This window comes from Taurulus bubalis (assembly GCF_910589615.1).
Source record: "Taurulus bubalis genome assembly, chromosome: 1".
In the NCBI taxonomy this organism is placed as follows: Eukaryota; Metazoa; Chordata; class Actinopteri; order Perciformes; family Cottidae; genus Taurulus; species Taurulus bubalis.
In genome coordinates this window covers 36,296,666-36,440,844 of record NC_136589.1, presented here as the reverse complement: position 1 = coordinate 36,440,844, position 144,179 = coordinate 36,296,666, and the positions used below count along the sequence as shown (strand labels likewise).

Sequence of the window (144,179 nt, the reverse complement as noted above, 5' to 3'; positions counted from 1 at the left end):
AAAACGTGTCCTTTGAAAGTATTCATGAATATTACCCTGCCAATCACCACATGCAGACATTTAAAAAGAGATCAACAGATTTGTCATTGACGTAAGAAACTCAACACAATATGTAATGTGATTTATATATGATGTTTGGTGTCTTCCAAAAAACAAAGACATTTTTATATTTGTTATAGTAAATTTGATAATGATGTTGACAGAATATTTAATTCATAAGTATAAATTTAGCAAGAAAAAACATACAGATTTGGGGATTTTCCAGAAGGATGTTTAGCAATGTGTGAAACTGTTTCTAATTCAACAAACATTTTAGTCTTGTGTGATATAACCCTGGCTCTTTTGTTATTGGTGTACTTTCCTCTGTATTCTGAATCTATGTTCTTTTGTTTGATAAAGATAAATTAAATAGAGATAAGTAGCCAACTAGTGTAAATGAACATGATGCCGTGGGTTGTTTTCCTCCTGTCCTCCCCAGTTCTTTAAGCTGCCACTGTTTTCTAGAAACAGTCTAAATGTATAAACTATGCTTCTGCTGTTATGCTGTTGAACTTCTGAGGAAGAGTTGATATGCTGCTATGAATAACATAAACGCTGAAAATAATACTAAAACGACTCAAGGACAGGGCCAAATACGCACAATATGCTTAATCACAAAATACTAAATTAAAATTTGGATTGAAAATGAATGTGTAGAGAGTCAAATTGTAATACGACTCAATTCAATCTAATCACAGAACATAAGGAGTTTAACTCAGACACATCCGCTATAAAAAAGAGCATTTTACAGATTTTTGAGAGTTAACATAAGGTGACTGTGTAATAACAACGCGGTGCGGACACCGATGTCCTTTTTAATAACACTTTCTCGCCCTTGATCCTTTTTCCCTGCTCCCTCTCGACCATAAATTACTCAACTAATGCCCCAACAGCAGCAGCTATTGCTGAATCATTCAAGACCTCAATTAGCAATTAAGGGCTTAATGAATAGAGGTCCTTGATGGGCCGTTCTGCTCCCAGCCCACAGGAGCCCAGTGGAATCTAATCTCTCCTTCAGGACTTGTACAATAAATACTAGCTAGCTGTGCAGAGCAGATAGAGAATAGCGTGTTATGCCTTGTTATAATGAGCCACTTGCCTTGCAGTTTTGAGCCCTGTTTACTGAATGTACCTGGAATTTCTGTGGATCTTAACAAGGACGGATGACTGTCGAGCACTATTCTTCATTTTTTTTCTCTCCGTTCTTACACCCCATTACCTTCTGCATAATACCTGTATTGAGTTGGAATTGAAGGAGAGGGGAAATGCCAACAAACGGAGAGCGATACCGAAGCAGAGTGAAATAAAAAGGGGTGAGATGGAAGGAGGGAATGAGAGAACTTAAAAAAAGAAGACATTTGCAATGCCAATCATCTTCAAGGAGCTTAGGCCTCAGACCAGAATTTGAAAGATGGAAAATACAGGCATACATCATGCGGTAGGTAGGTAGCGTATAAATTATCACTGTGTCTCTAATCTTCCATCCATCCATCCATAATCAGCCGCTTATCCGGGATCGGGTCGCGGTGGCAGCAGGTTCAGCAGGCCGACCCAGGCTTCCCTCTCACCCGCAACACTTTCCAGCTCATTCTGGGGGACCCCGAGGCGTTCCAAGGCCAGCCGGGAGATATAATCCCTCCAGCGTGTCCTTGGTCTTCCCCGGGGTCTCCTACCAGTTGGACGTGCCTGGAAAACTTCTATTGGGAGGCGTCCAGGAGGCATCCTGACTAGATGCCTGAACCACCTCAGCTGACTCCTTTCGACACAAAGGAGCAGCGACTCGACTCCAAGCTGCCCCCTGATGTCCGAGCTCCTTACCCTATGTCTAAGGCTGAGCTTTGCCACCCTACGGAGGAAGCTCATTTCGGCCGCTTGTATCCGAGATCTCGTTCTTTCGGTCACGACCCAGAGTTCGTGACCATAGGTGAGGGTTGGAACGTAGACCGACCAGTAAATGGAGAGCTTCGCCTTCCGGCTCAGCTCCCTCTTCACCAAGACGGACCGGTACAGCGCCTGTTTTACTGCTGCAGCCGCACCGATCCGTCTGTCGATCTCCCGCTCCACCTTACCCTCACTCGTGAACAAGACCCCGAGATACTTGAACTCCTTCGCTTGGGGTAGGCAGTTTGTCCCCACCTGGAGGGAGCAATCCACCGGTTTCCGGCAGAGCACCATGGCCTCAGATTTGGAGGCGCTAACTCTCATCCCTGCCGCTTCACACTCGGCTGCAAAACGCCCCAGTGAATGCTGGAGGTCACAATCCGAGGAGGCAAACAGGACCACATCATCCGCGAACAGCAGAGAGGCGATCCCGAGACTCCCGAACCGGATCCTCTCCGCCCCCTGGCTGCGCCTAGATATCCTGTCCATGAAGGTCACGAACAGGACCGGTGATAAAGAGCAGCCCTGGCGGAGGCCAACACCCACCGGGAACGTGTCTGACTTATTACCGAGGATACAAACACAGCTCCTACTGCAGGCGTACAGAGACCGGATGGCCCGTGCCAACGGGTCCGGCACCCCATACTCCCGCAGCACCCCCCACAAAAACCTCCGAGGGACCCGGTCGAAAGCCTTCTCCAAGTCTACAAAGCACATGTAGACTGGTTGGGCAAACTCCCAGGACCCCTCCAGTAGTCTTGCAAAAATACCCAGATGCTGAGTTTGTCTTAGTGTTCATGAATCTGTACTGTAATCTTTGCAAAAGGAGGCATCTGTTTGACTGGTTGATACTGGTTAAACATTAGATAATAGTTTGGATAATGTGGTAGCTTTTGTTTTTTCTCTATTCTTTTATATTACTATTCTATGAGTTATTTTTTATTTATATATTTCCATACATTTAATGAAGTGCAAGGCCATACTGTACATGTGAACCCTCACAGGTATACAATTATAAAGAACTCCTGGAAAGAAAATACACTCCATTTTCCACCATCCCCCCCATGTGAATTTATGGAGGCTCACTGAAGCAGAGCGACTGAAGGTAGATGATCACCTACCGAAAATGAGTTGTACCATAATCTGATCTGAGCAACGTATAGCCTCGGCCAGCAATGACAGCAGGGAGATAAAAGCACAATGTGACCTATACGGTGCGATGGGATGAAGCCATATCTCTGGAAGACATTTTATCTTGCATCTTACAATAACAGCAACGCTGATTATCTCTGTAATCGGGGCGTTTGTGCATCCTTTGATTACATATCACAAAGCCTGATCTTTAAGGTCACTGTGTATAATGTGTACAACTTATTAAAAATATTTGCTTGGTCAGCTTTTGTAAAGTAAAGTGATACACAGAGAAAGTTATTGGGTGAATTTGAAGGCAAACCTGCCTTAGATGGTCCTTCACTGATTCCACAAGGACATCCTCATTTTAACCATGTTTTTCTTGCTCCCAGCAGCACTTGCCAACTATTTTCCTTCAGAAATGTTCTATTGCATCACTGTGTATCACGCCTTTGCCTTCTCAGTGCTCTCAACAGTTTATTTTGTTTACTTCATTTGGAGACTTTCCTATCCTCACACTGTGGAAAAAAGAAACAAAGGATAACTCCTACATCAATATGTGTATTTGAATAAAAATGTGAGAAAAATACTCCACCTGCAGTTGTTGCAGGGAAGTCCACAGCTCCAATCGGGGGCATATGAACACATGCCATGCTTTCCCATATGTCTTGGCATGGACATATGTCTCCATTTCCTTAATTCTCCTCTTGTGTGACTGCCAAATACAGCTTTCGCTCCACTAAAATAACTAGGTTACTAGAGCTGTGAGTAATTAGCTGATTTCTGCTTTATGGTACAATAAGGATGTAGATTGAGATTTATAAAGTCATATTGATTTGCAGGGTGAATGGTTAAAGGTGAAAGTGGGCAAGAGGTTGCACACATGTAGAGGATCGTTCAAACAATCTGCAGGTTTCATCAAATGAATCAAATATATGCATGAAGGATGTGTGAAATGCTGTTTCCTCATCGAAGGATAAAAACTCTAAGAGCTGATTATAATTTCATTACAGGAACAATTTGCAATTTAAATGACAGAAATTGCTCTGGTCTGCTATTGAACACTACACGTTTGTCAATGTTTTCAGTTTAAAGTATAGTGAACACAGATTTTGTAAACACTTACACAAGAGTGAATACACGTTACATCTACACTGGTAAACACTAAATAATATGCATTTGAATGCAAACAAACCTCTACTGTGATAGGACCAGGAAAGATCCATTGGCTCTTGTTTAGTTTCTATATTTGTTCACAGGCATTTCATAACAGGTATGTTCACGTGATGAAATACACATTTGTAAAGCTCACAGTATCTAATTGTGTTCATTTTTTGGTAGGAAAGAATATTTGGGGCCATACTGTATGTATGTTTGCAGTTGACAAAACAATACAAATAACTGTTGTATACTTTACATGGGATCTTACTGTTCCAGTCAACACTGGATCTATACAAAAGCTTGAATTAAAGGATAAAGTGAATGAAATTGTATATTTTGTTAAAGTGGATAAATGCCATAAAAAGACCTAAACCAACAATGCAAGTCTGAAGCCGATTGGTTCCCACTAAATCTTTACAAACAGGTCTACAAATGTTGGGGACTATTTTCAACTGTGGATTAATACATACAACAGCAACAGCATGCTGGACTTAAAATCTTAATAAAGGAACATGTGCACAGTGCAACAGTGCAGCATTTAGTGAAGGGTTTTTATCCGTTTTGCGACAACAATGAACGTCTTAGGTAATGGTTTACACAACGCAGTCGGCAGGAAAGAAATGTGTTATTCTAGGTTTCTGCAAACTACAGCATGCATGAATGTCAACGTTTCTTCAACAAAAAATAATTTCACAACTATGTCATATCAACATGAAACTACTTGGTTTGATGTTCGATAAAGATCATAGTTTGTGTTAAAAATAAATAAAAAACCAGGTAACATAAACACCGTAATAGAGTTACTATGGTAAATGCATAACAACCGCCCTTATTGCAACCGCCCTTATTATGTCCCGCGTGAAAGTAAACGACAACGTTTACTTTCACGCAGGACGCAGACAGCGGTCTCCTGGGTGGAAGTCCTGTGTTGCTTTTGATCCATCCAGCACTCGTCACGATCACGTGTTGCTCTTTATCCTCGTTACTATACCATGTAGCTTTCAATAATTTTGTGATCCTAAAAAAAAATATGTTCATGGACAGACAGGAACCCTGTCTAAGAAAGTCAAAACCAATTGTTTCAGCCTGTTGAATGGAGGCATTTAAAATGGGTTAACCCTGACAATATTATAATACTCGTGGAATAAAAACTACATAACTCTTAGTGTTTCATTTTTTTTTTCATTCAACTGAATGGTAAATGCGGCTTTGTGAGCATACTGTGTTCCTATTGTTTTGTTGAATAACAATACCAATACCTGTTGCATGCTTACCCATGCTTAAAATATGCATACAATATATATGTATATATATATATACATATATATATATACATTTATATATATATATATATATATATATATATATATATATATATATATATATATGTGTGTGTGTGTGTATATATATATGTGTGTGTGTGTATTCCAATTCTGGTTTTAAAAATACCAAAATAAGCTTTTTCAACTAGTTTAAAATATACAGGAACTCGTTCAGAGAAAGTATTATCTTATTGAGGGTGAAACCTTTTTGTCAGCCTTTTGAATGGAGGGTAAAGAGCTTGAAATAGCTCAGAATAAGACGTGTGTGCTGGAGAGGCCAGGGGTTAGTGAGTAGAGACACTTTACTTCCAGGCAAGAATCAGCTTGCTCCAGCTGCCAGAGTAATAAAGTGTTGGCAGCTGTCCATGGTGCTGAAATCCACCACTATTTCTGTGAATGGATAATAAAAGGAGCTGGCCGTGGTGCTGAAAGACTGGTGCTCATCGGCTAATGGTACGTCTCACAACAGAACTGAGCATCGGTTGCATGCACATACCGTTGTTTATCCAAGAAGAGACGGACTCTGTATTGAAAAATGTGTTGAATATGACTAATGCAGCCATAAAACATAGCGTACAGATCCAAGAATAGGAGATCTAATAGGGAGCAGTGGGTATTACACATGCATAATGTAACACAGAACTGTGAAGGGAATATCATATATGTGTGTGCGCTTGTAAATTTGAACACACAGAAACACACCCTTTCACACACACATGGGCATGCCCTCATCTTTTATTGTTTTTGTCTTACTCCCTCATCTGTTTTTCTCTTTGGTTATCTTTCACATGCAGCGATATAAAAAAAAGAAGCAGTCCCCCAAATCGGTTCTTTGACCTATAGTCTGAAAGCTGGAGCAGCTCTAAAATGTTTTTCATCCGTGTCACAAAGAAGATGGACTCCGTGGTGCGTGGCTTCAAGGCAGCCCACATGGTACACCTGCTAGGGGTCAATGATCATCCCGGCCCACGGATGCATAAAGACAGGCCTCGACTGGACAGAGACAGATTACTGCCCGGTCCAGAAATGACGAGCGGGAACTTTATTCCTACCTTCCTCCTCTCCTCTCTGTAATTCAGTGCATATAGGCTGGCTATTCCAGAGCCAGCCTCTCACCTCATCCCCAGTGAGAGATAAGTATTGTTTGCGTAGCAGCACATTTCATGCTCGGCTTCCCCCACCTGTTCCCTGACCTGCAAAGTCTGAAGGCTGGAATAGCTTGTCAAATGCCTTCACCCATATCTTTCCAGGGTGATTGAAAGGAGTTTTGTCTTATGAGTGTTTTTGAAAGCGTTTCTTTTTAGCGAAGCAGAAAAACAAAATTTGGTCGAGGATTTTAAAGAGGTGGTTCCAGCGGTCATTTAAGAGGGTAATGTCACTTTTCTTTTTGTCTGTTAATTGCAGAATTTGTGTTTTATAATTTGTCGCCTGCAAGCGTGCGGTTGAGTTCTGGCTGCTTGTCAAAGTCAAACTAATCAAATCTATCAGCCTGATTTGCATAATGAACTGCTGCAATTTTTTTGCTCGGGTCTTAAGGACCCCGTCCTCCGTTGACTCATTCAGCCAGTTTAAATTTCCCAGCTTCTCTGTGTGTGAGTGTGAGTGTTTGCTATCACTCCGAAGCGTGATGAGGTGTGTGTGTAAAGAGAAGAGAAACAGGGTGGAGGAGCACAGCTGTGTTCGGTTCAATCTGTTGTTGCTTCTCTTTTGTGTTGCACAGCAATAAAGCCGACACGAATCCTGCATTCTGTGACATAAAATAATAATAATCACATTTCATTAGTCCTCAAAAGAAACAGGAACTTGGATTTAGGATGAAAAAAATATTTAATTGTGGGATGCTGTTTGATGTGTGTTTCTGCTGAATTTTGAAGACACATCTACTATATTAAAATATCAAAAACTATTTGACAGTTCAATATAAATCCAGCTTTGTCCGAGGTATCCGTTTTGCAAAAACAAAAGTTTCCATTTGCTCGTTAAGGCTGCATAAAGAAAGTACGAAGAAAACACCAAAACAAACTCCAGCAAAGTGAAACGTCTCACCTATTAGCAAAATCCTCACAGGTGAAAATCAAAACAGTTATTTTTGCGCCCTCGGAGGCGTTCAGCCTCCAACACCAGAGAAACACTGCAAGACCAGGGGAACGCACCAAAAGCAAAATCACACCAAAACAAGACATGACGGAGGAGAAAAAGCGTGAAAATATAAGCAAAAGGTGGGGATTATAACAAGAGAGCTCGTAAATAAGCTGCTTCGGAAAGAGAAGAGGAACAGAGAGAGAGAGAGAGAGAGAGTGAGAGAGCTGGGGTGGTGGTGGGGGTGCGAAGAAGAAGAAAAAAACATCAAGAGCGTCCGCAAAGCACGGAGGAGTATTTCTCAGCGGATGTCGCCGGAGCAACAACACTCAGCATCCAAGATTTAAATCACTGCATGCAGAAAACGAGAAAACATTTTTCCCCCCATGTCGGAACACCAAGTCAAGAAAAGCAAGAAAAAGAAGATCAAAATATGCTTTAAGAAAATGCCAGTGGAAAATGTACTCACCGAGCGGGAGTAAAAGGGTTCAATTAAAAAGAAATTGGGCGTATAGCGGCGGCGGACGGGCGGTGTGCGGGCTCGTGTGCACCGAGGCTCTGCGTCCCTTTTGCGCTCTCTGTCGCTGCCGGTAGTTGAGTCACGTGACTCGGGATTGGCCAGAGTTTTTGAATCATCGAAGCTTTTTTTATTTTTTTATTTTTTTCACCTCTTGTATCCGCACGTGAAGGCATTCACTGCTGAAACAGATATAAACCTCTCTGGTAATGCCATTGATTTGTAAGAGTTTCTCAAAATAGGGTCCGGGTTCTACCAGGGGTCATTAACGTTGTCCCAGGAGGGTTCCTATATGGATTATTATTAGTATTGTAGCTTTCCTTTCTTGATAACAAATAAATCACACACCTCTGTTTGAAGTAATATATTATAGGTTGCCTCCTTGTGCATTCCTCTCAAAAGATATATATGATCATAAGATTGTATTTTGGGATCCTTAATAAAAAAGTTTAAAGTTGTGCCTCCTACATTTGGTGAGTGAAATGTTCAACCTCAAGGCATGGTGGCAAAAAAGCCGTCAATTTGGCAAGTTAGACAGTGAGATGATAAATATAATAAAACAGAAAAAAACGTATTTCCGACACAAAACTGTTTAATTGATCTTGAACTTTGTTTTCATCTTTCTTTTTTGTAAATTAATCAAATTGTAATTACTGAATATTGTCAAATCTAACTTTTTAGTTTAACTGATCAGTTCAGGATAATCTAAGTGAGACGCCTGTATTCGTTTGTTGGTGCCCTCTAGAAAAAAATGGACATTTCTGTGAAAACAAAAGCAGGAATTATCGCTTATTGTAGTCAACACAACATTCAATGTTGGCCCCTCGTCAACCAGTAAAAACGTCCACTGACCGAAGGCGCCAGAACGCTGCCCAGCGCACCTGCTGCATTACTGCAGTGAACGTGAACGACTACCCCAGATTTATTCTGGTTTTGGAACGAGCTTCGTCTGCTTGCTATATGTGTGTGTGTGTGTGTGTGCGTGTGTGTGTGTGCGTGTGTGTGTGTGTGTGTGTGTGTGTGTTTTGTCTCTGTGTCTGACATTTTGGTCTTTGATACATGCTTGTGCAAACATGGGGACAACACACACCAGGTGCCCAAAGGGACGCAGACGGAAAAATCCCAACACAGCAAAATACAATCTAGTCCAATCTAGTGGGTCATGGGTGATGATTGAGATTATTTTTGTACGAGTCAAAAGGCTACACTGTTTTTGAAGAAAATCCTGCATAGTATACATTTAATGTTTGAGTGGCACAAAAACAACTTGGTTAAGTGAAGGGAACAATTGTGGTTTGGGGTTAAAATAAGTACTTAGTTAAGGGATTGTTGAGATTGTACTCAACAAAGTATGATGTGGGAGAACAACAAACAACAACATCGCTACAAGGAAAAGACCAGCAGGTAGAAGTCACTCTGTGAACTTTAATGACTTTCACAAGCCAGTTTGAGAAGTAATTTGACCATTTGTCTTAGTTTTCTTTGCAAAATAAGTTTAACACTTGTCTGACAACTTTACTTTCATTTTTGTTGTTGCATTTCTATTTCTCAGCAATTAACTTGGTGAGCTTAATGGCACAAGTAAGAGAAATAATGGCCAAATACAATATTTAGACCCAAATTTACCAGAATTATCTGGCAGCATTACATTCACAGCATTAAAGGGAATATTTTGTCGAAATTACCTCTATCAGCATTTCTCTTGTTAGAGCTCCTTTTGGCTCATTATGCTATTTACATAAATTAATAAACTAATAAACCAATTATCATCATTGCTGAGGGCTGTTATCCTTCACTGCATGGTTAAAAAAGGTTTCCATACATCACCACAGCTCCAAACTCTCGGTGCTCGCTCATTAAATACTACTTAACGGATTAATCAACTGAGTTTATATCGAGTCTCATAAGAATATTGATCATCAATTTGGATGTCAACGCTTGGGGCAGTTCTTAACAAAGTTTAAGGCTCAGTTAATCCTGGGCAATGAGTTTCCATAGAGGCAATACTGATTGAGAATCTTCCAAAACATTAAAGGAACACTGTGTAACATTTAGGGAGATGTGTTTGCAGAAATTAAATATAATATGTATTCAATACTTTAGTGTATAATCACCTGAAAATAAGAACAGCTGCCTTGTTTCTACAGAATCCCAGAACGGACAAACCAACCTGCTCGGTGAAGCCGGTGTTTTGAACTTCAGGGCCGGAAAACAACACAGTCTCTGAGGTCTTGAGGAACGGTCACATTTATTTATGTGCAAACTGGAACTTCCGCTGTAAATTCCCTTGAAATCCTTAACGCTAAACCGTCTCTCTTTGGCCCTGCTGCTAATAAATAAAAACACTACAAGGAACGCCGTCAACACTGTAACCTCTTCACATTCTGTCGATAATGTTCGTTCATGTTTTGATTATGAATTCAATCCACACATCACACCTTTAGGGTAACTGCAGGACAAAAACAATGTATGTCCTGCAGTGTATTCTGGTCTCGAAAACTTAAGACTCAAGCCTGGCTTGTCATCATGGTTCATTTTATCGCTCTCTGTGAGGTTGACAGATCCGGGGTTCCTACCCATTCTTGACGGAAACAGGAGTGGTCATGCCGTCAGGGAGGAACAGGCGTGTGTGTTGCTGCTGCAGCATCTGCCGGTCATATGAGCAAAGGGTCTGCATGGATCAATGGCTTCTCAAGGGGCTGATAGGCAGAGACGGACAGATGTGAAGCGGCACGCTTCCTACCTTGACTCTCTGTTTTCCTCTTGCAAGGAGAGATTTTAGCACAAGCGGCATCTATCAGACATGTTGTTGTTCTCTTGTGGGTTCATGGGGTGTGATTTAGGATGGTGTTCAAATCTCCCAATATGTTAAAATGCTGTTGTTTATGATTGTTACAGCCAAATGACTTGATGCCGGTTGCATTTGTCATTTATATACAACTTTGCCTTGTTAGGAGGTAAGTATTTGCTGAATGGAGATTTACACAACCAGCTATATGGTTTGTGTGTGGAGTCCTTTACGTTCTTAGTAACCACTGCTAGTTTTAAACTGGTGATGACTAAATCTGGTTCCACCATTAAAACTTCATGAATGTCTTACAGTAAAGACTTTAATGTGTAAATATGTTGCTAGAAAACATCTGTAGTTCCCTCCAATTGAACTTTGTCAACAGAAAGTTGAAAAATAGTAGAAAAATGTAGGAACTTTGTTTTATTTAGGTATGCCATGCATATATATATATATATATATATATATATATATATATATATATATATATATATATATATATATATATATTTATGCAGTTTAGAATAAGAGGAACATTTATATACCGGTATTTAAAAATGTTGTTCAGTAGCTAGACGCTAACCTTGTCTGTTTGACATTTGGTGCCAGTCAGGTAGAAGGTAGGACTTTTTGGGTGAAAACTGTTCTGTAGCGAAACCATCGCTATGAGAGCGACGAGAATGAACCAAAACAGTAAATTTGTGGCCAGAAAACCAAACATACTAAAAGATGCCAACGTGCTCTTTAGAGTTGAGGGAAGATGCAGAGTCAGGTGATAATAAATTAACTTGACTAAGAGGTCCAAAAAGTAGCTGTCATTATCTCTGCTTTAATGAACAGCTGGAGCAGCTCAATCCAACAATTTAAAAAACAAGCCATGCTGATTTCAGCATCGCATGGAGGTATCAGCCATGTTGTGAGGATACGTCGCCTGCTATTCCTACAGCAACACATACGAATATTCTGGGACTTCATTTCAGGGAAAAATAAAAAATAAAAAGAGAGTGACAGTTTCTTCTCTGCTCAGTGTCACACACAAGTCTCCGAGCAGCTGCCACTCCAGCACAGTGTGACCAAGAAATGCAGTATCTGTTCATCTCCATCCACCTTCTCCCAGCCCAATACACATGGTGGCTGATTCTCCGGCTGGGATCCCAAGCTCTGTGTGAAGAGTCCAACAATATCTGGCATGCAGCTAGTCTTAGCTGATACTCTGGCTGACACTCCCAGCACAGAGAAGTGGGCGATTGCAGACAAAGTGTGTGTTTGTCTGTGTGTGTGTGTGTGTGTGTGTGTGTGTGTGTGTGTGTGTGTGTGTGTGTGTGTGTGTGTGTGTGTGTGTGTGTGTGTGTGTGTGTATGTGTGAGTGAGTGAGTGAATGAGTTGCGTCTTCCTTGTAACACCTGATTTATTCAGGTCGAGACTAGTGTCTGCACTCAGCTGAAATTACAGTGTGGAACAGGACATGTAATGCAACGTTAATGGCAAAGGGCCTGATGCTTGGCCTACAACATCGAGTAGTGCATTAGCAGTAGGGATTCACTGTCTTCACACTGATTGGAGTTATTAAATTCAATTTAGGACATGTCGAAAGGGAAGTGCAATGCGGGTGGCTGAGTGGTGTATACATGTAAACCAAATAAGCTTTGTCCTGGTATAATGCATTTATTATAATGCTGTCAGTATTATTCAAGGTTCTCTGGGGGGGGAAAACAACTTGTCCTGTTTTGGCTTTCTTTTTTTGTTCAGCTCTGCCCTATTTTTCCAGCATTTATTTGCATACACTGCCATTTCTTACAGAAATCACGGCGCAAAGGAAAATAATTTGAGTGTCTGCGAGATTCATGAAGACTCCATTTTTGCTGCTTACTCAAAAATAATGATGAACCAAAGGTCATTAACGGATACAATCGGTGTGTGTGGGTGTGTGGCTTTTTGCTTGCATGTCTGAGAGTAAGATAAAAAACGCCCATGTGTTTGTCCGTGCATCTGCCCGCATGCACGCGACCGGCGATGCATAACCTTTTAATGTGTTGCACGTTGACATTTCCTGATTCTGCTGTGTTCCTTTGTGAAACTAGAACCCTTGACATTCTTGAAGCTCACATTTCCCTGAGCTGCTTGTCCTGCCAGCTCTCATACCATGCAGAGCCGGCATCAAAACCCTAATTACATCAGATTTACAGGCTCATCTGTCCCCCTGTCAAATACAAAGTTTTTGTTTAAGTTTAAGTTCTTGCCTTAAAGCAAAGTCTTCCAAAGTAATGTGGACATCTTAATGATCTTGCTCCATCAACGTGGGTGAAATATTTGATATCCTGGTCCCTTCATGACTTTGTAAAATACTGATAAAGCCCGATAGATTTCACAGCATACATTAGCTTTGTGTCTAATTTAAGTCTTTCCCCTCTCTCTCTCTCTCTCTCTCTCTCTCTCTCTCTCTCTCTCTCTCTCTCTGTGTCCATCAAACTTCACTCACTGAAATTAAAAACCAATACTGACCTTTTAAAACGTACAACTCATGATACTGACTCCTAAATGAGCCCTGACACGTAATGACGATGTGAGTTTTAGTCCATCTGTTCATTTGGCTTCCCGATATGGCCGTCCATATGTTGTGGGTCTCCGTAACACACTCTGAATTTACCTGGAAAACGCAGGGATTCACCTCATGATATTATTATTCCGAACTAAAAGAGGAAAAGTGGAGCTTTAACTTCTGTTAACATTAATATACCATACATTTAAGTTTTGAAAGATGCATTTATAAAAAATTGATTTGAACGATAAACCTTTCAACTCAGTCTGACTACTGTTATCGTCAACCTCTTATCCAGATGCAGCAGGCAGCTGTTTTGGCATAAAAAAAAGCTCTTAATTCACTACCTGCTTAGCATCAAAGACAGACAGACTAAGTTAGCTACCTGGTGAACATAGTGGAGCATTTAGCAGCTAAAGAGCTGCTTATGATATTTCCTTCGGGCGTTGGTGGAGACCATAACAGAGCTTACATTAGAGAGATTTTTGGACTTGGATTCATCAGGTGGATAGAAACATAAATGCTAACATTGCTCGGTGTCTAAGATGTGCAAATAGGCAACTGTTTGCTGACACATTAGCCATAAAGACTTTATAAGGTAACAGCATGTCATTGGCCTTTGCTTTATGGAGCACACTTGGTTTAAAGTGACCACTGCCTCTGAAGGATGGAGGTGGAAAAGTAGCAGAGTGAGCCGTCTTTTAACGTTCAAGCCAAATGTCAGTGTTTACCTTCCCAGCTGTTTGTTTGCAGAGACACAGCGTCCCTTGTGTTTCCAATTTGGAAAACATGCTTACTCTCATTTGGACCCCAATGCTCTTGTCAATGTAAATCAGGTAGGATTCTCAGGCCGATCGATGCAGACGTGAGAAAGGATTCACTCTGTACACCCCCGGGGACTCATCAATGACAGGAGTCTATTACTCCAGAGAGTGAGCAGGCGTGTGCAGGGAGCTGCTATGAATTGCAAATGTAAAACTACTTGCTTGCCTGCTATGCAAACGCCATGATGTATTATAGCACACTTGGGAATATGTGCCTATTGCAAGAAGCAAGGTCTGACTGCTTGATGAGTACTTGTTCTCTAGTAAAATGCCCATTCATTGAGAACAGACTGAAAACACTGCAATCTGCTCCAAAAACAAACTTGGCCTGCAGACCCGGAGGATTCGCCATGACTCCGAGTGAAATCTGTGCTGGCTGCTGTAACCCCAGAGAGAGCTTGTGCCGTATCTTTACATCCCACCGAGAATTCAGCCTAAACGTTCACTCTGCTGTGTTAAGGGTAATGGGCCCACAGTGTTATTTGTGTCCCCCACTCTCCTTGTCTTCCTCTAGTATTTAAAGTTAAAATGTGCTCCGACTTGGAGTCATTAGACGTGACGCGAGCCTGCTCTGTAAAAGGGTACTCTCAGACTCCTCATTAATTCAGCTGATGGAGAACTTTGATGCTCTCGCTCATTTCATTTCCCTCCTCTCTTCGTTTGAGCTCGAGGGTGATCACTACGCTTCCTGTGGGGATTTAAAAAGTTGTCGAAACCTTTCAGTGTACCATTTTCCTCACTAGCAGGAATCGTTAAAAGTTCTGAATTCATCTGTTGAGATTGCATTTCCGCAGCAGTTACTGCTTGCCATGATGCTCGCACAATGTAAGTCATTTCTGGAAATGTAACAACAGCAAACAGCACGTGAAATATATACATGAAGCTACGAGGGAAGAGCTGGCCTGGCTTTGTGCATAGATAACAAAATGAAACCAATTAACCTGGTATACCATGTGTATTTACCAAAGTGTAAAAACAACAGTTTATTTAAAAGGTTACAGATTAAAAACAAACAACATACTACAAGTCAATAAGGAGCTTTAGACGTGCTAGTCTGCAAATGTTGTTACCTTTTGCAATGTTTTGTTACTCCTCATTTCTATCTGTATTTTCCAATGAAAGCCAGCAACATGTGTCAATTTCCTGCTTGTTACATGAATACGGTCTTATCCAAATAAACTTCTGTCTTCACAGGAAACTGGTTAGGTTTATGAATAGATTGTTAGAATTAGATACTTGTTGTTTGGGTTCAAATAATCTTTTACTGGACTACTCCAGTTACGTGACAAAAACATCAACGTTGACTTTTCCTTTCACACAGGGAACGAGCAGTGGTCTCCTGGCTGAAAGATTGCTGGTGTTTGGACCCGTCCATCTCCCCTCCTGCCCACCTGACGTGTGCTTTAGCAGTATTTTTCATGATTACGTGGATTACATACAAATATCATTTTGGGATATCTACAAATTACGGCGCATTCTTTTTCGTAGGTATCGCTCCGAATGCTGGATGAAACCAGCCTGACTTCGAAAATAGCCACACTACCTCTTTGTCCAATCTTTAAGCTAAGCTAAGCTAACTCTCAGTAAGAAATAAAGTACAGTTTCCCAAATGTATTAATTTCCCCTTAAATAATGGAGCATTAAATAAACATTAAATAGAGATAAAGGTGCCATCCTAAACCCAGATATCCACTGTTCATGCTCTGCAGTTTCAAAGCACTTAATGTATCTCCCTCTACTCATGTCAGGTCATTTAGGTTCATTATCCATCTGCAGCTGATGATGAGCTGTGAGAGCCTGGCTGGAGTTTAGTGCTGTGTGCTTTCTCATTGTGTGTGACATGTGGGTACCGGCCCTCCGGTCCAGTGCTTGAATTATTGAACAGGTTCTGTTGGGCTGACCTGACAGTGACCCGGAGCAGTGGTACAGTGTGAGAGGTGAGTGTGACTGAATCGCCCACCTGCAGGCCTTTTGGTACAGGGCATGATTGGAGGGTATGAGTGAGGACTAATCAATAAATCATCAGTTACAAATAGCAGCAGAGCAGGGTTGGCTGATGATAATAATGAGAGTGACATGCAGGTATAGATATTGCATGCATTGTGCAGTCAAGAGGCATATGTTTCTATGGTTGCGTGTTTCTCATTCAGATTGTTGCTGCAGCTGATTATCACATAGTGAAAGAGCAAAGCAAATCCCTCTGTGTGTGTGTGTGTGTGTGTGTGTGTGTGTGTGTGTGTGTGTGTGTGTGTGTGTGTGTGTGTTGCAAGCATCAGGTGGGTAATTTCTCAGTTTCCTGCCTGCTGCTGCCTTTCCATAACAAAGACAGAGCCTTGTTAATTTTTCCGATAGTCGGTTTGTTCAATGCCAAGCAACACAACAACAACATAATAAATACATGAATAAAAACTAAAACAAGTCAACATAAAGACACACGGTGGGAATGTAAAAAGAAATGCAAAGCTACAGAGCTCACTCCCCTCTAAATGACCAGTTTGTGCATGTAAGGATAGCTGGGAGGTAAATGGTAGCCCTTGTGCTAATGGGAGGGCTGTTCTGCTGAGAGGTTGTTACTGTCAAAGATGAAAAAGTAGCTGAAGCCTCCCCTCTGTCTCTATGGAGCCATAAATATCAAAGCGTCACTCACAGCATCCTCCCAAAGAGTTTACACCAAACAGATGAAACAGTTTCCAAATAATTGTACCAAATATAGCTTTCCCCCGTTGTTGTACATTTTTCTTCAACAAAAGTGGACAAAATCAGTAATGAATGCAAATATGTTCTACATGTGTCGATAAAAAATTAAAAGAGCAACAGGAAAAGTGCAACTTGGTACTGAAAGCTTCAGACTAGACGTCTGCCTTTTCTTCGTTCCCTGTTGGTGCATATGTTGCCCCTGGAAAGACGAGAGGTGGTCTCTTCTACGTTTCAAAAGGCAGCGGGGCTCCTTCTTAAGTTGAGTTTTCTTCTTCTTGGCTCGCAGTTGTCTTCAATTTAAAGCCGCGAGTGTCATCTAAATTCATGATGCCATGCACTTTTGTCGCAGTTCACTTGTTTGTCTTTGCCTATCCGAAGCTTGAAAACCCAAAAGAAAAAAGAGGAACATACATGATACATGGAAAAGTTTAGAGTGTCAAACATCTTTTTAGATGTGTACTCATTACTTAAATCTGCTCTGCCACCCTACCCAACTCATTTTCTACTTCCATAGGATACAGCTGAAAGGCATGTTCTCAACATGCCCGTTAAACAGAAAGTGGATGCCTCCGAGCACGTTTTAACCTTGACATCTGCCAAGCATCTGTTTCATTACGTCCGCCTCCGAGCTGCAGACTGGTCAGCTGTGTTTGCTTCAGAGACAGACCAAATTAAAAGCACATAAACTCCGAGATAAAAAAGCCCTACTGCCGTGATAATGATCAGTTTTGCAATTTTCCAGGTTTTCTCACAGCACTGTATACACCAAGACGCAGCAGTGCATTGATTTTTTTATAAAAGTAAATAATAAGCTACTGCAAAAGAGATTTTTTTTTCAATGAGCATGTGAGAGAAAAGAAAGTAAAAACCAGCAACACGGAGGACATTAGGAGTGTTTCTCTGTCGCAGAGTGATGAAGAGTAAAAGTATGTTTTCATGTCATCTTCTGTGCTGCTGCAGCTCCTAGTGGATTAGATAGTGCAGTCGGAATGAGTCCTAAAACCTGGAAACGAGTTAGCATTTTTGCACTTCTGGTTCCCACTTCTCAAAGTCAATGGGTTTTTTGAATGGGTTTTTGGTTAGTCGGCTGAAACAAGGTGTGTGGTTCACACAAGCTTAAGAGATTTTAACAGTTTGTTCCACAACATGAAATAGAAATACCCCTCTTGTGAATTTTGAAGCTTTTAAATGGAACTCCATTAGCTGTGTACTTCTACTTAGTGCATTTAATTTTTAAAAAGCATTAGTGTTATAGAGCTCATTTTCAGCAATAATCTAAAATCCAATGGAAAAATAGAATTTCCGTGACCCCCCCCGGAGCAGTTTGGGTTGAGGGCCTTTGGCTGGCTCCTCAGTGCCAGACCTTGGAACTCAGTAAGAAATGAAGAACTTATCCTGGTCTCACAAAGAAGCTATATGTTGCCTTCACAGACAAACGTATCTGTTGTGCTCCCTCCGCTTTCTCTTCCACTCCACTGCAGCAAACTGTGGACTATCAATACATGTGATGTGAACCTCAGGGCCATTGGACAACAGTGTGCGTCTACTTTCTGTTTGTTCTTGCCACAATCCTACAATTGAAACAAGTAATTTCCCTTCTGACTCTCTTCTCTGTGGCTTTTCGAATTTTCTGATACAAAAACAAAACCCAAGGCAAATACTGCTATCTTCACGTACAGTAGAATCGGCCACGCCCGAGATTATGAATATATGTTTTTTCCAGTTGAAAACCCCGAAGATGGTTTCACTACACAAATCTGTGTTCAGCACAAATCTGTGACATGTTTGATAGCAATCTGAGAGTATTTGGGTCAAAAAGATGAAAAGAGTCTGACCTGTGAAGTCTACTTTCATCCAACATCCAGAGCACAAGAGTAAAAGATGCAGCAACATAAGAAATTCATACAGGCAGGAATATTCTGCGTAGCAGATTCTTCAAAGCAAGTGTGTGTGTGTGTGTGTGTGTGTGTGTGTGTGTGTGTGTGTGCACTTTTCCATCCATACGCTGGCCAAAACCATTTAACACGAGGCTCTTCACATGCTTTTCAAATGTTTCATGGAAAAGGAAACATGGAGAATATGAAAATGGCCTTAAAACCATCTGTAAAGCCCATATTCACCCCAAAATCTCAGGTGAAAGTGTGTAGATTATTTCCTACAAACTGCTTCAAATTATGTCTTTATTAAAAGACAATAACCCCAGATGAGGTTTTAGGTGTGTCGATTTTTTTGTTTTAGTTAAACTGTTTCTGGTGAGACCCGGACCGGCTCTTTTGTATAAAAGTAGGAAAATCTTAAATTATAAATAAACCCTGAGGCAGAGAAGCACTTTGACAGCATGACTGCTTTTGAACACTAAAAAAACATGGATGGAAAAAAAAACTCTACTCACTGCGTGTCAAATTTCCATTAAATGTTTTAATGATGCCATTTGATATTTCTCTTTACTTTGCTTACACTTTTAAAGAACTGGTTTGATGTCTTTGTGCTGCAGAGGGAATATTTCCAACAAGAACCCCCAAAAACATTTTCTTGACAGCAGCCCTCTTGAGACTAGAAACATTTCTGACTTGTCTAGCTTCTTGCTTTTGCTTAAAATTATGTGAATTAAGTTCCACGCGCAAAACCTTTACAAGCTACAGCACATCTACTTTTCCAATACAAAGTCTGCCAGCAAACAGGCTCTCTGTTGTGGACTGACGCTCACTAAACAAGCAGCACATCAAATGCAACCGTAATACACTGTAGTCTGTGTTTGCTGCCTGTGGTAAATTACTTCATAGCTGTAGATTTTATCTTGTTTAAACAGGGTAAAAATGCTGCCAATTCTCTAAGTTACATAGAGATAGTGAATATTTTTAAACTTTTAACTGCCAAGCTCGTACTGAAGCTTTTCATTTTCAACTTTTGATGAAAAGACATTAGCCTGTCGTACAGTGTGTAATGAAAAAACAGAGGAGCTCATTTCCATTAGCTACTGTTTTTTCTTCTTTCTCCTCATTGCCATTCATAGACTGCAGGTTTGATTGGAGGTAATGATATTCCCCGGCTCTCTGGAGGTACAGGGTGGTGAGGCCTCGCTGTCAGCACAAACCTTGCCTCGTGCTGACTCAGGCAGCTGAGAAAACTCCCACAGCTCCCAGGTCTCCCTCGCAACCTCCGAGGCTAAGACTTTGCGAGGAGCTGTGTTTGTAGCAAAGTCAGCTAAAATCGTTGTCCATGGGACCAGGAGGACTGCCAGCTGAATAACAATAATGGAGTTCAGTGTTTTTTTTCTTAATGATTGCTATCACCAACGCCTCAGAGCTGTCTTTGACTCCTTCACCTCCCAGCTGTCACAGGTTGTCCATCTGTCCATTTCCTTCCCTAATTTTCTATTTCCCCTGTCAGTCTCTCTAAGGCTCCATCTGTCCATGTGTGTTTGTCTGTCTCTTCTCTGCCCGCTGTATCTTCGTGCAAATATCCAACATAAACCACGGCTTTCCCCTCGTTCCCACTCCGTCTCCTTCACCCTCCCTCCCTTCATTGTTGGTGTGAGTCAACGCTGACAAACGACAGGCATCTCCAGGTTCTGGTGGGTCTGATCTCTGCCGGCAGAGCTGTCGAGCTGCGACAGATCGATGACAAAAGCATGTCAGGGCAGCTCACTGTTATTCAAGGCTTTATTGCATCTGAAAGACCACGCGCTTAATTAATTAAAGCAGTTGCCAGCTAACATTGATCAGATCAGCTGACAACCGTCAATATCTTCCTTTTCATGGAGGTTTATGGGAGGAAAGAGTGATTGTTAAGAGATGTAACCAATGCCTGTTGTGGTCTGGTTCACTGTTTATTTATTTAATGTCAATCAGCTCCAGAGCTAAGAAACATAAAAGAGAGACTATTGACTACCTTTTGACCTGAGAGGTTCATTCTTGACCTTGATAGTAAAAGTTGATGCTTAACACAACAACTTACTTGAGAGTTTGTTTTCTAACTAACTTTTACTGAACAGCAACTTTGGCTACAAGTTGAAAAAGCCCTTGAAAGCTCATTCAGATCAGGATTTATTGTACTGAAGAAAATGAATGTTAATGAAAATGTAACTCATTTTAATTAATTTACTTACAAAGGTGAAAAAAATGTCCAGAGAGCTTTTCACAGGTTAACTTTAACACACAAATGTAGACGTTGTTGACCTTAAAAATGTCTTGATAAGGTGACTTTTGAGGTCAGCCGAACAGAGAGTCAAAAATAAAAAGAGGATGCTATCATATTTTCCTTTCTTTTTTCATATCCGTTCGTCATATTACATACATGAAATGTGTTCTCTGCATTTATCCCATCCTAGGGACCAGTATGGTTCTGTGGGGCACCCGGGGAGCAACTGGGGGTTCAGTGACTTGCTCAAGGACACTTCGACATGCGAACTATGGGGAGACCAGGGATCGAACCGGCTACCTTGTGGTTTCAGAAATACCACTCTCCACATGAGCTACAGCCCACACATATTTTGCATTGAAGTGTTTTGGATTTTAATTTGAGCTTTCATAATAACATTAGTAACACATTTACCATCAGAGAAATATAAAGTCGGAGGATTTTGAAGCTCCAGTGACAGTTATATGCCAGCTAGCATAACAGGCCACCGTGGCTGGCTAGCATGAGCATGTTCCCAGCTCACTACTTCAGTGGTTGAGTTGCCAGCTAGGCCTGCATGTAATGCTGCTTTACATTTATTGCGGAAGTCAGGTTTGGGAATAAAGTCACACCTGAGTTGACTAGTTGACTGTATTCCAGTACAACAAGCCTAAAAAACCGAGATGGACCAGTTCCAGACAGCTTAGACATGTTTAGCAATACCAGTTGATATTGATTGATTTTGAGGTCGGGGTTGGTGAGGTCCCTTCGACCTTTCAAGTTGAAAATCCCACTTCAGGGGGCGGGCGTTCCAGTTGAAATTTCTGACTGGCAACTCGGAAGTTCACTTCCCAGTTCAAATAAGCCTAGCGATGGGCTAATAGGCTGGATTATAAAAATACACACTTGCAAAGTAACATACAGTAACCTCTGATCCCTCAAACATTACAAACCAAAGCAGCAAAGAGTAGGCTTAATAAACTTAAATTCATCTGATAAAACCGTACACTTGCTTAATAATCTAAAAACTGAAACAGTCTCGTGGGCTAAAGCCTCTTGGCAGAGGAGGAAGCTGTTAAAATGTCTTGGTGCAATTACTCCCTGACAAAGCTGCAGGCTTTTTTTTCTGGTTAAAAAATATAGGCCAGATTTATTAGGGAGGATGTTTGTGCAGGAAAACAGATTTTAGGAACAGAAGCAGCACTGTTCAATCTCTGTGGGGATTCTCTCCATGTTTGAGGTCTTGCTGTGACTTACCGCTGGCTTGAAAGCACAATGAATGTTGATATGGACAACACCATAACAGAGGTTCAGTTGTACTGTATATTGGTTCACGTGTAACTGCACTAAGGCAAAAGACCACTATTACCATTGCCAAGTAAAATGATCAACTAAAAACATAAGGAGCTTAATGTTACCAAAAAACCTATAGGGGAATATATAAATCAAGCAAACTTGGCCAATTTATGAAAAAAAGCTGAATAAACCTTGAGCATTTCTGTTCTAAATAAGTTAGAGCTAAAAACATATCAATACGAAAAATAGTTAATTATATCACTCAATTCAAAAACGCAGTGAGAGCTTACGCAGTGCTGACCTTTTCAAATGACTCACTCTCTCTGCCTGTCACACTCACTTCCCTCACACAACTTTCGCTCTCCCACTCAGCTAATCATTTACATTTTCCATCATCGCTCTGAAATAGCAAATATAATACAGAGCAAAGATCAGTCCACAAAACATAATTATCATTTGTAGCACAAGTGCATGGGTCCCTACAGATTTCTATACAAGCCCCTGTCAATGTATGGCTTTGCTGTACCTACTCACTGTAATGCCTCACTCATATTCAGCATTGCCGAGGATCAGGAAAAGAGAATGAAGTCTATATATGTATAGTTATATTACTACTCAGTCACAGACCTCAAACACACCAAACCCCACTAAGCTTTGGCTCCATTTCTGTACTACAGAAAAGTGCATTAGTTTGGTCAGCCATGCCTCTATATAAAAGATGGATTCAGGATATAAATGGTCGCTCGTAAAGAAGAGAATATATATTTGTTTATAAGAAAAAGTCAAACTGATGTCCCCAAAAAGCAGAAGCTGGTCATTGACTCTTAATTTACACATGCAGGTCTGTTAAACATTTTATTAATAATTCAGGGTAAAGATGTCAAGAGAATATATTTGCATTTGGTTATTAATAGTAACAGATCTGAAAGTAAGAGCTGAAACAAAAAACTATGTCTATCTTCTTTCTATCTGTCCATCTGTCAGTCTGTCTATGTATATATATATATATATATATATATATATATATATATATATATATATATATATATATATATATATATATATATGTTTATCTATCTATCTATATATCTATCTTGTTCTATCTTTTGCTGACAGGAGCAGGCAAGAAAAGGTATTTCACAGCAGATAAATTCATCTGTATTTTAGTAATTAACACAAAACAGGCAGCCGTGATAAAACCAGTAGACTAAACGCGTTCCACTGAGACAAACTGAAAGGCGCTTAACTTAATATCATAATGTTTAAAATCCACAGCAATTATTCTTCAGGGAGGCGTGAAATTGATTCCAAACATTTTCTCTTTCTCCTCTTCACACTGTTTGATCTCTGCTCCTCCGGGACGACCTTCGATGAAATTTAATTTTGAACAAACACTCTTCATGCAGCTTTTACAATATCTCACCTGAAAATATTAAACCTTCATCTTAGATAAATTGTTCAGTATCGTTTAAAAAAAGTCTTGACCTGCAACAGAGAGTCTAACTAATGTTGGATAGGAATCCTACTGTAATTAATATTCATTCATTCATGTTTTGTGGGTTTTACATGTTTCATCAATCATCTGTCTAACTTTTATTACAGTTTTTTTTCTTTGGCTCAGTTTTTGAATGAGAATTTCAGCTAGTTTGTTTTTCACAGCAGATTTCAATTTCTCAGAAATTGTGCGTATTTTGTTGTACTCGCATTCTTTCATCGCTTGAGCCACCACATGCAAAAACATTTATTCAATTAACAAAATCTGTCAGATAAATATGATTTTACCTGCCGTGTAGCCCCTTAAGCCCTCACCCTCACCCTAACCCCTAATCCTATTTATTGTTTGAGTTGTGTTTAGAGTTTGTCTATGGGGATTAGATATTATTGTAGCCCTGATGTATATGTTTAATTTGATACCTACCATGTTTTTTATTTTTTATTTATACCATGTTTTTTTCGTGATCTGTACCTTGTGACCTGATATAAAAGGGTCCCCATTTGTTTAGGGCTCAAAGAGTATCCGCCTAAAGAGCTGATTCATTTACTGAGACAGTTGTGACAGCAGGTACAGACAGGCCCGCTGACAGCCTCAAGGAGATCAGCGCCACCTGCTGGAGGCTGCATGTAAATATGAAGGTTCACACCAAAATAAAGTGGAAACATACAGTATCTGCATTGTATCTTATTTTACAAAATGATTTTTACTTGGTAAAACAAATTACATTTATCGAATCGAGAAAGATTGAAGCAACTTAAAAATATAAGACCTGATCTTAACATTTTCTTGAAAAATGCAATATTTTCTGAAATGATCGCCTTTTTTATTGTCTTAAAGAAACACTGATCTACAGTTATTTATGTTTGCTTAAGCACAACTTTGAAAACAGATCATGGAGAAGATCATCTTGTTTATTTTGCAAAATGAAACACTGCTTAATGTAAAATTATACAATAATTTATAAAAACACTATTTTGGACCCATATAGGCAACATGTCACATGATCCAGATCTGTTTCTCTTTGAATGACTAACACACTTTGAACCAGTAAAAAATCAACATCAAATAATGCATTTTCAAAGATTGTATTTTGCATCTATCTTCATAGCATTATTATGGGTTCTAGATTGTAAAGGTTTCTATTTGATACATTATAGTGCTGAGCAGATGATGTTCGAGAGTGCAGCGAAAGCCAACGTTTCAGTCCATGTGACACTTTGCAACCTGTGACGACTTCCCCTCGTCTTGGAGGCTGTCCTGGCCAACATCGGCAGCCGACTGGCTGACAAAGGGAGGGTCATCAGCTTGATTGAGCTCACCTGTGACTTCCAGGCTATAAAAGCTGGTCCACATGCTCATTGTCTGGCTCCCTTGCTACAGCTGACATTCACCCTGCTACAAGTTCCTGCACTATTTCAATAACTGATGTTGCTGAACTGCACTTTTTTGTTTGTTTTCAGTTGACTACAGTTCAGTAAATTGTATTGGTTTTAAGTATAACCTTGCGTGGGGTCCCTCCTTGCTTGTAACATTCCCCGCCCGCGTTGGTTTGTGACAAGACGACAACAAAATCACTTCAAATACAGCCCATAATGAACTTTTACACAAAAAAATGTGAACTGGCAACATTTTTGTAAATATACTTAGTTACTTCCCAACACTGCCCTAAAGCAAATTAAAATACGTTTTATTAAAAGCATTGATATTCTATACAGCAAATGACTCACAGAGTGATACAAGCCTCCTGTGCTTAATTTGTACACTTTCAATTTCAGTGCAAAATGCTCAGAATTCAGAATACATAAAAAAAACTGACCTAGAATAAAACTGAAAGTGTGTCTTGCATCAGGCCAGTACGACAGGAGAACTCGGCACAAGTCAACATTTTACAAGACAGCAGCTGCAATTAGGAACATACCTCCATAAGGTTTTCTTGAAGGCATGTTGTGTTCAGGTAGTCATTACTGGGTCCGGCTGTGTGTTATCTGCCTTTAAAACTGTCAGAAACAGCAGCGGCGTTGGTTTCCTTAGGGACTGCCACGTGCTGGAGCTGTTGAAAAGTTGGTTATTGAAAAGCAGTCCGTGTAGCCATCTCTGGTGTTGTGCATGAGTGTGTTTGAGCCTAAACTGTGGGTACAAACATATCACACACTCACATTATTGGGGCTCACCTCCAATCTTGCCACAGCATTCTGTAATACCATTTATTTTACGGATGACACTTGATGTAATTTAGACAAACTGGACGACTATGACATTGTTTCCAGAAAGCCCAGTTGCTGCTGGGTTTTTAGACATGTTAGCAGTGTCAATCGACCACTCTGATCCAGACTGAAAAGAACTTTAAAAAAGTGGAAATTATTCAAGACAAAGCTAATGCTATTCCCATCAGCCTTAGCTGGATCTATTGTGCCTCCTAAACCTCCGCACGTTAGCATTGTCCTTATGAGCATGTTAACATGCTAACGTTAGTAATTAGCTGTGTTAGTACAGTGTCACAAAGCAGCTAGCATATATGGAGACATTTTATGAAGCACCACAATGTTCAAGTTACCACCATTTACTGGAGTATTTGTAGCAATGATTAAAAAACTAAACTGAATCTGACCACGTGGCTACAGCAGTCTGGTTTTGTGATTTAATTGTACTCACCCTTCTAGCCTCTAATCTGTAATTGCAGTGTAAAGTGATATCATGCAAAAACATACTGTATGTTGGAGATTTGGTGTGAATACAAAAGTGCAGATGTAGCAACAAAGAGCTATTTTTTATAATGGCGGGACATAAACAGGAGCTCAATGCTGTGTGCATAGTATGCTCGCTTTAACATGGTTAAAGCCATTCACAATGTTTGTTGGATGAATAAGACTTAAGCATCATCAGGTTTTTTACCTGTATCTTCTTCTGTGACCTCAGTGTGTTTCACCGCTAGAAATAAAATTATGAAGTTTTTCAGATCTTTTTTTTATTTAGAACTTCATAAAAACGAAACAGATGAAGCATTATGAGGTTGAGAGTTACGGAAAAATGTGAAAAACATTAAATAGGGTAACTCAAATGGAAACAGAGAATGTACAACATAGAGAAATAATTGCCCACTAACACAAATTCAAATTACCCCTAATCTATCACACATCTATACATACGTACGACCTTTTTCTACAAACATACATACATAAAGTATTTAATACACAAGTTTCACAAGTTCTATGTTGCTTGGCCATCTTGAATTGTTCCCCTTTTATAAAAGCAGACCAAAATTAAGACACTTTTCACTATTTAAAAGCTGATGGATTGTATAGTTTTGTAAAACTAAGTGATATATTGATGACATCGTGACAAGTTGCGGTCCATGAAGTCCATAAAGATGAGTGACTACAGGGTGAGCTCCATTTCTGCCAGCTTGATGTTGAATCTGTTGTTACTTCTGAAATCTACTTGTGCTGGCTCATGACGCCCCTGAGGAAGTCATCAAAGCGTGGGACAGCGGCCTCCTTGGCGGGCTCGTCAGCAGCGGCGGGCTCATCGGCGACAGAGGCGGGCTCGCCGCGGCGCAGGCGGCAGTTGTAGTCGATCTCAGGGTCGCAGTCGGGGTCGGGCAGGATTATGCCATCCTTGGCTGGCTTCGGGGCCTCAACGGCGGTAGGTCCAGAAAACTTGCCGCAGTTGGGGTCGAACGGATGGCAGAAGGGCTTGGCTGGAGCCTTGATGTCGGCCTTGGCCTCAGAGCCAGACTTCACCGGGGTGCAGTCTTTGTCATAGTGCACATAGCAGTCGTAGCCCTCCTTGGTCTGGCCACGGATACCCAGCTGGTAGCGGACCTGGTTGATTGATTGATTGATGTTTTTGGTTCAAAACAGATGCAAAGTAGATCATAGATAGCAAGTAAAAGCATTATGCGACACCCTTTTAATTTCACTACATCATTTAATAAACCGAATGAAAAGGAATAGAAGATTAAAAGAACAATTCAACAAGCAAGATAAAGCCTACACTAGATCAGTCAAAACATCTAGCTATTGATTCCTAGTAGCAGGACTTCAAATTCAGACCTGGTGCTCGGGGATCTGCGGAGCAGGCTTGCGCAGGGCAGCGGCGGCTGACAGTATGCAGAATGGGTCGTAGCGAGGGTCGCAGGCCGGAGGAGCAGCAGGAGGTGCGGGCGCGTACTCCAGCACGGGCTTTGTGAGGCCAGACAGCTTGGTGGCGGTCAGGGGGTTGCAGCCACCGTCAAAGAGTGGGTTGCAGTGTTGCTCTTTAGGGGCTTCCCCTGCAGCAAGGGAGGCAGGAGCAGCGACGTTGGTCACACACAGGGGATCGACCTCTGGGTCACAGCTGGGGTAGAGACGGTGGTAGAAGCCGGTGGGGGCTTTTTTGACCAGGGCAGGCATGCAGTAGGGGTCCTTGGGGTCGCATTTGAGGGCGGCGTAGGATGGGGCTGGGCCAGTGGCTGGGCGGTAGCCATAAGCTGCTCTCAGATGATACTGCAGACACTCCACATCTTCAGAGTTGCAGATCCTCAGCAGCTCAGACCTCTGACCTGCGCTCAGGAAAGGCTCCAGGACGGGGGCGTAGTAGTAGAAGCCGGTGGAGCTCTTCATAGGCATGGGCAGCATGGGGGTGAGGATGGGGGCTGGCACCTTGGCTGGAGCTGGCTCAGGCGCTGAGACAGCAGCATATGGGGCGGCGGGGAAGAGGCAGTAGGGGTCGAGGTAAGGGTTGCACATCCTGACGGCAGCAGACTTGATGGGGGCGGGCATCGCCAATGCAGCCTTTGGCTTGCTGGTGGACTCGGAGATGCACTCTGGATCCTCAGAATCGGCACACGACTTGTATATTTCACTGAGGTGCTTGAGGTAGTGGTTGAAAGTTGGGCCCTCCTCTGACCTGTGCTTGTTCTGCAGGTAGGCCATGTACAGACGGTCCAGATCCTCAACCTGAAATATTGGTTAAAAGGGGGACAAAATGAATCAATCTGCTTTGATTTCATATGATTTACACCCCACAGAAAGTACAACAGAACAAAAAAATCAAACTAAAAGACTACGCGGAGCTCAAGACAAAGCGACATTCACACAAATTCTCTGAGGAGGAATTCTCTTTTTCAGCTCACAGACTTGTTACTCGTCCGTACAGCCTGACTTTTCAACCACATAGCTCTCACTGGGACTCAGAAGACATGTTGGAACATGACTTGCATTGCAGAGTACGTTTGCATGGCATATTTGTACTTTCATATTGTCATCATCAGAAGCTTTTAAAATCTGTATTTTTATGGCATTCATAAATGGGTGAAAAACTCTCTTTAAACTGCAGACTGGTTGTGAGGAAAAACAAGCACTGTTTTATAATCCTCACTGGGAGAAACTGAATAATTAATAACAAACTCCACTCACTCCCTCCTGGTTGTGGCTTTGCATGAAGTACTTGTACCATCCCCAGAAGTCCGGCAGGCGTTTGAACTGAGGCACAGCTACGACATGGGAGTTCCTCCTGTTGCGAACCAGCGTCTTCAGGTTCTCCATGACCTCGAGGGTGTCATCATGTGACACTGCGGACACTGAGGGAAGAGGGGAGGGAACTAACTTAAGTGTGCTGGAGTCTGAATTTACAACTGATGTGTAGTGTACAGATTCAATAGATGTGTTTTTATTTGTGGAGTATAGAATATGTGTATTTTTATGAATGTGTTTTTCCTATTTACAGGCAAAGACAAGAGAGTCTTATAGTTATGTATGAATAATATACTTTTATTTATCTGGATTGTATTATATGAATTGGAGATTTTTTGTTCATAATAAGTCATGTTAAATTATTTATATGTTTGTATTGTGATAATACAATGCATTGTGACAATACAACAAACCAAAAAGCCAACTGTGAAAATCAAATCGGTTTTAAAACACAGACATAAGTAGCAAAATCTTATGATAAGTGAATATTGAAGAAGTTCATAAAGTTGTTGCATATTTGCTTTATTTCCGGGAGTTAGATGAGAAGATCGATACCTCTCCCATGTTTGTCAGTGGTATTGATCTTTCCATCAAACTCTGAAAGGAAGCAAACACGCATAATTTCCTAACTATTCCTTTAAGATGTAAAAGATTTATGAGCTGAGCTTGTTTGTGTTTAAATACGTTAAAAAGGTTGTTGTGTCGTAGCTTGTCTTTTAAATTCAGAACTGGAAGAGTTTTGTTTGTGGCTAAGATGTACAAGATGCTTCTAGATATTTGATTAAAATAAATGGACTACATGATATTGTTTGGTGCCTCTGTTATTTTATCTCCACAGGAACAACTTGGAATTCATATGAAACTGTTCAATACGACAACTTCACAAATTGAAGCCTTTGTGAAAACTCTGTCGGCACCAACACAAACATTCACAATACTTCTGGCAGAGCTGTTGGATTGGGTTAGGGTGGTATCTAGCGATTGATTTCATCATCGATTCAACTGTTTAATATATTCGATTAGATTAGGCTAACTAATCGTTTGTCTATTAAATGTCAGGATAAAGTAAATCCATCCAAATGTCCAATACAGACTCCTTGATGCCAAAGATAACTTCTTATTTTATTTTTTTACAATGTTTAACCCACATTTTTTTAACTATCATATAAGGCAAATACATTTAATTAAGAGGCTTAGCCATTTCCCCCCAAAAAATACTAATTTATTTTCAATTGAGCTCTAGTTTGGATTTCACCAGATTGAAAGGGTGTGTTATACTTGTGACCACTGCGCATGAAATGTATGTTGCGCGTTCTGGCTGAATGGAAGAAAGGAAGATTAGTTGAATGATTCTTTAAAACTGCCGATGATTTAAGTTTTTAAGGCCACTCGAAACAGCATACGTGTCCCACATGCCACGTCACAGGTCCTTACCTTCCTCCTCCCTGTGCTGCTGCACTGGAACGGCCCCCAGAAACTCTGTAAAACACGAGCAGCAGCCACATTAGCAGCAGCAGGGACGTTGGCTGACTGGGACCAGATGTTGAGCTTTCCCTCGACAACAGGGAAAATGCTGACCCGCTAATAAGCCCCTCGGTGAAACACGGCAGGTGCTGTGGCTCTGGCGCCCCAGCACAGGCAGCATCTTGCAGATTAAACACCCCTTCCTCATGCAGACCCCCACAAGCACACTCTGTTAGGCTTTGAGCCAGACCGGTGGAGCATGTGCCGCTACTGGGGGCCTCCTTAAAGTTAACCTGTAAAACTACAAAGAGTGGGCCCTCACAAAAAAACAATTACCAATACACTGTAGAAGTGGAAGGTGGTAGGGAGGGGGCATGTCTGCATACATCTCCACACGTGGAGTGTCTTCTGCTCCACCAGGGGTTTCCTTCAGAAGTTTACGAGTATGAGAAAACAAGCCAAGTCAGCTGATTATGGCAGTCCTTCAAAGTTATTAATGTGGAAAATCTCCCAAGGGTGCAGGTATACATTTATTTTTATGACCCTAGAAAGATTTGCAGGCTGCCTTCACATCAGCATGTTAGCATCAGCATGGTATTTTAGTATTAAAGAGATGAGGATAATGGTGTCTCTATAAATCTGTGCCGCCGATTCATGTGCCAATGGGACAAAGACAGGATTCAAGAAAGACTCCGGTCATGAGTCCAGAATGAGGAAGAAGTACTCCAATCCTATACTTATTAAACGTAGGAATATACTGGTGTAAAAATACAAGTAAAAGTATTGCATTCAAAATCACTCTTAAGTTAAACTACATCATCAGCAGAATTTACTTAAAGCATCAAAAGTAAAACTATTTGTTGTGCAGAGAAATAACCCATGTGATTGTTATATTGTTGTAGATTTCATTATTGTATGTATATCTATTATTATATAGTGTCTCTGATGCATTAATGTGAAAGTAGCATTTTAATCAAAGTGGAGCTTACTTTAACTACATTATACTGTATTCTGTTGGGTAGTTAATAAGTACCGTGTGTCATATTTTAGAAACTCATATACTTTTTTCATTTTAAAATCTCTATCTAATCTATCAGGTGAATGTAGTGCAGTGAAAACACATTATTTCCCTCTTCTACTCCTTTGACTAGCAGGTCACGTAATATGGTCACACTCAAGTGGAGTGCAAGTACCACAGTATTGTACTTGGTTTCATTCCACCGCTGCCAGAAATATATTCAACAAAGGCTTTAAAAAAGAAAAAAGATTTATTTTACACAAAAGGTACTTTAACCTCCTCAGACCTCTGAAAATCCTTCAAATTCAACAATCTGAGAAGGTAATAATATGCTTTGGATGCGTGAAATAAAAAGTGTGGACACTGAAACCAGAGGGGTGGGGAACAACTGGTCTAAATGGTGTTTAAAGCATCACTGCATCAAACATTATTATTGTGGAGAAACTTAAAATGTAAAAACATTCATTGTTCTTTTATTTTCTTCCTAATACATTTTATTTTTAAAGAAGCTTATTGTAAAATTTCAGAACTAAAGTATCATTGTAGAATGTGAATTACTTCAGGTCATTAAATACCCCAAAAGATCTCAGTGTCTTCAGTGAAGGGACGACATCCCTCATGTCATAAATGTTAAATTTCCAACCGTCTGCCAATTAAATCTTTGTCTCGAAGATCCGATAAAGTCATAGATACATTTTGAATAAGTTAAAAGTAGTAGATCAAGTCTCACCTGGTAGTAAAACAATAGCTAACAGGAATCCTGTGTGGATCAGGAAAAGCGATGGTCGTCCAACACGGGCCATTTTCTGTTTCATGTGCTTCTGAGGTAAAAAGACAGAAACAATATTTACTGATAATGTTATAACCCTCAAACACATAATTGTGTTTGAGGGTGCTGAATAAAGCATGAACTTCTAGCATTATACTGTAGAATTACAATACAACGAGACGTGTTTGTCTGGTTGTTTTTTCAGCAAACTGTTTGGTATAGAAATGAAAGACAATTCCACTCGGAACCAAGAGAGGGCTTTTATGTAAATGACTGATGCCAAGACAATAGAGAGGATTGGGGACAGGCTGTAATAGAGCTTTTTTTCAGGGATTACTGAGAGAAAATAGACTTCAGTTATGAATGTCAGAATATCAAATAAAATGACTGAACTGAACAATCAAGCAGCCAAAAGCTTGAAATGTTCTTCTGCCTGATGAATCACAGCCACTGTGCTCAAAAAGAGAGATTTTCTTCTTCTGTTTCACACTCATAGATCTGAAGACTTTGCCACTTTTCATCCAAAGACAAGGCCGTAGGAGTTGCAGGCAGTTGTTTTGGCTCTATGAACTACACATATATAAACTGTAGCAACATGGAGCATTCACATGAGTCCTTACCTGCAAAGGTGCTGAAGTTCTGGCCTCCTGTGATCACCTCTGGATCCAGTGGCTCTCTGGATCGAGCTTCTTGAGGGGGGGGCTTGCTGCACTGTGGTTGCCTGGACTGTCGAAAAACCTTTACCTATGGGACACACAAGCAGCGAAACATTTTAAAGGAGCCCCCTTGATCATTAAAAACAAAAAGGCATGTCATACGTCTCCGGCATGCTGGCAGGCGCTCCAGGATTGGCTTCCGTGCTGCCATCCGTCCAACCAATAGGGGTCCTGTAATTAGGAGAGTTGAGCAGCACAACTGCGTTCAGTGGAGAAAGATTAACAAGGTGCCATTTAGCGCCATGTTTCTTTCCTCACAGGTTTGGAATTTAGGGTCAACATGCAAGGGGACATTATATCCAAGACACTAGTCAATTTTGAGATTTGAAATGTCCGTGGGCTCCGTGGGCGCAAACTTTAAAACTAGAAACTGGTTAACCCTCACAGCTTGAGGTCTCAGTTACAAGAGAGCAGATTTATAAAGAAGTGCCTGAGGCTATCGAGGTGGTGCTGATAAATATTTCAGTGGAAACAGTAGAGCAAGAAGGTAGTCCTGATGTCAGATACATAACACAGAAACAAGCGGTAAATAACAAGCAGTAAATAACAATAACCTCTGGTAGTCTATTAAACTCTCTGTTTTTATTCCAGTGCTTCATCATTACAAGAACAGTCTCCCTGAAGAAATTGACTGAAAAGATTATTTATTTTTTATTCTGAAATATCTACTCTGTTGCATCAGTATTAACAAACATGTGTCCAGGATCACAGGTGCGTGACTCATTTAAATGCAGTGGGGCAATGCTACATCCAAGCAGAAGGTGCACCAGCTTTTTTGATAATGTTTCCAAATGTTCTCCCTCTTTGAATAGTTACTCATTTGTTTTGTAAAGGAGCTATAAGGAGTTCGCTGCTGTTGTAGGGGAAACGCTCTACAAGTGTCGTGTGATTCTCATTGTGCAGACCAAAGACATTAATTGAAAATTATAGTTTCACTTTTTCAAAAAATATACAAGTATGAGTGAGAAAACAAGTAGTCTTTTATGCATTCCCTGAACAGTTTTCTTGCACAAGCATGTTTTTTTATCTATCAACACGAAGGAAGCTGGATTCCTTAGGAACGGGAGGCCACTAATGAAGCTGCTGCTGCTGCTGTACATGTGCAGAGCCATTAGAAGCAGCATGCCAGCACCACTGTTAGTTTGGTACAGGCTCCTGATGCTTGGATTGTGCCACGTGGCCTGTAAAGGATGTGGAAAATAGCTGAAAAGCACTGTAACCAACCCAACAGGCAACATTTGAAGGTATTTCTTCCCTTATACCTAAACAATAAATACAAGTAAATATACAGCATCATTGTAGTGTTCCCAACCTTGTTCTGCGACGCACCCCCACAGCCTCGACAGAAGTATCAGTGATATGAATTCAGCGACACCACAAGCGTCATGTTCAAGTTGATTTTAAACTGAATTATATTGAACAATAAAAACAATAAAAAGTGTATATTGTTACACTTATTTTCTATACAATTCTACTGTAAGTGATTCCTATTGACGCTATTAAATTAAAACATAAATCAAATGATTCTGCCTTCAGCATCATTTTCCACTGTCTCTTCTTATAGTTTGTCCCCGACGTCATGCTATACATTTCAAAATAACTGGGGCTGTTGCTGGAAGAGACAAATGGTTGTCTTCTTCATCTTAAAGCAGAACAGCCCTTAGATGTCTGTCTCTGTCTTTGCATCGAACTTTACAAAAATGTGGGCTAAGAACCCATAAAGTGTCTCATGCTACATGTGAAAGAAAAACTCATTAAAAACACAGACCCTTGTTAAAATGGTGATCCTTGTCAGATGCTTTTATGTTTGCATTTAAGTTGTGGTTCAAGTTACATGTCCCATATGACTAAACCAGAAAGTGCTCACACTGAGTGTTAATACTTTAAAAGTTGTGTTGTCAAGTTTGAAGAGGATTATTTATTTATTTTTATGATTTTGAAACAAACTTAAACTAAAGCTTTAAACTGAAGCGTTGAGTGAATGTGTATGTTCAAATTGACTTGACCGTCAAAAGAGCAGATAATGTTCCATTGTTTTTGTTGCCATGTTGTTTGTATTAGCCTCAGCTGTACTTAAGGCTTGTGCCAATTCAAATGTTAGCATTCAAACCCTCTCAACTAAGATGGTGAATGTGGGAAACATTATACCATGTTAGCATTGTCATTGTAAGAAATGTTACCGTTCAAACATGATAAACTAAGATGGTGAACGTGGGAAACATTGTACCATGTTAGCATTGTCATTGTAAGAATTGTTAGCATTCAAATACGCTAAACTAGATGGTGAACGTGGGAAATATTGTACCATGTTAGCATTGTCATTGTAAGAAATGTTAGCGTTCAAACATGATAAACTAAGATGGTGGACGTGGGAAACATTGTACCATGTTAGCATTGTCATTGTAAGAAATGTTAGCGTTCAAACATGATAAACTAAGATGGTGAACGTGGGAAACTGTGTACCATGTTAGCATTGTCATTGTAAGAAATGTTAGTGTTCAAACATGATAAACTAAGATGGTGGACGTGGGAAACATTGTACCATGTTAGCATTGTCATTGTAAGAAATGTTAGCATTCAAACACGCTAAACTAAGATGGGGAACGTGGGAAACATTATACCATGTTAGCTTGCAGCATTAACATTTAGCTCAATGCACCGCTGCCCCTTGGTACAGCCTCAGAGAGCTGCTAGCACGACTTATGCTGTGTTCACACCAAACGCGGCGCAAATTATTCGCGCGAGTAGATTACATGCAAAGTCAATGCACAGACGCGACAGGTTCCTAAGACACAAATTTTGTTCACAATATTGTGAACCCAGACATGATGGAGTTTGATGTTCCGACGTATGTGGAATTTACACAACACGTATAAAGCAGAACTAGTGGTTATTTCCATGGTGGATGGTGGAAATGGTATCCGTTTTACGGAGATAAGACAGACGCAGTTCCTGGAGGAGTCGGTGAAATTCACCGAGCTGTGTGCGGCTATGGATGGTGTTATGAACCCAAACACGAGGGCGTTTGATGTTCCGACATGTTTGGGACTTCAACAACAAGTATAACGCAGAAATAATGGTTATTTATTCCATAGTCGATAGCGGAAAAGATAACTCTTTTTCACGGAGAGAAGCGACGGCGATAAGCCACGGCCCCCTTTGTCGCGGCACGATTTATTTGCGTGTTTGGTGTAAACACCTTTTTATTGTCGAGCGAGTAAACTGACGCGATAAACGCGGCGCAAAAAATCTTGTCGCAGCATTAGACTCTTAGTCTGGTTAAACTTATATTAACTATAAAAAAATTATTGATAACCTTATACGGTCTCATCTTAATATTGTCCAGCACACCCAGAATTTGGGGTTCTTAATTAATAGCGTTCCACAACTGCCATTTAATTCTGCTAAAAGTATTATTTCTGTTCCTCTGTGTCTGGACAGGTTCATCACAACTTTATAAAGCATTTCAAATAAAGTTGATTATTTACTGCTATTACAGACACTTTTGTTAATTGGCTATGATCCTTGAACCTTTAAGTGTTTCATGCTACAAAACTCCATCAGATAGTACTTTGTGTAAACTGCTAGTAAAAGCACAATTACAGGTTTTTACCATTGTCTTCTTCATAACTGTTGGATATTTATATGCTGACAGCACAGTTCTCTGTTTTGCTGATTCTATACAGCAGAGCTGTTGAAAACCTGCAGTTTGCATTTTGTCTTCTTCAGAAGCCTTCTTATCAGTCTTGTGCTGAATCGTAATAAAACCCAAATATGCTGTTGGCCAAAAGTAAAAATATTATTTACCTTCACGTCAGCATTCTTATTGGTAGGCTACTCGTATTGAGGGAGTCTCTCACTAAACAGTAAACACTTCAGAGAAGATACAATCTATGATATCTGACTGACAAACTAAGAATGAAAAATAATAGGTTCAGAAACTAGGTTGGTCTCTCGCATATCCTGTACACAACTGTTTCTTTTTTACTGTAGTGATGTGATCTATAAGCACTGACATTTTAATGCAAAATCTGCCCTAGCTCTGTCATATAAGCATTGGTTTCTTTTTCTAAAGTTCGTCTCCATGAGTTACCATATATTATTGGGTTTTGTGGCTGCAGTATTGGAGTCACAGTTACTCTGAGGGCTGGCGGATGGTTCCTCAGGTTTACTTTTAACTGCAATACAGTACATCTAGAAGTTATAAGATATACGGTAACGGGACAATTCAATAATCTTATAATTGACCTTATCAATTATCAACTTGGTAAAGGTTCATTATTGACTCTAGATCGGTATTTCAGAAAGCACATGTCACTTTTCTGGAGCATTTGAGGCCACAACTAACATTGTTTCTATTATCCATTAATCTGTCCATGGTTATGTCTCTAGATGTCTTTATCTGTCTGATTAACAGTGCACAAACCAAAGATGTGTTTCTGGTCACACGATATAAGCAGCAAATATTCACATTTGAGACTCTAGAACAATGTCATCTTTGGTATTATTGGGTGAAAAAATACAAGTGATTGATTGATTATTAGTTGTCGACCTATCAATCAATTAATGGTTTCAGCTCTACTTTACATTTCTGAGCACTTAAAGGATATATGAAGAAAAGAAATGTGTATGGTACTTTTTATAGTGGTTCCTGAAGTGCGAAAAAAAATAATACAAATAATACAAATCTACAACACATCTGCTGATGAAGATCATGTGATTTGATTGAAAGCCCTGAATGAACTTCTATAAGGACTTTGTTGTGAGATTGTTTTCTCAACACATATAAATGAATGAAACTGATGTTCAGTGTAATGAATTGGAAGCAAAATAACATTCATGACTCATTTTGTTAGTTTCTTAGTATAAAATTAGTATGCATCATCTATCATATTTAGGGACATGGCATTTACATGTAACGTGAGAAATCTGGGTATTGACATCCTTGTATTGAATTATCACTATGCCCTACATTTGTAAAATGTACTATCATTAGTTACATTTATATGACAATTACTACATTTATTATAATTAGCATTCTATTATATCCCTGCAGCTGTAATTACTAGTTGTAATGTTTGTTCTATTCATATTTCTTCTATCTTGCTACTAATGCTATTATCAGTCTCATTGTTTGTATAATTTCATTATCTGGATTGACTATGTTGTAATTTTATTATGTGGTTCTTCCAGTGCACATTACATCTCTTGAACTTCTATCCTGGGCGAGGGATCCTTCCTAAATTGCTTTCCCTGAGGTTTCTTCTTTTCTTTTTCAGTCCAAGGACAGAGGATGTCGTATGTTGTACAGATTGCAAAGCCCTCTGAGGCAAATTTGTAAATGGTGATATTATGCGAATCAAATAAAATGTAATTGAAACTGTGTTTTTGTTTTGAATGAAGACAAATCAGACACACTTATGGCTTCATATATACAAAACGCTATTTATTGTTTTTTGATCACAAAAATGTAGATACTGTACACTTATGTGCATATTCATAACACAACAGGACATACTGCAGATATAAAACCAAACACAGAATGTATGTGACTATCAGACACCGTCATTAAAATAATCAAAGCCATTTTAGCGGACCATCATTCATCATATGCCATCTGCAGCATGTTTAAGGGCGACAGCATATGGAGCCTCTGCCCATCACATGTATAATTACGCTGCTAACAGGTGTTCTCCAGCGCACTGAAACCTGCAATCCAGTTCAGAAGCAGTCGAAGACATGAGCACGATACAAGCTCATAATTTTAACATACCATATATGAAGAATCCTTGGGATCCTAAGAATTTCGCAACATCTGGAGCTGGTGACGACTTTTTAAGGATGTTTAAAAAAAAGCCTGAAACTAGGACAACTATGACAGGAAATTGTATGTAATTAGACAGAAAATGGTTGGTTTGCTTTCCACCCAAAAAGAAAGATGTGTAGTGGTGAGAATATAATCTATCAACTCTGAAGTCTCTGTCACTGGATGTCATCATCATCAAACAGATCCTCAAAATCTGTGGAAACAAAAAACCCAATTATTAAACTACAGTCTTATGACAGCCAGACAATGAAACACTGGCTGTATTTCAAATGTTTCTGCAAGCCAGAAATGTTCTAATAAAGCGTTATAGGTTGAGAGGGTTAGAGTGGTGCAGGGTGATAAAAGTAAAAGGATCTGGGAATGCACTCGCTGAGGAGTCTGCTGAGCGGCCTTCCTGTGGGTATGACAGTTTGTGAGGTCAGAGGTCAGCAGCAGAAGTGTATGAACATGCATGAGAATATGTGCCACATCCTCTGTGTATGCAGGTAGCCTTAATTTAAAGGGCCAGTGTGTCGGATTTCTGGCATCTATTGACAGAAATGGAAAACCGAAGTACTGCCTGTCGCCATCTGACTTCTGTTGCTCCTAAAAAAACTATGGTAAGGAACGACGTTACCGTGATTTTGCCCTCAGCGCTCCCGTCACCAGTAAAAGGGAGGAGTGCGCGTATGAGTATTCAGATGGTTGATATCTAAAACCATACTACTAGATGCCACCAAATTCTACCCATTGTCCTTTTTAACCAATCACCATGATTCAATAGTAAAAAATAATAATGAAAAATAAGATTTCATTAGTACTTCAACGACTACTGTTGTCATTGACGTTTTAGATACGTGTCCTTCCATATGCTTTCGTTTCCTTTCTAGAGCTGCAACGTTTAGTCAACAGAAAATGAGTCTGCAACTATTTTGTGGATTGATTCATAATTTCAGTCATTTTCTAAGCAAAAATTGGCTTGTTACTGTGAGAACCCCTCCCTTCCACTAGGGGTTTGGGTCCTGTTTGTAGTTTATTTGTCTTTCAGGCTGTTCCTCGTCAACTGATGAGCCTGGTGGGAGTCTATAAAGACACGCCACCTGAACATGGAGCCGGTCGCTGCCTTGCCCGACTGGTTGCACTCCTTTGGCTGACACGGCTGCTTATTTAAGTTAATTGTGGTGTTCTTTAAATACATGTCTATTTATTACTTTTACATTTGTCTGGTCAACCTTCATGTTGGAGCCTTTGAGTACATTGTAAGTGGTTGTTGTAACATTCAACCAAACACAACATGATTCACAAACATGATCATTTGATGCTATTCTTCAACATATATGATAATAAAAAAAAAGAGTAATTTGGGAAATTATTACCAGTATTTTGAACCATTTTAGGCACTACAATGAATCATTTTACAGAAGAAAAAAAAAAAAAAACAACAGATTAATCTGTTCATGAAAATAATTTCCAATTATTCAGCCTCAATTGTTTGATTTGTAAAAATCAAACAAATATTGGAAAAAAAGAAACGTCACAAATCCCTATCGCCCAAGGTGATATCTGGTCTTGAATAAGTACCGTCTGCAGTCAGACTATACAGTACATTTTGTGCAGACTACACAATAATTTGCAGTGCGTTTGTTATCCATGCGTCCTTCTTGTGCGTAGACCGCTGTTTTAAAAGGTGTCATCAAACACTCAGAACATAGAAATCAGACAGCACATAACATAAAAAACACATTTTGGCTCTAATTAAAGCCTTCACAACAAAACAACAATACATTACCTACACTGTAAGACAGGTACACTCATGTTGTAACTGCTGGGACAATATGTTTTTCCTGAAAGTCATATATGCTATTAGCCAAAATGCTGTTGTTGCCTATCTGTGTTTTTTTTTTTTCACGTTCAAACAAGAAAAGCCCTTTCCCAAAATGTTGCCACAAAGTTGGAAGCACCAAAATATCACTGAAGTATTTTGATGGTCAACCCATATTAACTGATTAACTAAAAGCGGCATTGAAGAAATAAATCACATTACCCAATTTAGACAATTGACAATACAAGACGACAGTATTTAGTGATGAATGAATTTGAGCCAGGAGTGTTCATGCTGTATTTTGCACACGAACATTTCCAAAAAGATTCATTCAAGTTTTACTTGCAGTAGCAGTTTGATACTATAGTTTCCTGTAAAACAATGTATAAATTCCCTTACAAACATGAGGACCAGACCAAAACACACTGAAGTTATTTTTCCACAGAACCGCTGCAGCCTCAATATTTCAGTGGGAAATTACACTAATTAGCACAAATTGTCACTTTTGTGTCTGTGAAAGAACTGAGCCAGTGTGACACCGATTGTTCAACATTTAAAATCCCTTTATAAATGTAGGCCAGGGGATTTGGAAGCTGCTTTCGATACGCCAGGAGACAGTTAAGTGGTACACATCTCGATCAGAAGGGAATAAAGGCTGCCACCCTAAATTAGCCTCATACAAAGCACATCCACAGAGCTCCTGCTGAGAAATCTGCGTGGAAGCTGTGTCGCATATGGCAAGAAGTTGCGGACGTTTGATGTAGCTGCGCCTCAGGACAAGAGATCACACTACATTATAAAACACAGTTAGTAAAAGGGGTGCGGGGGTAAAAGGAATGTTTTGGGGCCAGTAAAGAGATGTCCTGTTGTGAAACCAGCAGCGCTCTGACGCCCAGGAGTGAAATAACATCATGTACTAATAGATTCAATCTGCCCTGACTATTTCCTATTTGAAGATGACTGACTCCTCCTTAGTTCACTCCAGATTAGCTGAGCAAAGGCCAACTGAACAGAGCATTTCTAGTATCCAGAACATCCATCCAATGGTGCTATAATAAAACCTGTGGCCCCCAACTCCTCCCAGATGACGGCAGTAACAAGACCAATAAACGTTGTCATCTCCAGGAACATGAAGCATTGTTGAAATGCTGGACACTCACCGGTCTGCAGCATTTCAGTGAAAAATGTATCTTTGGGGAATAGCCCAATGAATCTTTATCCAATATTTAGTCTTGATGTGCCAGTACATCACGGCAATTAGCTCACAATTATTTTATTGCATGTACAATTATATGTATATAATACTTTCAAATCTTTGATGAATTGTCATCTAATCTTGGCTAAACTGACTCAATTTATCTTTGAACTGCTGTGTATCAAATATTTAAATATTAGTTTTTTAATCAAATCGACCAAGTGTGTATTGAATTGTCTGAAAAGAATATAGTATATACACAGCTCTGGTATCAAAAGGAGGTCATTTTTTATTTGAATTGGATTACTGTATAAATAAGGCCAATGCCTGCACATAACGTGCACTAACTCAGTGCACGATAACCATACATCTTTATTTCCTCAATATTTTTAAGAGGGGCTCAAGTAAGTTGATGGTTTTGCGGCTGAGAAAAGGTGAGGAATGGCTCGTTGTATGTATATAAAGAAATTGTTACCATTGAAGAAATCTAGGTGAACTGCCTTTTCATTAGCAGCCAGATCCATCAGCAGTCCTGTGCTTCCCCCAGCCTGCCAGAGAACAAACATGCAGCTCAGAGGCACAAGTTCCATCCGAGAAAGACAGCCATGAAAACAGTCAATTACTAATACTGACATTTTGTTTGGATACATCAGTCATAATTTAGTTGTGGCCAAACAGAAATCTGCAAAGACATATTTTGTACTCTTATGTGATGGTATACACAGTATAATGCTAACCCCCAGCTTGTCATTGCAAGAGGATATTACAGAATCGGCTTTATTTGCCAAATATCTGTACACACTGAAAGGTATTTGACTTTGGCTTTAAGTTGCTCTCAATACATTTACACACAGATTTATTTACATGAAGATATAAATACACATACAGCTTAAAAACAAAGACAACAAAGCTAAACACCAAGGAGTTTGACTTGGTGTTTGGTGCATACAATATATAGACATATATACGACTATAAACATGTGACAAACTACTTCAACATGTAAAATGTAGCTGTACAATTCAAGAGCAGTATATATGTATATATAAAACTATGGATATGGGGATATACCAAAGTTCATAGCTTAAAGAATGTTTTAATGCTCAGAGCATAAGAAAAAAAAGGCAGAAAAAATATAAATCAAAAAACTATTATGTATATAAAAGTAATGTCTATACATAATAGTCTGTATACAAGTCTAGTGTACTGTAGCTTGTAAACAAATAAAGCTAGTGCAAAGGAACACATCTTGAATGGGTAAAGTACTAGAGTACTTTATATACATGAAGTGGCTGGTAGTGTAGCGATGTTATGTCAGTTATATATATATATATATATATATATATATATATATATATATATATATATATATATATATATATATATAAGATGTATTTATAATGTATAACTAGTCGATAAGTGGATACGTTCGTGTTATATACTTAATTGTATTGATTTAACTGTTTATACTGTCACGTGTGAGGATATTGTCTGGGTCGGTTAACATTATGATGTGACACAATGACCGTTACCGAGGCAACAAGCTGCGGTCACATTAACGTTATTGTAGCTAACATTTGCAACTTTAAGCAGTTAACATTGAACATACATTTAAGTATTAAGGCATAAGGCAGTAAAACGGCTCAGTGTAAAGTTCATATATTACAGCTAGCTGTATATATACGTAGCTAACTAGATTAATGAGTTAACTGGCTAGCGAGGTAGCTAGTTAGCTAACCTCGTCCAGATCAACGTACGGTCCCGCTCCCTCAGGAAACATCTCGTCCACTGCTGGCTTCATGGCGACCGTCGAGTTGGACTGATCCTTTAGTGGCATCGATGAACCACGTGTTCTGATCGACTAATGTTCATCAAACGGGGAGCTGAAGAAGCGCCACACAGCCGAGCTAACGCGGTGTCGGGTCAAAATACATCCGACTTGGAAGTCGAGTGAAGACACAAAGGTTCCGTGGTTAGGTCAAATACAACGGGGACAATTTAGTCATCGTTTATTCGATACACACAAATACACAAAATGTATGTAGTTCAGACGTCATCAGGGAAGCTAGTTTGTTAATTCATTTTTAAAGTTTTTCTTTTGTTTACTTTTCCAATGGGGATTAGAGCTGTTGTAAAATACTGCCAAAATAATGATTAAATAAATAAATAAAACACATCAACCAACATGTTGTGAGGTTAACAACTTGGAATAATAATATAAATACAACGTTTGTTTCTTTCTCTCTTTTTTACCTTATTATGACCTTATTATATCTATCATTTAGTCATATGGATTGTTTTTACTGAGGGTTCTTTCATTATTTTTTCCCAGTTAAAGAGGTTTGTTTGGTGAGTTATGCATTGTCTGACGGGTGTCGTATGTGGTCAGCCAACCGAAGGCAAATATGCAATTTGTGATATTAGGTTTTATAAATATAAATTGACTTGGCATTAGGTTCCATACCACATTACAATACTGCAATGTCGCTTGCAGTTTAGTACTGTAGCCTACCATTTGTTTTATACATGACGTACACATTACTGGTAACCTTTAACTTTAGCTAGTTTTTTCAGGATAAAGTTGATGGGAAAACAATGTCTCAAGATATTAAATAATGTTTCACCACTTCACCACAAGAAAATTACTAGGATATCAAGCTGTAACCATTTATCAAATGGAATAAAGTTTGAAAAGTAAAACCTCTCATACAAATATTTTTTCAGTTTTTGTTTCTGACTGATATACAGTGCCTATGAGCTGTAGAAATCCTGCACACTGATGTTCATACAAAGTATTTTGATGAAAAAGATGCTGCACAGAATCAAACAAGACAAGTAAGTTTCACTGACTTTTATTGACTCTAATTAGATGCTGTAGGTTTGTGGTTTAACAGATCAGATTTACTCAATATTATTTGATTCCAATACGATTCACAAAAAAATATGTTTGTCTTAAAAAGACAGGAAAGTTGTGTTCCATACATAAACAAACTGTGAAACTGAGTTGAATCTAAGATTTGTATGGAACAGATAATAAATCATTTTCTCTCCTGTCAACAACAGCACCATCTTGTGCTGCATTTCCATCGCTGCTCAGAGAAATTTGTCGCAGTCCTTCTGCCTGCTGGGAATCATCCTGCTCACGTCGATGTTGTTCTTCGCGAAGACCTCCATGGCTTTCTCAACGGTGGCGTCTGGCAGGGTTCGTGTTCGGCCCAGGATCCAGGCGAAGTCAACGTGGAAAAGCCTCAGGATGTCAGTGCAGGAATACACCAGGGCCGTGTTCACGTAGTCAGTTGACAGGATCCAGTAAGGGGAGTAGGGCAGGACTGGGATGGCAAGCACAACACAGAAATCAAAAGCAGATCACCTACAATGTTTTCTTCTGATTTGACACAAAGAGGAAAAAGTAAGAGGCATCTTCATGTTAAGAAGTCCAGCAACATTGTCACTTGATTGTAAAATGTGTCTCTCACCGTAGGAATAACTTATTCCCAGTTTAGCCGGATTCTTCATATCCTCTATGACTCCAGTCCCTTCGATTTTCCTCAGCTCTGCTTTTCTGTTTTGTTCCACACAGTCAAATTTCATGTTGGAATAAGGGGCATTTACACACCATGCAAATATGACTCTAGACTCCATATTTGCATAAAGAAAATTTTGATAGGACTCACAGTATTTCAGAGCTGACCACTCGAATGGAGCTGTCGGTCTTCAAAGTGAAATTGGTTTCAATGCACCGGCCCTTCTCAAACTGTGCCGGCAGTTTGGCAATTTCAAACCATCTTCCCATGAACTGTGAGGGCAAAGACACACACAAGAACAAAGACAATTCAGAGTGCTGTGAGCGGAGAGTATGAATAAATCTACATTCTTTAGTGGATTCAGCAAAGATATTTTTACTCAGTTACTGTACTTCAGTACAATCTTGACTTCAATGTTCCATATTAGCCACTTTACACTTCTACTCCTTTACATTTTAGAGAAAATTAATGTAATTTTTACTCCACTACTTTTATTTAACAGCTTTATTTATTAGTTTGCACCAATAATAAAAATCAAGCAGAGCGTACACATTTTAAAAGGAGTTTACAACACTATAATAAAACATATACATAGCATTACTATATGGGTGGCCATAGGAGGAATAGTTGTTGACATTTAGATTAATAAACGCTGTCCTACAACATTATGTGTTGTGAAATATTTATTTTGTGTGTATAACCTGCTTACAAACGCTAAATGTTTGATGTCAAGATGATAATAAGTAACTTGCCATCTATGTTTCAATTTATGAATGGCTACTTAATATGGAATTTAAAAAATTGTAACGCTATACATACATACATCTTTTTTCACACATTTTGAAAAAGAGACACTTCTAGCAGTGGTTCTTGTAGAAAAATACAATTTGACATCTTTTTTGAGATTTCACAAGAGAAAAATCTGTTCGTGTCATCTACCATCATGAGACATCGCTGGGCATCAGCCTGACAATGTAGTGATAATTCTCTCTTCGAAGTAGCTTGTACCTGCTTTAGGTTGAAGGCCGGTTGAACCGCTGGCTCTGGACATGGACCCCAATGGGGAACCTGAGCCCTGATGAGCGGGAGGATGAAGGCCAAAACCACAACAATAAATAACTTCATAGTCGAGACAGGCCTTTGTTACCTGCATTGGAACAAGGACAAGGATTTCACAACATAAAAAGTATTAGAAATAATATACAATAATATAAAGTCATATGAAAAGTAAGTATTATAAATGTGAACGTTTACTCAACGATCATTTGTCTATACAATATCTTTAAACACAAGAAAATACAACATCAATTTAGGCTAACGAATAGCATTTTTCTTAACAAGAAAGTTTAAAAAGTTGTAAGTGAGTGACCTGCCATCCTATTATTTATTTAATTCTCCAAATATATGTCGTTACCTCCGTGTCCTGTTGGTTCAGATGTATGTTCTCTCCCTCTGACAAATTCTGTTATTTGAATGAGCGACGTTGCTCTCCGTGAGGTTTTGCAGCTCTGCGACGTCGTGTCATCAATAGGTGTCTTTGTGTAGAGCCAGCTTTATTTCAGACATGAAGTCAACTATTAGCAAAGTGGAGTCATGGGTGACACGTCAGTCGAAATGTCATTAAACAATCTGGATGTTCTTCTGGTTTAGGTGGGCAGGAATGTGAATTTCGTTTTTTCAACAAAAAGGTTTTGAGAGGTTTCTAACCTTAGAAATACAAAATGCCCCACTTAGTTTTGGTTGGACAAAGACACTGATAAATTAGATTCAGCCTAATTCAATCAAATGTTGTCACATTCTCATCACAGCTCACTGACTCCTAACATTTTTAGCTCGCGACATGGCTCTACAGAATGTAATGTCGGTCTTTCCGTCCATTACTAATGTTGAATGGATTGCAAAGACATTTTCTACATACTTTAATCGTCCGCAGACAATGAATCTTAATGACTTTGCTGATCCCCGACTGTTCATCGACGGATACCACAAGGCTCACATTTGCATTTTGAAATGAAATGTTCTAACAACAATTTGATGGATTCGCATGACATTTGATTCAGACATTTATGTCACCCACAGGATGAATTGTTAAAGCTTTGGCGATCTTCTGACTTTTCCATCTAGTGCCAAACAACTGGTTGACATCTGTAGCTCAGAGTGAAATGTCTTTACAACTGTGTGTGTTAATTCCAATCAGAGCATTCCTGAAGCACAAAATTACTAGATGAGTATTATAAACTCCGAGGCTGTAGACTCTTGGTCTTGTGGCATTGCTCTCATAGTGTTTGACACATACACTTGTGATTATTACGGCCACATATTTTCCCCTTTAACCTTTTTTACCCAGTGTTCTGTGAGCTGAAACCCTCTCTGTTGCTCTCTGTTGGTTTTCAGCCTGACTGGTGGCTCGCATCCTGTCACTCTTCAGGACTCAGGCCAAGTCCACTTCGTGCAGGAGCAAACAGTTCAAGAGCATCTTTTTTTGATGGTGGCATGTATCTGCAGAGGAATACTGTTTTAGTCTTTTACACATTGAGCTATGAACTGTGTCAAAGTAAATATATTTCTTTACTGTAAAATATATTTGGCAAATCATCATTCTTCGTTAAACTAACTGTTTTCATTTCTTCCTTAAAAAGTAATTTTTCATCCTGGCAATGTGAACAAATGTAACTTCATGAACGTATGCCAACTTAATCAAGTAAGTCAGGATCTGGCGACCCTCATGGTCCAAATGAAGCAAAATACACACAAAACGGGAATTAAATTAAATATCAGTTTCTCAGTGTATAGCTCAGCATTGAAATACGTGAACCGTCCTGGTGCAGAAAACCACAGCTGTTTAACACTCAACTCAGATTAAACCAAACACTGTCAATTAAATGCCCTTTGCTTTCACACAAAGCCCCACAGCTACAAACAAGATCACATTAAAGAAGAGAAGAGAGCTCATACACTTCAGAGGAATGACTTGTGAGCTGCACCCGGATTCATCAAATAGTTGAAGTTAAAGGTTTTCCCTGGATGGAGGCAATGAGCCTGACTGGCCAGTAGATGATCAAGGAATTTTATTAGTTACCTCAGTGTTTGTCATAAGAAAAGCCTGATTGGAAGTGGAATAGGAATTATTAGTTGGAATGCTTCAGCAGTCCAACTATTGTTTTGCAAATCTTTATTAGTTGGAATGCTTCAGCATTGTTATCCTCTTCTTTAATCAACTTATTTTGAATCTCTTCTCCTCCTTCATATATTAAGCTATTTAAACCGCGTGTGTATGTCAATTTAAATACAGACATGGGAGCAACAGTTCCTCTGACGCTCAAGTTCACATTATAAACACCAGAAAATATCAAGCATATCAGTGCGTTCGGACGAGTCATTGCTCTCTGTTGAAGGTACTATTTTGGTGATTCAAGCATGTTTTTACCTCGAAATCTGGTGTTTAACAGATGGTTTTGTAGACACACACATTATGACTTGGAGATATTCAGTCAAAGGCAATAGGCTCGTTCGTTAGAGCAGCGCCCGCAGCAGGAGGCGTTGACAAAAAACTGCAATCAAGTCGGACAGTTGTCAGCTGCCTTCAAAGTAAACACAGGAAGTCACGGAAAAAAGTACTTCCTGTTAGTTCCGAACTTTTGTTTACTTGTAGTTTACAGATCACGTTTGGATTTATTATATGTGTTTATAAATATGTATATTTATGTAGAAATGACTGTGTAGCTGCATCCTTTGGTATTTTTATGTCTGCCTGTGAAATACATTACTACTGGTTTAGATATGTGTTATGAAAATACGATTTTGTACTATCAACCACACAAAATGTGTTTTTAGATTAAACATGAGACGAATAGTCAATAATCGAGGGTTAAGTATTACAACTACACATAAAATAAGGATTTTCTACAACACGTGGTGTTTGCTGTCAGATCTAAGAGCCAATCAGCTCTCTGATGTGGAGAGAGCCAGGCGTTTCCCATCATGCACTGGGCCAAGCAGTCGTTTGAGAGCTCCTGCGGCGACTGACTCTGAAATCGACAGCCGGCTTGGTCTCGTGAAAGTATCGTTGACCACGTGTGCATGACGTCAGAGCAAGTCGGGAGCAAGTCGGACACAAATCTAACCGGCATGCATTGCGCGCCGATCGCCGCCGATCAGTGCCGTAATGGAAACACATGAGGCCCCCCTGCAGAATCACCCTGAGAGCCCCGCCCCCTTATGTAAGGGATAATGTATTGTCCGGCGGTCATTATCCAAAGATAAACAAACAGGTATGTGAGAGAGTGTGTTCGTGCTCTTTTATTTTTCTAGACAGTCCTTGCCAATCATGTATTCCTGTAGTCCAGGCACTGTTTTGGCATGCAGATCTTCTCTCACCAAAAAGCCAACAGGGCTCACAATATACTCTGTCAATTTTGGGGGAGTAACACAGCCATTTGCGTTGTATCTTGGTTCCTTTTTTTGACACTCTATGATACAAATCTTTAGAAAAACATCTCCCCTTTTTATCTTTAGGATACGGACCTTCACATTTACATGGTCCCTGCCTTAAAATTAACTTTTTCATGTCAGCATCAGTAATATCCACCAGGAAATGTGCCCGGTCACCAGGGTAAAGTGTAGTATTAGAAGTTTCATCTGACTCTGTCGCACGGCTACCCGAGGCCTCCTTACGGCTACCCAAGGCCTCCTCACTGCTGCCTGGCTCCTCACTGCATCCTGGCTCCTCACTGCATCCTGGCTCCTCACTGCATCCTGGCTCCTCACTGCAGCCTGACTTCGCTGTACTTGCAGAACCTTGGCGCACGCCTGGCTCTCCCTTATCCTCTGTCACAGAATATGATTTAAGTGTCAACGGTGAATGGGACTTTTATTTTGACGGCCACAGAGAAGAGAAGCAAAGGAAGTTTGGAACGTACACAAACCAGGCATCGTTCACATAGCAACAGTCAACTGTCAAATAGCAAACTGTGAAGACCCATTCCCTCAGGTACTGGGGGAGCTTCTCAAGATTAAGTTTTCAAATAGTCGTATGAACCACAAATGAGTTCTAATACTTGTATCATTTTATATCATTTTTGTTCAAAATGTGTGCTTCAAACCCTTACCAAAGTCTCACATACTAATAACACCCCTTGTTAGAAAGAACAGAGCCTAAAGAACCCGAATATGCAATGAAAACCACAGAAAACAAAGTGTTGGGGTCATTTGAAGGCTTTTCAGGGGGAAAACTGTGTAAATCGGTTCAAAAATGAAAAACGTCAAAGTTCTATAAGAAAACTACATTTCCCAGAAGCCAGCCCGGGCGCATTCTCTTCAGTAGACTGCGCATGTGCCGTCTGAGGTGGATCAAAGATCGTCCATTTGACAGGGGAAATGCTGGACCCCCCCCCGCGGGTGTAATCTCTACGGGCCTGCCGCCGATCGATTCTGCGCAGAACTGGCTCATCTCGAACGAGCCTATTGTGAGGCCTCCTCCTGTCTGTCTACCTGTCTGTCTTTCTGTTATCCCTTTCAAAATAAAAGCCCCATGATTTAACTGTATCTTAACATAAAGCTCAAATGAGGATTGTTGAATTAAATCCTTACTGTTCTTACTAATACTTTGACTACTGCTGCTAATATTTCGATTAATACTACTACCGCTACTCCTACAATTACCACTACTTCTACTACTGCAACTAATAATACTACTACTGCTGCTATAACTATTACAGCTATTAGTATGACTACTACTACTGCTGCTGCTACTTCTATTCATTCTACAGAAACCGTTCAACTATTAAAATATTCATCCATTGTGATAAGTGGGCGGAGTTTACCCAGTATGCAGTTTGCTGGTGTAATTTTATAAATGTGAAACCATGACTGAACATTTGTACCCTGTCACATAAGTAGCGCCCCCTGCGCTCCCAGCTGTATTCTGTGAAAATTAAATGACATGATGGCAATGACCTTTTCATATTTCTGACTTGAATTATTAAGCTTTTTATGAAAATTAAAATGAATGGGATCCAATGGAGGAAATCTTCAAATCCTCTTCAACTTCAAAAGCTTACTGTCACGGTTCAGCGCCACACGTTTCTCTATTAGTTATTTTCATCCTGTCTGCCTGTCTGTTTACTAACTGTCCTGTCATTTCAGATCCTGCTGCATGCCCCCTTCATCGGTCACTCCCTCCTCGTCAGCCCTGATTCCTTGCACCTGGCCCATCCCCGTCTCACCTGTAGCACATTCCCTCATTAGTCTTCACTACTTAGGTCCCCTCACTTGCACTTGTCCCCTGCCAGATTGTCTTGTGTTTTTGAACCTAGCGCTCCCTGTAGTTACCTGTTGAGTAAAGGAATTATATTCTTTACCTCTGTCTTCCTGAGTCGTGCTTTTGGGTCCTTGGGTTATCGGGCCGTTACACTTACAGGTTCTGCATACGTTCAGCTACAGACACCTTTAAACGTTCAAATGTTGACAAAACCTTCAGCTATTCTGTAATTTCATATTTTTTTATATTCCGCTATTTTCAGCTATATTTTCAAATATTTAAGCTTCAGCTTTTTGCATTCCAACGCATTTTCAGCAGGAAATGCAATTTCTAGTTTAACTTGCATCACTTTCAATCAATCAGTTTGTCAAACTGTCAGATCCAAAACACACAGTATGATGAAATGTGTGTTTGTGGGATAAACATGCGACAGGAACATGACTGGCATGGTTCATGCTGGGGTCCTGGCACCTGTGTCCACACACACAGGCAAACTGAAGAAGTGAAAATGCTGTAGCGTATGCCGTAACACTCTAATACACACATAGACGTTGGGAATGTTTCCGTCTGCTGCTGAGGGACAATAGAGGCAACGCCATCTGTGACCTTTCACCTAAATTGACTTGACAGCCTCTTACAGAATTGGTGCAGCATTACTTTACTTAAAAAAAAACAAAGCTTAACAAAAAGTTGAAATTGTTTAATGGTATTTGTATTGATGTATGCACATGTGTTGCTGGTACTATATATAATATATAGGCTTTCTTCCTCCTTTCTTTGTAAAGGCTATAGTGCCAATTTAAGCATGTCATCCATAGAAAACTTTTTTTTAAAGATAAAAAGCATATATATTTTATCTTTACACTAGATTTAACATTTGCTTCATGAAACAAATAATAAGTTCTTCATTGTTTATGAAGTGGTGAGTGTTATCCCCACAGTGAGGTGACTGTTTGGTTAAGCTGATACAATATATGGTTATCCTTGAACAAAGATAAGAATCCCATTGCCTATATTTCTCATGGTTTTGGTCAAACAGGCCTGAGAATGTGTCACACTGGAGAATCAGAGGTGACTTCTCAGATGAACATACTCTGTTTTGACTGTACAAGTGAAAAAAAAAAAACGGCGATCGATAGAGGCGCTGAATTACCTTTTTTGACTTTCCATTCATCCGAAACAAAACAGTTCAATTGCAGATTATTTTGCAACGAAGATCAATGTATCTTGAGTATATATTTTTGGTTTAGTATCAGTGGAATGCAGGTGAACTGGACAATAACATTTTGTATATGTTTTTAGCCAATTTAGCTAAATGGTTAAATATTAAAGTAAGCCGGTAATATTGATTTGATTTTAGTTTTGTATACTAACCGCGTACTAACAGTGTGCTTTGTGATTTAATATGAATTTGTATGTGGTATGTGTTTGGGATTCAATGTGGTGTTGTTAAATGCAAGAAGCAAGAAATAAAAATAAATGTGGGGAGTGATCTTTTCCAAGTGAGTGAAAGGACATATCTGTCTCCGAATGTTTTTGACAATATTGTATTCTCGAATACATTGCCAGACCACACATTACAACTCAGGATGTAGATAATGCATTGAAAGTAATGATTAACCAATACAATTAAACTCAAATCAGTTGTTTATCATGATATACTGCAGTTCTGGCCATCTTGTCAATAGACTCGTTCGTTAGAGCTGCTTCTCACCTGGAATCCAGGCGACAGCAGGCAGCTGCAGCATGAGGCGTTGTCAAAAAACTGCGATCAAGTCGAACAGTTTTCAGCTGACTTCAGAATCAGAATCCGTTTATTTGCCAGGAATGTTTACAGAAACAAGGAATTTTTCTAGGCGGAAGGTGCATACATTGGACATGAGACGTTAGACGAGACAGACAACAATCAACAACAACAACAGTGCAGTGATATTTGAATTAAGTATAAGATAAAGATAAAGTGCTCAGACAAAACGATAATGTTAATGTAAGTGTATGTTAAAGTTAAAATAACATGCGTGTATAAGTTAAAGTGTATGTTCAGTGGCATGAGTGTTTAGATATGAAGTGTGCAGGGGAGTGACCGGTAAGAAGAAAGAAAAGAAAAGGAAAGAAAGAAAAAAATAGTCAGAAAAATAGTCCTGGGGTGAAAAAAAGTCAGAAAAAATTATCAGAAGAATAGTCCTGGGGGTGACAGAATCAGTCAGTGGGGGACCCGGGCTCTGTTGATGAGCCCGACTGCCAACGGGAAAAAACTGTTGGTGTGGCGTGAGGTCTTGGTCCTGATGGAAGGAAGGGACTCAAACAGGTTGTGTCCAGGGTGAGAGGGGTCAGCTAAAATCTTCCTAGCTCGCTTCAGAGTCCTGGAAGCGAACAAGTCCTGGAGGGACGGTAAATTGCAGCCAATCACCCTCTCAGCAGAGCAGATGATGCGCTGCAGCCTGGCCTTGTCCTTGGCATTGGCTGCAGCATGCCAGACGGAGATGGAGGAGCAGAGGATGGACTCAACGATGGCAGTGGAGAATTGCATCATTTATTTTCTTTGGCAGGTTGAATTTCCTCAGCTGCCTCAGGGAGAACATCCTCTGCTGGGCCTTCTTTGTGATGGAGCTGATGTTCAGCTCCCACTTGAGGTCCTGGGAAATGATGGAGCCCAGGAAGCGGAAGGACTCCACAGCGTCGACGGGGGAGTCACACAGGATGAGAGGGGCGGGTGGGTCTGCATTCTTTCTGAAGTCCACAACTGCCACTGTCTTCAGGGCGTTGAGCTCCAGGTTGTTTTGGCTGCACCAGGTCTCCAGGTGGTCAGTCTCCCACCTGTAGGCAGAGATGAGTCCAATGAGGGTGGTGTTTTCCGCAAACTTCAGGAGCTTGATGGACTGGTGACTGGAGGTGCAGCTGTTGGTGTACAGGGAGAAGAGCAGAGGGGAAAGAACGCAGCCTTGGGGGGAACCGGTGCTGATGGTCCGAGAGCCTGAGACGTGCTTCCCCAGCTTCACGTGCTGCTTCCTGTCAGTCAGAAAGTCTGTGATCCACCTGCAGACACGCCGGCACGTTTTCCTCTCCTGCGGCGTCTCACTGCGTGAGCCAAGGTGAGCACACCTTTCACAAGAATGTCCAGTAATTCCACAGAAGTTAAAAAAGTTGGAAATAAGTCCACTGAAGTTGTTCCCCTGATATTCATGAGCTCATCTCTGGTGAAAGAGCTCCGGGAATCGCAGCAGAAAGCAGCATTTAACACAAGAAACAATGAGCACCAACATACCGAGGCAGCCATCTGCGGCGCCATCTTGAAGAGATATTCAAAGTATACACAGGAAGTCACAGAAAAAAATTACTTCCTGTTAGTTCTGATCTTTAGGCTGGTGTTGATATGTGTTGTATAAATATGGTTTGATATGTGTTGTATAAATACGATTTATTATCAACCACACAAGATATGTTTTTAGATTAAACATGAGACTAATAGTCAACAATCCAGCGCTAAGTATTACAACTACACATGAAATAAAGTTTTTTTTAACCACACGTGGTGTTTGCTGTCAGATCTAAGAGCCAATCAGCTCTCTGATGTGGCGACAGCCAGGCATCTCCCACCATGCACTGGGCCACGCAATCGATGGAGAGCTACTGCGGCACCTGGCTCTCGAATCGACAGCCGCCTTGTTGTCGTGAGAATAACGTTGACCACGTGTGCATGACGTCAGACCAAGTCGGGACCAAGTCGGACACAAATCTAACCGGCATGCATTGCGTGCCGATCGCCGGCAATCGATTCTGCGCAGAACTGGCTCATCTCGAACGAGCCTAGTGCCTCTATTGCTGCTTAGAATTATATCTAATCGTTCAATGTTTTTAATGAACATGTTGTGTTCTGCAGCTCTTTGTCAGATTCTGTTTTTTATTTTACTTATCTGCTGTTGATAAACCACTACCGGCTGCTTCAGCCACAACCCATTTCCAGTGCAAATTGGTTTACGAGGCCCTTGCAGCACCTTGTAAAAGCAGCGCAGGGATTAAAACTGAATACAGAGGCAGAGGGAGCTGCTGTGGAAGCATCAACAAAACCAGGTGCACCTGTGCCCAATTAATCTTTCCTCACACATGTGTGAGCTTTAGTAAACACTAAAATGGCTTGAGGTCTAAAAAAGTGGGAAGACTGATAATATTGGAGTAAACTTCAATGTTGTTTGTTGTCGGTGATAAAAAACTGACTGTCTACTTTTAGTGTCGTTCCTGATAAGACATTAACCCTGGTTCTTCAAATATAGCAGCTCAAGTCAGGTCGTAAAAACCTTTATTTACTTTCTTGCCGAGACTTGGATGAGAAAATCAATACCACTTCCATGTTTGTCCAAACAGAAAGCTAGCGGGCCATTAGCTTAGCTTAGCATATAGACTGGAAATGGGAGAAAATGCTAGCATAGCTCTGTCTGAAGATATCAAAAAAAACTCTAACACTTATTGGGTTTGTTTAATATGTACAAAACACAATGTGTGGCTTTACATTGGGCTGATAAAATGTACTTTAAGTCTCCCCTTGGTTTTTGCACGGATTAAGGCGCATGTTTATTGAGCTTTCGGGGTTCTTTATGCTGATCCAGGATGGCTGTTTCCAGTCTTTATGCTGAGCTAATGCTAAGCTAGCCAACTGCGAGCTGTAGCTTAATATTTACCAGACAAATATAAGACTGGTATTGGTACTTCTGCAAGAAGTAAGTGAATACACACATTTCTCAAAAATGTCTGCACTGTCTATATAACTATTTATTAATAATTAAATAGACGCTAAGAGTTTTGGATGATTCATGCAACCATCTCTCTTTCACTAACAGGATTACAAATTATCTCTGGGATCACAATTTTGGAGTGAAAATGTTAAATATTTAAGACATGCAAATAATCTATTGGAAAATGTGGCTTCTTAACTCCATAACATGAAAAATGCCTTTATTTAATTCACAGAATATCAGTTTGGCTGCTTTGATACTGGTTTTCTGTGTACTGGAGCACTGAGATATTTGGATATTTTGGATCTTGTGGTGCTTATTATTGATCTTTTGGGTAATTTTCTCATTTATCTTGTTGGTTTTTAGCCACGGTTCCTCTTTAAAAAAAAAGACTAAAAAATAAGTTGGTTTCATTGAGATGAATGGACTGAGAGGAATGAGATATAGATTTACGCCTACAAAGATCAGGAAGTGAGTCTTGTTTGAACAGGTGCCAACACTTTTACTCGTGAACATAAGAGGAGGGGCTGCATAATGTGATCAAGAGGGTCCTTGGGTCTATAAAAGATCCTCAAAACTGAATGCACTGCACACGGGTGGTAACACTGATTACATACAGGTGAACAGACTGCACCCATGGCTCTTCCTCAACTCCTGCTCTTACCCTCAAAGATGAGTTTTCAGGAGCAACCTTTCTCAATAATCTTTCTGTCTTGTTCTCTGCAGGTTGTGGTGATTAAGATGAAGGCCATGCAGGTGATTTTCTTGACTCTGCTGTCTGCTCTGGCAGCCAGCGCCCAGGTGTTGAAGTTCGGCAAATGTCCCAAACCAGCTGTTCAGGCCAACTTTGATGCTTCCAAGGTTTGCTTCTACTTTACATTATGTAAAGCGTGACAACCTTCCCCTTTTTGCAACAATTAAATGTTTTATTTGTGTGAAATCCTGTGTTTCCTCTGCAGTACATTGGCGAGTGGTATGAGATCATGAAGCTGCCAACATCCTTCCAGAAAGGAGAGTGCAGCACTGCCACCTACAGCCTGAAGAGTCCTGGAGTCATCGAGGTCCTCAACAGTGAGCTGCTGTGAGTGCATGCTGCCTAAATGCCTACATTTGAGATTTTAGGGTTTGAATATATTCTTAAAAGAAAAGTACTGCTTGAACTCACTAGTTTTGAAACTACAAGTACTCAGTTGTTGTAGAGCAAATTCAAATTATTTGTATCCTCTAAATTGGTGTGTAATTCCACAATAAACATCCCTTTGATGGAATTGCTTCCACACAAGGCTGTGTATTTATATTGCAATATTGTACTTTTTATTTTTAACTCTGTGTATTGAATCCTTGGCCCAAACCCCCGCACCATAAAGATCACACACTGATCTTTGACACTGTTTCAAGTTTATGAAGGAAAATTATTTCGTGAAATTAGATGAAGACCTATAATTTAAAAGAAAAAAGACTCAATTAATTCATGTTCATGTTTATACCTCCTTTAGTGACAATGGAACCGTTAATTCTATCGTCGGCTCAGCTAAGGTCAAGAATCCCTCTGAGCCTGCCAAGCTGCAGGTCTCCTTTAACGGTAAAGAAGTTGTATTACAAATATATTCACGTTCAGATCAGTCAATTTGAGTAGTTACTTGTGTATATAATATATACATACTCGTCTTTCTTGCAGGATCTCCTCCTGGTCCCTACTGGGTGCTGTCCACCGACTACGAAGGTCACTCTCTGGTCTACGGCTGCGCCGACTACGGCCTGTTCCGCATCGAGCTGTCCTGGATCCTGAGCAGAGAGCCCACTCTGTCTGAGGAGACCGTCGAGGAGCTGCACAGCATCCTGTCCTCCATCGGCATCGACGTAAACAAGATGGTCCCCACCAACCAGGATGAGACTTACTGCAGCGCCATGAACCAGTAAACAGATACTCCTGTTGCAGCCTCTACAGGACTGCGAGATGGGCAACTTGGATCCATGATGTGATAAAACATAACTGTATGCATTGTGTGTTGAGCCTCACCACTCTGTAGTTACCTTATGCAAAGTCAATGCAATAAACCTGTAAAAAGGAATGCATGTTGTGGCGTGTTTTTGTCTTTAGACCCACAGGGCTTATTCTAAACTACAAAGGCAAATAAATACTATAACTCACATTTCATAACATTTTTATAATCTGTATGAAACACGCACAGCTTCTTTATCCAGTTAAGTCCAAAGAACTGCAACTGGGATTTCTGCTTCTGAAGTTTTTCTAATGTAAAATAATTGTCCCAGTTCACTCCTCTTCTCTCTGGCCATTCTGTCTCGTGCCTAATCAGTTAATGCAGTGCACCTGTTAGTCACACCCATCTCATCATCTTATTCACTCTCACCTGCTCACTTTGCTGCACCTACTCTCTTTGGTATATAAGCCCCAGCTTCACACAAACACACTGCCAGACCGTTCTCTGCATTATGCCCAACTTTCCAGCATTTACCCCCTGATTAGGTGAAGCCATGAATTGAATTTGTGGCTGTCTGGAGCCGGTCCTGCCTTGTGCCATGTAAATTACAAGTGTGGCATTGTAAATTGGCAGTAAAAGATCCAGTAAGGACTAATCAACTACAAATGAGAACACCACCGGAGACCACAGAAAGGACAGAAAACTAAAACCGGCACTGCTGTTTAAACAAGTTTATTGCATTGACTTTGCATATGACACAGTGAGAAGTACAGTCACAAGAAACACACGAGATCTGTAGGCCGTTAGACTTCATCAGGTCCCTCTCAGTCTGTTTACTGGTTCATGGCGCTGCAGTAAGCTGCATCCTGGTTAGTGGTGAGCAGCTTGTCCACTTTGACTCCAATGGAGGACAGCGTGCTGTGCAGCTCCTCGAGGGTCTCCTCGGGCAGGGTGGGATGTCTGCTCATGATCCAGACAAAGTCCATGTGTAGCACGCCGAGGTCGGTGCAGCTGTAGACCAGAGAGTAGTTGTCGTAGTCGGTGGACAGCACCCAGTAAGGAGCGGGGGGAGCGTCTAGAGGTGTAAAGGGACAGGAGAGTCGAGTGAACACATTTTCTAAATTGATATAAATCTACATCTGAAGAGCAATCTTTGCAGGTTTGTAATAAATGATATGTCCTTACTCTCAAAGAAGGAGACCTGCAGCTTGGCAGGCTCAGAGGGGTTTTTTGCTGTGGCAGAGCCACTGATGGAGCTAATGGTCCCATCAGCACTGAAGGAAAGAAAAGAGAACCCAAAGTATTAACAGCAAAGCATACCTAAAGTATTAAGTAAAAATACTTATTAGGCAGAATGGTCCCTTTTCAGAGAAGTATATTATAATTCAGGTCATATCAATGCTTAAACATATAAGCAGCCTTTTTTTGATTGTGACAGATGGTGGATGTATAGCACATTTCAAGTACTTTATATACTGTTGTATAGTTCAATCTACAGCAGTACCATCATATTGATCATATGTTTTGTTTGTGTAGTAAAGCCATGTATTGTATAGAGTAGCATACAAAATGTAATACTCAGCTGAAATAAAATGTTCTTAATATTGTATTTTAGTACAGTCATTGAGTAAATGTAAATTACAATCATATCCTGGAAGGAATACATACGAAAGATATAGTTTGAACTAATAGTTTTACAGAATTAGACTATTTAACCAATTCAACTGTTACAGGTTGCACAAAATATTTATTAATGAATATTTATTCTTCTTAGCTTGGACAGTAAAATAGACCGCCTGTATATCTCATTTGTAGCCTCAGGAAGGAACTGTTAGTGGGACTGTTGTGGGCCAACTCTTCATAAAAAAGACATTTTGATGCAGGCGGAACACTCACAGCAGCTCGCTGTTGAAGACACCAACGACGGCAGGGCTCTGCAGGCTGTAGGTGGCAGTGCTGCACTCGCCCTTCTGGAAGGAATTTGGCAGTTTCTGGATATCGTACCACTTACCGAGATACTGCAGAGCAAGAGCACAAAATTAAGTTATTGTTCAGGAATCTTGAGGATTTAAGTAGGAATTTTTGTTTAGTTGAACAAATTGTCACCCTGGGAGGCCTAATTTGTTAACTTCTGGAATTTAAAGTAAAGAAAATGAAACAGAAATGCTGCTTTATCCCCATACAGAAAATATTGAAGTAAAATAAAAGGTTCGGTACCCTGGCAGTATCGAAGTTCTCCTGAACGGCCGGCTTGGGGCATCTTCCTGGCATGATGACCTGAGCGCTGACCGCCAAAGCGAACAGAAGAGTGAGGGAAATCACCTGGATGGCATTCATCTTTTCACCACAACCTGTAGAGAACAAAAAATACTGTTTGGTTATTCAGATTTGAGAATTAATGATAATGAATTAATTTAGATATTCACAAAAAGAGACACCTGCTACTTGCTTACCTGTATTACTGGGGAGCAGTGAAGTTATGAGCTTTGCTGGGGGTTTTATGGATCAGCTTTTCAGCAGCTCCTCCTTCATATTTACTGCTGAGGTTATTTTTCAGAAAACTGTGTGAGAAATGGCACCTGTTCCCATTTTGTGTTTAAAGAAGCCTCTGACGGAAAAACAATGACTGGAGTGCCATCCAACTCCATGACTTTGTTTTATGACCAAATACCTGCAAAACTAATGATATTCCCATAACCTCAGTTATATTTAGCGTTTTGTGCTATTTAACAAATGTTAACATGCTAACACTTAAAACAAAGATGATGAACATGGTAAACATTCGCATGTTAGCATGCTTTAAAGATGACCAACCACAATTTAATGTAGGAAAAATACTATATTTGTCTATGTCCAAACAAGTAAAATTATTGTTTCATAACTTATGTAAATCTTTAATAGTTTTATTGATTTCCTCAGCAAGAATATTTCTTTCCTTTTTTTGGACTGCTGTTTGGAGGGAAAACGGAAACGTTTAGGATGTAACTTTTGATTTTGACCAATGAAAATAGCTTTAAGGTCGACCAAGTGTGCAAAACTTCGCAGAAATAGATCAAGGGTGAGAGGTTTTACAAAAAAGCGGCACATCGCTTTGCCTGTTTGCTGTTTGTGAGCAGGTTAGGACATCTTTATTCACACCTCTTAAACAACATGTTTTTTGCTCGTTTGCATTGAGTCCAGTAAAGATGTGTACACAATGTGAGCATTGTTATTGTGAGCATGTTAACTTACTAATAATAGAATTTAGAGCAAAAGTCTGATTGCAAGTGTTTTAAATTAAATATCTATCTTTAAAGGTGATGCTCAACCACAATTCAATGTTAGGAAGAAAGCACATTGGGAAGCATTTTGAAGGCCGACTTTAATAATAACTTTTAACAGAAATCTTGAATGTAGGACTTATACTTGTAGCAGAATATCTTTACAGAGCGGTATTGTAACTTAATTAAAAGATCTGACTACTTCTTCAACCGCTGCCTCAAAGATGTTCACTGTGTCAGTGATTATTTCCTAAGTGTAATACAACCAGGATCTAAGGGCTTTGTCAGTTATTTCAGGGATTCTTTATCCTAAAGAATCCTACCCGGGATCTCACGATAATCGAGATCTAAACAAGATTTCCACAGAGAGTAAAAGATGTAATACTTCGAACTTTGAGGAATTACAGCTTTGGTACGGTTGTCACTGGATGGGGAAGAATACCGGAAATGCAGGTGATCCGGACCCCAGATTGTTTCTGTCATTAGAAGATGGACGGTTGTCTGCGCTGATTAAGTGAATTTATAGCTGGGCCTGTTTCTTGACGTTAAATCTGCTCTGATCCCTTCGCCTCACTGTGACTCTATAATGCTGGGTGCAAAGAAGACGGACAGAAATCCCTCATAAAAAGCTTACAACGAGAAGATTCTTTAATTAGCGGTTTAGATGTCCTAATGCTCTGCTCTCTTAATTCCTAAGCCCTTTATTAGTCTCTTTTCAGTCAAAATTATCAACCCACTCGTTTTTACAGCACAAGCACGTGTTCCTCAGATATGTTTATGATTATTATGTGTTTATTACACCTGGATCACTGAACAGACCTTAATCAGACCTTATCTTCCCAACACATTAATGTGTCTGTGTCTCTGTGCTGCAGCATGCTGAGGGTAGAAGCCTGAATTTGATGTAATGCATACTATAATGGTGTGATGAGTGATTTCCTGGCTCACAATAGACCCCTTCAACACTAAAGGATCATCATTTTAATGTCACAGAGTGCCAACGCTTTGGTAATGACCAGGTGCACCTCTTCATGTTTTGTCAGAAAGGTAGCTGCAGAAAAGTGAGCTGCACTGTGCTCATCATTGGGAGATAATTTGAGGAAAAATAGCTTCAGATTCCAGATCTCTGCCCAATGTGGTGGAAGAAGAAGAAGATGAAGAAGACGAAGACGAAGAATGATTGCAGATTAAAACAATCTAGTAAATGCCAATATTCCAATAATGCTGATTAAAGAACACACATTGGCACACTAAGCAGCAGGAGTCTCTGTATTTAGGCAAAGTTTAAGCTATTAAACTCAAACAGAGGCTGATGGAAATGTTTTGCAGGGTTTTGGTCATACACCGAAGCATTTGGTAGAGTAGATTTGGAGCAGATGAAAAAATAAAGTAAAATAAAGTCAGATGAATTCAGCTTTGTGTTAACAGGGATGTTGCTGTCGTTTGGGGGGCACTGAGGTCATACCCTCTGCTTTTTTTCAGGAAAAGCATAGTTAACAGTACAGTAGGCGGTACTTTTCTCATAAATAAATACATAAAAGATTTAGGATTTCTGCACCATAATTTTATCTCTGGCAGTATATATATGAACAAATTAAAATAAATAAATATGAATGAAAACTGGATGAATAACATATGAAAAATATAAATATTGTAAAAAATATAAATAAATAGGTGGGGACTGGAGACCTCAATGTTTAAAAAATTCTGCCTTTGGCCCTTTTTGTAATGTGTAAATACATTTTGGCTATTATGGAGTCCTGCCATACATTTTACCTTCATGATGGTTTAGCTTCAACTGACATTTTGGAGGACATAGTTTGTGGTGCAGAAAATAATAGAAACACCTGTAAGTGTAATGCAATACAGTTCAACAGCATCACACACAGCTTGGTGTACCTAATAAACTGGAAACGTGTGCAGACAACACAGTGGATCACTGACCTCCAGCATCACTCAACTCTATAGGACCTCTTTGCTGTCTTGCAGACTAAAGCCGGTAGAAACACCTCACTGACCCCTCCTTCATATCATGTCTGCTGTTAAGCAAAATTACCTCTCAGCCCACCAACTGTGCACACCTTTATGCTCACCCGGCATTAAATAAAAGATCATTCAGGGCATGCTGTAAGCGGTTGGTGAGCACAAACTGTCAGATTAAGGGGTCTGAGAGGATCATCCGGCCAACATTTAGTCGGATTTCTAGCAAATTACCACCAAGCATGTTTGGGCACCCCGGGGAGCTTAATACTTCTGACACCCAGACTAGACATGTGAGGAAAAAAACAAAAACAAGACAGATCAGTTGAATTGTTAAAGTCTACAAGCAGCATCATGTAACTGCTCTGCATGTGGTCTTAGAGCAGTTAAGAAGGGGTGGGACATTTTACCACTGGAAAAGGAAGCTAAGCATTTAGGTGTCTTAACTATGGTCTAAAGTGCTAACAAGGGATTAGTGAGGTAAACGTTGAAAGAGGTTTAGCACTCCATGCTTACGACCAGTGCTGCTTCAGTAATTACACATCAATTGCAAGGTGCTGCAAGCAGTTGGATGGGAGATCATGGTGATGTCAGGACAGGGAGGGCTTACCGCAGGAGATAAGGCCATCTAATGGAGATGAAATGAATCGGTATTTAAAAGGTCTTTTTTAGTTAAGGCAGTTAGCTGGCAGCAGACAGTGCCGTTAGTACAGTTGGCTGGTTAGTGGGAGGCCATTTACAGTCATTAGAAGTGAAAGAGGAACAGAAGTGAGAGACAGTCTGTGAGCTGACCAAAGGTTTTTTTCCTTTTCCTCTTGGTATTTTTGCCTGAATTGGGACAAAACCAATTCCAAGTTCTGCTCACTGGTGTGAATTTAAAGGTAAGTCCATTAAAACTTCCTCTTTCAAATTTCTCTGTCCATTTCCCATTTTCTGTCTTTGTGGCGGATTAAACAAATCCGTTGTACTTAGCTAACCTAAATAGGTTGTACTTTATTGTTGTATGTCACATTCACTCTGCAGTTTTTCTTTTAAAAGCACAAAATATACTTAGTTTATTCCAGAGTATGCAATATGATGCCTCCATATGAATATGTATGTATATCAAAAATAACAGTAACAACCTTAAAATCCAACGCACGTAGCTGAATATTTTCATCACAATGCAATAAAAATGCAAAACTTTCAAATGGTAAACTGCATAAAAGGCGACTGATCCTTCAGTAAGTGATTAATCTCAAGGCCAATGTGATTAGAAGACCAGCCTTGAAATCTGGATAATTAACCTAATCATTAGCCCAGATTCTGTAAATAGCGCTTATTGAAATGAAAATGATACTAAAACACATGATGAATTAGCTTGTGGTTCTTATCAACTGTGATGATTTGGGTTTCCATTCAAACATATATGTCTATACAGCCTTATTGATATTATTAAATTTGATCCCTTCAATCAGCTTTTTCTTGTGAGGTTTTCACTCCATAACTAATTCTTAAATCAATACCACCTTCAGCTTGCCGCTTCAAATTCTCATAAAATCGAAACCACGTGTTGTAACTGACAGAACATGACATAGCTTTAGCATGTCGTGTTAAGGGGGATTAAGAAGGACGAGACAATTCTTCTGTCTTGTCTGATATGACCTCCTCAGGGCTCCATCTACGTCGTCAGCAATTTTTCCCTTTAATTCATTCTTGTAATGAGATTAACCAGGCAACAGCAAATCCAAGGAATCCAATCCCCGGATTTGGCAGCTGCGGTGTTGCCTGTGTTTGTTGAAGAAATAAGGGACAAGAGCTTTTAGAGCTCACCTGTAATGACACTTTCACCCACAAAACGCTGCTTCAAACTTGCATGTAAGATCCAGTAAGAAGTTTGAGTGAGGTTTGAAGATGTTAAGTCTACAACTTCTCTTAAAAGATGAAAAACAAAATCTTAACAATGTGTTCGTGGTGACCAATGAAGCTTCAACAAAGTATTCTTCACAAGCATAGCTGCACTTTGTGTTTCTCACGTATTATCTCAAAATTAGAGTCACAGAGCTAAATATGCGATTTGCCGGGGTTCCCGGCAAATTCCCAGGGTTTTAATCTGGAAAGAAAAGGTGTTTAACAACACTTACTGTTGCTCTGTATTCACAGAATCATAAATACTCTTTTAAACATCTGCATGAATTGCTGCACAAGTAAAGAGCTTTTTAACCTGTTACCCAAATTCTTAACAAAAATCTTCACTCAATTTGGGCAATTTGTAACATCAAATAATACAAAAATAATTCAGTAGCATTATTAGCAAACTTCTCACATTTTAAGGTATTTTGTCGTAAATTTATATTTTACATTTGTTGTACTTTGTTTATTTTAATATTTGTAATGTATATGATGGTTTTGTTATTCGTGTGTTGTTTTGAATGTCTGTCCTGTCGCACTGCAAGTTTACAAAAGGCAGTTTCCTAATATTTGTTTGTATTGGCAATAAAGCTAAAGGCATTAGAATATGTTAATATGAATAGGTATCTTTCCAATATTTTATATTTTCATGCAAAATTACACGTCAATATGTATGTAGAAAAAGAGCAAGCTTATGTCATTGCTGGCTGTCTGAAGGAAGCAGCCACAACTTGAGAAAGAGTTCAAACATATTTAGTTATTTTGAAGCAATTTGAATATTTTTTTTTATCCAGATGGTCAGAAGATTCCTTTGGGTTCTATTTAGAAGGTTTTTTTTCAAATATCCCACATATAATTTTTTGGGGAAACTGCCATCTTAGCTCTGTGACTCGCATGTAATGCAAATTCATTGTCTTTTCCTGATGCAACAGCTGTTCAGTTTTTCACTATTTTCTGTTTCTGCAGAAACTCAAGGATCAAACTTATATTTCTTGGTTTCCATTTTGGCTATTTTCCTTTCGTTAATTGTGTAATCTATTCAAAATTTGAATTCTAATCAGCTTGAAAAATTTATTTGTTTACAATATCACATATAAAAAGTGTAAATCATTAACTCCCAGTGTGTGAAGGCGATAATACATTACACAATGCCCTGAGGCTCAGAGTTTAGTTCCCACTTGGAAATTACAGAGGCATAAATGTTGAAATACATTTCTTCTCATTTGCTGATGCTAGCTGTTATGACATTGGCAGAGAAGTAGGTGAAGGCAGGGTGCATGTGTTTGCGCCACATAGCTTCACATAAACCGATTGCATCCCCAGATTTATCCCCAAGGTGTTTTTAGGACATCCTGGGAGCTAATGGAGCTAATAGGCTTAGCACTTAGGGTGTATTGTCCGGGATGCTTACAGGCAAGGTTTGCAGAGGGTAAAACTCTAAACGTGCGGATTACCTCCAACACATCCCTTTAAAGTGCTGTATAGCCAGGACTTAGCTAATAGGATCCTGAGGGTAGCAGGGGCCTGAAGGTGGGGATGGGGGTTGGCCGGGCCAGCAGGGCGGGCGGTCTCAGGCAGGTCAGCAGATGTAGCTAGCAGACTGTTGCAGGACTAATAGGCGGATTACAGCCCTCAGATTAAATGAGCTTCAGAGGGAACTTGAGGGACTGTGGATAATGCTCAAGGCCTCGGGGCAAGTCTCATGACAGCATTTCTCTTGGGGGAGGGGGCGGCATGTCGAGTAAAGAGATCACTATAAACTAATACAATATGAAGAGTGGGTGGTGACCTTCTGTGCAGACTTGGATTCAACCACCCGTAAACATATTGCACACCCTGGTCCTGGATTAGCAGAACTGGATTATTGCGCTGTCGTTTACAGTATCATATTTTGTAATGGGATTTCTGCAGTGTAGAAGGCTAATTGGAGGTGTCTAAGTCGATTGTGCTTGTTTACACAAGCTGCTGGCTCAGCCAAAAGCAATATGGCCATTTGGAGTATGTATGTGTATGTGTGTGTGTGTGTGTGTGTGTATGTGTATGTGTGTGTGTGTGTGTGTGTGTGTGTGTGTGTGTGTGTGTGTGTTTGAGTGTGTGTGTGTGTGTTTGAGTGTGCTTTTATTACTATACTTACTAGGACCAGATGTTCTGGTAAGGATGGAAAGATGAAACAAAATTACATTTTAAGAGGTTAGTATTAAGGTTTGGATTTGGATTTAGGTGTTAAACTTAATTTTAGGATTAGGTTTAAGTAACGGCGAGGGTAGGGGTTAAGGTTGGTTAAAGATTAATACTAGACTGGAGGTAAGAGGTGAGAGGAAGGATCAAAGGTTGGGTGTGTGTGTGTGTGTGTGTGTGTGTGTGTGTGTGTGTGTGTGTGTGTGTGTGTGTGTGTGTGTGTGTGTGGATCCCATATTGGCAGTTTATTGAAGTCCTCTTTTAAAACATTTTATTATCTAGTTTATATTGTATTGTGTCTGTTTCGATTTAAATCTAAATATGTCATTGTCACAGCTCTGCTGAAATACAAACACCACATGACAGTCCTCGTGCTGATAAAATGAAGTTTGGTAGAATAGAATGGGTTTTTCCTGGGGGGGTTTATATATTATGTGTCTACTTTTGGAAAATAACATGACAGCACAGCAGCCATAATTAGACTCTTTAACACATAGCTAGTTGCTGCCTCCTTGTGGCAATGATAAGAAATTACAAAATGTATGCGTCCATCCAAAGTAAATTGTCTATAAATGTCTACTTTAAATGTATATATAGCTTTATATAAAGCAGTATTATATTAATCAGTAATCAAAGTAATTGTCATATTTTCCATCTGTTTTCCAACAGCCTTCAGGTAGTGTGTGTCATGACCCCACGAGAGCAGCTGAGGAAGATGACAGCGCTGGGAGAGCAGGGGGCTTTGGATGAGAAGCACTGGTACCGTCTGGTCAACGGCATGTCAGCTGGAGGTGAGACATGAAAACATGGAGGAGACGAGGAGACAACAGCATACAATATAGTTTAAGAAAACATGAAAAACAGAATTTTTTAAATAAATCCCATGGAATGTGAATAGATTCATGATTTTTTTTCATGATTTTTTTTTTCTTCACATTTTATAAATTGTCTAATCTGGAGCTCTAAACAGGTTAAACCAACTTTGAGACCTTGACAGCCATGTATTGATTTGAGTGGATTGTTCTGAGTGTTGAGTTGTACCTGCAGTCTCCAGCTTTCACAGTCGGTGCACAGCATTCAGCTGGACTAGACTTCCCCAACCTTCACTGACCTGTGGTGCTTTTTTTTCTTCTCTTGCAGAGCTGAGGCAGAGGCAAGAGTTGATAATGAGGAACCAGATGGCCATGGCTCCACAGATCCTCTCCCAGGGGCAGCAGAGGTTACAGGGAGTCCCGACGCAGTACGAACCTCGCTTCATGGAGAGGTCTGTACCTGAATACACGCTTACAACACGAAAGGGTATAGTTCTGGTGAAGGGCATCCTTTAGAATTGTCAGTTACAGGTGCATTTGTGAAGAAGACATGGAGAACTGGGCATGTTTCTGTACAACTGATGTATGTTTCTGTACAAGGAAAATGTTATGATTGGGAACCAAATGTAGCTTAGTCATTAACAAAACAGCAATTATTACAGCATGTCATCTGTCCCTTGATATAATTTTCCCATGCTTTTCCTTCATCAGGGATATGGTTCCCCCCTCTGAGATGGTAGCATCTGACGCCAGACAAATGCACATGGGCCCTCACCTGGGTCCACCTCTACCTCAGCATGGCAATGTCATGCCCGGGAGAGCTTTCCCTGGAGCAGGTAAGCACGGCTTCAGTTTCATACCTGAGAAAATTCCCAGAATGTTTGCATCGTCTCTTGAGGAATGTGAACAAGCGCTAACAGCTCGTCTGCCTTTACTTTCTTTCTCAGCTGGCTATGGCTTCTTGCCCTCAGAGCCCATGGAAACAGTTGCCCGGCGACAGGAGTTCATTCACAAGCAAAATATAGCCAGGTAGTGTGCGCACAATATCATCAGCACCTCACAGAAACATTCGACCGGCACACACGTCTGCGTCACATTTTGCCGACTACAAATGAGACATATCGTGCATTGTCAGAATTTAAATTGTGATGATGTGGCTCCATCATTATTGTTGCTTAAATATGTCTAATATTTGTGTGTGCTCCTGCTCAGAATGGAGATGAATGCCATCCTGCACCAGAAGGAACTGGAGAACGCCCACCAGAAGGGACTTATGGGAATTGACAACCCTATGTCCTACCCTTCCAACCACATGGCGTTCAGAGGTCGTCAGCGCATGCCGGACGGCCACGACGTCTACGTCCACCGTCCCACCCTGGATGAACTGCACTCCAACAGCATCCTCATGTCAGCCAGCCCCTACCCACCCATCAGCACGCTGCACAGAGAGAGGGGACGCAGGGCTGGCAGGAGGCCGAACATCCACAAGAGCGCAGAGAGCCACGTGTCCAACCTGAAGGGCCAAACCGAAGATAAGAGTGTAGAGCAGAGCCCGGGAGCCACTTCGGGGGAGGAGAAAGAGGTGGAGGCAAAGGGGGACATAGGAGAGGAGTGTCCCACCAGCAAGGTGCATCATCAAGCAAAAATAGAGTCTGAACTCTCTGCAGGAGGCAGGAAGAACTACAAAGAGGGAGAGCCAGGCCTCCGTAAAGTCTGTGTGAACAGTCAAGATGGGTCCGATGTGGCCAACAGTGGTGCAAATGATAAAGACTTATCCAATCAATGTTCAGCTTTCCACGAGAAATTCATGTATCCCTCCACTGGCGGAGCACTCACAGGCATGCCTTACATGTTCACCGTCCCTGGAAATGGTTTCCTTCCACCTGGTGAGTTTCTAAAGATAGATTACAATATATTATTTTAACAAATAATTTCATGTGTCTATTACAGCACCAACAAAGATGTCTGTCGTTATTTTTTTTCCAGGTCCACCCAATCTCTTTCTCAACAGTGATGATGTGTCTGAAGACATACGGAAGTGGACAGTGAATGATGTTTACAACTTCATCAACAGCGTACCCACATGTTCAGAATATGCTCAGGTGGGGTTCTGTATTTTTCTGTATTTATCTGTGCTCTTTCTGTTGTGTCTTTGTTGTGCTGATGCTGTGTGAATTCACTCCGCAGACGTTTAAGGACCACATGATCGACGGGGAGACCCTGCCCCTACTGTCAGAGGAGCACCTACTGGACACACTGGGACTCAAGCTGGGACCAGCTCTTAAGATCCGCTCACAGGTAGGAAACACAAACTCTGACTGATCCATTCAAGACTTGATCCCTTCAAAGATGGGATGTGTGCTCTTTTAAAATAAATCTCTAACAGATTCCAAAAAATTAAATCACACTTTTGCCTCAGTGGTCTTTAAAATCTGTAGGGTTACATCCTATGTCATCTATTTGATTTGGGTAAGAAAAAGAAGACGTTTAACTTGCAATAGATGTAGCCTGTGCAGAGTAAATAGAATTAGTAAAAGTACAATATGGAGCATCAGAATGACAACAAATAAAGTGTAAATAAATTATATTAATTCAGCAAAATGCTATCTGATAAATGATCTTATCCGGTGTTCAGTAGGCTTTTTTTCACAGCAAACTTGTCATAAGAAAAAAACAGGTATACTAAAAATATTCTCGATGTCTCGGTTATATTCAAGTAACCCAGTGTGACAAGAAAGTAAAGCTCTCTGTGAAATGTTCTCTGTGAAAAAGACCTTTGGAGGAACATTATACTGCTTGGATTCTTGCAAAGGTGTTGATAATTGTGACCTCCCTCTGCCGCACTTCCTGTCCACTACATACAGGTCACTCATCATTCCTTTAGAGACTGACACGTTTGCAAACACGTCTTTCAATCATTTTATTTTAAGTTTGTACAAGTTACACATTACCTCACATTACTAGACAACGAAAAACAACAACAAATAAATAAAATAAAAAAATAACACATAACAGCATAACAACCAACTATACGAACTACGACGAACAAGGGACAGAAAAACAGACATAAATCGAACATAAATCATCATAAATCATCATCCTCAAACACGTCTAATATGTGTTGACTTTCTTTATTCCTCCACAGGTGTCCCGGCGTATGGGCAACATGTTGTACATGATGAACCTGCCACTCTCCACCTCCAGACTGCAGGCCAATCCGGAGAAGCCTGCAGACCGCTCATCAGAAGTTGGCTCCCCTGTGAACTGCAACAGCGAGGAGATGATGGCGAGTCCAAGAGACCCTGATGTCCTCAAGTCCACAGAACAACTGCATGAGACAGAAAACAATTCCCCTCCATCTGCTAGCAGTGAGACAGCCTGATCAGAACTGATAAAGCGGACCTTCACCAGCCTGCACCTGCAGTACAGCTCCACCTGGCGGCCACAGTCAAGGATTTGTTTACATTATGATTAACTGGATTGAAGATGTTTTTTTTTAATATCTGCTAATTTTTTTATGCACAAGTTCACACTTGGCCTAGGTATATGCTAAATATTTGTATTGTGTGTGTGTATATATATATATATATATATATATATATATATATATATATACATGTGCATATATTTTTAACAACCAGTGGAGTGAAACTGACAATAAGACAGTCCAATAAAATGTTTCTTTTCTTCTTTACATTACAGGCCTCTAAACGTCTGACTGTAGCTTTAAACGTTCTTATTTTTCAAGCTGCTAAGCGTCATTTCTATCGTAGGACATAATAAGGACCGTAGAAATAATATGGGAATGGTTTTATAATTGAATAATGAAATATCTAAGTGGGATGTTTGGATGTTTGATACACTTTTGCGTTTGTTGGATTGTAAATAAAGTGTTTTTTCTACCTAGAAAACCAATACTGGTATGGCTTGGAATAAATAATTGAATATTAAGTATCACATATTATAAGAAAAAACGTTGAAGCCTTTATGGACGAGAGGTTGTCTGAGCGGACTACATTTCCAAAGTAGAAGAACAGCAACACAAAGAAAATGAAACAATACAAACAGTAGACAAAAAACATACAGATTAAGTGTTATGACATCAATTCATCATTTTTCAAATGTGAAAGAATTACTTAAAAATATTAAAGTATGAGTAATTTGATTTCAAATAAGAAAAAGGCTAGTCTTGAAGAGTCCAAACAAGATTGTGGATTAAATGTGTGACCGCAAATTATACCAATCGAAGATCAATAAACTTGTTCATGGAGACTAAAGAAAGACAGAGGTAAAGCTGATCAATTCAAAGTATAAAGTAAAAAAGTATTAACATCAAAATACAAGTATAAGTATACCGTTATGCAGAATGACTGATTTCAGAATAATGTATCAAATTATTGAACTATAATATTGATTATTACTTTTTTTTAATAGCTCCCCTTTGGGGATTTAAGTGAATTTGTAAATAAAATAAAACAATGTAGTCTTATTTTAGTCTATAATACATCATAACATGTTTGTTGATTACATGATATCTTTCGCTTAAATATGTGGTGGAGTAGGAGTATAAAGAAAGATCAATTGGAAATACTAAAGGTACAACTTGTACCTTTGCTTGTACTGTAATTACTTTCCCCCACTGCTAATAAATAAATTAAGGGTATGTTATGATTGAAGAGATATGAACAAATGCATAAAGATCATGCACAAAAAAAAAGCAACAAAACTACAGAGAGAAGAGAAAAAAGATTGTCCGTTCCACATTTGAACGAAATTACCAATCGATTAGTCTCGCGATACTACACATCGTGCGCGTGCGCAGCCTCGCGCGCGTCGGAGGGAGCTGAGTTGGAGGATCATGGCGGAGCGCAGGAAGCACAAGAAGCGGATCCAGGTAACATCACTTATTTCATACGAACTACTCGCCGTGCAAGTTAAAATACAACAAATAAGACCCACGCGCGGGTTCACGAGCGGCTGTGAGATGTCCGTTAACGGCCGCGTCTTTGCGGGGCCCCGTTATCCGGCGACAGTTGAAGCCAGATGATGGCTAACCATCGCTAGCATTAGCTGGCTAGGCAAAAACAAACGTTAGTGGCTGTATTTTGACGAGACGTTTCTCAGCTCACTGTGCTCTTTGTTACCTGTAAGACATTATACACGCGAGGAGAGGTGGTGTTGTACTTTCTCGCGAGCTGTCTCCACAGCCCGGCACCTTTTTATTCTGGTTGAACCGGCTGTAACGCTGGACGTGTTCAGGATAAGCTGCGTCAGTTCTGAACCTGGACGTGTTTTTACATAAAGTGAGACGATCTGCGTGGGTTTTAAGTAACGAGGTAACGATGCAACGTAACAACTGTGGAGGAGCGCGATAACGAGCAGAGCATTGGTTTCAGGCGAAGCAACAGTTTACAGAGTGAGTGACTACAGGTTCAGTCGACACATCACTCCGTATTATAATACGCAGTGGTAGGAGTTAGCGTTGTGGATCCCAAGACTTTCCTCAACACATTTGTTCTTCTGTCCTCCCATAACCAGCAGACACGATAATTAGATGATTAATATCACTTCAGAGTCATGTCAAGAGTAGAGGAAGTAGACACACTCGCGTTTTAGATGCTCTTTTATGCACAAAGTTAGGATCTAGCTTAGCAAAAAACTAAAGCATCATTACTTGCTTGTAGTTTATATTAGTTAGCGTTAGTTAAGTCATGAGCTGTGTGTGTGTTTCATACCATAAATGCGGGTTTGCGTTTGTTGTGAGATAAAACTAGATTAATTATACTCAGTATTCACAATATGCAAAGAAAACTATTTTAGTATGCTTTTTTTATGTTTACTATTTATTTACATAGTAGTAAATAGAAAGACAGTAGTTCACAGGTGGAGACATTTGCACTTGATGGGTGGAGCAGGACTCTGTTTGAGCACCAAGCATCATGACGTAAACATAGTCAAACCAAGATAATTGTTTTTGTTGCTGCTGTTCTGTATGAGGCACATTTTAATAATACGTTACTGTTTTTGTTTTGTCATGATGTTCTTGTTTTGCTAATTGGCTACAACTGCATTGTTGTGTGTTGTGCATCCTTGCATAATGGGAAATAAATTATCCTTGAATCCCTGGATTATAACATACACGTAAACATGTTGCTGTCTTTATGTGTAATTGGTAGTTGTATTGATAAAGTGCAGTTTGATTGATCCAGTGGTGCAACTATTGTATAATTATCTGTATGCTGATTTTATATTAGTTGCAACACATACTAAAGAGATTTGTATAGTATATTGTGTACATATTGTACACAGTTATGATGTGTGGGTTTGGGACACTGCAATTGTGCCCCACAAAGCAGTCGGATAAAGTAGGATGAATTTTTTTCAGTCAGTGTGCTGTTATTGTAGATTAATACAATTGTAGAATTTGCTTAATGTATTGTATCACGCCAACATTGTAATATAGTTCTCTTGCATAACACTATGAGTGTTACTATGACTGCAAAAAATTACCAACTTCATCATTACACAATAATGTATTTATTGGATTTGTTTGCAATAATGTTACTTTGATACATATTTGGTTGGTTAGGTACACCTCGCTGGAACTACCACATGTTTTAGTTTGACACAGTACCACAAACTAAAGCCCCCATAATAACCACAAAGTGGAATCAACCCCTCCCTAAAACAATCAAAACTAAAATTGTCCATTTTTATCTTCATGGAGGTGGGTTATATTGCCGGATTGTTATGTGTGACGGCATTAGTTCTAGCTTGGTGTAGGTGTATCTAATATATCGGCAACTGAGTGTAGTTATCTTGTCTGTTTGAGTTCAGTTGCATAACAAACACATGCTGTTATCTCTTTGATTGGCATACCTGAAACCAAAATAGGCTTGCTTACTACAGCGCATATAATTCCTCTTTATTTTCGTAATACTATTTTTATTTTGCATTACATCACAGCATCCAAGATTATTATTTAAATGTTCACTTGGTTTCCAGTTACTTGGTTCACCTCGATAACTGATGCTCTCTAATTCAACAGGCCTGCAATAATTACATCCACGAAGGTTATAATGTTCAATTTTAAGAGATTTTATCTACTGCATTTACATCAGCGACAGTAGAGTAAATATTAGAAACACTTTTGTTTGACAATAAAATTCAACAGGGCCACAATCTACAGCATACAAAAGGATCATACATGAATGAATCAACAACATCTCTCTGAAACAGTTCATAATCTTCATGTAGCTAGGATTTAAAACAGAGTTGTTGAATTAGTTTGTGGTGGGTGTTCCTAAATCACCCAACTAAGTGTAGGTCTCTGCATGTTCGAGTTCAGTTACATAACAACACACTGTTATCTCCGTTTGCCTTTTAAGACCACCACGCTTTATCTCTTTTTTTACATGACTCTTCTTGATTTTTCACCTGCCATTTAATGCTTACCTTATTAAATTGTTGAAATGGATTTCTTACCTGGCCAAAACTGTTATTTGGATGTACGTTTTTTTTAAAAGGACCAGTACTTTGGTGTTGGTGTGGACCACAATAAATCTGCCTTCACATACTATGGTTGTTAGACCAGAGCAGCTAATCCTCATGTGGTCAAGCCAGGTAGATCGTATAGACGGTGACGGGGGGCTTTTCGTGTCGGGGTCTCGTGTAACGGAGCCGTGTGACTTATATACCTGCTCCTTTGAACAAAGGCTTGTTTCATGGCCTCGTCTTCCTCATGTTGTTGGCCATAGCCAGCTGGACGGGATAAAGCAGCACTGGCTTTCATTGTGCTGATGCTCTCATTCCCTCCGTGTTGGCATGTGGTTCAGTGCTGCAGGCGGGAGGATGTCGTTTGGCAACTCTCTGTTATTGCTACGGATGAACATCTACACTATTTGAAACTGGATATGCAAAAAAAAAGAAGAAAGTATACCTGTTATCGTAATGATAGGGACGACCAATCCGATACCAGTGTGTTAAAAATGAGGAATAAATAGATTTTACAAGATTACATTTGAACAATTCATGATAACGTTATAATTTACCATCGCCCACTAGTCCTTTTTACTGAACCGAGTTTGAACACATAATAATGTAACTCAATGGACGAGCAGGGCCGTCCTTCAATCAGTTGATCGGTGGTTCGATCCTCGGCTGTGTTTGGCCTGATTAATAAATAAAAAAATACACTGTGAGCTGTTTCGTTGTGTACACATGTCTACTTATTTGTCATTAGCTGGAGAAGCTATTTTGCCACAGTGTGATTTAAAAGCAATTCTTACATTTGCAACACAAGTTAATCTAAGAGTATCTAAATTAAGAGGTCAGTAAATGTTGATTTGATGCATTTAGTTAATAATCCAACCCTAGATGTTGTTCTAGGATTGGCTGTTGTATGTGTGCAGTTCAATGCCATAATAAAGTAAAGCATCGTTGACAGACTGGTTTTGTTTTTATGTGTGAATATTCATCTGTTTGTTTGTCTGGTTCTGCAGGAGGTGAGTGAACCCACCAAGGAGGAGAAGGCGGTGGCCAAGTACCTCCGATTCAACTGCCCAACCAAGTCCACCAACATGATGGGCCACCGGGTCGACTACTTTATTGGTTAGTGCTGTGGGATGTGAGGCGACAGGCAAAACGCACAACACCGAAACACCCAGTGGAGTAGGAATGAGGAGATCAAACCCTGCCCTCTGTTTGTTTTTTAACACTTCTCACTGTTGATTGATATTACTGATAAGTAATGTCTATGAACAGATCCTGCATTCCTTTTGTCCACGTTATCTCTCAACTCCAATCTTGCATCGCCAACTTGTTCATCGGATTGTAAACAATGAGCAGAGCAAGGAAAAGGTAGTCTTGGCCCAGGTATCCTCTGACTACACCGTAACTCTAGAAATGTAGCCTCTCGCACCCAAAGGGTTATCCGTCGTCAGACTGAAAGCCGATGAGTTTGACTGAACAGAGATTCAGCTGCATTTGAAAATAATAGCCTGTTGTGCTTTTTTACATTAATGTTTTTGGAGCAAACCATGTGCCACCATGTGACTGAATAGTTGTCAAATTCTAACCCCATTCTAATGCAACCCATGTATGGACGATATGCCTCTTAGACGATCAGCAATTGCTTTCTGTGACAAAGTTGTATTTGCGCCCTTTTTTTCTTTTATGCTGATCCGATCAAAATCATGATAGAATCAGAACTGAGTTTATAATTGGTTTTAGCCCTTTTGTATGTTCTGTAATAGCAGGAAATCATGGTGTAAGTAGGAAACTAGCTAGCTAAGTAGCCAGCCCCTAAATGAGTAAAACGGAACAACGTAATGCTTCTTCCACACACTCCCAGCGAAGGAGAGCATCGTGCTATTGCTAGATAATAAGTCTTAACACTGATTCACCAGATTTTGTAATGTGCTGATCGCTTAATTTCAAGTCCTTAGAAAAGAGAGAACAAGCCTTTGTTGTGCTGTGATTGTAATGCTCCACTGGTTACATATAATGAGCCAACGATAAACGCAACTTGGCCTTTTTATATAGGTTTATAGTAGCTTATTCTGCTGTTGAGAATGTATAGGATATAACACTTTTGAATGCCATTGTGTACTGAAGGCTTTGATTACTGTAGGGCTTGGCCCCTCACATGGGGAAATATATGAAGGAATCAAAATGCATGAAACAATGTGTGCGCAGGCAGGTAGCCCATCCAATCATTTCATTCAGACCGCTTGACATTTTCTGGCCCTGAACCACTCTGTGCTTTTTAATGTCTATCTTTGTATTCCTACAATTAGCCTCCAAGGCGGTGGACAGTCTGCTGGACTCCAAGTGGGCCAAGGCTAAGAAGGGAGAGGAGGCGGTGTTCACCACCAGGGAGTCTGTCGTGGATTATTGCAACAGGTCAGCTGTCTAACACTCTGCTACTCTTCTGATGTTGTAGTTAATTATTTCTATTATAAAATAAAGTATGCATTTTATACATACGCTTGTAATATGGTCACTGGTATATACAGCTATTATTTTCTTGATCTATCAATTGAAAACTGACATCGGACTTTCTTAAAATTGCTTGATATTGGGTTTTCTATCATAGAAGCAAAAAACTACGACTATGATGCTACTACTAGTAACAAATATTTACATTTCTTAAGATAGAACCAATACAATTTTTTCAACAAAAAGAAGACTGATTCCATTATACAAAAAGATGCTGAGCCCTGGAGGCAGGGAACAGACATTTGAATAAAAGGGCTTTCAGTTTTGCAGAGTGTCCAACTGTTGAAACTTGCAAATGAAATGCTGATTATCTTTTTTTGTTGCTATTTGGGCATAAACTCCTTCACATGTGATGATTTAAACTAAAACATTAGTGAATATCAGACCTCATAACCAGTCATTCTCCTCTGTCCTTTGTAGACTCCTAAAGAAGCAGTTCTTCCACCGGGCTCTCAAAGTGATGAAGAAAAAAACAGAGAAAGACATCAAGAAGGAGACGGAGAAAGAAAAGGAGAAAGAAAAGGAAAAAGAGAAGCAGAAGGAGAAAGAGAAGACCAAGGGCGACAGTGGCAAAGAGGAGGAGAAAAAGGGGAAGAAGGACAAAGAAAAGAAGAAAGATCCGGAGGCTGTTGAAACCAAGAAAGAGAAAAGTGTACGTGACACTACACTGTTGACCTGTTAAAAAATATATATATATTATTACTACCTGTCTTCATAAGATAATTTCACTGTTGGAGGCTTTTATGTTTGAGTTAAGAAATAGGAATTATTAGTTGCTGAACACCCTTGTAGTTTACTGTCAAACATCACTATATTTGTACTGATTTGACAGTAAGTCTGTCCGTCTGAAACGAGGTATTGCATAATTCAGACTCCCCAGAGTTTGTTTGTGTGTTTGTTTTGTGATCAGTCAGACTGTAAATGGGTGGATGTTGACTTTGCTGTTCACAGATCTTTTAGAATTTAGAGAAAGAAGAAACTTAGTGTATCCATGTCTGGTCTGTGTAAATAATAATAATATGTATAGCTAAGTATCAAATGATCAGGTCAGAATTTTTGTGGGCTAAATAGCAGTTGGACTTAAATGAGAAAACTAACCGACTGAAATGCTGCTTTCAGTGGAGACTTTCCAATAACTTCAACACTTCAAGGAAACTTAAGCAGTTTGGGAATTCCTTTCATTTGCTTGGTTGCCCAGAATAAGATGTGAAAAGAGAACTGTAAATTGTAATTTTTTTACACTTCAGTTTTTGCAAAGAGTAAATCGATAACACACAATGTGTTAGTGAGTGACCTTAGAGGGCCAGCAGGTGGATTCTGTTATCATTCGGATACAGACAGACCAGATGTTTCCAGTCTTTGTGCTCAGCTAAGTTAGCATATGGTAAAGTTTCAGTCTGTGATCCGTCTCTCTGACTAATACGTAGGTCACACTGTCACAGGAGAATATGTGATTTGTCAGTAAAATACAGATAATATTTGTTTATTTTAACTAAACTCTCACAGGATGACAGTCCTGGATCCCCGAAGAAGAAGAAAGAGGGGAAGAAGAAGTTTAAACTGGAGCCTCATGACGAGCAGCTGTTTTTAGACGGAAACGAGGTGAGTGTTCTTAGTATTCTTGCAAATATCGGAAAAATGTTTGGAGTCCTGAAAAACATCCAAACCCCAAATGTGCTTCTTTTCTTTAGGTGTATGTGTGGATTTACGATCCTGTTCATTTCAAGACATTTGCCATGGGACTGATACTCGGTGAGTCAGAGGTTTTAAAAAAAAAAAAAAACTTTTTTTAACAAGAACTGAATGGAGTGTTATCTGTTACTGATTGCAGCTGATTTGACTGTTTTGTACACGGACCATCTGTGTGTGTGTTCTGCCTTTCAGTCGTTGCAGTGATAGCAGCCACACTGTTCCCACTATGGCCAGCAGAAATGCGTGTCGGAGTTTACTATCTAAGTGTCGCGGCAGGCTGCTTTGTGGCCAGTATATTACTGCTTGCTGTTGGTAAGTACATGAACTTCATAAAAACACTAAGCCTCGCCCCACGCTGTCACTGACTGCATCCCTTGAATAAATATTTGCACATTTTGGGAGAAACAAAAAAGGGATTTTAGAGAGAAGCAGACAGAAGGATATAAGGAATAACATTAAGGCACAACACTGTTCCTGCATAGCTGTGTAGGTCTACGATCATTAAAAAGCACAAGCAGCATGTGTACAGTGTTCAGTAGATTGCGTCACGTAGAATCGATTGTTAATGAGGTGCTAATGTACTCTTCTAATTTTACGTAGAAATGTGACGTTTTAGGAACCTATATCTCCCTCCAACCTCTCCGGGTAACAGCCATGACTAGCTCCAAATCCACAAAACCTGCCTGAAAACTGTAAAGAACTACTCGGGCTGTAACAATCATTTTTTCCATTACTGACAGCTACAGATCATTGGTTTAAAATACTTATTTAGAAAGATAGGCTACATGATAACAACTGTGATATAAGTAGGGATGGGTATCGTTTGGGTTTTTTCCGATACCGGTGCTAAACCGATACTTTTAAAATTCCTTTTCTTAAAATTGAACAATATATTCACTGTTTAAAGTATACTTTACATATAAATACACGCAACACACTTGTCTTCAAACTACAGCTTCAAACCTTTTAACTTCAAACTATAAACAATATATATTTAAAAAATGAACAGACACAAGCATCAGGTGGCCTGATGGGACCGTGTGCAACAGAACTCAGACACTGTTGGATCCTAAAACTGCTGCTTTACTGGACTACACGTCACCATTATTATCAACTGGAGAGATTTGTTCCATCAAGCTGAGGACGGACGTTCAAAAGCTCGTGATATAAGGGCCATATATTTTGGGAATGTACCATATTAAGGCCACATGGACAAATGTAAAGGATTTATTTAGAATATAATAACAATAATTTAGTCAATTGAGAGCAAACTGTTTGTGTAAAGACAACACAGCTTCTTGCAAATAGAGGCAATAAATAAGTGACATAGAAACTAAATATAATTAGATGATTAATGATTTGAATGCCACTAAAGTTAAGAAGAGATGTATGTTTGATGCATTTAAACTGCTGAAGACTCAAGTTGATCCCATATATGCTGTCACCTCTGTCTTCAGCCCGCTGCATCCTCTTCCTGCTCATCTGGCTTGTGACCGGCGGGCGCCACCACTTCTGGTTCCTCCCCAACTTGACTGCAGACGTCGGTTTCATCGACTCGTTCCGGCCGCTCTACACTCACGACTACAAAGGGCCGCGAGCCAGTAGCAAAAAGGGCTCGGACAAGACGGACGAGAGAGACGAGAAGGACGGCGAAGGCAACAAGGCTCAGAAGTCCGACAGCGACGAAAAGTCTGACAGCGAGAAGAAGGATGGCGACGAGGAGGAAGAGGAGGAAGAGGAGGAAAGCAAAGAGGCTGGGGAGAGTAAAGAAGCAGAGGGAACGGGGGCGGACCGCCATTCAGACACAGACAGCGACCGCCGGGAGGACGAAGGCTCGCAGCACAGCAACGGAAACGACTTTGAGATGATCACCAGGGAGGAGCTGGAGCAGCACACAGAGGAAGAGGAGGAGGAGGAGGAGGAACAGGAGGAGAAGGGAGGCGAGGAGACGAAAGAGAGGAAAGAAGGGGGTGAGAGTGAGACTAAACCCCAGACTGCTGAAACATAAACTTCTTACAATCCCATCATCACGCTACTGTTTCTCCCTCTGTCCTTTCCTTCCTCCTGTGATTCCAGGACCTGCTCCTCCGGCCTCTGAGAAGAGCTCTTCTTCTTCCAATAACAAATACCAATAGACCAGTACCGGGATAGACACAGCGGGTAAAAGTAAACGGCTACGACAATGAGATAAAAATAAATAATCTAAAAGAAGCCTTATGGTGGCTCTGATTCCTCCCACCAAAATGTTATTTATGTTAAAATACAAACTGCCACCGAAACGCTCGCCTGAGGAAGTCGTCAAGTTGTCTTTTTTTTTTCTTCCTTCTTTTCTCAAGTCAAGTTTCTGTTTGTTGTAATTTCAACTCAATATTTTATTTATGTTCCCTCTCTTTGTTTTCATGTTGCATTTGGATGTGAGGTCAAAGCCAGATCTTGGATACAGATGGTGGAGAAAAGCCATCGTGCTAAACTGACCAGTAAGAGGAGCCGTGCTGGTTCCTTTAGCCCGCCCGTCCGTTTCTTTTCCCATCGGCATCTTTGAGCTCCATGTTGTTGGTTGTTGTCAGCCAGAAAGCCCCTGGTCCTTTCACGGCGTTTTGGTGAGACGGCACGGCAGAGCTTTACATCCTGTTGAATGCCAGCGCGTCCGATAGCTTTCTCAGGCCGCCCTTAAAGCAAACTGACCTATTACCAAGCCAGAGGGACCAAATCCTATAGTTTACTCAAATGAACCTACAAATCGTGGCTGGATGGAGTGTTATGAAGGCAGAGTAGTACGGCTCCTTGAGGTACTTGCCATTTTCAGTAAGAAATAATATTCTTTTTTAAAATGGCTTATAATCATAGCGCAATCCTTAACAAAGTAGTTCATGTTTATTAATGTGGGACTCGTCTGTAAGAGTAAATGTGAGCAACTGGGACACGGCTGCCATACTTCATTTTCTTTTTCAAAAAAAGATTGCAGCATTTGTTGTACAACTACAAGGTAAAATATATTAAGTTCACTGATTACCTGTCTATTTGCAAACAGAACCAGATATAAAGTAAAACTCTAGTGCCAAACACGAGTAATAATGATGTTATGCATGCTGATTTATTATGGAGAGTGGAGTGTAAAAGGGAGGGGTATGCTTTTGTTAATTCGTTCATATTGTAACCGCAGTGTCAAACTCCTCAAACCTTTCGCATCGTTGAAAAAAGAAAAGAATAAAAAAACAGCACAGCACAAGGTTGTTAGTGTGTAGCTAAACAAAGATTTTTGGTCTCAATGAAACCGTTTAAGGTGTTCGCACTAGACTCCCATCCAAACCAGTTCTGTCTAGTCACAGTCACTCATTTGTGGAAGTTGTGGCACTAGTCCACTGACCAGACCAGTTTAATTTCCTGTCGCCGCCTGGACTCAGCTTTGGGTCAAACTGTTCCTTCACTTTATTATCTGGCTAGAAAAGTCTTGGGTGCCCTTTTTAGTCATTGTGAGGATTATATTTATGTATAAAAAATATAAATCTATCATTTATATATGGATTCTATTACTAAATCATATATATGTGTGTATGTATACACAATTATTACAGTCTAAGAAACGATACAACTTTTTTTCTTTTGTATTAGGTTTAATTGTATTAAGAGTTTGTAATATGAATTTTTGTTTTTATATGATCATAAAGAGCAAACTCATTATTTTTAATTTAACATCTGGGATTAGAAAACAGTGGGAATTTATTAGATGAACACTTCTTTTTTTTTCTACATCGCTAACCTTAAACATGTGATCTGGTTGGTTTGTTTCCACATCTGTATTTCACATCTGTATTTCTCTCTCTAACAAATGGTCAAAAGTAACACAGCTGGTTCTCAGTTAACCTGACGTGGCAAAAACTCAATATTTTAATATATTCCACTCGGCTTCCTGTACAGTCATTTGTTTTGCCTCAACTCACTTGGACTGTATCGAGTAGTTTGTTCCGTCTCCTGTAATCCCACGGAGGTTTGTAGCTCTGTTACTTTCTAACTCGCACTCTTCCATGTTTATTTTCTAATATCCACAAATGGGCAAAGTGCATCTCTGTGTCCCGAGTTGTCAGTTGCTGTACTCTTAATATTGGCATAACCACGAAAGAGTTAAAAACAATGGTTTTCTCAACTGTTCTCGGCTGTCGCACAGTATCAGTCTTTTGTATATTGTAGTATTATTAGTCTATGCTGCTGCTTCTCATCGCACATTTCTGAGGGAAATAAAAAGTGAAGTTGTAAAACATCAATGTTTAATCTCCAGTCAAAAACTACTCGCTGTCCACATTTGGATCAATATCATTCTGAAATACTGTCTCATGCAATATTGGAGTATAATTTAATAAAACTGGATGTCTGGAAATATATCTGTATCTTATCATTGCAATAAAAATATAGAAAGCACACAAGTATTGTCATATTTCCCTGTAGTGTATTTATTTTGGCGTTCCTTGCTGGGACAAAATGCTGTATGCAACAAAACATCCTTTTTTTATAATTATTTGGTTAAATACTGTATAATCTGATAGACTGAGGTTCACAAAGACCTTAAACATTTTGAGCAGGTAGTATCTGCTGGAGGCATTTTAACAATGTTAATGTAATTTGAAAACGATTATTTATTCCAAATTAATAAAACTTATGACTTTTATAACAATTTTCAATATACTATACAATGACTTGGTTCTGACTGTTTTCGGCATACTGTGCAATGATTTATTTAATAGGTAATACAATATACCCATTGAAAACAAGCTACAAAAAGTAATACCTAGGTAACTGGCATTAAATTGGTATATTAAATTTTTAACATTGTTAAAACCCCAAGAGATTCTAGACTTGTGTGTTAGACACCAGGATGTCCACAGACAATCTTAACATTTATATTTTAATGAGTAATATAGTATTAATGAAAAAACTTACTAGCCAACAAATCTACTCCTTCAGTACTTCATTATATTTTCATGTTATCTAAAAGGAATTCATTTTTTGACGCCGACTCAAAGTTTGAGTTCACACAAAGATCAGACTGAACAAAACAACTGGGTGAATATTTACATTTATTTTAGCACTACTACCTTTCACGTTGACAGTTTAATGATCATGAAAATAACATGACTGGTGGGAGTTTCTCCAACTTGTTCTATTTAGTTTTGTTCTACATCATGCAATCTGACTTGTAGAGTTAAAGAAGAAAGCAAGTGGGAAAAGAAAAATCTAATGAAAATATCCTTTCCAGAGTCGGCTATCGATTGTGCAATATGTACATAAATGACATTAAATAAATGTAGCCTTGAATCTTTATGTACAAATTTACAGTTACACTTTTTTTTCTTCATCTAGCAGTGTTTTTCTAACTATAATCCCCCAGATTTTATGAGAGTTATGCCTATATCTTACACACTGAGTGTTCCATCTCAAAACAGAATATTCTTTCATAATATGAATGTAGTCATTTAAGTAACGACAATTGTTTAGTTTTCTCCATTTCTGGGTGATAATCACGCCTTCTCCCTGACACCGTCACTCACGAGCTGCTGTGGAGAGCGTTGAGTCTAACGGAGGCAGAAGAAGCCGATTCAGTTTTCGGTGTCTGACGAGTCGGACACGTCTTCCAGCCGCTCCTGCCTCTTGCGTACGTTCCAGTGCAAACACTGAGCCAGGCTTTCGAACCAGTCATACACAAGGTCGTGGCAACAGATGGAGGGCACTGGGTAGCAAGATGTGGTAATTTTGATGCTGTTTTCGAGAGAATAGCAAATTAATCCTAAATGGAGGGAAAATAAATCCGATAAGATGAAACGGCAACTTATACTGACAGTGAAAGAAGTTTACCAGTCTCCGTGCTGGATCTCCTGTCGCTTCCTGCCGTCAAACGACACCCAGGCGGTGTTCCTGGCATCAGGGGACAAGGTGATCTGAGTTGGACGAGAAGCATTAGAAGGATAAACATAACCGACGTTGCCGTCCCTGCATGGCTACAAAGTGTCTCGGTCAATATATAAGATAGTAAATGACTTACTAAGATAATTTGTTGGTCAGGAAAAAAAAAAAAAGTCCTTTATTACTAATGTATCTCAAAAGAAAGGACACATATGATCACATTAACATAATTATTATGACATTATGGCAAAAAATGAGTATTGCCTTGTAATGATTTAAATTAGTTTACAGGTAAACAAATAAGCTATGAAGTATGAAGTCATTGTTTTCCACAGTACAGGAGGACAATGATGAGAAAAATGCAGAACCTACTGGACTATTTTGTCAACAAAAAATAAATGTATTTATAAGCTGTGCATAGAAACAACAAATGCAACAGACAGGTGATAAATTACATTCGTAAATTCTGGAGATTGTAGTCCAAGTGTTAGATAGCACCATCGTCAAACCACCAAATGAGGGAAGAGCCTTTGGAAACATGGTGTTCATCCTTCAAGTGGAGTTCAGAGACTTGGATGATTATCTTGTGAAGGCCCAAAAGTCTAATTAAGACACTCGGTCATGTGTTCCCACTTCATTCTTACCATGAGCTCCACCCCAGCAGGGACAACGATGGGCCTGAAGGAGAGCGAGTGCGGGCAGATGGGGGTGACCATGATGGCGGGCACATTGGGGTGGATCATGGAGGCTCCTGCTGCGGCTGCATACGCTGTGCTGCCTGTGGGGGTGGACACGATCACACCTGGAGGACGGAGAGAGAGAGAGAGAGAGAGAGAGAGAGGACATTCACCACATGTATAAGAGTCATGACGAAAGAGAGGCGCTGCATGATTGCTCCTACCGTCTCCCTGCACAGAGGTGATGAGCCGTCCATCAAGGTATAAGTCCACATTGGACAGGTAGGAGGACGGGCCTCGGTCCACCACCACCTCATTCAGCACCTGAAAACACACACACACACACACACACACACACACACACGTTAAGATTAGAAGACATTCAGAGGCTGAACAATCTTTCAATTTGACACTCAATTCACTATGTTACTGTAGTGCCATCTATTGGCCAAATGCCAGAAATGTTTGGATGTGTTCATGTACATCATCCATACATATGTGGATTTGGCATCCAATAAGGAGAATGAGAGGGAATATAAAAAAATTATAATAATGTTGTTTTCCAGGGTCAATCAAATATGTTCCTCGCCAAAAATACAGAAAACTGGATGAAAAGTATGGAGAAGGAGAGCTGAAAAATTGAACGTGGAGAATAATCTGTTCATGTAAGAATGTGATGGGACTTAATTTAAGGTTTGTAAATGTTTCTACCCACAACAAAACCTCATCAGTTTGTCTTCATCCTGTTGCCCACGTCTGAACCAAGACTTCAATAATATCTGTAATAACAACTTTAAACACAACTTCTCTGGCGGGGATGATAAAAGCAAAAATAACTGCACTGCTCCTTGCTGTAATGTGTGAAAATGCTCTTTACAATGGGGCAATCTTCAATATGTAATTCCTTTTCCGAGACAGTAAATATAAAACTAAGTGTAATCTCTGCACTACATATGTATAAATCAGCCAGCAGCAGACACAGTGTTACAGTGCGATACATTCCCACATTACAAGAGGAAACTACACGCAGAGAAAAGTGCTGGCGTGCAGACAAGCAGCGCACAAATCACGCTTAACACGGCGCTGAACGAAGATGTCGGCCTGATTTACAGACGTCAGCAGAACGCGGAGCAAACGTCCCGCTGGAAGCAGCAGACGTGACGTAATGCGAGGTCAGGCTCAGAGAGCAGAACCATCCGTCACGGCCTTTTATTTATCCACGAGACGGAGAGAGTGGAACTGAGAATGACAAACTGCAGCAGAGTGTGTGTGTGTGTGTGTGTGTGTGTGTGTGTGTGTGTGTGTGTGTGTGTGTGCAGCAGTCAGGCATGTTGTTAAGTTACAGAGTGTGTCAGACCGAGAGCGTCACAGCTCATTAAATATCGATTCGGCGTCGACTGCGCCGTTACCTCCAGGGTCTCCATGGAAACTGGCTCAACAGAACTTCGCAAACATCCTACTTTTTTCTCTCTCCCATATCTGCGCCCAGCAGCTTTATTATGACTGTTCCCGTGGCAACCCGGCTCGCTCGCCGAGCTTGTAAACATGTGCAAACGCACCCGGGATGAAAAAGGAAACAAGGGACGCAGACACACAGACAGATTAAGCCTCCTTCGTCTCTGTGGGCTCGCAGCATTGTTTGAATAAATAATGACGACTAAATATAATCACACAAGCCCTTTTCAACCAAGAACTATGGAGCCAGAACTAAAAGTCCTCCTTTAAACATCCCTGCAGCCATCACAGATGGACAGCCTTTGAGTTTTCAAAGGACAATGAATTGTATTCATGGTTGTGTGACTCTGATGTTTGAGTGGATCTAATGAAGGAACACAGAGACCAGTGAATTAACGTTTCTCACTTCTCCCTCAGCTCCTTCACATATACAGCTCTTCTTCATAAAAAGGAGCAATCTTTACCCTGCTTTGTGTATTTCTCAGCTCCAGAAGCACCGATATACCTCTTTGTCCCCACCTGTAGCTGCAGGGTGACCTTCCCGGCCTCGTTGTTGGTGTGTCCATGAGGAAGGAGTCCGTTGTGTTCTTGCTGCTGCTGCTGCTGCTGCTGCTGCTGCTGCTGCTCCTCCTCCTCCTCTCGGCTGTGCGGCTCTCGGCCGGTTCTCTGAAGCATGTCCTTCACCACCTTCACCTTAAGACGACTGCGCAGAGTGATGGCTGCGTTGCCTGAAAACAAACAGATAGGCATACATGCAAACATAAGCACATACATATTACCTGCTTATTGCTCCGAAGCGAACATTATTTATTTCTGTGTTTGACCTTTCAGGAGAAAACGAGTGTTTCCATTCACACATATTAGAGCAAACTCTCTACCTTCAAACACTTTGGCCACTTCGGTCTTGTATGACTCAAATTTGAAGGGAGTCAAGAAGCCCAGGGATCCGAGGTGAAACGCCATCACCGGAGGGACGCTGCCCTATAAAGAAGAAAAACAGTCTGACTCTCACCCCCATCAGAACAGCAGAATCATGACCCCAAAACTCATCATTTATGAGCTATCATACAGTAAACTAAATATTCAGTATACTTATCTATGAGCCCTGAGACTAATTGTTTTAAAACAGACAAAAAGGCAGTTTTTAATTTGAGCATTTTATGTCATTTGATTTTCAAATGTCAGCAGTCTGACTATGTGACATAAGAGATCAACTTAAAAAAATCTAATATTAAAAATAGTTTGTTCTTGATTTTGATAATTTAAAAATGAATGAAATCTTTGTAAAGTAAAATACAATACCACATAATAAAAAATAAAAAAAGTGAATCACAGATTTGCACAATTTTAAGTCCCAAAGAGTAGACGGGACAAGATAGAAGAAATGTTTTTGATTTCATTTGAATAAATACTGAGACAAAATGTGGTTTGTATTTTTCTGTAGTATTTCTGTAGAGATCAGCCTGCCTGAAGTGATCCACCAATAAACGTGTGATTACCTGGAAGAGAGAGGAGGCGTAGAGCAGAGTCCCATCTCCACCCAGACAGATGATCAGGTCTATGCAGTCAGAGATATCGTCATAACCTGCAGGCAGACAAATACACAATATCTCACAATATCAATATCTTGTTTTCATTTTCACAGCTTTATACCAAGCACAAGATAAGAAATATTTTCATCTCAAAATGTAAGAAAAAAAAAGTGATTCTCTTCCTATTTCTAACCAATAATGTTATCTAACAGGCCAATAGCCACCGCAGGAGACAATAAAAGACCATAGTAAAAATATATTTACAACATTAATGTGATCTAAACTAAATGTTGCAGTAAAGTAAAAATGTAAATGTACATTGATTACTGTGCTCACGGGTAAGAAAGGACATACTGGACTTTGTTATACTCCACTCCTACTGATACTGAACACTAAATCCATCTAGAAAGTTGTTGTTACTGCTTATTAAGTAAATTAAGATTCCCCAAGTAAAACTATGAGCTCATAAAGTATTGTGTGTTGCTACTCAACAGTAGAACTACCGTTAAACACCACAACAATAAATAAAAAACACATGAAGTCATTAGAATGAGTTCCTTAACTTTTAACATTTTACAGCTGAAATGTACACAGAATTTACATCTACTTCTTACTTCTACTCAAGTAATGTCCAATGGATGCTGTGAGGCAAGATGAGAGTACAGATGAGCGCAGACATATAATAAGATGGAATGGATGGTTCATCTGAGTTAAACGTTCCTAGGTGTAGGAGCAAGAGAGGGAGGAAGTAGACTGGTCAGGGGTTGACGTTTATCGAATTCACCCGAAAGGGTGTTGGAAGACCTTCAAATGTATGTGAAGATCTCATCAGCGTAAAGCCCTGGTCTTTCACTGCAGCTTTAACATAGAAAGTTGTAACATTTCTTCAGAGTAAAGAGAACCAAATCCCTTATATAGTCAAAAGGACAAAGTAGCAAAAACTTTCTGACACAATCGACGTAAAGCAGAACTCTGTGGGAGGAAAAGCCATAAATGGTATACGCCCGTTAGTCCTGTCGACATCATGAGGTTCAGACAGCAGTATGCAAGATGTAAAGATGTTTTCACAAGATTAGATCTCTCCGTGACTCAGGAGGCCCCACAGTCTAGACTTGGAGGATTCTCTCACGGTTCAGGGTCATAAATTAAGATAATAATAATTTAAACTTATATAGCGCTTTACTAGATACTCAAAGACGCTTAGATAAGGACAGACAGCAAATGGTGTTGGGGGTTCTGCTATGTTAAAGGTTAAAGCTTGTTATGTGTGTGTTGTTTCTTTAATATAATATAGTGATGCTCAGGTTGGAATAGAATGGGTCGGATAGAGACCGTGATCCACCTTGCATAAGAGTACAGTATATTGAGAAAGTACTCTTGACATATAATCAACGCTTGGCAAGTTTTAATGTGTAACCAGAGAGGTTAAAAACTTTTGTGCTTCTTCAAATACTTTTGTATTAAAATTATGTTAAATGTTCATTTATTTTCTGTAAAACCATGTGGTGTTTGACTAAGAGTGAAGATTGTAAAGATGAGCGAGAACGAGGCTTGTGAAACTGAGGTGTTAAAAAGGAGAAGTCAAAAGGAGCAGAACAAGTGGGGGCTTTGAGAAAGCCCATTTCCCTCAGCACCCCTGTAAGGGGTCAAGAGGTTAGATATATGACCAAAAGTCAAGAGTTTAGTCAGATGCGTTTAGGAGTGTTAGTCGTAGCAATACGTAGGTGTAATTGAGCACTTTCTGTTCTCAGTTTTCCTTCTATGTAGTTTTGAAGTTACATTTGTAACTTGTACACCCTTTTCTATCTTTGGTTAAAATAAATATTGATTGATTGTATGTGCCCGAGGCAGCGCTTCCTGACGACCCGCCTCGACAGCCCCTGAGGTGAGTTTGAGGCAAATCCACCAAGGCTACACTCACTGATATCTATATAAATATACACTTACATAACAGACTAGGGCTGCAACAACGAATCGATAAAATTGATAAAAATCGATTATCAAAAGTGTTGGCAACGAATTTCATTATCGATTCGTTGTGTCGTGCGATTATTACGCCGGGCAATAAGTCGCGGAGAAAAAAAAAAAGAGCGGAGCAGAGCAACTGGCCGGCCAGCGTTTCTGAGATTGGAGTGAGACACGAGAAAAGCTGAGGTCGTGATCTTCTCAAAAATAGAAGATCTTCGACGAGTCGAGTCTTGGCCAATCAGCGTCTTTATGTTCCTCAAACTTGTTTTTAATGGAAGCTAGTCAGCTTGCTATCGCGTTAGCTAACGTGTTTGGGTTGTGTATTGTCGTTAAAGTTACGTTATGTTCCGTTACAGTTCAGTCTTGCTTGTAAAAAAACGTAACGTGGTGTAACATGCCGTCACCCCCCGGTCTGGTTCAGTTCACGCTGTCACTCATTAACGTTAAACCGGCACACCGGCGGATCTGGCTGCAGGTTTTTTTTTTTTTTACTCAAAATAGAATGAAGCAAATCACGTCGTTGGGCTTAGCCAACAACGTGACGTCGTGGTCATAAGAGACCCAGAATGAAAGAGTTTAAGGAAGAGGACGCTCTATATGGAGCAGTACAGCTTCCCTCTGTCCCAGTATTTCATACATATTGATAAAGCAGGGTATGCTAAATGCAGCCTCTGGAGGGATCAATTACAGTAAAAAGGGCTCACATTTGGCAGATGTAAAGCATAGATGTGTATGTTTTTAGTGTTAGTCCATTTTATTGTTTTAATTAACAGCTCAGGGATGTTCAAGGAGCAACCAGTTTGTGCACTTTCTGATGATGTTTTGCACTGTCACTTCTGTTTTTAAATAAAGGGTTGGAAATGAACGCTTTTTTGATTTTTTTCTCTTTCTTTTTTTATCCGATTCATCGATTAATCGAAAAAATAATCAACCGATTAATCGATTATTAAAATAATCGTTAGTTGCAGCCCTATAACAGACAAATATTTTGTGTAACCAATCAATTCATAAGTATTAAATCCCCATGCAAGAATTTGTGATAAATGTATTAACAACTGATGGCATAAGATAAATAAGGTTGTCCCTCTCTCGAGCACCGTATGTGACGGTCGGTTCTCGTTGTGTTTGGTGACTTATTTTTCAAGGTTGCTATTGTTTGGGTGTTTGGTGAAAGAGTCCAACTCCACAATTAAAACCAGGTTGATTTCTCCGCGGAGATCTGCTCGAGGCTAGGAATAAATAAATAAATGCTTAAATAAATGTATGAATAAATACATGAATAAATAAATATAAGTTGATACCTAAACAGGACATCATTAACTAAATATATTTCTACATTTCTGTATTTCTTCATTTATTTCTGTCTGTATTTATGTGTCCGTATGTATTTCTTTATTTATTTATGCCTGTATTTCTGTGTCCTTATATGCAAATGAGCTGGGGCGGACCTCATTGTTAAACAGGATTGGTCAAGTAGGGGAGCAAGACAGAAGCAACCGATCCCTAGCACATGGCCCCTGTAGACAAAGTTAAAAAGCTGTCTAGGATAGGGTGACCATATCCATAACACCAAAAAGGAGGACACTATGCAGTATTTTTTGAGGCTGTGAATAATTGCACAGGAGGGGTGCAGTTTGATATTATTAAAGAGAGGTTTGAAGAGAGGGGATATGAGCCCTTTTTACTGTAATTGATCTCCTTGGAGCATACCCTACTTTATCAATTAATTAATATGTTGTTGTTTTTTAATATGCATATGTAGTATATATATAAATTATTTATATGTAATTATTAATTGTAATTAACAATGAATGAATGTTTTTTTGTGTGTTTTTTTTTATATATATATATATATATATATATATATATATATATATATATATATATATATATATATATATATATATATATATAATTGCAATCAATTCTGTAAAAAGTAATAAGACACCCGCTGTAGTTCAAAGTAAAAGTTAAATTAAAATCTTAAGTTTAACTTTTCCCTCCGTCAAACTGATGTAACGTTACTGTGAATAAATAATAAACTAATAAAGATTGCTTGTTAGACCCTCAAAACAGAATTATATCTCATGTTTAACCGCTACGGAGAAATCAGAGCCAGCGGATCATTTCAAAAAGTCCTGCCGAGATCAGGCTGCTCTCGGCGGATTCTTAACTAACCGACCACAGATTTGATGCTTAAACAAATAACTCCTCGCCTGAAAACATCCTAAAAGTACATGTTGTGATTCAACAATAGTAGTATTCAGAGAACGTCAATTTTCAGTTGTGTGTTTTCTCATCAAGTACAGAGAAGAACGTGTATTGAGAAACGGCCGCTGTAGACATCTTAACGCTGATTGGCCAAGACTCGACACATCAAAGATCTTCTATTACGAAGATCACAACATCAGAATAATGTCTCACTCCAATCTCAGAAACGCTGGCCAGCCAGTTCACACATTTTGATTTGAAAACGGTGAATTTCGCATGGTATGCAAAAAGGAGGACAAATACGCGTCCGGCTTGATGCTGCGCCGGACACCGGACAGGGCATTGAAAACCCGGACTTCTGCTAACAGTTAGCTGAGCTTGCCAACTTCAACAACATGTGCAAGGCAGAAGTAGTAGAACATAACATACCAGGTGCAATCACACTCCTGTAACCAATCATGCTTTAGACAGAGGTTTGGACCGCCCAGCTCATTTGCAAACAAGGACACAGAAATACAGGCATAAATAAATGAAGAAATACAGCGGCCCTCAGCGGCGACAAATACATGTTGCTGCCTGCCAAAGAGCAACAACGTGAGAACGATTCATACCGTACAGAAATTTGAAACCGGTATACCGGTTATACCGCACAGCCCTAGCTTCAGCTCAGCATTAATGTTTGTGTGTCTGCTGTGGAGTCTCACCTTCTCTGAAGGTGCACAGCTGATTGCGTATGGAGCCAAACGCCTCGTCCTTTGACAGCGTAGCATCATCTGCCACCCTGCGTTCCACGTACACCATCATCTGCTTCTCCTGATGCACAAAGACGGGCTTTAGGGACAGCAGCCAAAACACACAGACATCTCTCAAAAGTGCTCAGCCTACGCCAAACATGTGTGGTTTACCATGATGCCGTCCGTATGGAATGTAAATAAACGTCTTTTTGGACTAAACACAGCTTGTTTTGGAAACGTATGGCCAAAAGGTGTTTTATCCGCGTGAGACCAGACTGAAACACGTCTAGTTCATTTACTGGATTATTTTTGTTGGACTCGCTGTTTTTTAAGGTCGCAAACGGCCCTTGTATTACTACCTTCACTGTTTACAGCAGAACAGAGAAAATATTCTTTTAGAAGAATATTCAATTCCATTCAAGTCCTTTTTTCAGGAAATTGAATTGAATGCAACCACAACTCCCAACCTTCTTTCTGCAGTTTAAAGGACATTTTATATTATTATGTTTTTCATTCTTTCAAATAATTGTTTATTCCACTCAATTTTTGGTTGACTATGTTGCTCCAGATGTTTGATAAAGGTTAATTCATCTTTCCATTTTTACGCCAGATCTTTTGTTCAATGATGTGAACAGTGAACACACTTGAGATTCACATGGTCAAGAAATTGCAGACTAGGTCTAATGTTAAATCGAAATAGCAAATGATTTAATTAAAGGTGCTCAAAACAAAATTCAGAGCATATCTATTGCCTCCACACAGCTCTCAACATAGCAAGGAGTGACTTCATTATCTGCTCAGCTACACATTACCTCGCTATATCTTTGCATATAAATAGCTGTTTGATGCTCTATTAACGCTCTGAATGTTGTATAGAGAACCTTTAACCAAGAACATCTCATCTCAGAGAATCAGAATCTGTTTTCTGTGCTGTTTCAGATCCCAAGGTCCACCTCCTAATTCACAACAGTAATCACGTAAAACATATATTAACAAACATACGTTATGTAACAGTAGTTCTGTACCTCCACTAGAAACCTGCAGAGCTCTTTGAAAGGCTCGACGAGGCTCTCATCTCGGATTTTCCTGATGACAAGCACGTTGACAGGCGGTTTATTCCAAGTGAGCCGCTGGCTGGCTGGGTCCTGGATGTGCCTGGGAAACGAAAACACACACACACACACACAAGAGTAAACAATCACATATTTTGCACACACCATCAGTGCATGAGAATAATAAGACAGATTCACAGAAACAGAAAATAGAGCTGGCTGTTACATAATCATACTGTCTTGAGACTTTATATTCAAAACAGGCTAAAATGCCACAATGATACCAGGTCTTACCTCATCTTCTAAGTAAAACATTAATCTACAGCAGCTGCGATCATTCAGTAACTGTTATGACACTTTGATGTTACATCTGAAGGAGTGAGGTCCAAACTCCAAACCTCAGAATATTGAAAAAAAAAAAAAAAAAAAAAAGTTTCCTCCTCTTTACCTGTCTCTCTCCTCCTTGCGTGGCGGATCACAGGCATTGTGCAGACAATTGTGTCTGAGTTTTCAGATCAAGTCCGAGGAAACACTCTTTAGACCAGGTGACAACAAGCATCCATGGCCTGTTCTGTTAGCCATCCCATTTTCATGTACCATCCAATCACAGCATTCTCTTATCTTATCTCACAGTTACACAAGCGTTTCTGTGTAAACAGTATACGCCAGTTTGCACACAGAAAGTTTGACCCTCATGCTTACATGACTGAAGTTGGGTTGGGCAGAATACAGGCTTTGGGTCCGAAGTGAGTGGCTGGATACGGTCCATGTAAGTGGGCTCTCCTGTGAGGAGAGAAGAGGAGGAGGGCGGGTCAAGACTCTATAACATCTTGTCCCGGGCAACAGAGTTGTGGCAGTGGCACGGCGAACCAGCTGGCAACCAGCAGTTCAAACCTCTTAGGAGAGCTTTCAGCTGTGTCACTCGCCGAGCCGGAGGGCTCCAAGTGCTCGTGTTGGCCTGGCAACCTCCGCCGCTCAATCTCCCGGAGCAGCTGCTCATGACTGCCCCCCCGCCGCTGCGACCTCGTCGCCTTCCGTCGTCTCCTTGGAGACTTGGCCAGGTGATTCCGGTGCTTGGGGGACCAGGCTGACTCCGCCAGCTGACTGGAGGTCGCCGATTGTTGCGTCATGCCGCCGCCCGGCACCGCCAGGTGCTCTGACGATGGACCGGTCTCTGAGTTCGCCATTCTGGAGGGAAGCCAGAAACAGAAACTTCTGTTTAAGATATGTCTGCAATTTAAAAGAGAAGAAACAATGTACGAGATGATTCTATAAATAACTGACAAGACTTAAATTGGCAATCTTGAAGACTTTCATTGAACAAAAAGTAACTTTCTTTTGCCTAAGGAGGTCTATCTCCATTGAAAACACACACAAAAATGGAACCACGCCCACAAATGCACTAACTTGGACAGGAGAGGAACTACTTTCAAATCTTCTGTATGTTTGCACAAATGGAAGAATTTACATTAAAGCTGACTTTGACTTTGACACATCTGAAAAAAATAGTCAAAGGCTCCAGACGGCAAACTTTAAGCACAATTTATTTTGTTTTCACTCACATTCATCCCTTAATTCATAAGGATTGCCACTTTAGGTAGAGCTAAAAACAAGTAGTGGATTATTGCCAAGTAACTAATGTAAAATAGCATGTGTATATTATGATTGTTGTTAATAGTTAAATATTTAAAGTCACTTGTGAAGCTAAACTACTAACCAATCTCTAGTTGCAGCTTTTCAGCAGGTTAACTGACTGAGTTAAGTTAAACGTCAGCTATGTTCCAAAACAACTTCAAGTGTCACTCATAAAGAATGAATTCATAAATGTTTCACATTCCAGCTCACATAAATAGTTAACTTCTGGTTGATAGTTAGCCATTTAAAGATCTAATGTGAAAACGAATGGATGCTCGATGTGGTGCGTTCGCGTCCTTTGGGTTCATGTTTAACCTCGATTAATAATCCATGTATTGATCACTTAGGTTGTTACTTTCAGGCCTACAGCAAATCGACTTTAATGATTTGTCTATACAGAGTCCCAACAAACACAACCAAACATGAATGGAGCTGAATTGCAGAATAAATAGGAGTTAAAATACGCTACATCAAACCATCGACCTAACCTAACTAACCTAGCTAGCTGAGTTACATCAAGCAAAGGCATCACAGCAGACTTTCTTTGTAGCATGAACGCTATATTCAGAATTAAGGTCATATTCAGTGTTCAATGTATTGATTAACAGTTTCTCTTTGGGCCGAGCTCAAGTGAGATAACAACCTCTTTCTTAAAACACCATCACGTTAAGCTGACGTAATGACACGAGACAACCGTTTAACCGTCGGAGGTGAATTCGTTGATTTGTTGACAGCGGACGTTACCTAGCGATTAGCTTAGCTAGCTAAGCTAGCTGACGTCAACCGGTGTGAACCCATGAAGGAAACGAAGCCTTACTGTGTCAGAGAGAAACAAACATGCTCATATCGCCACTAGCTACTTCACCAAGGACCCAATGTGTTGGGACTCTACAGAGACGTCAAACTCTAGGAGCTGATAAGACACACTGCGCATGCGCGAGAGGGAAACGACGTTTTTTGAGAGCGTTTCAGGGGCATCACCGCGGGAAGGTCACTGCGCAGGACCGTGTTCAGTTCAAGGAACAGCGCCATGTTTGGTGAAACAGCGAAATAATTTAATAAACAGTCTTTGAGTATAATCAATTAATAAACGGACCAATTAAAAAGGTATTAAAGTTTTTTTTTTTTTTTAGCATACCTAATACACAGTGAGGGGGCGGATGCATTAACAAACAATACCAATAACAAAAAACAATTAAGAGAATAATACATAAATAGAAATGTAATCGTAGTAAAAAGTGTATTTACTCAAATACAATTTTGAGGTTCTTGTATTTTACTTAAGTATTTAATTGTTGTTATATTTGGCACTCCAATACATTCATTTAAGTTTAAGTTATGCAACTAGTCACTTCAAAAAATACTACAAAATATTATCAATATATTAAATACTATAGATTATTATAGATTAAGCTACCCAGCAGTATATAAAGTAATACAAATTATCCCCACCGTTACCAGTTGCAATTTTAAAGAAATGGCCCATTTTGAAGTGGGCCATTTCTGCATAATGAACTGCATTACTTTTACCTTTTAGATATATTTTGTATGCTATACAAGTATGGTTTGACGCTACAGAGTACTTCTCCACTGTGGTATAACTATTAACGAAGTAATCAGAGTACTCTCTCACACTAAAATACAATCCAATCTGCCAATTGTTAAGTCGTTTTCCTTATTTGGAAATAAAGAGATATGTTTTCAATTGAAACAACCGTACAATGGAAACTTAAAATAATTAAATAATACAAATAAATAAAAATGAAATACTGTAATACAAATAAATAAAAATGAATTGTGAGAAAATATGTGACAGTAAAAGACATTAGTAAATGAAATAAAAGAGTTACATTTATTTTTGTAATTAAATTCTATTCATTCATTCATTATCTAAAGAGAAAATACGAAATGCAGACTATTAATTGGCAAATCTATTGACCTTAAGAATGCCCTAAACCTGTGATCAGCTAGAACACATTCCTTCTATTCTCTACCTGAGTAAAAGAAGTAAACCACAACAGAAAAAGTCAATTTAATCTAGTACTGAAGTTTAAAGTACATACATTTGCATAGTTCTTCTTTACTATTATTTGACCCAACATGTTCTAAATGAAAAAGAAAAAAGTTAAGACAATATACATATTGTATTATATTAATAATATAAAAGTATTTTAAAACACATTCTTATGAAAATGTTGTTTCAGGACATAAATGTGATTGGATGTTGCGTTGCCTTTTGTGTAAATGAATGATCCTTTCACATGCAGTAACTGTCTCTGACCTTTAAACACTACTCTTTTGTACTAAAACAATGAAGTCAAAATAAGATTAATGATTTGTGAACTTCCTTATCCGAGCTGATAGGTGCTGCCCATTTTCCTTTCCTTTATTTCAACCAGCCATCTAAATCAAAGAATACTTCAACTTCCCTTTTCTTAAAATGTCAAATGTATAACTTTTAGGTGTATAATGTAAACTTCATCACGACAAAATATATCATAATCCCTGAAACAATATGCTGTGCAAATACATTCACAACTCAAATAGCCGTAATATTCCTATAATATCCTTGTATGATATCTACTTTCACTGTGAACTCTGTGTAGGCCGCGTGCCTGTGTTCCACTTCCTGGTTGGGTGTGTTGTCCCTGACTCACTCAACCTGTTTTTAGGGGTTGGATTGCTCAGTTGCAGACTAGTGGCAAAGCAGAAACACGTGATGACAGTTAGGGAAGCCAAAGAATCCTGGAGTGAGCAGACTTGTTAATACTCACTTCATCTTTTGGTTATCTCAGCTTTTTTTTTATATCTCACACACTTCTGTGAGATGCTTGAGGTTTCTGCTGCAAGTGTTACCTGGAAGAAAGGTTTAAAAAAGGAGAAGAGGAGCCTGATTTCTATGGGACACTTTCTCCATGCAGGCAGACGTTTCAGTCAAAGCTGAAGAAAACTGGTAAGGCTCGTCATAAAAGTCTTCTATTTGATCTAAAAACTGAAAAGGAATCCTCCTCGCCAGGATATTCCTCGAGTGTTCAAGAATTGACAGAACAGGTTATATTACAGCTAAGGTTTTTTATTTAGCAATTACACACATACATGAAATGCATACCTACAAGGCCTTGGTCTGCTGACAGTTGGTGTTTGCTAATGTAAATTTGCTCAAACCACACCCAAAAATGCTTGATTTTTTTGTCTGAACTTTAAAGCAGCTATAAACAATCTTTCTAAATTGACAATTTGATCATGTGATGTCTACAGTTCATCTCTGCTCTACGGATTATTTTAGCCTTAATTTTTGGCCGCAGCAGGAAGCGGTTTTCAGAAACCCACAGTTACCTGTTCAGCACCAACAGACAGAAACAGTTTTCACATCTAAAGAACCACATATTTCCTGCAGGAGTTGGAAGACATGCGTATGTTCAGGTGGGCACAAACAAACAGATGATAAACTTCTGTTTAAATGCTCTTTCTCCCACTGCAGCAGCAGAGTTTCCATAATGACCCACTGCACCTGACGCAGCTCTGGTTAAAGACTGCACACCATGATGATCTCCATCCCCTCCATCCTGCTCGGTATGGGAGGAAAATGTCTGCTCGACTGGGCTCTGGTTTTCCCCCAGAGGAGCAACATCTGCAAAAGCCTCCTGGGAGTTTTCAGTGTTTCCCTCGCTGTCGTCGACACAACCCTGACCCTCTTTGTCACCTCCCTGCACATGCACGCTGATGGATACGTCTTCCTCCTGGGCTTGAAGCTGACCAGGTACCATGTATGTTTGCTGGTTCAAATCTTCGGGCAAGTCTGCAATGCTCTGCAGTGGCCTGTGCTGGTCACGGCCGGTTGTGACCATTTCTTCACAGTCACTCGGAGGCTGCAGACCATCACTGGCAGGAGCAGATTAATTGTCCGTTTATTTGTGAGCGGCCTCCTGTGGTACCTCACCGCTCTCTACGTCTTCCTGCTGTCTGACTTCCTTCCTGTCATGGAGGATGTGTCTCACGACCAGATACAGCAGTGCTGGATATTCCACACCACTCAGATCCTGCAGGTTGCCATGTTTCTCCTCCTGACTCTGGGCTGTGCAGCGTTGCATGCTGGGTGGAGCACACGATGCTTAAAAAATCCTCCCTTGAAAGAGCAATTTACAGACCAAAGTAGAGCTCACTCCAGAAGAGATGCTGTTCATCAGGCCATATGTATGTTTCTGAACACATGGGCCCCATTCCTGTGTTTTCTGGCCGTACTCCTCCTGGCACCTGTGGGAATACCTGCATACCTGGGTCTGAACGTGGCCTGGCTCTGCTTCCTCAACAGCCTTCTGATAGCAGTCGCTTTATGTGCAGTCTGTCCCGCCTCGCAGATAACGCAGGGCCTGCAAGCACTTCCTCCTGACAGCTTCTGTGAGTGGAGATTTCAATTTATTTTGGCTGGAGAGGACAGAACATGACAAACACAAACTGAACTCATGGTTAGAATTCGCTGTTTTATACCGTGAAAATAATTTGTATTTCTGAAGAAAAGTGGGATTGCCACTATGTGTTATTTACCGCCACAAGGTTGACTTTTGTGGTTTTGAGTGAAATGTATGAACTACTAATAAACGGATGATTTAAATAATTAATTGTAATACGTTTGGTGAAAGAAGAATTGTCAATTTTTCTTGAAACTATGTTGTTGGGTTCAGAAGGAGCCATTTAGATGTCAGATGTGTCCGATTTGCTAACTGCGGTTATGCTGACAAGCTGCAGTGAGCTAAATATAAATATGAAATCGCAAACACAATTTTTCCACCCTGATTTTGCAGCCTTGCTATCATCATTACTACATTTGAATGAAATATTGTACTTTTTACTCCACTACATTTACTTAACTTGAGTTACTTTACTGATTAATATTAAGAATACAATATATAATCAAAAAAGACATTATATTAAATCGATCAGAGGAAATTTCATAAGCTAGTAATATATCTAAATTATAGCGATTCCAGAGTTCAAGCCAACACAGACGGCTTAGAAGTTGAGAGCTGCAAAGGGTCTTTTACACTTCGATATGTGCGTTAATGATAATGCATGTTTCAACAACTTAATTGAAAATACCGTTGGTGATGTTTGGACAAATTTTCATTGATTTATGGCCAACATTTTCACCAAGCCTGAACACTGTACATAGGCTATTTACACATAGCCTATGTACAGTTAGAAACATTGTGATGAACATTGTGATGAAACATATCCTGCGAGTTTTGTGATAATTGGCAAACAATTTCTGATTCATAATAATTTGTGTTATGTCTCAACCATTTGAATTTCTATCAATTTGAAAATAAATAACTACATTACTTTAACTCATATTAATGCATCAATAATTATAATCCAATAATATAATGTATATCATTCTGAAATGGACTATGGAAGGAAAAATTACTACTTTTTTATTTGTTTTTATATTCAAAAAAAGAAAAGAAATTAGTCATCTGAGTGGCTGGAACAAGCCAATGTTGTTACTGAATTACTGAAACGTTTTCGGGTGATCCCCGAGCGACTACCTGACCAGTTGTTACTCCTCTACACATACGTATGCTCGTCAAGTGCCACTGCCTGGCTCTGGAGATGCTGCTCTTTTTGTTTCCACAACACTGACTTCGGCTTGTTCATATTGTGGTCTTAAGTAAATAAGGAAGTTATGAGGACAAAATCAACATCCAATAAAAAGGCAAAAGACTTCACTGGTTTGACACTACAGAACTTTACTTGAATTTGATCCAAGTTCATTATCTATACAGGGTATATATTTACAAGATCTGAAATCAGGGAAGGGCAAAAACAGAAAGAAACAAAACACTAGATACAACTGAGGTATTAGCTAAAAGCATTTACAGGTATGTCATTTACTAGTAAATATCAATGATGATAAACAGTTAGAGATGCAGCTTCTTCTGCTTAAAAAACATATTTTTTATATCACAACATGAGGTAGGAGAACAGTGTCTCGATTCATGCAAGAACAAAAGTCTCATCACACTGTAGTATTGGCAACGTAGTACGCAATGGTCAAACACAGACGCTGTGTTTCAGGTTTCAGAACAGCATCGAGTGGGAAAAGGGTTCTTTTTAGCAAAGCCATGATATTTTTTTCATCTATAGCAGGATGTCTATAAATGAAAACATGGTGCACCTATTCTTAGTAACCAGTGATCTGTGTGATCAATCACCAATGCAGCCACACGTCCTGGCTTCTCCCACACTGGCACAGAATAATTACAGACTGAAAATCACACAGCCAAGTACAAAGCAGACCTCCTGCACCAGTTCAAAGGTCACCTTGGATTTGTTTACTAGTTTTCTCCACATGAGTATGTAAATCCTGTATTCAAATGTGTCCACATGGTAGAACTCTGCTCGGTTCACCTTGTTTTCTTGTCTGTTAGCAAACTTCACACCTGTAAAAATTCTGTACAAAGCATATCCAAGTTCTCATAACACTGCAAAATGCAAAAAGGCCTAGCAAACAGTGTTACATGGGATTTATCTTCTACCCTTTCATTAAATCCTTTTTTTAAATGATGGACTATGATTAAAGAAGCTAAACAACGTCCCCTTGTGTATGAAATGCAAATTACACAAAGTAAATTTAGAGTAAACATTAGTTATCTGCTCATGTGATGAATTGAAAGAACATTTTGGGTGCCTCCTCAGAGGTAATTAAGTCAGTAAAACTAATACTGATGATCTTTTAAGTGATATTTACACATCCAGACAGGAGTAAATGATCAGGATCAGAAAAGTACACATCCAGAGCTACATGAGCAGGTTTTTCTCTTTCCCTTTACAAAGCTGCTGTGCTTCGGTCAGACGTGGGAGGCCATCACACACTTTCTCGCTCTCACACACATTTCCAAATCACATTAGGCTACATTATATGTTCTTCATAATCTGAATTTTTATCTCGTCAACCTCTAAACCAATAATGATATAAAACTTGCACATGTTCAATGTTCATGCATATGAGCCGTCTTAATAGTTTGTGCGTTACGTGAGGGGTAAACATCATCTTTTCTTTCTTTTTTTCACAATGAAAAAAATAAATGTATAAATTGGCCCAGTGACACAAAACGTAAGGAGCAGCAAAACATGCATAAAAAAGAAAAAACATTTTTTGTTTGTTTTCTTTTTTTCCAAAAATGCATTTTCTGAAACAAATGTTACATTTTCAATTTATCTCAGAGGGGGATTGGGTTAACAGAGAGGAAAAAGCTCATCACATTACACGATCAACAGTCCGTCAAGATGAAATCCACACAAAAAAAGAAAAAATGCATAATTTCAGAAAAGGGGCCAAAGTGTGTAACAAGTATTATATTCCTATTTTGCCCTTGTCTTGCATCTTGTCTCACTCAGTAAACCATGCATTTCACTCCCCCGCCCCTACTCGACAAGTCAAGTTCTGATAACTTAAAAAAAAGAAAAAGAAAGCAAAAACATCTGAAGCCTTAGTTCTGGTCCAATTTCTATAACCTTTTGAAGATTTTTCATAGAACAGTTAATATATTAATGTCTACTGTATTTACAAAGTGAATATAAATCTTTAGTTAATACGTTAAATATTTTCTTTCATAATTTCAATAAAGGTTTAAATGGAACAGTAGAGTGTACATTTGCGGCGCGGGTTTGATTTTACTGGCTTGCACCTGCTTTTATGACAATCAACAAACCACAACTGTACTCTGCCGGGTCTTTAACATCCGTTATTGTGAAGGGAAACTGTGTAAGAAAATCTGCATTGAACAGGATGGAGCACAGTGGAATGTCTATTAATTTGCATTTATAGCAGATGCATAAAAAAAAGCTCAGAGTTTAGCTGAGGCCAATCCCCTTCTCTTTTGAAACAATTATTTACACACACGCACACAAACACACGCACGCACGCACGCACGCACGCACGCACGCACGCACGCACTCGCTTACAGGGATCTCCTTAGTGGCAATAAAAAGCTTTTGCCTGGCAACTGACACAATAAGAGTCCTCTCTTCCTCTGGCTGGACGTCTGCTCGCTCTCCTGGGCATCTACAAAACACTGCCCACCCCCAGCTGATCTGGCACTAGAGATGGATGGACGGGTGTGTATGTGTGTGTGAGTGAGTGACGGTCGTTTTGTGGTAGCGGATGAGGGAGGGTGTTGAGAGATTGGGGATCCTGTACAGTCTCACCCGAGGGTGGGCAGAGGCCCACAGACTACAACAGCTGCCCCCCATTCTGACTGCACAAAACAAAAAAGGGCTCCCTCTGTACCCCTGGCGTCTGGGCCACCCAGCCTGCTGCAGGCGGAGTGGGCACCCTGAGCGCTCCCCTCAATCCTCACTTCCCCTCTCTTCCTCTTCTTCTGCCCAATGCTGTTTGTTCAGCCAGGCAGAATAAAGCAGGGGCCGGACCCGAGGCCCGAACGAGCCTGGACCAACTGCTTTCACCTGCGACCCACATTCTTAGAAGACGCTCTGACAAACAGAGTGGTGGATAAAAAACCGTCTGCTGACAATGAAGTCAGATGAAACAAAAAGAGAAGCCCAGAAAACAAAACAGGGACAGACGGGAGCTTTGATCATCTGCTGGGAACGCTGGGGCCCATTGTTCCGCCTGAATGCCTGGACTGACACACTTGACTGTGTGCGTGCACGTAAGGATGTTGCATGTATTATGGTTACACAGTACTGCTACCGCACATGCAAGACTCTGCCTTTCCCTCCTTCTTAGAAAAGCTACACTGGTTCAAGCAGCCCCCGTGTCCAGACACATTCCTTTCCCCGGGGACTCTGGGGGAGGAGAGCGTATTAAGTGCATAACACTGCTTGTGAGCTTCTTCATGCCAAGCCTGAAAAGAGCACAGTGTTTCCAGTCTAGCCTAAAGTGGGTGAAAACCACAGTGTTATGGCGTTTCCCAGCAGAGTGCAATGGCGCTATTGTACAGCAGTGGAAGGTAGGGGTGTGTGTGTGGAGAGGAGACACTGAATCAACCGACAGACTCTTTGGTCTACGACAGGAGAGTCCAGGCTCTGCCCAGTAGAGTGAAGAGAGAGACTAGGCTGTGTGAGGAGCAGCTGGGGTCCAGGCCAGACGGTTTGCTAGCTAGCTACCTTGTGGGGGTCACACTCAAAACACTAATTTCAAGTTCAGCGTCACTATTGGCATATTTTCATGAGGTTTTACGACATCCTCAAAATGTCTTTTTTTGTACAGTAAAGGTCTTTGACATGTTGTTACACCTTTCTTTCTGTGTTTTTAGAAGGAGCAAAAAATATAAGCTGTATGGAAATGTCCATGCAGTTTCCTGCAGTTGCTGGTACTTGAGCATTTGGGTTCCAAGTACGGAGACGGAGACGAAGCACGCAACCAGGCTCCATCATGTGTCCGAGGGAGCCGGCTGCTGTGCCAGGTAGTAGCACGAAGTGACGTCCGGGGCAAGTCTGTGTCTGAGCTTAAGTCTGAAATCTCAAAGTCTTTAGCTCCAGAATCCAGAGGGAGCAAGAAGGGATGGGAGAGACTGGTGACAATCGTGGGGGGGCGAATAGAGATGGATTGAGTTGGTCTCTACTTGACCGTCAACGTCTAAAGCAGCTGTTTGTTCAGTAAAAACTATAAATTAAATCAAACATACATGCCCAAAACAATCTTTAAATACTGTTAAAAGAGAGGAGGGAGAAAAAAAATAAAGAAACACAACATACAAATGTTCTTTTAAGTGATGTTAGATTACAAAACCAAGAGTCAGTCCTACACTGAAATAAAAGGGTAGGTTGAAATGCACAACTTAAAAACAGCCTGAGGAGATGCAAAGCTCCTTTCTGCTTTAGGCTGATTTGTTTGTGTCTGTAGAGTTGGCGGTGATTGGGAGAGGAATGAGGGAGGCGCCTGAAGGGGTGGCAGTTACTTTTGGCCAGCCGCTGGGGCCTCTGAGAAGGAGGAGAGCGGGCAGTGGGCGTTAGGGGGTCCGGTTGAAGGGGTAAGAGCAGGAGAGGGGCTGCCTCCCACTGTGGCAGAATGGACCATCTGCTGCTTGAGCTGGGTGATTGTGCGCTCTAGCTTTTCCCGCGCCTCTCGCTCCCTGCGCAGCTCCTCCTGCAGCTCCTGCCGGTCCGTCTCTGCCTGCTCCAGCCTCTGACGTAACTCCGACAACTGGGAGGAGAGAGACAGACATGAGGTCAACGAATGCCTACAGCACATTTAGTCGAATACATTTAACAATAAGCTGACATTAAATCATGCTCGACGCATTATTGATGTTGAGGTTAAGTAGGAATGACAACGCGTCAGACAATAGAAAACCCCATTAAGATTTTCAGGGATTTTTAAAAATCTCTTCTCAGAAACACAGAAAAACAGTTAAGCAAGTCCACAAAACAGACCTTAACCCCCATTATTTGTTACTCTTTCAGCCAGCAGGTCTTTAACCTTGTTTACTACAGCCACAGCCAATGTGCTGCTGTTAGCCAAAGAAAGATAAGAGAAAAGATCCCCAATGATAATAATAATAATCACGTGTTATTTCAACATCAAACGAGAAAAGATTTAGAAGACGTTATTGATTTTTACGTTTCAAGTTCGATTGACTTCTGTGTTTTTACTCAGACTTTGGAAATGTGTGTTGAACTGGTAAACTACTTTAGACAGTGTCTAGTTTCAGGCGAGTATTAATCTCATAGCCATACAAACACATGCATACTAACTAACTAGCAGACATCCTGTTTTTGATGCCAGGAGAGGCGGGACAGCTTCAAGGACAGACAGGAGGGGGATGCTGCAGTCCAACATAACCTATCTCAAGATAAGTCTTGTGGAAACACAAGCAAAGGCTCTGTGTGTGTGTGTGTGTGTGTGTGTGTGTGTGTGTGTGTGTGTGTCTGTGTGTGTGTGTGTGTGTGTGTGTGTGTGTGTGTGTGTGTGTGTGTGTGTGTGTGTTTTCCCACAGCATAGTGACTCATATTTGAAAGTTATAGTAGGAAAAAAAAATACAGTTCAAGGAAATCTCCAAATTCTCAAATTTGTACAGGATGGTCAGAGAGAGTTCAGGATATTTTTACATTTAATATATATATCCACTGCTCGTATTTAGAGTGAGAAAAGGAACTTACTGAGGATAAAGGACTTATAGAGTGATGTTAAAAATAGATTTTATATATATATATATATATATATATTTATATATATATATATATATATATATATATATATATCTCACTCGATTGCCTGAATGTGCTGCGTTAAAGTTGTTAATATCTTTTCAGCAGTATAACAAAAGGCAAATTATTGCATGTTTATGGTAATACATTGAAAACAAAGTGAATGCATTAGTTGTAAATGCTTAGAAAATGAAAGGAAGTATCAGTCTGTAGAACTCTGCAGTGAAGCCTCCTTTAGTGTGATTGAAGCGCGGCACTGTAGCATCAGAGATGAAAGTGGCATATGTTGAGCGATCCAAGCCAACGTGCAGACTGTACGTGACACTGTGATTCACTTAGAATGTTTCTGATGACAAAATCGGTTGAGCCTGCATTTGTTCCCTGATAAGTCCGTACCTGTGCAGCGTAGTGGGCCTCTTGCTGGCGTTGTGCCCCCGGCTCGCAGGCGCAGGCCTGCTGTCGGAGCTGCTCCAGACGGGTTTCCAGCTCCAGCTGTTCCTGGCGGGCCTGGCTGAGCTGTCGCGCCTGCTCGCTGTGCACCGCCTCCAGCTCGCTGCGCAGCTCCCGCTGCTCGGCGCTCAGCTCCCGTAGCCTCGCGGCCTCGCCCCCGCGCACCGCCTCCAGCTCCTGGAGAAATAACAATAATAATGTGATATTTCACTGACCCTTGTAGAGTAAAGTGCTATAAATTTCAGCCCCTCCACGGAGAGGTCAGATGTTTGATACCACAATGACAGTAGAAGGCAGGCTTCTCCTGCTTAAGCATCCTTGCTGCCAAAATTAGGCCAATATGCATTTAACTTAATTTATTTTTGCACAATTTGCTTCATTTTTATTTTGTTATACAATATTTTTACAATACAAATGCAAATCTTCCAAGAATCCCATTAGTGGGTTTAAATACAGGGGCATAATTCAGCCATAGATGTTAAAATCACTATAATGTAGGTCAACTCTATTTCCATATGGCAAAATTTAAATTAAACTTGAGTGTTTACATAATATACAATGTGTTATTTACATAAACAGGGGTGCTGACTTTGCAGACAAATTGCAGAACCATCTGACATCAACATTCAGAACATTCAAATATTTTTTAAGCTATAGGAAAGAGAGAGACAGAGAGAGACAGAGACAGAGACAGAGACAGAGAGAGAGAGAGAGAGAGAGAGAGAGAGAGAGAGAGAGAGAGGTCACTGGAAGGTGAGCATCACCTCCACATTTACATCAAGGACACTTTTAACAGGCCAGGACAGTTATGGTCTTATCTCATTTATGTTGTTCTTTTTCTGACTGCCAACTTACCATTTCCAGCTGCAGCTGCTTGTGCAGGGTGGAGTTGAGTTTCTCCTGCTGCCTGCTGTACATCTGCATGATCTCCACAACAATTCGGTCCTTGTCGTCCTCCAGCCCCCCCACTGCAGCTACGTTCATGGCAGAGCCCATGTCCTTAGCGGCGACTTCCGTTACCGGCGACGACAACGACACAGGAGGAGGAGGAGGGGTGTGGGCGGGGGTGTGGGTGGCTTTCTTGCAGCTCTGGCTGCTTGTCTCCATGGAAACTGCCTGGGTTTGGCATTCCCGCTCACTGGCCGAGGCAGCAGCGGCACGTTGGGATTTGGCCTCCTCGGCGCCAGCAGCAACGGGAGGCGACGCATGGAGATCTGTGGAGGGAGGAAGAGGAGGATGAAGGAAGGAGTTTAGGGAGAAAAAAGAGGCGGTGGTTGAAAGAAAGGAAGTGCGAGCCGAGCTTGTGCACGCTCCCGCCTACACTACGGTAACACCCTCGCACAACCTCATCAAAGCTCACACCACTTTCTCAGCGTGAACGCAAGCACAACATGGCAACAGCAGAAGAACCAAACGCTCACCCATAAATTCTGTCTGTGTGTGCGTTTGTGTGTGTGCGCGTGTGTGCTTGTGTGTGCACCCTCAGACATAAAAACGAGCCTTGTGTGGGAGCTACACCCTGCGTGGGCTCCTTCTCTGTACAAACTTTGGCTCATTTCCTCACTGAGGCCTTTAAAAAAGGTGTACATCATGGGAAAAGGATCAAATAGGCGGTATCACACTCTCACACACAAAGACACAGATGTGTACAGATGCTGCTGTGGGGCATGTGTAAGCTACTAATGATGGTGTGTTTGAAGGTATAAGCGCAGCGACAGAAAGAGAAGAAGAAATAGTGAAAGAGAGCATGACAAAGGTGAGTTGTTTGCCAGAATAATCTATTTATACAGTATGTGTGTGACAGGAAATATGATGCTCTGTACAAAGCATGTCTGGCACTGGAGAGGACACTCATTTACGGACTTAAACTAGCTTGAGCATGTGCATACCCACACCCACATACGTGCTCTGCACACACACACACACAGTATAGTAGAAGCACACACATAACAGGAGTGGGTCATTTGGATGTGGATCAAAAGGAAATAAGCACACAGACAAACTGGGGGAGGAAATCATTGATTAAGAAGAAAAGAAGAAGAGGATGAAGAGGAAGGGGAGGGTGTCAGCAGACTGTGAAGGAGGTAAAAAGGAAAAAGTGAAGGGAGCTAAAGAAGAAAGAGACGAGGATGGATGGATGGATGGGAGAGGAAGTGCGGGAGCAGACGGAGCACGGACTCACAGAGGATGTGGACAAGGCTGCCAGGAAAAAGAGTGGATGAGAGGATGGAGGGAAGAGAGAAAAAGGGGAGCAGAAAGCCCGAGAGATATGAGAGAGGGAACCTGGCAGTCAGACGTGGCGTAATAATGGCAGACGGAAACCAGTCCCATGATTCACCCTCTCTCTCTCTCTCTCTCTCTCTCTCATTTTCTCTATAAATATATACACACACACACACTCTTATTAATGCAGGTGTAATAAACACTTTAACATGCACATAAAAACTCACACGGGGCAGAGAAGAGGTCACTGCCATTTCCACCACTCTTGTTCATCAATACTGACTTGCCCCAAGAGTCTTTATGTGAAGGTCAATGCATGATTATGTGCATATGTGCATCGCTGCAGGCTGGAAGTGGGTGGGCATGAATGTGTGTGTGTGCGCATGAATGTGTGTGTGTGGACTATAGGTTGTATGTTTACAGTAAGAACACGTGTCTGCTCTGCATGTCTATTCTGCTTATGCATGTAAATTGCTTGCTGTATGTGTGTCATGTATTTATAGTGGGCATGTGTCAGCTGTGTCAGTTTCTAAAGTACATACAGTGTACACAAGAGTATTTATTAAGTACTATTATATATAGTATTTAAATGATCAAATATCAACAGTGTTGAACACTGCCACTTCTTTGTGGAAATACTTAAACCTGAAATTGGTTCTAATACAAAATTAAAAACATTCATATTGAAAAAGAAAAATCTCCAATCAAAGGGCGTTCACTGGCTTTATCCCTGATCGTTCAACCTGCTTTTATTTAACTATATTAAATGTTAATATACTGCTTATGAATTCTGAATAAGGGACATTGTAGTAACATATTACTTAAAACATGTTTAAAACATAGTTTTGAAGAACATATATTATAGAATGGACTATAATTAACTTTTTCCAGGAGCAAAGAGAAATGCCACGGTAAAACATCATTTTATTTACTGTTTATTGCTACTACTTTGTGTTAATATCACAACTATTTATATTACTAATCACAAAGTCAAATTCTGAATCAGGCATCTCCTGTTGCGTAATGGAGCTAGAACATGTGAGCGTTTAGCTAATATTTGCGTGTTCTAAAACCAATAATGTAATGGACACATTTTTCGCTCTGATCTTTTCAGTTGTTGACATAAACACAATTATTTTAGAGTGTAGTTGTCAAGTAAGAAATGCTTTTATTCTAATAGACAGTAGTTCAATAGATTTGAGTGTAGCGGTTGACAGAATGGATCATACAAAAAAAACGAAGCCCTTGAGAAGTGGCTAGGACTTCCTTGCTTAGTATATCTTGAGAACTTTATAGAAAATATTTTACTGCTCTACAGTACAGTATCTCTCTGACCTGCTTATCCAATATCAGACAGCTTAGGTTAAATATAAAGTTAATAAGGTGCTTTTAGTTTTTATGGTCGTAGTTCTAGGAATACTTGATACCTGATTGCATGAGATGTGACTTAGACAGAAAAAAATCAAAAAATATGCAATAAAAAATTTGAATTGCTTTTGTTGAGCAAAGTGATAAAGTGCTTTGTAATTTGACATCACTACAGCATGTTTACATTTGCCAAAGCAAGTCGACTGTGTGCATTAATGTGTGCTTCATTACTGACCCATGGGTGGCTCGTCGTGGCCCAGCACTCTGCGGCTGTAGTGGTGTTTGAGCAGCGCTCCGAACATCTCAGGGCTCATCTCCTCCTCCCTTTGCAGAGACACGTTGGGAGCAACCATCTTATTGTACGTGTACAGGTAGTAACTAGGGGAGAGACAGAGATAAAGAAAGAAAACATTTGAAGAGCTGAACTGGTTACACACATACATAAACATTTACTGACAAAAATACAACAGCATTGAAATCTAATGTAATTCCAAGTTTTCTTCCATAACATTAAGGCGACGTATGCTGCTGATTATTGACACATTGACTCATGCACCTGTTTTTTTTTTTTTTATTATTCTAATCATCGAGGAGTGTCACCTTTCACATACTTCTGTCTTTGCAGTAAACATCGTAAAATGTTACAAGTCATGGACTTTGCAATGCTCATACACATAAAGCTATATACACCTGCAATAACTCAAGTGGCCCCTTTTTAACTCCCCAGCAATAAAACACAGCTGAATGAGAGTAATGGAACAAAACTCATTTGGTAGCAGTTCGTCCTCCACTAACGGCACCATCTGAAAACAGTGTGGAATACGGGTACTTCTTATCGTGCGTTTACAGGATCTCAGCCTAAACAGACCTTTCGGCTTATCGCAAATGTCCAGGTAGTGGATACAACTGAAAGAGAGATACTGCCTGGAGAAGCACTGAAGCCACTGAGCCAACACTATCGGTCTATTCCTGGCTGCATGGTGGGAAGGGAGGGAGGGAGTAGAGAGAGGAATAGAAAGAGACAGAGTGATAGAGAAGCAGATGGAGAGAAGAGAAGAGAAGCTCTAAACCCCTCCCCCACCAGTAGTCCCCTCCAGACAGAGCTGAGTTGTGAACTAGGTTAAGCATGACAGCTCAGTGGGGCTCTGCCTGAAAAAACTACAGCACAACCAACCGAGCCTTGCTTCTTTTCCTCTGGATGGTGACTGTTCGCCTGAATGGAAATCTGAAACTCCTTCACATGAAAGATGCGATTGAATAATGTAAGCCTGGCTTGTATTTGACAAGTGTACCACTAATGGGTGCCGGTAGAACCCAAATATGACATTAAGTGCTGTGGATGTCGAGCACGATGCTCAGCTGTAGCGGTGCATTATTACTAACGTTGCAATGCAAAAGACATGCTCCAAACTGGTCTGCGCAAGTCCCTGGTTTGAGAGTGTAGCAGTGATGTGATGCTGGTAGGTGACCAGAACTCTAATCTTGCCAATTTGTCTGGCCTGACGTCTGTGAGCCTCCACACAGTCAGTATGTCAAGACGGTCACATGTAGCAATGGCGCCATAAACCGTCTAATTCCAGTTTTTAATCTGGGTCAGATTACTGTGTGAGCTATCAGAGCGCCATATCCAAACACAGGCTGGTGTGCTCAGGAGAGGAATGGAGGGAGGAACAGAAAACCAGGAGAGAGGAAACGAGAGGAGTGGCACATGTGATGAAGGAGAGAGGACGAGGGGGGAGCAGAGCAGAAGAGGGAGTGCAGCGCCAATTAGGGAAATTAGGGATGGGAGTATAATTTACTCAGACAGAAACGGAAATCGTAGTGAAACTTTACTTGGTAATTATTTCACTGAAACAGAGGGGGGAAAACACACCTCCAGTATCTGGCACAGAGGCAGCAGACTAGTAAAAAATAACACCAGGCCAACAGAGACAGCTTCAACTCGCAACTAAAACTTGATCAACTTCAAACAACAAACTTAAACAACTTTAATGCAAAAAGTCCGTCTTAAAAAAAACATGTTTCTTTATTAGTGAAGTATAAGTGCACTCATCAACAACAATGTCAATAGAACAATATCCGCTCTTCTCTTATTTTCTGCCTTTGTAAACTCTATATCTTTGAGTTGTGGACTGTGTAGTGGTAAAATATAGTGTTGTAATATATAACTGTTTGCTGGACAAAAAAAAGTAATTTGAAGATGTCAGTTTAGACTCTGAGAACACGTAATGCCCATTTTTCACAGTTTTTATAATCATTAATCGAAAGAGTAGCCTTTAGATAATTGAGTTGAGAATGACAATAACCGTTAAGTGCAACTCTAAAACGGCCGTATTGGTGTTGTTTAATCAAAGGCCAGAAGGTGTAGTACCTGGGATGGACCAGGGTGGGGTGTTCTGGCTCCTCCTTGATGTCCGAGAAAAGACGATTGAACACCAGACTAGGTGGAGATGTTTTGCCCTGAAAATAACAAAAACACACAGATAAATATCACACAACACTGCAACACTGCCTTTTAAGCCGCTGTGTTACGGTTATAAAAAGACACAAAATGGTATCTTCCATCTACATTTATTGATCTTTGCATAACATTTTTGAATACATGGGGAGAAGCGGCAGGAGGTGAAGGGAATGTGCTGTACTGCACATGGCGCTCTTGGAGCTATATCCTAATAAAGCTAATATGCATACATGTGGATGAGGGATCATCCATCAAGGCATCGGCTGGGAGAAAGAGAGTTGAGAAAAGAGATAAACGTGTGTGCGTGTAAAGTTGGCGTGTGCTGAGATGGGGGGGGGTGGCAAAGAAGTGAAGCCTTTCAGCAGCTGTGTGAGTGTATTTTCTGACAGGTCAGAGAGGAGAAGCGTGCCGCTATGAATGGGTGAGCAGGGGGTGTATCTGTCAGTCAGGGTAGGGGTGGTGACCCTGAGAGACGACCTGTGTGTAGAGGAGGAGGAGGGGGAGGGGGAAGAGGAGGGGATGGAGGGATGTGTTAGAAAGGAAGGGACCCGACAACTGACCTTTCTTGAAGGGTCGGCATCAGTCAACTTGCTGCTAGGGGAGCAGAGATCTGCTGAGGGTTTCCTCACCTGGCTCTCCTCCTCCTCCTCCACTGCCTTCTGAAACACAGAGAGAACGAGACGGCGGTTAAAACACACACACACTCCATGATTAAACACGACAGAAAAAGAGAGAGCGCAGCATAGATCATATTGGTTAGAATATGATGAAAAACTAAAATCATGCACAGACTCTGTAAAAAATTTTTTTTTAAAATATAGAACCTCGGTCACAGAGGGTAAAGATAGGCAAATGGCGTTTAAACGATCAGAAATAGAGACAAATGAGATCCCAAAGATATCAAATGGAGACGAATGGCAATAAAAGTGAGCAGCACGCGTGATCTACGGCCCGAGTCAATCTTGATACAGTGTCGAAGAAAACAAAGGCAGCAGGAAAATGGATAAGGGTAGAGGCTAAATGAGCTCACTGAGGAAGGCCTATGAATAAGTCAAGATGATAGTCAACATGGCTACAACATGGCCTGTCATTCTGTGCCTCTGTGTGTGTGATTCATTGGTATGCATGCAACACGGCTGGAATCAGCTTTTCTCTCAACGTGAAGACATATTTGTGTGTTCAATGTGTATGATTCATTGTGCCCCCTGAGCTATGTGGGTTCAGTAAATACTGCTGGCACTGCCTCTAGTTTATATATATATATATATATATATATATATATATATATATATATATATATATATATATGTGTGTGTGTTTGTGTATGTGTGTGTGTGTGTGTGTGTGTGTGTGTGTGTGTGTGTGTGTGTGTTGAGCAAATCCAGGACACACTCAGGGAGAGGCCGCATGCTGATGGAGTTGATGCTTATCAGCGGCAGACAGGCCTGACACTACACACCGGCTGCCTGCAGTTCACACACTTTCAACCAAACTGACAGGTAGCACAGGCGCCAGAGGAACCACACTATCCAGCATCGAAATATGCACCGCTCGGTAGCCCACAGCAACAGACAGAGAGATAGAGAAGGGAGGTGTAGAGAGGAGAGAACGTAGGAGGAGAAGAAACAGGAAAGAGAAAATTCAATGGGGAGAAAAGTCTAAAAGCAGAGTGAAGAAGGAGAGATAGAGGTTGTAGAAAGCATCAATAATTGACTTGCTAGCTTCTCAATGCCATCTCTGAAAGTTTATCCACAGAATGCACATACACGCACAATTTGCCATTAACAGAGTTAAACAGCCTCAGATCAAAATGTCCAAATTACAGTAACAGCCAGGAATTAGCCTCCTAACATTCATAGTGGCTACTCGCTCAGCAGCAGGTTTAGCGTTACTTAACGCACAAACACGAGAATAATATTTGTGTCAGCTCGGAGAGAAGAAGAAAAAAATAACTATTATGTTATATCATAATAATTGTGCTGTCTGCATCTACACCTGTTTACGTTACCCTTTCTGTGAAAGACAACAAGGAAAAAACAACTACAATGCAACTAGTCCTTATTTGTGTGTGAATTCATGTGTACTGTATGTAGGGGATAGTCCCTTATTTCCAAGGGCATGGATGAATGAGCATGTGCATGCAAATGCAATAGACTGGTGCCTTATGCATAGCTAGGTGTGTGTGTGTGTGTGTCTATATATACATATATATAAATAAATAAATATAGAGGGGGGCTCGTCCGTTTACGAGCGCTTGTGGTTGGTGTTTTTTCCTTTTTTTTCTCCAGAAGGCAGCACTGCAGTACTGAAGAGGAGGGAGGGAGTAAAGGGGAGGCAAAGAGAGAGTGTGATGATGGGACAGAGCATAAATAGAGGGAAGGAGGGGAAAGAGGGGGGACAGTTAACAGAAACAACAATAAAACCTCTAATCTGAAACCAGTCCCCCGCGCCTGCACAGGTGTGTGTATGTGTGTATGAGACCAACACAGACGCAGGCAGCGAGCCTGGGGCCAAACTGGCATTAACACCATGTCATTCAGAGGTCTTTCATCTGCTTGACCCCGACGACAGCAGATGCTCTGCTGATGAGAAGACTGACGGCTCATTAAAAAGGTAGGCCTGTTTTCATGTGTGTGTGTAAAAACAACCAAGGAGTGTAAGTGCTTATGAATGCGCACGTGTATCCATATATAGAACATACATGTACAGGTTTGTGTGTTCCACTAATGGTTGCCTGTCTCTCCCTGTATTTCCTGCTCACCTGATAGTTGACAGCTTACCACCCACCGCCCACAAACACACTCATTATTCCTGCTGCTCTATTCCTTAATGAATGTGTGCAGGTCCAAATGTTTGCACATTTCAACACAGCTGTTTTTCTCTCTCCTCCTCCCCCCTTACCCATCTCTCTCATCCCTTCCACCTTTCCAGCCCAGTTTTGTTAACACAAACACACCACTACTCCCTAACGTACAATAATGAAGCAACTCTCTTATATGCTGCTGCGACACAAACAGCCCCTAACCACCTATGTCTTCAGCCCTTTGTCAAGCTGAAGGTCGCCTTATGACAAAGTGGATTAGCATTCCACACACTCGCTCAGCTGAACTCTGCCCTGTAACTCCTAATCACCAGCAGCCTGCCCGCCGCTGTAGCTATACACGCACGCATGCTCACGCACGTAAAACTGTAAAACAAGATGAAACGTACTGCTCTAGACACACGGCGATGTGAACTTTTACAATGACCCATTTCCGGAGCCCCAGTTTAGTCCCCGGACCATTAGCACACGTGACATTTCTGCAGCAGACGCATTAATGGAGCAGAGTGTGTAGCCTGAGTGCTGTTAAATCCAACAATAACAAGCACCACTCTACTCCATAGACAGCCATGACGGCACATTACCATACACAGTCTGGCAAACGCAGGCGGCGAGTAAATGCACTTTAGTGGCGGCCGTGTGTTCCCAACGTAAGCTCCATCTGTGCTTCCCAATGCGAAGCACCAACACGTAATTTACATCAGGAGTGCCTGCTGAAATGGAGGATGACATTCAGTGTAATTTTTAGTATTTGTTTAAGTTAGAAATGAAAATCTGCTCAGAGCGTTGGATTTTATAATTGGCTGTGCTAGTGAAAGTGCCACCATATTATTCATGAAGAGTTGATTTCTGATTGGGGTGAAGGCTTTCAACTTTACAAAAAGTTGACAGATAACCAATTTCTTTGGAGCAGAAGACCCCAGAGGATATAAGTGAGTCTTTTTCAGCTCTTGCCAGTCTCTGCTTGTATCTACCAACAACAAGACAAATCAGGTTTTGTTTCTGCTCTTGGTTTAATTCATAGGTTTCATATCTAAGGAACATAAATGCAAACGCATAATGTGCAAACAAGTTGGAGGTCAAGCTCTCTGTCTGTGTGCATATAAAGATACATCCAGAGCTGAAATAAGTTGATCAATTGATTAGTTGCATTTGAGTCACTTTTCAAGCAACCATGCTAAATATTTGCTGGTTCCAGCTTCTTAAAATGTGAGTGCTTTCCAGTTTTCTACTTCTATATCATTGTAAACTGAATAGTTTTGGCTTTGGACAAACAAACCATTTAAAGACATTATCTTAAGCTCAGGAAAATTGTGATCATTATTTTATGATATCTTAAAAACAAAAAGGAAAAACTGAAAACTGATGGTACAATCTTCATGATCAGTGTGATACTTATTTTAAGCTAGTAGCATGAGTGGTTTCTTTAGAGAATATGCAACTGAAATAATAACACTGTAAAACAATAAATAATCACATACATAACACATAACATAACACACAAATACAACTAGTCTCAACAAGCCTAATGGCCAATCTTATCTAGAGCAGCATAAAACGTGTACACGCCTTAGTCTGACCTTTCATCTCGGAGCAGCAGGCCTCCATTTCAATTCATTTTTGTGCCCTAAAACATAAACACTGTTGGGCCCAATTGTATGCACATCTGTTGAAATGCGGGCATTACTGGTCGTGTCAAAAACTGAAACAAACCTGAGGCAAGCACTGAAATCTTGCTCATGGGACAGAAACAAGAGGGGTTCACAAAACAAAACTGTGCCACCCATCCTCCTTTTCCTCCTCCTCCTCCTACTCCACCTCCCCTCCTCCTCCCTCCTCTCTGAGCCATTCATGAGCTTGGCATTCAGAAGGAGGGGAGGGGGAGAAGGGGAGGGGGAGAAGGTGAGGGATAGTGGCAGGCAACAGAGGAGGACAGAGTAATGCAGCTCATTCTCCTTTTCCTCTCTCAGGAGGAAGTAAACAGCCTTTATTTGGGGGCCTTTTCATTCGGCCTCAGACAGCGAGAGAGGAAAGGAGAAACACACACATACACAGACAGCCAGTCACGCCCTGTCTGTTTCTAGACCACATCCTGTTCTGCAGCAGTCGTCGACTGTGTCAAAGATCAAGCAACAGATACGAAGATACATGTACTTCCTGGTCAAAGCCACGCAACAAGATATTGAAGCATCTTGCCTGCCTGAATGTGTGTTGCAGAAACTCATTCATGCCTTCTCTTTAAACTCATCAAAGTTTCCCCACACATTGATCTACATAGTGTGCATACGTTTGCTTGTAGCAGGGATCTGATGTATACAATAAAAAGGTGCATCTGTCTTTGGAGTCTAGTTATTTCTATGCGTTCTACTGGAGACCGGGGCTCTGGCAGTCCCCCCCCCCCCACCGGAAGTCTTAATCCAATAAGCCATTTATCCACGGCCTGGGAGCTACACTTTGTTTCAGCAGCCAAATCAATAAGAGCCCACAAGGGAACCAGACAGCCAAGTGGGGAATTTAAAAGAATACACTCTTTTTTTAGTCTGCATAACAAGTTATCTTCTATGAATGCCTCAGTTGTAATGGTAGAGAAGTCAAGTATATTATTTTCATGTCTTCTGTTCAAAGAGTTTAAAGGGTTTGACCCCTCAGATAGTGCTCAAAGGAAGAAAATAACTGTATCTCTCACTGAGAAGGTAACGTTATTGTTCTTTCACTTCAGCAGAAAGAAATACAGCGGTATTAAAAACAGCACAGGGCACAGATGAGGACAGGTCTGACAGGTAGACGGTTAGACAAACAGGTGGCAGGGGAAACAGGAAAGAAAAAAAAACAGGCAGACAGCCAAGACAGATGAGGAGACAAACAGACACCATGTGACTGTCTGCCTGTTTGTGCCTTCCCCAGACACACACCTGTTCCTCCCTCTTTCCAAACACAAAGAGAAAGAACAGAGCCAGACAAGCACGCTGATAAGCATCAGCCAGACAAGTCATGCCAGAGTCTCTCTCTCTCTCTCCCCCCCCCCCCCCCCCCCCCCAGCCTCCCCACCCCCCCACCCCACACACACACACACACACACACACACACACACACACACACACAGGTTCGCTCTGGACTTGCTTCGGGCACATTTTTGCACCACATGGGCACTCTGTCTAGACAGTCATCAGACGCACGTCAAACACACAGCCCTTCCCCTCCCGGTCAACATGTTGAGCTCCTTCCCCCACAGCTACAGTCAGCCATTTTACAATCCACACGGCACAGATTTAACACACCAGAGCCAAAGGGACCACAATGAACCAACAGTTAATGGGAGTCTATGGGGAAAATAAAGTTATAAAAAGGATTGTGAGGAATCTCCCACTAATAGATGCAACATCTACTGTCCACCTACTGCTTTACCACAGACAGTTAGATTTGGAAACAAGCAACAGCATTTCTCGATGGTCTTTCACTTAAAAAACAGTCTCTTTAGGCTCTTTCGATCAATTTTTCTATTCATCTTCCTCCCTCCCTCTCTTCCACCTTTTCTCTCCCTCCTCCATTTCTCATGTTTCACAATCAAGTCCCAGGCGGCGGCCTCCAGTCTATATTCACAGCAGTACATGAGGAGGGTTGTAATAACATTACCTCATGAATGGACAAATTGTCTGACTGGAATACACTAGGCAGGCCAAGGCAACCCCCATGTCAAACACACAGACAGTATCTATGACCTAGAAAAAACATTATTTTAATTATTCATATTTAATTATTTTCTGGATAAATCAATGAATTATGTGTTCTGTGAAATGTCAGAAATGGAGGCGGAGGGAAATATTCAACATACAGGTAGAACATAGAAGACAAAAAAAACATCAACTCTCAACATTTGAAATGCTGGAACTGGTGAATTGTTGGAAATCTTAAATGACTGAAATTATTATTTAATTAACAAAATTGCAGACACATTTCCTGATCAATCAATAGACTACCTGTTTCAGCTCTAAAAAAGTACTATACAAATCCAGGAAAGTTACTTTTATGCAGCTGTCTAACGTCTTTTCAAAATGCTAATATCGGTCCATGATTGAGTTATACTATGCATCTCGTTGCCGTTATTACCACAGAGATAATTAGTGGTGATCGATTAGCTGGACATCAAAAAACAAATCCGTGGAAACTTGGATCATTAATCATTTAAGTAATTTATCAAGTACCTCATCATGATAATGATTTGTTTATTTTTTGTTTTACACATCACGTTGAACTCTGGTGACAGATTTAAAATTAAATGATCAATAACGACAACATAAAATAGATTAATTGTTTGCAGCTCGGGTAAAAATGACATTACTTGCATGCATTTCGCAACTGGTAACAGTCTAGACATTGCATCAGAGGAAAGAAGACAAACAGAATGATATCACTCTCCAAATCATCAACCTTAAGTTCTGTGATTAATAGTCATGAACAGACGAAGCATCAGATCATTTCAGACATCATGCAGCTTTATGAGAAAGCAAATATGATTCAGCCTTGTGAAAGACACAGCATGAAGTTTGAGAGGGTTATCTGAAATGTATGGTACGGCGGCTCTGACTCTTAAAATACATTTATCTACTCCACACTCCCTCAATTTATGTCATTAGGTTTTGACATAAAGCATTACAAGCCTGTATAAAATGTGGCCACTGGTGTTCATCTACATGCATAAGGAAATGTGATTGAGTCGGTGAAGGGCATTTAAAAATCATCTTTCTAGCTATATGCATGCACAGCTTACTGTCTCTAGCAGCGGCTCAGTGTGTGTGTGTGTGTGTGTGTGTGTGTGTGTGTGTGCGCTCCAATTTCCTTCCCCATCGTGCCCCCCCCCCCCACACACACACACACACACACAGCGTTTACTACCAGAGCTGTCGGGGCTCAACCAGGCCAGGAGACCCACGCATATACACACGGAGGCACATACAAGTAAACAGGCCGATCAAACAATTGCTCCATCCAACAGTCGTGTAGGAGGCTGACGTAGTTTACTGCAAGCACAACTGTCATGGACAAATACGCACACAGACCCAAGCAAGACACTCTTCATTCTCCCAGGAAGACAGATCGAGTGAGAATGAGGCCAGTGGGCTCTTGTCTTGTCTGTAGATGACTGTACTTATCATTTGAGCTTCATCTGGGCCTGTGTGCGTGCATGCGTGCACACTTTACCATCTCAAAAAAAACGAAAGAGAAAGTCTCAAAAGAAGCTTGCTGCTAAGGGACGCTTTTTGGAGGTAGGTTACTGGTTCAAATTTGCAATTAGGGAGAGCATCACACAACCCAACGCTGCACCAAAAACAGAAATCTGCTGCTTGGTTTTCGATACGAGGGAACTCGGATTACTATTCGGATGGATGAAACAACACAGAGTGCTTGGAGACAGTGGGGAGTGAGAGAGCTTCAGAGAGGACGAGCGTTGCTAAGCAGACTCAACGCTGAGAGACGCTGTCAGCAAGCCAGCAATGCACTGTTATCACTACAGAGAGAAACACAAAATGGAGACACTGTCCAATCCTCTCTCTTTGCAATACATTGCACAACATTAACTAAAATGCCTCAACATACATGCAGACGCCTACTTCTTACAGCCATTCAGTAACCAACTGTACTATACATCACCAAGCAGCAATACATTCCTCATAATGTGGACTGATTGCAATTTTAAGTGTCTACTAGTGTACTAGTCTTAAAGCAATCCAACATTATAATGAGCTACTGTCTGTTGGTAAAAGGTAGAAATAAACACATCTTTTCTTCTAATTCTCATGCTATATCGCTTTAAACAACTCACAGGCAATACAGTTAAACAAGCGAGTGTTTAAATATTTAAATGCAAGAGCTGGAGTTGGCCCAGACTAAAACCCCACTTTACTGGCCCTTGTATGCCGCCAAGTATTGATTGGGGGGGTTGTTTACTTCTTCCTCAGCACAGGAGGCTGCTCTGCTGTAATGTGGAATACTGCAGTAGATGTCAATGCTTGGTTGGTCATCGCTGTCTGCAATGAGGCCAAAGGCGGGTGGATAAGGAGGGAGGGACGGTTAAAGAAATATAATGCGAGCGTAAGGTGGCTGACGCTGGATATAGTAGTAACAGCCAGACAAAGTGAGAGATCCACCTGACCAAAACGCCTTGCAGGGTCAAGTCCATCACACCATGGAAAGAGAGACAGTTAAATCCAAACAGGCCCTGCGTCCTCTGACTGTTCTGCAGGGAGCTCCGGTCTCATCCATATTACATACAGAAGCTTGTTTGAAGCCTGTACTGCCGGTCTCTGCATAGGCAGCTTGGCTTTGCTGTCCAAGCCCCTCGGGCTCGCCTTTCACTCTCACACAAACACACACATATTGCTACCGTAATATAAAGCCATCAGCTACCGTAACTCTTTCTCTCTGTCACAAGCTCAAGTTGTCAAATCAAGTCTCTGAAGGCCATTCTCTCTCCTGTGTAAATGTAACACATTCACTTATAAAATTGTTATTATTAAAAGAACTTCAAAACTTTCACCCAGAAATCAACCAGCTAGAGAAAATTATGAATTTCCATCCTGCCCGTACTGATATTAATGCACCAAAACATATGATGCAGTCACACACACAATCCACACACAAACTTGATCATCAGACTTCCTCCTCAGCCTCAAACAGTCACTGTCTGCAGCACGCTTGACAGCTGCCCCAAATAAGCGCAGTTGGGTTTGGTAAATGTCATTACGGTTGAGTCAGAGCTCTAAGTGAACACACCTGGGCGGAGATCAAACAGACTGTGTGAGAGACCGGGACGGCAGTAAATCTTTGTCCTGGCTCCACAGTGACGCGGAGTGATGAGCGGAGAACAGACCGCAGCACTGATGGAGCATTGTGACTCACTCTGCAGGATAGGGTTGGCGTGGTGACGAGAGGAAGTTGCTGATGGTGGTTGCGTGTGTGTGTGTGTGAGTGTGTGTGTCTGGATGCGTTTCTAGCTGTGTTTGACCCTTTGACTTCCTTTAATCATGGACTGTGTCATCTGCACAGCATCCCATGCTGTGGTATGTGTTTGTGTGTCTACTCTCTAATAGGTGTCATCATATGGACACGTCAGGGTCATACATCTGTGATGACACAAAAAGTGACAAAAACTAACTTTTGTTCTAATGTTCTTAACAGAATCGAAAATAAGGCTCCTTGTCTGCCAAATCAGCCGATGAAAAAAAAGACAACCGTGACAAATTGTTCCATCATTTGGCTGGAGGCTAGAGGCTAGATTTGTTTGCATCAACATGAGTCAGTCTTTTGAAGAACTTCTGTACATATGGCCTAATCCGGGATCAGGATGTGTCTCAGCCAGTACATTTTCTTAGTGATGACAAAGAAAATGCCTTGCATAACGAAGTGCACTAGTCATCGGAACTAGTTAAAATGTAGCAAGACTGTAAACCACAAGGCAATGAATGCCTCACTCTTCAAAGGATAAAGTCAAGGGCAATAGAAAGCAGCAAGGCTGTTTTAATACGAGCAACAGCAAAGCCAGAAAAATAACTGGACATGCAAAGAGCGAGAATCAGTGCCACATGCTCGGCAAGAGTCGCACACACAAGCACACACTCCGCTCTGTTGCTTGGGGACAATTAAGAAGCACTAGTAGCTAGCATGCATGTAAGAGCACTCACCAGTCTCAATACACGCAATCCTTAATTAGGCTTCCATAGCTGCAATATACTCAAATGAAGATATACGTTTTATGAAAGCAGTAAGGTAATTAATTGCATCTGGCGGTCAACGACCTTGAGGATTGTCTACTACTTGGTTTACGCTGGAAAGAGGTGCAGTGGGACTGTTGAGGATCCAGAGGGAAACAGTCTGCTATGTACTGGATCTAGATGAGCTGGTATAGACCCCTGAGGGGTATGAGGCAAAGAAGACTCTGTGTTGAGAAATATCAGGGAGACAGATGATTCCCATGAGCAGCATCACTGCAAGTGGGAATAGTGGCGAGATAAACACATCAGGATTTGTCAAGGTAGAGGCAGAAAGAGATTGAAGACTGGGCAAACCACAAAATATCACTTGTTTAACGTCAACTAATGCAGTCAGTTTCCCAGGTGCTAAGTTTACAGTCTTGCCCCTGAGCAACATCCGTCAGGCCCCTAGTGAGATAAGGATTTACAGGGTATCGAGGCTGCGAGCAGTGGAAGGAAAAGAAACAGTTGGAGGGCGTTTGATGTTAGTGGAGCAAAGGGGAGGCTGCGAAATAAAGGACTCACAGGGCAAGAAATCACCTATCCAAGCTGGGCAAGTTCACATCTCACAGTGGTTTGCTTTGCTATCTGCTTTCATCTGGAGCGTAGGCTGAAGGTCAAAACTAGCATGAGCCACAGCAGCACTTAACTTAGCTGTCATTGTTGTTGTGCAATTACACATGTGGGGGTCGTTGGACAAAAACACATGGACACCTATACCAGCAACACAAGCAGAATCACTTCCATATGGAAATGACGAACCATTACTGAGCATGTAAATAAATTACTGGCAAAGTGGAGATGTTTACTTTAATCATACAGGCCGACTAGTTTCCCCTGATTTTTCTGTGTTCGCAACATTATGCATTATTGATCAGTGTAGTGGTTGGGCTTAATGTGTTGTGGATGTGCCGGGTGGCAGCCCAGCGGGACTCGTGACACGCCTTTGATATCCAGTGTTTATCGCCCAAGTCTGGGAGACTCGGGGCTGTGGGAGAAAATACGAGGGAGTTAGTCTAAGTACCTATATGGTGTGTGAGTATATGCTGTGTATATGGTGCTCCTATGGTAAGCTCCGCCTCTGGGTCTTCCCATTTACATCCTCATTAATCACCATTCCCACTGGGAAGGCGGCACAGAAAAGCCTTTCAAATGCAAACACGATCTCTCGGCTTGCACACATCACGCACTGGCTGGCAGTCTCCCACAACCCTTTTACAGTATACTTCCCTCGCGTCCGACTCCCTGCCCCCAACACACACACAAGCTGCTAGTCTGACTGTCTCCCAGGGAGACCAGACAGTGGACTGTTAATCTTCTCATCAACACATCGATTAATTAAAACCAAGACTCCTCATTATTCCGGTCTAATGCAAAACAACCCAGGCAAGCTAGCCAGCCATGTTACGATCCAAGCCCCTTCCTCTTCCTACAAGCTTGTTTGAACTCGTAGCCCATTATAGTCCCTTCGCTTTCACTTGTTCTCGCTCTCATTCTCCTAAGAGGCAACAAACTGGTCTGACGCCCTGAGGGGGGAGAGCATAGTGAACATGCAAACTGGCTGTCAGTCCAATCTTCTTTTAAAGCCCAGAGGACATTTGGGTGGGAGGGTCTTCGCCGGCTTGTTTAGTCTCTGAGAGTGCTAGCAGACGTGGCAGAGGCTCCACTGTATCTGGACTGTCCTATCTCTGCTGCCTGCTTCTGTGGCTAGCTCACATCAGTGATACAGCAGCACATTATCTTCTTTTTCTTTTGGTGGTGAGGTGGGAAATGAGTCCAAGCCGAGGAAACAGTCAAACGTAACAAGCAGCAGCTGGAATGGGAAATTACCACCGGTCAACCGATGGTAAATCTTTAAATGTGGGGATTTAGTGCAGAAGATACGCTGTGATTTGGTGCACAATAAATCTAGGTGATGAACTGGGGTCTGTGACCATTTTCCAAACTTGATTAGATTCTTATCTATTTAAGAAAAAGCCTGAGAAGTAATGACTTTGGCGTTCCTCCAGTGAGCTACAATGCTGTTATGGAGCTGTGATACTGGCATTGACCTGATGATGACATACCAGAGGCCCCTCGGCTCAGCCCCTCCTACCTTGCGGGGCCCCATTTAGCCCTTTACAACCGGCAGCAAACACTGGCCAAGGCCCAGCCTGTTGTGTACGGGGAACAAGGACAGCCTCCCACACCAAACTACATACAGGCATGATAGACTGTATGTTACTCTGGGCCGGTATTCAAAGAAGCTACTGCGTATTCAGTATAAGTGGATAGTTGTTCTTTGGAAAATGCACAAACAGACATAGAAATATGTGTATGGGTGTCTCGTGGTGGGGTGGGGGTAAAGGATTGTTAGCGATGGGAAATACGCGCTAGCTAGCACATCATTGGCCAACCAAGAGGGCTGTTCCAGGCTAGATTTGTGGTTTAGTTCAGGTCTTGGAGAGCTTCATTTTCAGCTTGGGGAAAGAAGAGCTGGTGCCTAGGCTCCCTGTAACAACCTAATGGCTGTGGACACAGCTTGTTTAATGGAAGATGACCAAAGAGTAAAGCAGTTCGTGACTGAAACAACAGCCAGACCCACCCTTTTTGGCCTTACCCTCTCATCTTCTTAGTTTCATTCTCTTAACTTCTCTTCTCCGCCCTTACCTCACTTGCTCAAGTGCCTTCCTCCAGGGGTGGTGTGTTTTCTGACCACAGACACCCTTTATGTGTCTACGTGACGCTGCTTCTGTCTGGCACCTTGTCTGAGTTCCAGAGTTGGTTAACTCAGGAAACTGATGCACATGTCTGAACACAGATAGGAACTTATGAAACACCAGCTGCGGCCCTTGTAACAGAGTCTTCTCATTTCACTCTTCTTTTGTTTTGCCTCCCTCTTGGTTCATCGCCTCCTCTAGTCAGTGTCCGAATCACCAGACAACTCACCGCATCCATCAAGGTCGGCGACCTGATCTATAGCCAATGGCTTTCCTTTCATCCGCCTTACAGACGCACACAAGTGATCTTATTGCTTATGTAACGATTGACTTATCGGTTCATTTGGCTGCTTATATTGTTACTGTTCGCTGATTGGGGCCCAGGGGGTATTGAGTGTTTACTGACACGTGTGGGCAACAGCAGAACTGCCTTGGTTAGAAGAAAAGGGATAGCAGAGTGAAGGCCATAAGTCAAGATGGGTGAGGACAGAAGAAGGCAGATGCGCCAAAATCCAATTAGATACAGCCCAAGAGAATGAGTGACAAGCAGACAGAAAGACAGAGCAGACAGCCCAGGAGACAGCCACAGAGTGCAGCTGCACTGGTCTGCGGTAATGAAGTCACTGGTTTCCAAATAGCAAATAAAGGAAGCCAGAAAGATGCAGCTGTCTGCCGTCTGTGCCGCAGCCACTGTGTCAGCCCAGCCAGCGAGACAGACAGAGGAAGGCTGTTCTCTCCGTCTGACACTTCTGACTCGACTCTGGGTCAGCACAAGGCCACAAACAAGGTGGAGGCTCGTAAGCAACACACAGCCATGTTCACCATGTTCCTCTGGGGTTAGGCTGGCTAAGGAGGCATATTTTTTATTTTAGAAATATAAATAGAGTCATCTAAATTGATACTGATAACTGCTATTGGTTACCATTATTCAAACAATTCATTACATTGATATCTATTAGTGGTGCAATGGATCATAAAACTCACGATTCGGATCAGAGTCACGGATCAGATCACAACAAAAGTAATAAAAAAAGGGAGCAAATATAACTTTTAGAGATCCCTGATCAGGTTATTTTTTGCAGCCGATACTAATTGCCGATCATTGTTGATCCATATTGTTGTTTGATTATACAGCGGGTTGACAAGGCTCCTTTTTTGTCACCGTCCCAAAAATAATTTCAACTGCTCTGAAGTCTGTAAACCATCGGAAATTCTAAATGTTATCCTTTTACTTTGTTATAGTCATCTGTATTGTTTTTTTCCTCATGAAAAACACAAAATTCATATAAGGAAATAAAAGATTGTATGTTTATAGATTAAAACATATCTTATCATTAGTTTTAATTTTGCAATATAAGCTGCTTAGAGCTAATGTAAACAGCTCATAATTCCCTCTCTAATATCTATTTATGTTGTTGTGAAAACATTTCCTTCATACAACTGGAGGTATTCAAGATTTTCAATTTATGAGATTGCATGTGAACACATTATGGTAACTTTATAATTTACCTTCGCCCAATACTAATTTTCACTGAACAGAGCCTGAACGCATCATAATTTAACTGAACGGAACTTTTGTTCTCCTCCTGTCAAATAAACACAGATTACTTGTTTATAATGCAAAATCATCATTGACTAGAAAAACATTAAAGGCCGATGTCCTGGTCCTCAGTAAAACTGTATTTCCCACTGTGATGGTTAACATTAAACTGTGTAATTAACCCGCGGTTCACACGCGTGCCAAACCACGAATGGGGGGGGCTCCATACCGATCAACAGTGGTCCGTTACACTACTAATGTATATATTTGATTAAAGTTAAGAACCACACACAATTGTCCAGTTGTGTAAAACTATTTACATCTTGACTGTAAGATGCCTTTTGTGCATCTTTGCATCTTAAAATATAACTTGACCTGATACCAGGGGATTTTGTCTTTCAGATGTTTTGTAATACACTGCTTGCCTGAAGACATGCCATGTTAACAAGCCAAATTAAACAAAATGATGATCATGAATGGGAATTTGTTACTTTCTGTCTTGCAAGGTAAAAAAAAAAAATAAATAAATAAAAATGATGACGCATGATCTTGTCTCAGTGGGATGTATAAGTGTCTATCACATCCCCTGAAGGCAAAATTAACTCATTGTTCGTCAGACACCAATATAACTCTGGAGATAAGGCTCACCTTGTTGCTGTCTGTTGGTGGCGTCTGTCTAGCAAATGTTATTTACACAGCAGGGATCAGTAGACATGGTGCAGTGAAGGCACAAAGCGCCATTTATAGAGAGCAAGTCCTGGAGTTTTTAACTGCACCTTCTCAAACCAAACACTCCTAACAGGATATGGGACCAGTAGCCATTGGAGAAGGTAAGGAAAAAAAACTTCCAGAAGGCTCCCTTGTTTGTGTCTCTTCTCTTTTAGAGGTCCCAGAGCTCTCCAGTAGAACTATGAACCTCTTGTAAATATGAACATAGACACTGTGTAAATAAGGGTCATTGGGAAAAGGATCTGCAGTCGGGGTTAGACCAACACACGGAAGCGAGCCATCTTTCCAAAAAGCATGTGTGACTATAAGCTGCCTAGCTGGACTTCCACTAACATCCATTGGGATGTGGAAAGTATGAGTCACGCAGCCACAGCAGCGAAGGGTTGGACACAGAGAGTCTGGAGGATGTTCAGGGTGAGAGACATGTCCGTCTGCCTCACTTCCTGTTCAGTCACACACTTTCATTACACAAATACACACACATAAAATACACACACATAAACAGAGTGGATGGACTTGTCCTGACTAAGTGAAGCAGGACAGTGTCAGGTCACCTTGTTCTCTGGCCAATGACCTTTCACACACCCATCCGTGCATCCGCTTAGGCGGGGTGGTGGAGTGGCATCCTCTTTTAATGCCAAAATGATCTGCTTGTAAACTCACAGGCAACTGTCTTTCCAGGAATTTGGCCATTTGTGACTTTATGTTTATGTGGCTGAAGTCTCTCTTTAAAATTTGACAACACACAAAAAACAGAACAAGATTGTTTTAAACCTAGTCACTACCGCCCAGCAATAGCTGTAAAAGGAGAAGAAAAAGAAAAAGAAAAAGAAAAAAAAAAAAAGGGGAAAAAGAATTGAGAAGACAACACCTGCAATTGTGGTGAGGCTCCTGAGAGACTAGCTAAGTGTGAGACGGCGAGAGACAAAATGGGTCATACTAGCCTCCAGTAGTTAACAGATCATTACACACAGAGGTTGGCAATGTCCCAAACAAACTAAACACACACCAAGGATTGTAGGACTCATCATATAACTTAAGCATATGTTTTTGTACATGCGTTTTGTGTCCCTGGTCGGTGAACATTGTTGTTTGTGCATGTGCGTTTCCTCTGTGGTATTAAAACATCTCTGCCTTTAAAAAAAAAATGTCTACGTTTTCCAAGATAAATACCATAAACCAAGGCAAAGGAAGAGGAGGAGGACAATTAAGAAGAGGCGAGACAGGAATGCGGTTAGGACGCTAGGCGAGAATGCAGACGGTATTTCCTGCACATTCAGACACCAAGTTAACCAGACATAGAAAGTAGCGAGGCATATCCCAATCTCATGTGTTCCTGAAATGTGCATACTTATACCTGAACACACACTATAAATAAACACTGCGATCTGTCTACTCCACACTTGTTTAACCTGCTGCACTACTATCACAAATAAATCTTGCCAGCAAGGGTTGTATTAGAGCCCCTTTCTGTTCAGAATACGCGTTTTGCTGGTTAAAGCCAGTGTGTTTCAAGTAAAAATCGATCTGAACCGGTGGATTTGGATGTGAACAAACCATGCCAAAGAGACAAAAACACAACCCCACCGTAACCCGCAAAACAATAGAAAAAGGCCAGTCCACTGTGGTCAGTGGGAGGTCATGAGACATAAACTAGTCAATGGCAAGGAAATAATCTAGAGCTCTTCCCCCCACTAAATGCTGACTTTTCAAAAGGCTTGCTGCCCTTGTGGCTTAGATACATTTGTACACAGCAAGAATAAAAAGGGAATTGGCAAAATCATCAATCATCGGACAAAATGATTTGGAAGACTGTAGCATTTTGGCTTTTAGTTATGACTACTTTAGTAAAGCTAGTTCACTTTTAGTTTTGTCTGGAGGTAAAAGGGTCTCTAATTCTGTCGTTTTAGTCTTGGAGTCGTGGCTAGATATTTCTAGACAAGAACCTGTATTTTGTTGCTAAACAACTCTTAACAGGATAGATGAAACAAGTCTTTACCAGAAGCCCTACAATGTCTTACCTGCCAAAAATGTCTTGGTTTGCACTAGATATCACTTCTATTTTCTCAAATAATGTAGGAATATGCTAACAGACAAATAAAAAAAAGGGAAAACATATTTTACAGTTAGATGAAAAGCTCCAACAATTAACTGTCAACATACAGTTTGGGGATTAAAGAGGCTCTTTCATATTCTGCTCTATGGGCCTTTTGTTCAGTGACATTCCCGGTGACCTCCAGGTGACCTGAGGGGACAAATGATGCACTTCCCCTTCAGTTGTGGCCAGCTGGCCTAACCTCGTCTGATCAGACCTGGCCAAGCAGATGTCACCACCTGTCCCAAGCTTCTTTAACACATAATCGGTAGGTCAACGCAGGTTTAAGAAAACAGCAGCTATAAAGTATTCTAGTCAAACCTGCCGAATACACATCACCATGTTGGTCACCATTTTTAATTGGCTTCCTTTGCGAGAGAATGATCAATGAATGAAACTTTGATGCATGCAAGCAGACAAATACAAAAGGTATCATTCAGAAGTGCACTTACTTTGTCTAGCGACCTCTTTATCTGGTAGTGGAACTTCTCTTTGACCTCATCCAGGAGCTGCTTGAGTTGTGGCTCCTCCGGCATGCCTTCGTACTTCCTGGCAAGCTGCAGGTAGCAGGCCCACTTGGCTGAGTCAAAGCCCCAGTGGCAGGTCCTCTTATCGGGTGACTTGTGTGAATGCATGACAAACTTCTGTGGTGAAAAGAGCAACTGGCATTCAACGCACTGGATGCAGGGCGTCTCAGGCTGGGTGTAGAACTGGGGCACAAAGATACCCTGGCACTTCCCCAAACACTGGTGCTCCACCTGGAAACTGGCTTCACTTTCCTTCAGCAGACCCTGGGTCAACAGCTTACCGCTAGGATCCGCTGGCAATGCCGCCCCTGGACGCAGCAGAGCGTTGCACAACCGCTGTGCATCCGTCAGTGTAATGAGGCCACAGGAAGGTGCGTTGAACGGCAGAATGCCCAGCACCTTGAGGATATGCAGCTGCTCAGCGTCACAACGCGAGCAGTAGACGTAGAGCTCGTCGCACACAGTGTTGATCTGCTGCAGCGAGAAGTCGCGAAGCACAGAGTTGAGCACCTGGGGCAGGCAAAGCCGCTTCTCTCCCCCAACAACGAAGCAGGAGATAGACTCTCCTTCCAGCAGCGAGTGGGTGATTTCAGTGGAGCTGTCGCAGGGAACCAGCAGAGGGCCCCCTCCCAGAACAGGAGGAGAGGATAGGGGGGGCATGCCGGCCGGGGAATGCTCGTGGCCAGTGCGGGCTGAAAAGGCAGCTGGGCCCCCGAGTGAGCTCTGGCTGCTCAGGGTGAACTGGGCCAGTGTGTGTTTGAGCCCAGGGCTCAGGTCCAGGGCTTTAGCAGAGCCCACCATGTGCAGTTCGGCCCGGCCCTCCACATCCATGTCAGAGTCATGGCACAGCTCCTCGATCTGCTCCCTCTTCACCTTTGGCGTTTTGGGGAGGGAATCCAAGCTCCGACGCTTCAGGTTGATCTCCGCCATCATTCGCTTCTTGATGGGGGCGTCTTCCAGTCGCTCTCTGTATAGCCGTTTCATGTTGCCCTTGAATGAGGTCAAGTCTTTGAAAGGGGTTTTTAAACTGGTCTGGGTGCTGGCCATGTCTAAACACTAGTTTAATGTTGTTTCTGTCTGCTCACTGAGTTCTTGTAGTCTTTTTGTTCTCCTCAAGTCTTTTCAAATGACACAAATCTTCTGGAAGTCAGAAACATGCATGATGTTGTTCTGATTCGCTTCCTGAGTATGAAAAAAACAGGGATTTAGAAAACAGAGAAATAATCATTTTGTCAGTATTTGAAAAACTGAAAACAATCTCATTAATAACTGTTGTGGAGTATGATATTTCCATATAGAGTTTCAATGTTTGATCGCCACTGTCCCGGCTGGGGGCTGAAGAGGTCAATGGCTGCCCACTAAACCAAATGGCCATTACCATACTTCACACAAACACACGGCTTTCGCAGCCCTTGTAATTGAACCACAGGGGGAATTTTCCTCTGGGGTTTCACCAAAGGTTTTGAAACAAACTTTCTAGCACAAAGTGAGAATTTTAACAAGCGAAACCAGTTGGCCAGACATGACAACTAAAGTGAAATCCCCCATCCCTTCTGCCCCTCTCCCATTACATTGTTAATGTAAGGCTGATACAATGGTCAAAAACATTTCACTTAGCAAATGAAAGTGTCCTTCCCAACCATATTGTGCCTTTCCCTAGGTCTGCTTACCCCACGCTGACCCCATCAACTCCTTGAAAAACAATTGATAAAAGCGTTAACAGCAGTCGTCCCCTTTTCTCAGGCCGTTCACAGCTTGACATACAGCAGTATGGAAAGCATGGTTTCCCCCTTTTTACTCGCGGGCTTTAATGCGGAAATTCTATCGACTGTAACAGGGTAACAACACTTAGCTGGTATCCCCAGTTCAAAACGCAATCTAGATGATAATGGCTACTGCTGCAATATGACACCAAAAGGCGGCAGATCGAATGCACTTCTGCTTGAAAAATGCATAATTTGGTGCATCGTTTTCGCTTTTGTGTTGTCGTCAAATGTATTTGATTTATAAATCTACACAAAATTGGTATTTCGGCTTTTATTTTAAAGGCAAAAACGCACATTCGGTAAAAAAAAAAAAATGACCACGGTGCAGAGATCTACATGCTTGTGCAAATGTCAGCATCCCATCGTTTTTTTTTTCTTCCACCGGTTTAAATGCTGCGGCGGCGCAAACCTCTTGCTCGATTCCGAAACGGGTTGATGTTTGTGGGCGTTTTTCTCCTTCTTCAAATGGCAAATATAACCGTGGGCCAATTTGAGGGTGGAAAAAAAACACTGAAAAATCAGATCAGCGACCGATAAATTAGGGTTTATTAAGGAGGGGGTGGGGGGGGGGGGGGGGGGGGGGGCTTCCACCTCTGCCTGCGAAATCCTCCAACCTGATCGGTTTATTTCCGTCAGAAATCTCAACACCCGCATTGCTACGACAAATTACAACGTGGTGGCATTTATAAAACAACCTGACAACAAATCAAAAAGCTATTAGGAAACGTTTCTCCAAGTCACCTCCACTTCTGGTGTCCTCTCTGCTGCTGCAAGGACACCGCGTATAATAATGCTCCTGCTCTCTGCTCCATCCCCAGCTATCCCTCCTCCTCTTCCTCTTCCTCCTCTCGCTCTAGTCTGCACACCGTACCTCGCCTCCTTTGCTGGCTCGCCACGACGGCACTGGTATGCAGACAGCGCTGATAATGACATTCACTGTCTACACTACAGTCTGGTCTGGGGAAGGCACCGCGGTCCAGCGTTACGCGCACAACACACACACACACACGCACACACACACGCGCGCACACACACACACACACACACACACTTGACGAGGGCACGGTGTGGGGTTCACAACCGCAGCAACTCCCCGTCCGTTTGTTAAAACACATCGGCGACGTTAACGTGCCGGTGCCGTTACACCTTACAGTCAAATCGCTTTAAAGCAACACGAATTACAAATAAACACGTCTTAACAAACACACATACGGAACATGACCGCTTCACAATATTCGTCTAGAATTCAATAAATAAATACAAATATTCATTCTACGTCCGATATGAACGGCTCTCGCTATCTTCACCCGGGACAGTGACTGTGAAGTGATCACACGTTGACCCGCATAGAGGGCTGCGAAGCGGGCTAACAGCTAACTTAACCCGGGTCACCCCAACAGCGAGAACTGCGATACAAACTGAATGCTCACCCAGCGCACAGTAAGAGACAAACCGCCGTGTCCGTCGCAATAGAGAAGGAAATCCCCCACTATAATATATCCTAATGGCAGGCGAGTGAAGCGATAGAGCTGTCCACCATTACAGCAGGCTAACCCCCAGACTCAGGGCGATACAGTTGGCGAACTGACGTTAAACCGGGCTAGCTTCGACCCCGTCTAGTTTGAACACATGAATTCTAACTCAACCGTTAAGTTTGTTAACCGCTATTAGCAATTAACGGCTTTATCAAAAACGTCCATTTAGAAGCTCCATCTTTTTTTAAACCGAGTAGCTTGAACACTTGCCTGGAGAAAAAAAAGAAGCTGCGCGTGACGGTCGTCCTCTCTCGCGCGGGGTCTTCTCGGTACTGGGAAAAGCCTGGCGGACCGTCAACAAGATGCAGCGAGAGGCTCCACTACAGCCCTGCGACGTCACACTGCACACGGACTGAGAGGCGGAGACGTCACCCGGCTGACGGAAACTATGCGGGGGTGTCTCTCGTCTGCCTGCCTGTCTGCCTGTCTGCCTGTCTGTCTCGCGCAGCCTGGGAGTTTTGTTTCCTCCAGCAGGCGTTAAAGCTGCGAGCAGAGAGAGGCGGAGATAGACGTTAACAGCAGGCAGTCAGCGGATGCAAAATCTGGGGTCCGGGGCCTTTTAAAGGGTCTTAAATGAGTCCACAATTGGGTCCTCACTGTAGTAGTTCTTCACTGCACGTTTGTTTTTATTTCAGTCCAAAACATTTTTTTCTTTTATATTATGTATATTGTAATTATGATGTAATTATGATTTTGAGGTCATATCTTACCTTCATGTTGCTTTGTGTTGTTTGAATTGTGTTGTAGTTCAGTTTTATTGACGTGGTCTTTGCTGGCATTAACTGACATGACAGAAAGCTTTATCTCTATCGTTGGCTTTCCATCGAGTTTGTGAAAATGAGAGAGAGGACAAACTCAATGGGCAAAAGGGTTGCTTCTTCTCCCGCACCTCCCCCACACTCTTTTTATGAACCTATCCTATCCAAAAGGTCAAGAGGTCATTCAGGCAGTCTATTGTGCCTCTAGTGCTGATGGGAGTTAATGAATTCTGAGTGTGAGGTGGTCAGGAATGAGATTTTATAAATTATAGCAATATTTTCTTTTGAAGGAGATTGAATTCCCTTTTCATAACTCCTGTTCTTGACAGGAATCTTAATCTCAAAAGGTTATCGCGTCTACATAGACTGGCTCTCTTTCAGCCGGCTGGCTGACTGACCCACAGTGTGATGTCACGCGTCTGTGAGAGCAGAGAGGCTTGATAAAGCTTTGATAAACAACACAGTCGGCCGTTTCACCGCAGTCTCTCTCTGGCTCACTCTTTGACAGCAAGGTCAGCATTTGTATTATGAGAGCAGATGTGCGTACACCCTGTCCAGCCCCAGAGAACAACAAGAGGGACATTGATTTTCCTGTAATAACATCACTGTGTACAGCGGGGAGTAAATTAATCTCATATCTGCCCTATTGTGACCGTCGCTGATAGCTCATTAGGGGTAAAGCCAAAAGATGAAGAATGAGGTTCAGAGCTGAGATTCACAGACAGAGTGTAACAGACAAGCATATTGATAAGCCTCTCCATTAGCCGAGAATCTGTCTAACTGTTACTGGACTTAGTACTAAGTGGGCCCTGGGGACGGACACCTTACTGTCGTTTTCAGGCATCCTGTTTGGAATCAATGTGGGATATTGAAATATGTCCTCAGTTGTTCAATGGCTGTATCTGTAATTTAGGGTAACGCAGCTTGCTGAAGTGCTGGTCTGAGGTCACACGACACCTTCACCGCAAAGTCTGAGGTGTCAAATGGATTTAGGGACGGACCGTCAGCTCATGTTCAGCCCTCTGTGTATGTCTCTGATTTGATAAACCGGCAATTGAGTTTCTGTACCGTGGTGCAAGCTTCACCCGAGGAAGGTCATTCGTGGTTAAAACGTTGTCTCGTCCATGTAGAATCAAAGAAAAGCTGAGTACTGAGAAAATTAGATAGTACTCTGCATGTATTTCTTTGTATCTTTTGCTTCTGCTGAACTTTGAAATACATTTTTCTTGTAGATATTGACCTAATTTTGGAGTTGTGCCAAAGTGGGATTGCTTAATAACCAGTATTCACAGGAAGAGCAATTACCCACTAGTGGAGGAAGTATTCAATAATATAAGTAAAATGTCAGTTCATGTCATTTCACTTATATACATTTACTGTAAAATGATGTAAGTATAATCAGCAGAATGTGATTTAAGTAATACAAATAAAGGTACTCCATGCAGAAAAACTAACCTCGTAACTTCAATGTACATGCTGTATTATAATATCTGTACTAGTGTTCTGCAGAAATACAACATATGCCAAAAGGACAAAAACAAAACAATCGGCAGTTGAAACCACAGTGACAAACATACATGTGACAGATACAGTGCATCCAGAAAGTATTCACAGCGCTTCACTTTTACCACATTTTGTAATGTTACAGCCTTAATCCAAAATGGATTAAATTCTTATTTTTCCTCAACATTCTACACACAACACCCCATAATGACAAAGTGAAAAAAGGTTTTGGGAAATTCTTGCAAATCTATTAAAAATAAAGCACGAAAATATAACATGTACATAAGTATTCACAGCCTTTGCACAATACTTTGTTGAAGCACCCTTGGCAGCAATTACAGCCTCAATCTTTCTTGGGTTTGATGCTACCAGATTGGCAAACCTATTTCTGGGCAGTTTCTCCCATTCTTCTTTGCAGAACCTCTCAAATTCCATCAGGTTGGATGGGGAGCGTCGGTGCACAGCCATTTTCAGATCTTTCCAGAGATATTCAATCGGATTCAAGTCAGGGCTCTGGCTGGGCTACTCAAGGACCTTCACAGAGTTTTCCCGAAGACACTCCTTTGTTGTCTTGGCTGTGTACTTCGGGTCGTTGTCCTGTTGGAACATGAACCATCGCCCCAGTCTGAGGTCCAGAGCACTCTAGAGCAGGTTTTCATCGAAGATGTCTCTGTAAATTGCTGCATTCATCTTTCCCTCGATCCTGACTAGTCTCCCAGTTCCTTCCGCTGGAAAACATCCACACAGCATGATGCTGCCACCGCCATGCTTCACTGTAGGATGGTATTAGCCAGGTGATGGACAGTGCCTGGTTTCCTCCAGACATGACACTTGGCATTCAGGCCAAAGAGTTCAATCTTTCTTTCATCAGACCAGAGCATTTTGTTTCTCACGGTCTGAGAGTCCTTCAGGTGCCTTTTGGCAAACTCCGCGGGCTGTCATGTGCTTTTTACCGAGGTGTGGCTTCCGTCTGGCCGCTCTACCATACAGGGCTGATTTGTGGAGTGCTGCAGAGATGGTTGTCCTTCTGTAAGGTTCTCCTCTCTTCATAGAGCAACGCTGGAGCTCTGTCAGAGGGACCATTGGGTTCTTGGTCACCTCCCTGACGAAGGCCCTTATCCCCTGATTGCTCAGTTTGTCTGGGCGGCCAACTCTAGGAAGAGTCCTGGTGGTTCCAAACTTCTTCCATGTACGGATGATGGAGGCCACTGTGCTCATTGGGAACTTCAATGCTGCAGACATTTTTTTATACCATTCGCCAGATCTGTGCCTCGATACAATTATGTCTTGGATGTCTACAGACAATTCCTTGGACTTCATTGCTTGGTTTCTCTGACATGCACTGTCAACTGTGGGACCTGCTATAGACAGGTGTGTACCTTTCTAAATCATGTCAAATCAACTGGATTTAGCACAAGTGGACTCCAATCAAGTTGTAGAAACATCTCAAGGATGAACAGTGGAAACAAGATGCACCTGAGCACAATTTTTGAGTGTCATGGCAAAGGCTGTGAATACTTATGTACATGTCATATTTTCGTTCTTTATTTTTAATAGATTTGCAAAAATTTCCCCCAAACCTTTTTCACTTAGTCATTATGGGGTGTTGTGTGAAATATGTTGAGGAAAAATTAATTTAATCCAGTTTGGAATAAGGCTGTAATCACAAAATGTGGAAAAAGTTAAGCGCTGTGAATACTTTCCGGATGCACTGTATATACATCATGCAGGGGATTCCTAGACATCTCCTTGACATCCAACAGAATATACCTACCTTTGTCACTGTGATTGCTTTACTCATTCAAGGTTCTTGTTTTTGAAGTTTTTATTTTGTATAATCAGTTGTACACACATCTTCTTTCATTGTAAAGTGGGAACCCTCTCTTATCTTATAAATGCTGGTTTATTTCCGGTAATTGTGTTTCTCTTGTATTCTCGTCACTGTACGTCACCACAGCAGGATTACTACTTGTCCATCCCATTCATTCATATACAGTATGTAGGTGTTTCTGAAGTGGCGGCCATGAGGAATCATCTCAAGTGTCCCCTAATGAAACAAGTGTTTGTAGATCTCAAAATGCCCGCACTCTATCATTACAATCACTTCAGTAGAAAATGCACCCATTTGAAGCTACATTACAAGTATATTTAACTATAGATGCTGAGGAACAACTCATTACTCAGTAGTACAGTCAAGACCGGTAACTTGAGTGCGATAGCCTGGACACCGTGCCAAGTAGAACACTATCCACCTTAAATTGCAGTGTGTGTGTGTGTGTTTTACTAAGGGATCGCATTTAGCACCAAGTATGATTCTTCTGCTGCTTAATTAGTCCCTTCAGGGACAAAATAAAACACCCAACAAGATAAGAACAATTAAAACAAGAGTTTTTTTTCAAATCCTCCTCCGTTTTACATCATTAATTATACAAGGTTAGTCTTCCCTGTGTCTTCCACAGGGTGATGTGGAGCCACAGTGCCTGGGGAGGCGTACCTCGTTCTGCACCGGAGAGGGCACGGGAACAATGTCAAACATACCATCATGGGAATACAAAATTATGAAAAGACATTTATCCTCGTCCTGCGTGCAGCAATGCTGTATTTGACTGGTGTAGTAGTACAAGGGGGGTAATTTCCCACAAAATCTGGTTCAATTGAGACAATAGACAATGGTTTAGTGGGGCGGGATATGAAATAAGCCTCACACAATCGGTTTCTAACCACCATTGTGCGACTTATTGCTGCACAGAAATCAATCCGTTTTATTATTTCTGACACATCATCATTTCCACGACCCTTTTATTTTTCACCTCTCAGTGCTCAGCACTGTGAGCGGCAGAGGGGAGGGCAATGGCGTCAATGACCTTTTAACCCCTGGGTACACCGAGGGCTTTCTAAAAGCCAGGCGGTAGTCACGTGGCCGGCGTAGACACAAGCAGCTGGAGTGGAACAGCTCAAGCTTAAAGACTCAAGCCTAATTCCCTATTCTCCAGACGCCCATGTGGGTCTGAGCGCTCAGGTCTGGTCTCAGCAGTAAAACCATCACAAGCCTGATGGTGCGAGTTTGTTCAGACAGGCATGCATTTGCATGATTTCAATGGTGCACCATTCATTGCCAAATTTTTTTTTTTTTTAGTAGAACTGATAGTATGCATCACCTCACAGTCTTTGGTTACAATTCTTAAAAGGCAGGGTCTTTTAACCACTCTACCAAAGTGGCCCTATGGATGATGATTCACCACTTTGGTCCGGACTGAACAACTACTGGATGGATTATCATGAAAATTCATGTGGATATTCTCAGCTGAACAGCACTCTTTAAATGATTGACATACCCACACTGACACAAGCACATATTACCACAGGGAGAGAAATAAAATGTTTATTTTACCGTCTGTGTTTTTTTTCTTTGCACACTAATAATACATGTCAGCAGAGTCCTCTGGGTGGTAAACATCCCCCAAAACACAACAAATACAACAAATAGTGTTTTCATTGGATTCACCCAGTAACTTTTTGGAATCAATGTAGTGATAAAAATAAAAAAAGAGAATCAAATTGAAATCCGATTCACAAAAAAAGAACGAAAAAAGCTAAAGTAACATGTGTAACAGATGAATGAGTTCCTCTAGTCACCACGTGAAGCCAAAACATTTTCCAAGTAGTGATAAGCTTCACAGTCTGGAGTTTCACTCACCATCACTTAGTGTCGTTACAGTCAGGTAGTAGAGAACGACTCTACGCAGCCTTTATATGCTTTAAATCAGTTTTACAATATATCTAATTCATGTAATGGTATATATGTTAAAAATGAAGCAGACACTGTTTACAGTAAATACTGTGTTGTGGCTTCTGACCGATCTCTCACTTAAACAATCAGTATTTTGATTTACAATGAAAGACATACATGGAATGGAGAAAGTAAACAAAAGAAAAGAAAAAAAAAAAAAAAAGTGACAGACCATTCATTTCAGAAAAGCATAGCATTAAAAATGAGCAAAAAGACAAAAATCGGAATATATAAATTCTCTGACCTGGGACAGCAAAGCTCTGTATGTATACTGTACCTTCCAATTCGTACCAGCAAGAAAAACAAATGTTATTTTGGTCCTGTGTGAATGTATATTTCATGGATGGTCTGCACAGTAAAATGTAACCTGCGCTCCAGCGTTCAGATATGATGTGCTTCTATTTCGGCCCATTTCCCAGCACTGCGGGCTCTTTTATTCACAGTTTGAGAGTCTTAACTCATTATTAGTGTTGGTTGGATGCTGCTGACATACGTTCCTTCATTCTTGGGAGAAGGGACTTGAAGTAGACACCTTCTGGTTTCCAGAGGTTGTATTTTCATCAAAAACAACAAAGCCTGAACCTTTTGGTTGTTACTCTGGCTGGACATGTGACACATTAGAACATATATAATGATGTTAAATAAAACATGAGAAAAATATATAGATTTTGTATCTTTTTTTGTTTGTTTAAAGGCTAGTGTTATGATTCTTCTTTCGTCTACAGTAGGGAAGTTGCGACAAAGCTGAATCCAAAATGTCTTTAAAGGTGATTAAGTTGTCAGTTTTGTCCGACTGGCTTGAAGCTAAAAAGGCCTTGTCTAATATTTATAGAAGATTCATATATGTACAAATAAAATATGCATTGAAGACACCCCACCAGCTGGAAGGAAAGGATGTTCAGTTCATCCGTCAGGGGCTGCGCCTCATCCCCCAACATACAGCAACCTTGGAAGAACTTTGTAGCCTCGTTGGCTACCGATAAAGAGGCCCCGATGAGAAAATCAATATCAGTGCAGATTTACATGATATAAAAAGAATGAAAAAAAAAGAAAAGAAGGTAGGCTTAAGGGCAAGTGGTTATAAATGGCAGAGTGTGAGACTGGTTTTGGCAAATAAGCATTCTACTGTGCATGTGCAGCCCTCTAACAGAAGGTTGATGTTGCCGGGTTGTCTCGTAACCATGCAGCTTGAAGACACTGAGACGCCACGTGACGCGTGCATGTCTGTGTGTGTGTGTGTGTGTGTGTGTGTGGTGTCTATGAGCACAGATGTCACGTCCCCTCACACACACTCCTCCGCCGACATCAGGAGTGGGTTGATGTACTCGAATCCTTCAAACTCAGACTGGTCGATCTTCTTGACCACATCGCTAAAGAAAGATAAAGAAAAGAGATTTGTTTAGTTTTTTTTAAGTGAAAATGCCACTATGTATATTTAT

The 144,179-nt window shown here is 40.9% G+C and overlaps 11 protein-coding genes across 15 annotated transcripts in view; 4 read left to right on the top strand and 7 right to left on the bottom strand.

Moving 5' to 3' along the window:
- Positions 1-27,322: 27,322 nt before the first annotated feature.
- Positions 27,323-33,602, bottom strand: and2 (actinodin2; the record flags this gene model as incomplete). Its single annotated transcript, XM_079237476.1, has 5 exons — positions 27,323-27,709; positions 27,941-28,825; positions 29,285-29,448; positions 33,213-33,336; positions 33,567-33,602. 5 exons carry the CDS (start codon positions 33,600-33,602, stop codon positions 27,323-27,325), a joined length of 1,596 nt encoding a protein of 531 aa, XP_079093602.1.
- A 5,135-nt stretch (positions 33,603-38,737) lies between these two features.
- On the bottom strand, positions 38,738-43,999 carry LOC306753825 (COP9 signalosome complex subunit 9). The gene is made up of 3 exons (XM_079237742.1): positions 43,868-43,999; positions 42,607-42,679; positions 38,738-39,328 (listed from the first exon to the last, which is right to left on the bottom strand). The coding sequence occupies exons 1-3, from the start codon at positions 43,964-43,966 to the stop codon at positions 39,291-39,293; spliced, it is 210 nt and encodes a 69-aa protein (XP_079093868.1). The 5' UTR covers positions 43,967-43,999; the 3' UTR covers positions 38,738-39,290.
- Positions 44,000-45,222: 1,223 nt separating this feature from the next.
- Positions 45,223-46,778, bottom strand: apoda.1 (apolipoprotein Da, duplicate 1; the record flags this gene model as incomplete). Its single annotated transcript, XM_079223495.1, has 4 exons — positions 45,223-45,458; positions 45,606-45,691; positions 45,804-45,925; positions 46,662-46,778. The coding sequence occupies 4 exons, from the start codon at positions 46,776-46,778 to the stop codon at positions 45,223-45,225; spliced, it is 561 nt and encodes a 186-aa protein (XP_079079621.1).
- Positions 46,779-57,383: 10,605 nt separating this feature from the next.
- LOC306744900 (apolipoprotein D-like) lies at positions 57,384-58,562 on the top strand (the record flags this gene model as incomplete). Its single annotated transcript, XM_079227602.1, has 4 exons — positions 57,384-57,503; positions 57,602-57,723; positions 58,139-58,224; positions 58,321-58,562. The coding sequence occupies 4 exons, from the start codon at positions 57,384-57,386 to the stop codon at positions 58,560-58,562; spliced, it is 570 nt and encodes a 189-aa protein (XP_079083728.1).
- An 856-nt stretch (positions 58,563-59,418) lies between these two features.
- Positions 59,419-60,922, bottom strand: LOC306743954 (apolipoprotein D-like; the record flags this gene model as incomplete). The annotated part of the gene is made up of 4 exons (XM_079226516.1): positions 59,419-59,660; positions 59,771-59,859; positions 60,482-60,603; positions 60,803-60,922. The coding sequence occupies 4 exons, from the start codon at positions 60,920-60,922 to the stop codon at positions 59,419-59,421; spliced, it is 573 nt and encodes a 190-aa protein (XP_079082642.1).
- A 7,659-nt stretch (positions 60,923-68,581) lies between these two features.
- samd7 (sterile alpha motif domain containing 7) lies at positions 68,582-72,087 on the top strand (the record flags this gene model as incomplete). Its single annotated transcript, XM_079232727.1, has 8 exons — positions 68,582-68,684; positions 69,034-69,157; positions 69,417-69,541; positions 69,653-69,734; positions 69,918-70,591; positions 70,692-70,807; positions 70,893-71,003; positions 71,851-72,087. The coding sequence occupies 8 exons, from the start codon at positions 68,582-68,584 to the stop codon at positions 72,085-72,087; spliced, it is 1,572 nt and encodes a 523-aa protein (XP_079088853.1).
- Positions 72,088-73,538: 1,451 nt separating this feature from the next.
- Positions 73,539-84,805, top strand: sec62 (SEC62 homolog, preprotein translocation factor). Its single transcript, XM_079217916.1, has 8 exons — positions 73,539-73,599; positions 77,207-77,315; positions 78,503-78,608; positions 79,125-79,356; positions 80,211-80,306; positions 80,396-80,456; positions 80,589-80,708; positions 81,854-84,805. The coding sequence occupies exons 1-8, from the start codon at positions 73,564-73,566 to the stop codon at positions 82,402-82,404; spliced, it is 1,311 nt and encodes a 436-aa protein (XP_079074042.1). The 5' UTR covers positions 73,539-73,563; the 3' UTR covers positions 82,405-84,805.
- Positions 84,806-85,456: 651 nt separating this feature from the next.
- Positions 85,457-98,418, bottom strand: nadkb (NAD kinase b). Of its 4 annotated transcripts, none has more exons than XM_079219044.1 (12): positions 98,300-98,418; positions 96,815-97,108; positions 96,623-96,703; positions 95,894-96,023; positions 94,839-94,947; positions 89,923-90,008; positions 89,302-89,404; positions 88,943-89,151; positions 87,193-87,292; positions 86,936-87,093; positions 86,244-86,326; positions 85,457-86,147 (listed from the first exon to the last, which is right to left on the bottom strand). In XM_079219044.1, exons 2-12 carry the CDS (start codon positions 97,105-97,107, stop codon positions 85,988-85,990), a joined length of 1,512 nt encoding a protein of 503 aa, XP_079075170.1. In that variant the 5' UTR covers position 97,108; positions 98,300-98,418; the 3' UTR covers positions 85,457-85,987. The 4 variants fall into 4 exon arrangements, with proteins under 4 accessions (XP_079075170.1, XP_079075169.1, XP_079075171.1 ...); XM_079219045.1 differs by having other exon boundaries at positions 86,039-86,147; positions 86,228-86,326; XM_079219046.1 differs by having other exon boundaries at positions 86,044-86,118; positions 86,228-86,326.
- A 1,997-nt stretch (positions 98,419-100,415) lies between these two features.
- gpr160 (G protein-coupled receptor 160) lies at positions 100,416-102,000 on the top strand (the record flags this gene model as incomplete). Its single annotated transcript, XM_079218436.1, has 2 exons — positions 100,416-100,508; positions 101,037-102,000. Exon 2 carries the CDS (start codon positions 101,098-101,100, stop codon positions 101,998-102,000), a length of 903 nt encoding a protein of 300 aa, XP_079074562.1. The 5' UTR covers positions 100,416-100,508; positions 101,037-101,097.
- A 5,474-nt stretch (positions 102,001-107,474) lies between these two features.
- skila (SKI-like proto-oncogene a) lies at positions 107,475-134,435 on the bottom strand (the record flags this gene model as incomplete). Its single annotated transcript, XM_079219346.1, has 7 exons — positions 107,475-107,723; positions 109,124-109,354; positions 110,033-110,391; positions 113,004-113,146; positions 115,140-115,228; positions 115,790-115,888; positions 133,314-134,435. The coding sequence occupies 7 exons, from the start codon at positions 134,433-134,435 to the stop codon at positions 107,475-107,477; spliced, it is 2,292 nt and encodes a 763-aa protein (XP_079075472.1).
- Positions 134,436-142,318: 7,883 nt separating this feature from the next.
- Positions 142,319-144,179, bottom strand: part of prkci (protein kinase C, iota) — a 30,249-nt gene continuing 28,388 nt past the window's right edge. For both annotated transcript variants that reach the window (XM_079225513.1, XM_079225514.1), the window contains exon 18: positions 142,319-144,110. In XM_079225513.1, coding sequence (XP_079081639.1) covers positions 144,023-144,110 — 88 coding nt within the window. In that variant the 3' untranslated portion in view covers positions 142,319-144,022. The remainder of the gene's footprint in view (positions 144,111-144,179) is intronic.

Excerpts from the sequence above, each read along its gene's own strand:
- LOC306753825 (XM_079237742.1), bottom strand. The coding sequence starts at position 43,966 with ATGCCACTAAAGGATCAGTCCAACTCGACGGTCGCCATGAAGCCAGCA. Across the intron at positions 42,680-43,867 it reads CGTACGTTGATCTGGACGAG|GCTGGGGGAAGCACAGGACT; the intron begins GTTAGCTAACTA and ends GTTCTCTGGCAG. Across the intron at positions 39,329-42,606 it reads TCACCTAGATTTCTTCAATG|ATTTTGAGGATCTGTTTGAT; the intron begins GTAACAATTTCT and ends TTGTTTCCACAG.
- nadkb (XM_079219043.1), bottom strand. The coding sequence starts at position 97,107 with ATGGCGAACTCAGAGACCGGTCCATCGTCAGAGCACCTGGCGGTGCCG. Across the intron at positions 96,024-96,622 it reads CCCAACCCAACTTCAGTCAT|GCACATCCAGGACCCAGCCA; the intron begins GTAAGCATGAGG and ends TTCGTTTCCCAG. Across the intron at positions 87,293-88,942 it reads AGGTCACCCTGCAGCTACAG|GTGCTGAATGAGGTGGTGGT; the intron begins GTGGGGACAAAG and ends GTGTGTTTTCAG.
- sec62 (XM_079217916.1), top strand. The coding sequence starts at position 73,564 with ATGGCGGAGCGCAGGAAGCACAAGAAGCGGATCCAG. Across the intron at positions 79,357-80,210 it reads AAACCAAGAAAGAGAAAAGT|GATGACAGTCCTGGATCCCC; the intron begins GTACGTGACACT and ends AAACTCTCACAG. Across the intron at positions 80,457-80,588 it reads TGCCATGGGACTGATACTCG|TCGTTGCAGTGATAGCAGCC; the intron begins GTGAGTCAGAGG and ends TCTGCCTTTCAG.